The sequence below is a fragment of the Pezoporus wallicus genome, unplaced genomic scaffold, assembly GCF_028554395.1.
Source record: "Pezoporus wallicus isolate ANWC-B61680 ecotype Strahan unplaced genomic scaffold, APGP_CSIRO_Pwel_v1 contig_2384, whole genome shotgun sequence".
Classification (NCBI taxonomy): domain Eukaryota; kingdom Metazoa; phylum Chordata; class Aves; order Psittaciformes; family Psittacidae; genus Pezoporus; species Pezoporus wallicus.
The window spans coordinates 9787390-9931568 of NW_026640488.1; the positions used below are offsets into that span (position 1 = coordinate 9787390).

At 37.4% G+C, this 144179-nt stretch overlaps 3 protein-coding genes across 12 annotated transcripts; 2 read left to right on the plus strand and 1 right to left on the minus strand.

Moving 5' to 3' along the window:
• The first annotated feature begins 4714 nt into the window (after positions 1-4714).
• WDR17 (WD repeat domain 17) lies at positions 4715-61825 on the plus strand. 5 transcript variants are annotated; one of them, XM_057419207.1, is made up of 31 exons: positions 12603-12873; positions 21776-21904; positions 22441-22624; positions 28290-28520; positions 31372-31623; positions 32441-32563; positions 32905-33092; positions 33721-33889; positions 36383-36474; positions 37645-37727; positions 38636-38722; positions 39380-39544; positions 41017-41219; positions 41356-41505; positions 41624-41754; positions 43501-43626; positions 45650-45805; positions 46090-46154; positions 46531-46663; positions 48077-48168; positions 49067-49166; positions 50458-50597; positions 53005-53025; positions 53994-54105; positions 54839-54980; positions 55071-55173; positions 56057-56158; positions 58315-58410; positions 58596-58779; positions 60471-60594; positions 61754-61825. In XM_057419207.1, the coding sequence occupies exons 1-30, from the start codon at positions 12763-12765 to the stop codon at positions 60588-60590; spliced, it is 3990 nt and encodes a 1329-aa protein (XP_057275190.1). In that variant the 5' UTR covers positions 12603-12762; the 3' UTR covers positions 60591-60594; positions 61754-61825. The 5 variants fall into 5 exon arrangements, with proteins under 5 accessions (XP_057275192.1, XP_057275193.1, XP_057275190.1 ...); XM_057419209.1 differs by lacking the exons at positions 12603-12873; positions 61754-61825 and adding an exon at positions 4715-4793 and having other exon boundaries at positions 60471-61117; XM_057419205.1 differs by lacking the exon at positions 61754-61825 and having other exon boundaries at positions 60471-61117.
• A 4063-nt stretch (positions 61826-65888) lies between these two features.
• Positions 65889-104122, minus strand: ASB5 (ankyrin repeat and SOCS box containing 5). Of its 6 annotated transcripts, none has more exons than XM_057419212.1 (8): positions 103981-104122; positions 93759-94051; positions 72928-73007; positions 71927-72034; positions 70302-70452; positions 70032-70166; positions 67770-67961; positions 65889-66500 (listed from the first exon to the last, which is right to left on the minus strand). In XM_057419212.1, exons 2-8 carry the CDS (start codon positions 93952-93954, stop codon positions 66373-66375), a joined length of 990 nt encoding a protein of 329 aa, XP_057275195.1. In that variant the 5' UTR covers positions 93955-94051; positions 103981-104122; the 3' UTR covers positions 65889-66372. The 6 variants fall into 6 exon arrangements, with proteins under 6 accessions (XP_057275195.1, XP_057275194.1, XP_057275196.1 ...); XM_057419211.1 differs by lacking the exon at positions 103981-104122 and adding an exon at positions 95631-95711; XM_057419213.1 differs by lacking the exon at positions 103981-104122 and adding an exon at positions 94870-94888.
• On the plus strand, positions 103700-111018 carry SPCS3 (signal peptidase complex subunit 3). The gene is made up of 5 exons (XM_057419217.1): positions 103700-104055; positions 106458-106531; positions 109042-109118; positions 110198-110313; positions 110798-111018. Exons 1-5 carry the CDS (start codon positions 103913-103915, stop codon positions 110928-110930), a joined length of 543 nt encoding a protein of 180 aa, XP_057275200.1. The 5' UTR covers positions 103700-103912; the 3' UTR covers positions 110931-111018.
• The last annotated feature ends 33161 nt before the right edge of the window (positions 111019-144179 follow it).

Genomic DNA, 144179 nt, shown 5'->3' on the forward strand with positions numbered 1-144179 from the left:
TCTTCCTTATAGCCAATCTAAACTTCCCCTGTTTAAGTTTTAACCCATTACCCCTTGTCCTGTCACTACAGTCCCTAATGAAGAGTCCCTCCCCAGCATCCCTATAGGCCCCCTTCAGATACTGGAAGGCTGCTATGAGGTCTCCACGCAGCCTTCTCTTCTCCAGGCTAAACAGCCCCAACTCTCTCAGCCTATCTTCATACGGGAGGTGCTCCAGTCCCCTGATCGTCCTCGTGGCCCTCCTCTGGACTTGTTCCAACAGTTCCATGTCCTTTTTATGTTGAGGACACCAGAACTGCACACAATACTCCAGGTGAGGTCTCACGAGAGCAGAGTAGAGGGGCAGGATCACCTCCTTCGACCTGCTGGTCACACTCCTTTTGGTGCAGCCCAGGATACAGTTGGCTTTCTGGGCTGCAAGCACACACTGCCAGCTCATGTTCATTTTCTCATTGACCAGCACCTCCTTCTCCGCAGGGCTGCTCTGAATCTCTTCTTTGCCCAGCCTGTAGCTGTGCCTGGGATTGCTCCGATGCAGGTGTAGGACCTTGCACTTGTCATAGTTAAACTTCATGAGGTTGGCAAGTTACGTTATGGTTATCTCACATTGGTCATTTGAGCTACTATAAGACTTTTTTACAAGACAGTAACTTGCTACTGTTAAACAGGAAGGATATTCAGAGGGAACTTCTGCCATACTTTTAGATAAAGGCAAGGCCAAGCTGGAGCTGCCCTATAGCCTCCTCTGTTACAGTGAGCTGGCTGAGGCTGTTCCCTGGCTACAGGGCTAGCGCAGCGTACCACCAACCTGACAGCCAGGAGGGAAGTGCAGTACAGCACCTTCTCAGATTCAGCGTTATCTGAGCCAGAAGCTCCACAATGTGCAGTGGTCTTATGGTCAGGATTACAGCAGGAGGATGTCATTACCAAGGCTAAATGTCTGTTGCCAGTAAATATCTGGGGAGGGATTCAGATGACTTAAATTCAGGTGTTTAAAATTCCCGTTACAGTCAATAATGATCTAATCAATGATACAGTCAATAGGTTCTAGCAAACAATTGACTTTACCCTAAACACCTAGTCTCTAGTAAACTGAGCTACTCTGTGAGACACTGTGAAAGATCTTGTGCTACTCCTGTGAGAAATTAATGGTAGTGGCAGTTGTATACCTACCTGCTCAGTGCTTCAATGTAAGTGCCCCAGTCTCAAAGTGAATCTCGCCCCAGTGCTAGATTACGTAACTCGAGCCTAACAGCCAGTTCAGAGCAGTGAACATCCCATGTTGCTAAAAGCTTCTTTTTGAAAACTACTGGTAGCCAGAAGTCTGTGACCTTGTACTTCGTCGGGTCCTGCAGTACCTCTGTGTTCAAAATCTACCCCATGCAAGTTACTAAGGGCAAGTAGGACTCTCTGATTTGGTCTGATCTCATTTGCAAATGTTGGACTCTGTGATAGATCTTCCATTTCCCAAAATGAATTCTAGGCAATCTTAATGCTGTAACTACAATGGACATCAACAACACTGCCAAGGTGGCAGTGCCTTCAGCTAAAATAGTTTATTAAAAGCTATTGACTTTAGCCACAACAGAGATTGTATGTATCTAATAAAATGACTGCATGAACTAAGTGTAATGACTGAAAATTCTTTCAAGTATTTTGACACCTTTCAGTAAGCAGGTCTCAGCAAGAATGGAGAAAAATAACCGTCCGCCTGAGTTCTACACGAAATTCTTTGCTAGCTGTAAATTGGCATTTAACACAAGGTAGAAAAGCACATGATCTCTGCCAGGCAGCAGGCAAATAGTATTATAGGCTCACTAGTGAAAAAAAACAACAAATCCAACCAACCAAAATTCTCAGTAAGAAATGAATATAAAATTTTATTTGCTGACTCCCACCAGAGGTCAGTCACATCATAGGAATAAAATGAAAGTTACCAAAATTCACTGATTCTACATAAGAAGGAAATTGAATCTCCCATTTTTTACCCAATTTAAACTTCTATTTCTACTTGTTTTATTGTATCATTCATAGTTGGGATAAATGTATCCTGCTTTAATTACATGAGTGCAGGAGAAAATGCAGAGCTCTGGTAAGAAAAAGAAACAGCTAGTTGGGTAAACTTCAGTATGTGTTTCAGGGCCCGAGAAAAAACAAGAAACAATTCTGTAAAAACCTAAGGCACTGGTAACTCTAATGCTCTAGATGAGACTGTGCACAATGGATATGGGTGGCAATAAGCACATTTCACCACAATACCTGCATTTCTTGAACTCAAAGTCATAGAAAAGTTGGAAGTAGGATTTGTTCTTAGTGATGTGATAAGAGCTAGACACCTTGCTGAAAGGAGTTATATATGCCTAGATTAATCAAGTCTCATGGTAGTTAGCAAAAATTGTATTACTTTTCCAACTAAGATAAACCACAACATAACAGAGCTTACAGTGCTAAATATAATCTCAGAATCCAAAGAAATTATAATTTTATACACTCAAATGTGAGTAGCCCCATTTAAACAAAAGGTTTCTATCCATAACATGTAAAAGAGTAAGTATTAAAACATTTTTTCTGTAATACATACCTAACTTTTTTTAAAGCCTACTCAGGACTTCTTAGACCACATCTGTAATACTTCATTCAGTTTTGGGCCCCCCAGCACTAGAAAGGTGTCAACAAAATGAAGTAAGTTCGGCAGAGGACCACTGAGATAAAGCCATGAGCAACCTGGTTTGACCTTAGTGCTCACCCTGCTTTGAACAGGAGGTTTGACTAGATTGTCTCAGAAGGCCCTTTATAATCCAGATCATCCTCTTGTACTGTATTATGATGCTATGACCCACAGACCATCTCTTTCCCAGAAATAAACTTTAGTCAGTTCCAGTCACCCTATCCCAGAAAAAATAACTAGAAAAGATAAAGGCAACAAAGATGGCAATTTGAATTTATAGATTAGATCTCACCTAAGAGTCAAAATAAGGTAGATCTCTTCAGCCTGTGAAAGGGACGGCTGGAAAGAGATATGAAAGCAGAGAAACTGAAAATTATTATTTGCTACCTGTCATTAGAAAGGGAACACATGGATTACCAGATGGGTGTTTTAAAGATAACAAATGCACAGATGTTTTCTGCAGGACTTTCAAAATAGAATTCAGTGTGGTGGGATGTTTTGGAGATCAAAAGTTTAGGGGGATAGATAAATGCCAGGGATACATATCCATGATCTGAATGTAATATTTAGTACAAGAATCTCATAGTTTATAATTACCAAAAGATAAAATATCAAAAGGGAAATATTTTTTTCCTTCATATTCTTTGCACCTGCATCCACTAGAAGCCTTTGCTGGAGATGGAATATAATATTTATGGGACCTTATGTATGACCAAGTCCCTAATTCATGATTTTCAAAAGGCATAATGTAAAGAGAGAAAGGCTGTATAGCTTTGCTCCTTACTTTCTCTGAGCCCACTTCCTGTGTGGCTGGATATGGAATATAGTGCTTGAGACTTTGGTGTGACCAAGGATGATTGTTACTGTCTTCAAGAAGATCGTGCAGGTTAAACTTGGCATAGGCTTCTAGGGAAGGAAGCAAATTCAGCAAAAAATCTCACTAGGAGGTGATGTGTGCTGGAGCTGTACCCTTTCCATGCAGTAAATCATATGCAAAGTGATGCCCTATCCACCTCTTCACAGTTCCTTCTACTAAAGAAGCAGCTATGACAAGGTCAGGAATTACACTGTAGGACACATCTCCTCAAGCAATAGATTCTCCTTGTCCAGAAAACAAAGGACATTTTTATTTATTTGAGCACACAGAAATAACAGCAAGGGAAGGCTGAGTTAGCTTTAATGCAAGAAATCAAGAACTATCTTTGGAGCTGTAGTTCCACAACTCACAGGCTACCTCCCCACTACTGGCATTGCATTGACACAAACACAGCAGTGACGATGTGGTGAGTTTGAATAGGGAAATTGTTCTGTCTGAGAAAGAAGTAAGGGAAAAAGCAGTTGTTCAGTAAACAAGCTCCATTGCTGCAAGTCACCATCCAGCTGCATAAACGATTGGAGAGGGGAAAAAGTAAAAGCAAAAAGCCAAGCAGATGTCCAATAAAATGTCTGTGGACCTGATGACTCCAGGTTAGACTTGGATCCAGTGGAATGCGTTTTGTGATTCGTATTTGATGAGATCAGTTAACGTGTAACACAACAACCTGCCGTTCTTTTTAGTCCTTCAGCACAGGGCAATGGTCTCTACAATAGAGGCGCAGGTACACATAAATGGCTCAAAATCCATGTCATATTAAAAGGCTTAGCTCAACAGCAGCGTCCTCCGGTTCTTCGAGGCCAGAGATCCTCGGACAGCTTAAAACCTGCCCTACCCTCCTGCCCCCGGTTCCTGATCCCTTCAGGCGGTTTGCTGCCACTGGAGAACTTCCCCTCTCCTCACTAAAGTCCCAACCGCAACCCGCACGGAAGAGAGGAGCCGAGGTCGGGGTTCGCCTCCTCAGTCTCCGGGGCACCGCTGTCACTAACGGCTGCAGCTCGAGCTGCCGCTGGGGCTTCCCCGGGGCGCAGTTCCCCAGAGGGCCGCGAGACAACCCGTACTCGCCCGCAGCTCCTCAGGTGCGGCTCGCTTCGGCCTCGCCGTTGCTAAGTAACGCGGGAGCCGCTTCCGCCCGCCGGCGTCTGCCTCCAATGAGCGCACGGTGGGGCGGGTCCGCCTAGTTGCCCTGGAGACGGGGTTGGATCCCCTCCGCGCCGCGGTGGACGGGCTGTCGGCTCTGCGGGCAGACAGGTGAGGGATGGTGGCCGCCGCCGCCGGCGGGGAGAGGGCCCCAGCCCGGTGTCAGGACAAGATGTGTGCGATACGGCGCTTCTTGTTCCGCTGCGTGGCGTTGGGGGTGTGGTTCGGCTCGCGCGGTTGAGGCCGGTGTGGGCCTGGTTGTCCCGCGGGCAGTGGTTCTGTGGGGCTCAGCCGGGCAGCGCCGCCCTAGCGCCCTCATGCAGCCTGGGGACGGGGCGGCCCTGGGGGTCTTTCGGGGTTTTGGGCGGTTGTGTGTGATATACCCAGGAGCGGGCTGCTGATATTGTCGGGCTTTTGCACTGGTTTGGGGACTGTCTACTGGAACGGTATCTCTGCACAAACGTGCTTGTGTGGAAAAATAAAGTAGAGCAAATGTGGAAGCAGCAATTTTAGAAGTAAACTGTGTTGAAGATACTTGTCCTCCATAGGGAGGGAGAGCTTTGGGCTTGTTTATACTCCAAATGCTTTTCCCAGCTGGGACAAGTGTGAGAGGTGAGAGCAAGAGCAAGCCAGAGAATTAAAATAGATGATTGAAGTACAAAAGCAAGCTAAGGCTATAGAAGCAAAGCTTATGAAGACAAATATAAGACAGCAGACTCCACAAATGAAGAAATAAGTTTTTCTGTTAAATTCCGCTGATGTATTAAGAGATGTTGCTTTATGTAGAAGTGGTTACACAATTTTAGAAATATTTTGAAGGCTTGAAAATGGTAGGCATGAAATCAGAGTGAGATCTGTAATTACTCTGAATGTTGTAGTAAGGATCATAATCCTGGTTCTTAAAGTGGCATTGTGCAATTTCCTGCTATTAATAAGAGCATTTAGGCGAAAGAATTCTGATAATAAAGATGTATAGTAAACAATCAGATGTTCTTCAAACTTTAGCAAAGTGTTATTTTGCTTAAGTGATTCAACTAACACATTCTTTCCCATTGTTTTAAATTAAGCTCAGATTGCTAACCTCTGTACTTCCTGATTTTTTGTAGACCTAAAATAGGGGAAACTCACTTAGGTTGTGCCATTTCTTTCCTGGTTAAAGGCATAACTGTATTGGTTACTGATATATGTTCCTGTTAGGGAACAAGTGCCTTCTACAAATCAGTCAAGCTAACTTTGTGTTTTCATTATTTGTTTTGCATATCGGAACTGTTCAAAAGCTTCAGTTAAGATTGTAGTCAGCTGTGGCTAATTGTTGTAACAATAAGGGGATATGGTGATCTAAAGAACTTTCAAAGGCAGTATGGAGTATGTATGGAGTAATACAGATAATGCAAAAAAAATATTGGCAGCATTTTTTTACTTACTGATTATTTTTTTTTTTTGTAACTTATTAATCATTTTCCCTGACAAGATAGCTACTGTTGTCTTTCATCTCCTTCTTTCAATAGAAATGCCATCTTGGACCCACTGAGTAGCTCTGGCTACTTAAAGGACCCGTGATACAGTACTGAACTTATAATTTGCTATGAGGCAAACTTCCACATAGCGAGAACGTCATAAGAAAACCCTCAATGAGTTTGACTAATGGACTGTTTAACTCAGTGGACTGGTATTTTATTTCTAACAGTTGTAACAGGAGATGATAATTTGGGGAAAGCAGTATTTCCTCTTTCTGCAGTCTTTGAGTCAGGGTTCGTGTGGGCTATAAGAGTAACTTCAGCAAATCCTAATGAAGGTACCATATAACTCACATACCTTGTTATGTAAGGCAGAAGATGTGCAGCACAAGAAGAGAAGTAAATATCAATGTAACATTCAAATTACATCAGGTAGCTAAGAGAACTGAGAATTTGCCTGTAGAGTATAGGCAATTCAGTGACATAGTGTCATTCAGGCTAGTGATTATTTATGATAGCAGCTGAGCTATACTCTGGGCACTGGAGGGCAGCGGAAGCTTTGTATGGTATTCTTTGCCTCATTTAAGTCCTGTAACAAGTACAACTTGACTGAATTCATTAGGGCCATTTATTCCTTACCTTGTTCTAGCACAGGCTGGAGAATTTGGTTTTGATGCAATGTGTATATCATTACTAATTTGTATTTTTTTCTTAAGAGTTGTTAATTGACTTTATTTCTCAAGTTCCAATTATGGAACATCCCTAGGAAGATACATGATCAATCCACTGCTATTGTTGGCAGCTAGAGCCTAATCTCCATAAACTGATAAAGCTTAATCTTAAAAGTAGATATGTTGTTGTCCTTGTAGTCTTGTGGAAAGGTTGTTCTAAAGTCTCATCGTGGTGCAGATCTGGTGATGATGATGGTTTTGCACACATTTCTAACAGCTTGTTCTATTCACTGTGAGGTGGCCTGGCTATCCTGAATGCCATCGTGTCCTGATAAATCTATACAGTTTGCTGGGAAAGGGGGAAAATAAAAAGGACAATCATTTAAAGCCTTGCTTATGTTTGTGCCCCTAGTAGCTTAAGGAGTAAGGGAAATCTAATTCTGGACTGAACCTCAGATGACATAGGATCACTGAGACGTAGGTTTGCTGTGTCATTATTTTATGATTGCTTCTTGCACAGCCTTTCTTTAAACTTTGTATTTTAGGATTTATTTGGGGTATTCTTCATATTCTTCATATCGGGTAGGCTTCGTATTCTCAATATAAAGGTTCTTAAAGTGATAAGAAATAAACATGAGGCTTTTAAACTGACTACTTTCTTATAGATGCAATGAATTTGCATAATGCCATACAAAGTATGAAAGTAATAAATTTTTATATTCTTTTAATATAAGGAACGTTTAAAGTATTTTGTGCCTGGTGTGGGTTTTTTGTATGTGTGTGTGTTTTTCTTATGAGGATATTAATTCCTATAATGAATTTAGTGGATTCAAAATGTGTCAAAAGAGAAAATGCAAAGTTGTATCCTTGCAATCTTTAGCCTATAGTAGTTCAGTAGATATTTTTTAGAGCTATGATGTGACATATGAAATAATGTCTACGTGGATTGACAGAAAATGAATTTTGTCATTGAATTGGGTTCAATGAATCTGGAGACAAGCTTAATGAAACACCATTTTCTATGAAGTATAAATACAATCAATTAATTGAAAACCATTCTTAATTTTGAAGCATATTTAATGCTACTGATTTATGACAAGAATATATCAAACCTGACTTTAAAGACATTATAGACAAATATGTAAGTATTTCTCCATATAAGATTTCAGCAGAAATTGTTACAAAATGTATTTGGAAAAATATAATTGCATAATTGATTTGGCACAGTATATTAACTACAGATTATTAAATAATAGTAAATTTGGTGTCAAAAGTGGGAGATCAAGATAGAGTGGTTTCTTACCTCTCTTCCATTCTTAAAGATCTTTCTTCAGAACTGAAATGCTTTGCTGACTTCAGATATTGCCAGATAACATGGGAGAATGGTATCAGTTTATTCATTCCAATAGCATATAGATCATAATTTTCAGATATAATCTTTTATCCTTTGTTTTCTAGCTAAACCGTATATATGTGTTATATTTAGGTATATGTTTTAGTATAGATTGAGGCCAATATACTCTCCAGCATATCTCTTCAGACTCTTCTAAGGTCGTGTCTTTCTAGAGAGCGAGGTAGTAGCTTACTCTCATAATAAACAGATAATCGGCACTGGAGTGTCCAGGAGTAAGATCAACTTTCATGGGGGGAGGGGGGAAGAAAAAAGCAAAACCCAACACAAAAAAATTCACAAACCTAGTTTTTGTTGTTGCTGTTTGTTTGGGGGGTTTGTGGGTTTTTTGTTTCTGCTTTTTTAAATTTTATTTAATTCTTGATCTTTGTAGCACTGAACTTTAACTTTGGATTGATCCATTGTAATTTCAGACAGTAGTTCTGTGAATATATACAATTTCTGTTATCCTTGACAGATGACGTTCATAAACGTGAGAAGAAATTTCCTCTGTAATATTAATGTCTCTGAGACTATACATATTACCAACTGGTAAAGTTGGAATTAAAAAACAAACAAACAAAACAAAACAAAAACCAAAAAGCAAACAACAAACCAGCAACCGAACATTTAGCATAGAGTGTTTCCCCCAGTATCAACACCTTATGTGAAGGATTCCTGAACTTACTTGTCTAGTCACTATGTTCTACTGCAGGGCATCACTACTTGTGACAGCAGATCCTAGGATTGTGGTGGCTACATGCATTACAGCCATCACGGGATTTGCTTGTATGTGTAAGTGGGAGTGCCTTATATGAACAATATTACCTCCTGTATGAGCTATTAACCTAATAAACTGTGTATTCTATCCACCTCCTTCATCTGCCTAGTTTGCACTCTTTCTCCTGAGTGGGCAAGAGTCTCTGAATCTTTGTAACTCATGGTTTCAGGCCTCACAGCTGTGGGATCCAGTGTTTCTGCCATTTATACAGCTCTCTGCTGGTCAGCTTGGGTCACTAAGCACCCAGGCAGCTGGTGGTAAGCTCTCCAGCTCCCTAGTCACTCCCCATCTCCACAGTGTAGCTTTCACCTTATGAGCCATCTTTTGTTCCACTTCTGTCTGTTGTCCCCACTGGAACGCACTTGGGGTTGTTAAGTTTATCAAATGGAACAATACATGAAAAACCTGAGAAATGATCCTCTAAAAGAATGTTTTCTTTCTTCTCCTGTCATGGTAACAAGATACAGGTATTCATTACACAGCTAGGACGGAGAACATCAGTGACTCTGTGCAGAAATTTTCAGAACGCATGGCTAATTGAATGTTGTTAGATTCTCAGAGATAATACTGCCAGCAAGAGCTGCTTCCCACTATGGAGTGTTACACTGTGAGAAGATAAAATTTGCCTTATGCATTTAAACTAAGGCTCTTTCTAGGTCAAAATGTCACTATACTGACCTCCTAAGAGCTTACAAGACTCTCTGACCTGATGATGATAATGGTGTCAAAGAGTGCTGCTCTTCTGCATCTGGCATTCCACCAATGCACAGGCTCCGAATGGTGTGACCAGCCCATTACTCTTGCTCTGCAATATAATCACAGAATAGTTAGTATGGGAAAGGACCTTAAGATCATCTAGTTCCAGCCTCCCTGACGTGGGCAGGGATGCATCACCCTAGACCATGTCATCCAATGCTCTGCCCAAACTGGCCTTGAACACTGCCAGGGATAGAGCATTTACCACTTCTTTTCCCAACCTGTTACAGTGCCTCACCACCCTCACAATCACCCTTCTCCTTTTTCCTCCCTGTGCCAGAGATTTCACTGTGTTTAAGGCAAGCTCTGCTAGGTGTAGCTGTGTAACCTTAGGTCAGAATGTGTGAAAACAGTGAAGGTGGGGAAAAGTGCAATGCGAAACCTTGTCTAGGCCTTAATCTGTGCACCTTCCACCCCCTGGCTCTAGACCTGAATTGGAGGCCCTTGCCTTGGTCTTTGCCTAAACTATCCCATAGCCCCACTGTGCCTGGCTTTAGTGCCTTTCTGATCTTGACCTTGCTTTGCTAAATTTCTGTCTTGATTTCAGATTTACTTTGGCACTGTGAACTTCTCTGATGGCTGCAGGACTATCAGCTGAACCCAGTTACCACCATTGGACCTGTTCTGCTGCTCTTGCGTACTAAGGGACTGTGCCCCTCATCAGAGAGGTCAACCCAAACACACACCTGCTTTGTGCCTACTTTTGGCTCCTTGCTTCTCCTTGCAAAGTAGCCTACTCGTTCTGCTACCTGTTAGTCTTACTGTAAGCAGATAAGAGCCCTACTCCTAATGGAGTTCAGACTGGGAGATAAAGACTAAAGACTGCACAGTTATGTGAAGGGCAGAGAACAGTCCATGGTCCTGTATTGTCCAGCTGCCTCTATGGAGCTGTGGAAGTACGCCCTCTCCTGAGCATGCCAGCCCATTCATAGCCCTGAGATACAATCTCAGTGTGGCAGTGGGACTTGGTGAAGGCTGTGGACAGTCTGGACAATGCACTTGAGTATGTGCTAATATTACTGTAGATGCAGGAGGTGCTAAGCATTGTGGAATCTCCCAGAACAGCATTAAATCTAGATTACTACTTTTATATGCTTTCAGTTGGCCTATTTCGTGTGTCTCACTTGCCTTTTAAAATGCACATGGCAGTCTGAGAAAGCTGAAGTGCTGAGCCCAGTAAAATATTTTGGGTTTGTCTAAAATATGTTCTTATATTCAAGAAGTCTTGCATTACAGCACTGACAGGTATTGCAGTTTTCCACCTCAAATGATAAGGAGTTAATATTTCTGAGTGCTAAATTGTAACAGACCTTTTTGACTTGTACCATACATTGATAATATTATTCACATATTTACATAATAGGTAGGTACATCAGTAACATTTGGATCATTTAGTCACAGAGTATGAATATGGTGAGGCATTTCTTCAGCTGTATGACTAGAGGTATTTGAATTTATCCTATGTTTCCCATATGAGACCATACAGTTCTTAACACTTTGCGTTGTTTAAGATGAAGTCTCAAAGGGCAAATAATCTCAAAAATTTCAGCAGGATGGTGAGAAGTTGCTCTGTATGTTCTTGTGTATGTATCCGTTCATCTGGAGGACTGTATAATCACCCAAAATGTCTGCTAAGATGGGAATGTTATTTCCCATAAATATAGTGGGTATCTTGATTTCAATTTTTATTATTGAAAGCAGTTTGGCGCTTTTTTTTTTTTTTTCCCCTTGTATGTCATCGTTTCTGAGTAAGAGGTTGGAAAGCAAAAGTACCTCTGCTTTATTTCTCTGCTGTGTATCTGAGAACATAATTTGCTTATGCAATTATCTTAATGGAAACTGTGTGCTAAAGCAGGACTGGCAATGACACTGAATATCTATCTGGAAATGGTCATTAATGTGGACCACTAACTCCAGGTTAATATCTGGTACTTTAAGCTGTTCTTTTCCTATTTTGCATTGTTTAATAATTGAATAATTGGCTTCACAGGCTAGCTTTTGCATTAATTCTATTACAAATTTGTGGAAATGGCTTGTTAATCCAGTACAGAAAAGCAGAGTTTGTCTGCATTCTGGATTTCTTAAGAAACTGGGGATTTTTTAGGTCTCTATAATCTCTGTTGAGAATTTGCTAGTTGCTACAACTCTGCCATTAGGAAGATTTGTGTGATGATGTCTCCTGAACAGCACAGCTGATGAAGTATGCTGCTGCAGTCCTGAATTGTGGTGTGAGCAATAAAGCTTTTATTTCTCTTTATGCCTCTTGTTTTCATTGATATAATGCACTGTGAAATCTGATGTGAAACTGGGGAGCATACTAGAAAAAGATAACTAGATGCCGTTAGAAATAAACACAGTCAGATACATGAAATTCCCCCAAGGGAGAGAAAAGAAGCAGATGTATTCTGATGAATTACTGAAAATTAGGCTTTTTAAATTTCCCAGCCAGTGCTGGTGGCTGTAGCTGAGCCCTTCAGGCTCTGCTGGCTGTGAACAATGAAGATGCATATCTTTTTTTCCTTTTTTTCCCTTTAAAAAAAATGTTAAACCTAAGACGTTTGGCAGTTGTGATTAATTGTGGCCCCTCCTACTGTGCCAGTTGAAACCACTCCCTACATAACCAAAACCTGTCACTCCCCATGATTCTGAAGATATTTTACATTTCAGTCAAGCTTTTGTGCACTGAACCACATTTCTTACAGACAGTGCATTTGAAAGAAAAGGAACGTAGTTTTCGGAGACAAATAATAACTTCAACAGCACTTTGTTTTCAGAGCTTAGAGTAAATTCAAGCTTGAAGCACTAGCCTGCTTTAATTTAAAATATTGGAATATATAGTCTAATTGTTTTAGTGTTGATTTCTGTTTTCTAGTTCAGAATCCAATACTTGTAGCATTTAAACTGCTGCTTGAAGAATTTCAGATTACATATTTATGACTGTAGAGTCATAGCACAGAGTTCAGATCTGATCTTTGGGTAGCTTTTAATAGTGTTGAGTAAATTTTAGCATAGGACTTGTACTTACATGTGTTCAGGTTCTGTATTTTCTATTTCAACTGTGCCTTCTGTCATGGCTTGGATGACTTATATTTCCCACTGGTTTGATGAAGATGATTGGTATGAAGGACAGCAAAGAGTAAGAATTTTTTAAATTAATATTTTCTCTTTTATTTCCCTTATATTTTTCTTCTTTAAGCTGCAGTGTATTATATTACTAGTACCAGAAGTAATATTCCCATAGTGGTACTGTGAAGGGGTTTTTAGTAGTTTTAACATAAGCACATCTAAAATGAGCTTTTTGAAAAATAATGTTGCTAGCTGGGTAAAAGGTATTGGAACTTTGGCCACCTACTGTATCTTTTAGATTGCATAATTTAATGATTAGTAATTCTTTAATATGTAATGAGATAGAAATCAAAAGTCTGATTTTATTTTATTAGGAATTAATATACTGTGCATGGAAAAAAATAATTATAAGCACTAATTGAATAAAAGAAAAATATTTGGGAAGATGTTAAATTTGCCTTGGGTCATTTCCAAGTTGTACCTTGGATATCTGCATATTTTTATTAACATTTTTCCAAGGAGGAGGAGTTGTTACTATAGCAACACATACAGGATATCTTGGAATTTTTTTTTTCGTGTTTCTTGACTGCATGTCTTGGGAAAGCTTGATCTGCTGCTTTCGTAGATTTATAGTGGGAGGTGAATATAAGTCACATTTCACTGTATCAAGCTCCTTTATGTAACTATATATTTCAGTAATTTCTATTTTGATCGCATATACTCAGCTAGTGAATCAGAATGCAGGAGATGCTGCAGAAACATATGGCCCAACAGCTGCTTAATTGTGTTATTGTGTATTACTTGGTAATACCAGTTATATATGCTCATAAGTATTAAAAACTAGCAGATTGTAATACCTTTCCGTTGTTCTCATTTTACATGTCACTAAAATATGAATCTTTCAGGTGTGGAGTTAGGTTTTAATAGCTGCTCATCAGGGATTCAGGTGTGAGATGTGTTAAGAGGTAACTTCTTTTGAAATCAGAAGCATCTTGTCAGTTTGCCAGGAGAAAATCCATCTTTTGGTGATTGTGGTAGTTCTGGGTAGGAAGATGTGAACAAAATTCTTACAGAGGGTCTTAAATGCTTTATACTGAGATCACACATGATTGTATGTATTTTTTTTTGTATTGTATACAGTATTTAAAAACTAGATTTCTAATACCAAATGACTAACCAGTAGTCTCTAGCTGATAGTTGCATTACCACTGCTAAATATGATGTTTCAGGTTGATTAGGTATGGAGTTCAACATTCCTGGTGATACATTGTTACAAATACCAGCATTTCTCCATGCTCTGTTTCAAACCCTAGTATTGCTCTTTAGATTATCTTATTACAGCTGCCCAATAAAAGATAAAGGATAGATTTAAAAGACAGAGGGTAGATTTAGATTAGGTATTAGGAAGAAGTTCTTTGCTATTAGGGTGGTGAGGTTCTTGAACAGGTTGCATGGAGAAGCTGTGGATGACGCATCCCTGACAGTGTTCAAGGCCAGGTTAGAATGGGCTTTGAGCAACCTGGTCTAGTGGAAAGCGTCCCTGCTGTTGTGATTTAAGCCCAGCTGTAACTCGGAACCATGCAGCCACTCTCTCACTCCCCACCTTCCTCTCCCCACCCCGCTCCCAGAGGGATGGGGAGCAGAATCAAAAGAATGTAACTCCCGTGGGTTGAGATAAGAGCAACCCAGTAACTAAGGTATAACACAAACCACTACTGCTAACACCAATAATAATAATGATGATGAGGGAAATAACAAGGGGAGAGAATACAACTGCTCACCGCCCACCGACCGATACCCAGCCAGACCCGAGCAGAGATCTAACCCTTCCAGGTAACTGCCCCCAGTTTATATAGTAGGCATGAGGTGCTGTGATATGGAATACATCTTTGGCTAGTTTGGGTCAGGTGTCCTGTCTCTGCTTCCTCCTGGCTTCCCCTCCTCCCTGGCAGAGCATGAGACTCAGAAAGTCCTTGGTCAGAGTAAACATTACTGAGCAGCAACTAAAAACATTGGTGTTATCAGCGCTGTTCCCAGGCCAAAAGTCAAAACCACAGCACTGCACCAGCTACTAAGAGGGAGAAAAATGACTGCTGCTTCTGAACCCAGGACATCTGCCCATGGCAGGCGAGTTGGAACTAGGTGATCATTAAGATCCTGTTCAGTCCAAACCGTTCTAAGATTCTATGATATTCTAGTTAAGCTGTACAAGTACTGTAGTCAAGACAGTCAAAAACACTTTTGTAAGACTTACCCTAGTTAGAAAACGTAAGGCAAGTAATTTAAAATTGTTAAAAATCACAATTTAGGGTGCCTATCTTGGATTAATATATTTGGGGTTTATTTCAAATTAGTGTGGGGTTTGGGGATTTTTTTTTGTTTGTTTTGGGTTGGGTTTTGGTTTTTTGAGGTTTTTTTTGTGGGTTTGGTTCTTTTTTTTCTTGTAAAATACAGTCTAAGGCTGAGATTTCAAATCCAGACTTTTTCCAAACAACAGCAAAACATCCACAAATTCTTCCCTTGTAAAGCTAGAGGTACTGTGAGTAAATAAATTCTAGTAGTAATTTGGCTTTGAGTTTATTGTGAAGGTTTAAAATGTCTGTGAATGCTATTAGAATACTTGTTTAAAATGATCTTTTTAAAGATCATTTCTTTCTAAAGATCATGCTCTTTTATGGTCAGCATCTGGATAACTGAGTGTGCCTTTTTCAACACTTGCTAGCTCATCATCAGTCAGGACATGTCAGCTGGGAATGCTGGTTGCAAGAGTCTAGCCAAGGCTTCTGGCGTTTTTTGGGGGATCTTGCTGAAATTCAAAGCCCTGTCCAAGGCACTCTCTTCTAGCCTCTGATAAATCTTCTGATTCTCCAGGAGACACAGATGGTTTTGTGCCATGAATTGCACAAAAAACTTTCCTAATTTTTGTAGAGAAGCAACTTTCCTAATTTTTGCAGAGAAGCGTACAAATTCTGTACTGCTCAGTAGTAAGCTAGCAACCAACCTGACACTTTAACAAGCAGTAAGCTACCTAGGTTAGATTCTGCTGGGAAGCATGAAGGGCTTAACTTTCGTTTGAAGCAGTACATGCATAAACCTATGCAATTATTCTACATTGACTATATTAAATGATAATAGGCACAATTGGATCAGTCTTTGCTCATCTTCTGCTCAGAAGCAGTTGCTTCAAGTACTGTCTCAGTAAGACTGTTTGGAGACCTACATTAGTAACTGCAGTTTGATTGTTCACAAGAAAATTTCAGGAATGGAAAATTGTTTAGTTATTTTGTGGTACTCATGCAAAGTAGGAAGAATTTTTGTTTAAAGAGAGTAGCTCAACTGATATTGAGATATCTGATTCTTAAGAATTTTAACTGATACATGACGCCACCATCTGTTTATTTGTTTCTAACCTTTGTTTTTCCTACAGATCTATTAAAATCCATGATGGCTGATTTTTGACAATATACCTATTGTTCCAATTTTCATAGTGTAAGATTTCTTCTCATCTTCTGATGTGGTTGCTTTTACTTTTGAGATCCCCCAGGTTCATAAAGTATTAGGTATAAATAAATACATTTAAATGTAATATATAGATAGCATAGAATGGAATTTAGAAAATGTACTAACTTCTTAAATGCTCCGCCCAGAAACATTAAAGCTTTTGGAAATTTTATATCTCTGTTTAGTCTTAGTAAATTTATTTTGTCTATTTGCTTTTAAACTGAATATGTACCAGAGTATTTCTAATTATCACCCATTTCATGGGTCTGGACATAATAATCAGAAATTAATTTCTTAATATGGCTGTAATGTACTTGGTATTTTCCAGCCCGACTGGGAGAAGGCTGGTACTATTATGCTTACATTATTACACAAGACTCAGTGCTATTGAGGCAGGCACAGTCAGGAAGAGGTTGGTTTCTGCTGTGTCTTGCAAACACGCAGGTTTGATGACCTTCCAGTTTTTAACAAGATAAATTCATTGTCCATTATCTGGTGCTTTAAACTGGCCCCATTGGGTAGTGTAATGAATTTGAAACTCCATAGTTTGCAGGTCATTTTCATCTCCAATGGATTTCCGTAGAATCATTGTTTTTTCCTATGAAGATGAAAAAATATACCCAGTGTTTTTAAGGAAACACTTTATATTACCAAAGAAGATCTTTAATTATTTAAAGTATCATTGACATATTGACAAAAATATTGGTACAATATTGGACAATAGTCTGGATGAGATATAGCAGTTTTATATGTCAGACATATAGGAGTGACAGCAAGCTTTCCCTATAATCAAAAATACAAACTTATTTGAAAGATAATGACAATAGAATGAGCAGAAGCAGAGGATGACAACGCTTCACTGCACATAGCTGTTCAGAAACTAGGGGTTTGTATACACAGAAGCAGATTGAGTAACATAAGGCTACTGTATATTCACTTCTGTGTGCATGCCATATTGTATATGTACTCATCTGGACAGGTCATACGCCATATGGACCACAATAGCTAACAGTGTAGGCATATGCTATCGGTTGTGCTTGATGGTTATAAATTTATGAATACTTATAACGTACAAGCACATCTCCTGATAATTAAAGGGTGCTAAGTGATGGATCTGAACCCCTATTATTATTCTGTAAATATCCTTGTAGAATTGGGAAATACAATGATCAATGAAATACTCCAAGTAGCTGAAGCAGAGAAAAAGGAGTTAAAATTAAAATGTTTAAGAGCTGCAATTGCCAGGCTGACAGTGCCAGTTTGTGTATGTAGTGCAACATGATCTTTTCTCATGAATCCTTTAGTAACTGCATTATTCTGTGAACATCAAGGTTTAGTTCCTCATCTGTCAAGTAAAGTGGTTTTATTCTACAACCAGAGCAAGATTTTGCATTTTTGGGAGCAGCAAGGTAATGGAATGAACATGGAAATTCTTAAGTGGTTTACAAAAAATGATACCTATGCTAAGGTGTAGGGATTATTAGGCATTTGTCTTTAAGTTATTGATATATAGCCATGTCTATGATTCTAGTCTATTCAGTTGTTTTTTTAAAATAACATTAACCCCATAATATACAAAATTTCAGTTTAATGGTTTGGGGTATTTTGTTTGTTTTGTTTTTTCTATATGTAGCAAAAAGGAAGGACTGTTGCTGCTCATGCCATTTGAATAGAAAGGTTTTTGTTGTCTTCCCTCTTCCCTTTCATCTCTGTGGAAACTGTGGGCATCCTTTGATAGCATTCCCGGTGTGGTATAGGTTTTTTACATGCATAGTTTTTTCAGTATATACTTAAGAGTTCAGCATAATTACTTCTACATCCCATATTTTGAAATAAAACACTTTTCTAACAAAGAACTGCCTCCAAACCCAAAGCACTGGTCCATTTTGTGTGATCATGATAATTGTAAAACCAATGTAGAGGACCTTATTTTTTGTTCTAGATTTCAGCACTTATGCTTGGAATCCTCTTTATTCTCAAACACTAGAATAATATTTTCCTATAGATTAGGTTTCATGTAGTCAGGAATAATTTATCTCTTTCATATCAAGGCAAAAGGAAGATCTGATGAATATATTAACATGATTTTTCTCTTTTTAAATTATGTATTACTGCAGAATCCTACAAGAAATATCTGTTGTTACTCTGGATTTGAGAAATTCTGTTTTAGCACCTGTAAGAGATCTTATTTTTACAATCAATATTACTTGTAATCAAATCACAAATTAAACAAGAGTTAAGATAATATTTTCTTACAGATTAATCTTCATCAAATCAAGAACCTCTTATCTACCATATGAGAATGTAAAAAAAAAAAAGGATCTGTTAAGACAAATCTGTTATTACCATGAAATAAATATTTTTGCACTCTTACTGTCTGAAGGGATGTTAGCTTTTCATCACTCTTCTATGTGGTAAGCCTAAAAAAAACATGGCTTTTTTACTGTTCCTTCTGTTTGCTGGCACACCTGGTTTTAATCATCATTTTGCCTGGAATCAAGAGCGGAAACCAGAAGTTCTGGTTCCAGGTGTTATTCATTTTAGTAAGTTGTTATGTAATCACCCAGGTCACTTTCAGAAAAAGTGGTTGTTAATGGTGCCTTTTTTTCTTTTTTTTAATTGTGACTGGAAAAAGCCTGTGTTGGAGTTCTGAATGTCCAAAATTCAAATATTTCTGACTATATTTGATTAATACTTCAATTGCACAGAAGGGACCTCTGGAATTTTAGTTTTACTTAGCAGTTAAAGAACACTAAATGGTAAAATCAGAAACTTGGAGTCTGTTTTTTTGTCACATTGGTGATGATGATGATTCATAATAATAATAAGATAAATTTCTTTCTGTGGGACTCATGTCATTTATGACATGAGATGGATTGCAAATGAGCTGCAAGGTGCCATTTGTAGAACTGTTCTCTCTAGAATCTCTTTGCTGCAAAAGTCAGAATTAATATTGTTGGCAGAGACAGAAAAGCACTAGTATCTTTTCACTTGTTTCTCTGTATATTTCTATTCTCTTGTACAGTCTCCTTTATCAAAATATTCAGAGGTTAAATGTGAGTGCTTCAGTTCCTTTAGGCATTAGAACAGTCAGAAGTTTTAAGCATTATTAATTACAGTCAGTGGTATCTTTGAGATGATCAGTCACAAACATTCAATCTGACCCTGATCTTCTGCTAAAGAAGCACCCAAAATAAGTCTCTACATTTTTTTTAATTCTTTCACACTTTCCAGTGTGAGAGAGACTTGTAATCTCATGGAGGTTGTTTCTTATATTTAGTTGTTACTATTTTTCTGCCAAGTAGATACCCCAAGCAGATAAGAAAAACAGAAGATAACAATTGACCATTCAACTTCATTTTCATGCTTTTGTCAATATTGACTAATGGGTTCCCTTGGGTATTATAAGTCATTATTACTATACCTGTACAAAGTTTTTTTGATATACACCTTAATACTAATATAATTCTGAAAAATATTTTCCCCTCCATACAGTTGATTCCAAGTAGGTGAAGATTGATCTGCAGATGATCTATCTCTCCTAAAGCTGTTACACAGCAATGCATTGCATAACTAACCCTTGCACTTGAACATTTGCTTCCTCAGAATACTTGATTTTGAAAGTATCTTTTTTTATTCTTAATTCTAACACTTGGTAAATTGAACAGAACTCTTTCTGTCTTTAAAGATTATAGACTCAGCTTTTCAACCTAAAGATCCCTCCTCCATACTCCATGTAATGTTTTCCCACTAAATGTCTCTCAATTCGTTAATCTATCCACAGTATGAATGTGTCTTTAAATGAGACATTCTAACATAGCTGGAGAATTACATTTTTATGTCTGGACCTTACCTGAGCCCATGCTGAAGCACTCAGTGGTATGGTGAAACTCAGAATTGTCCACCACTCTACAAAAGAGGATCCTGCTGCTAGCCCAGCTGAAGTCATATGTATGAAGAGGTTTCACCTACTGGTTATCTAAATATCCTGTGTATGGGTAGTACTTTCAGTTATGCTCACAGAGCCTTGTTTGATTGATATAATTTCTGTGTAGAAGTGGTGAATCCTGTTTGTGGCTATTTGGATCATGTTATGCTATTTGGATCACCACACTATTGCAAGCTGTGATCCACCTAGTTATCCTTGTCAACTTCATTTGCAGCTGTTTGGTCACTGGAGCCTTCTATAGTGGAGGTAAAGCCACAATTATTTCTGCAGGTTGAGAAGAGAAGGAGCTAGCATTGCATCAGTTTACAGTTGGCTTGAATCTGGGACATTTGTATCACATGAAGACTGGTTTCTAAGTGAATTCGGAGGCTTAGTGGAAGATGTTCCTGGCTGTGACAGGGGGTTTGGAACTAGATGATCTTTAAGGTTTCTTCCAACCCAAACCATTGTATGATTCTGTAAAAACTGATAGCCTTCGCTACTTGTCAGCTGCAAATAAATGCAACAAGGCTCATTTTGAACATTTTCTTAAATCACAGAATGGCTGAGGTTGGAGGGGACCTCTGGAGGTCATCTTGCACAATCACCTAGGAGTTAAGTTTAAACCTTTGCAAATGTGTGCATTCTTGGTCAAGTACATAAATGGATCATGGAAAAATGGCCCAGCTCATGTGCTCTGAGTAGCATTTTGACATTATCATGAATCAGATAAGGCCTAGGTGGGTAATTGGTCTGGCCTTGCAAAGCATTTCTTGTGGTTTCATTTTAAAAGTCAGTTGTTGCCTTGGTCTGAGGCAGCTGGTAGTTTGAGACTTGTTTTGGACAGTTAAGGCATAGTTAGCTATACAGTAATATAGTAATGTTACACTAAGCTTTGTTTTTTTGTTTCCCACAGTTTACTTCAACTTTCTGTTAAACAGTAATTATTAAGAAAATTTAGAAAGCTTTTCCAAAAAGGATTATGATAGTAAGTAATGCATAGCTATTATATGCAAGTGGTTTGAAGACCTTTTTAGACACATTGCTTAGCTCACTTAAAACAGAAATATTAGCATATGGTTTACTTTGTCCAGCTTTCTTTGTGGGGGATGAAGGGAAGAAAAGTACAGACAGGGAGTTACACTGTAATACAGAAAGTGTTGAACCAGACTGCAGAAGAAAATGAAAATGATGAAGAACAGCTGCAGCTAGTACAAATCAAAAACTATTTGAGTTTCATGTGCTGGGTGTTGTGTTGTGCCCCCCCATCCCCCCTTTTTTTTTTTCCCCTCTCAAATGGATTCCTCTGAAGGATATTAAAATCGCTTTCTTGGGTAGCACTGAAGCCTGTGAACATGTACTTGGCTTTATTTTGGATACATTCATTTATTTGTACCTCATAAACAAGTTGTTGCTGTTAAAACTTAAAGGCTAGCTATATTTTTAAGGTACATATATATACATTATTTATGAGAACAAAAATGTATTATTCTGTTCTTTAACATTCTGTCATCTTGTAGTCTAATGAATTTCTGTTTTAAAGGCAAAAATGTCACAGGTTAGACAAGTGGGACTTCTAGCTGCTGGATGTCAGCCATGGAACAAGGATGTATGTGCTGCTAGTGGGGACAGATTTGCCTACTGTGCTACCCTTGCTATTTATATTTATCAGGTAAGATTTTTATTAAACAGACTGCATTTTTATGTTGCTGTCTGTATTTCACTTTGAACCCTTTTAATGAATGTTTCTACAGTGCTTTTGGAAGTATGATTGCTACTGAGAAGATGTCTGTGTAAAGCTCAATCTTCCATTCAAGATACCCTTTCCAAATTATTTTTTCATATTCTATTCCGTTTAACCTGTTGCAGATAGATTAATGATTGTACTCATGCCTATAAACAAAGCATTTTAGGATTGTATTTGTGTGCAGTTATTAATGGGATATAATAGTTTATAAGTGACAAGAGGGTAGATTATGTTAATACTGGTAGGGCTAATTGAATTTAGCCCTATACAACTTTTTTGTCCAAGTCATATATATGAAAATTTGATTTATTGAGATATCAGGTACTGACAACTGTTAAGTCCACTATAAATTAATATGTAAGTCTAATACTGTTATATGAACTGGTCTCCAGCCAAACACTACTTAAAGTGAGTTTACAAAGTCTGTCATTCTAAAGTGAATTTTACTTTTTTTTGTTTAGCTGGATCACCGATACAATGAATTCAAGCTCCGGGCAATTATGTCTGAGCATAAGAAGACAATCACAGCCATATCTTGGAGTCCGCACAATCCTGACATGTTTGCAAGTGCCAGTGCAGATAGTTTAGTGATTATTTGGAATGTGACTGAACAGAAAGTTGTGGCCAAGCTCGACGATACAAAAGGTATATCAGATATGGAGAACTATTTGTTCTGTACAGCATTTTCATTCACAGGTATCAGAAATACTTGATACAGAGTAAACTCTAAGCAGTTGGTAGAGAGGTTTAACACTTGCATAACACAATATTCTTGTCAGATCTGTTGCACTTCATCTTAGAGGATAGTGAGTTTGAGTAAAGTGCTCTGAAACATCTAGTGACTGGTAAAGAAAGAAGTTACTCTTTTTTCTAAAAGACTAAAGAATTTGCTTTTCAATTGCCATAGAAACACAGAATCATAGAATAGAATGATAGAATAGTTGGGGTTAGAAAGGACCTTAAGATCATCTAATTCGAATCCCCCTGCCATGGCCAGAGACACCTCACACTAAACCATGCCACCCAAGGCTCTGTCCAACCTGACCTTGAACGCCACCAGGGATGGAGCATTCACAACTTCCCTGGGCAACCCATTCCAGTGCCTCACCACCCTTACAGTAAAGAATTTGATTCTTATATCCAATCTAAACTTCCCCTGTTTAAGCTTTAACCCATTACCCCTTGTCCTATCACTACAGTCCCTAATGAATAGTCCATCCCCAGCATCCCTGTAGGCCCCCTTAAGATACTGGAAGGCTGCTATGAGGTGTCCATGCAGCCTTCCCTTCTCCAGGCTGAAGAGCCCCAACTTTCTCAGCTTATCTTCATATGGGCGGTGCTCCAGTCTCCTGATCATCCTCGTGGCCCTCCTCTGGGCATGTTCCACCAGTTCCATGTCCTCCTTATGACGTGGACACCAGAACTGTGCACAATACTCAATCCCACTGTCCATGTCAGTGACAAAGATGTTGAACAAGATTGGTCCCAGCACTGATTCCCTGAGGGACACCACTCGTTACTGGTCTCCCACCAGACATTGAGCCATTGACCACAACTCTTTGTGTGTGGCCATCCAGCCAGTTCTTTATCCACCGAGTGGTCCGTCCACCAAATTGATGTCTCTCCAACTTAGAGACAAGGATGTTGTGTGGGACAGTTTTGAACGCTTTACACAAGTCCAGGTAGATGACATCAGCTGTGCTACCCCTGTCCATCAGTTCCGTAGCCCCATCATAGAAGGCCACCAAATTGGTCAGGCAGGATTTCCCCTTAGTGAAGCCATGCTGGCTGTCACCAAGCACCTTATTGATTTTCATGTGCCTTAGCATGCTCCAAGATTTTGCCAGGCACAGAGGTGAGACTGACTGGTCTGTAATTCTCCAGGTCATCCTTTTTCCCCTTCTTGAAAATGGGGGTTATATTTCCCTTTTTCCAGTCATCGGGAGCTTCACCTGACTGCCGTGATTTTTCAAATATGGTGGACAGTGGCTTAGCAACTTCATTCGCCAGCTCCTTCAGGACCTGTGGATGGATTTCATCAGGTCCCATGGCCCTGAGCACATTCAGGTTCTTGAGATGGTCTCAAACCAGATCCTCTCCTACAGTGGGCCCAAGGTCTTCATTCTCACAGTCCCTGCGTCTGCCTTCCAAGACTTGGGTGGTGTAGTCAGAACATTTGCCAGGGAAGAGGCAAAGAAGTCATTAAGAACCTCAGCCTTCTCCAAATCCAGGGTAGCCAGTTCTCCTGATAACTTCTGGAGAGGGCCCATGTTGTCCCTAGTCTGTCTTTTATTTGCAGTTGATTTCTCTTTGAGCTGAAAAAATTAATCCATCACTGTATAAAAAGTTGTAGAGGTTTTAAATCTTTTGTGTTTTCATGATGACTTTGCAGAAGTGAAAGCAAATAAAATGTAGCCTATGGTGAGCAGATAGGCTGAATGGAAACGGTCCAGTAGTCCAGCAGGTTTCAGAGGTAAGCTCAGCCTGTGGTCATCCGGAAAGTGCTCTAGGATGGCATCCTCTAAACAGAAAGCAAAGAAAACTAGTTTCTCTCTGCTGGCTAGGAAGGGCATGACGATCCAGACAGAGGTCCCTCATAAACACGTAGCTGTCCAGGCATCTGTCTGTAGTGAGTGACAAAGCCTGTTGGTTACATTAGATCATGGCTGTGTAAAATGTCAAGAGGCTGATGATTTGCTGTGCGTGGTGGCAGAGCAATGGGAAGAGGTGGAACAACTAAGGAGCATAAGAAAATCTGAGGAGGAGATTGACTGGTGGACCCGCACTCTAACATCCCTCATGGAAGCATGCCAGGCACCCAAAACAAAAAAACTTCAGGATCCTCTGTCTTGCCATCAGGCAGATTTAGGGGACCTATGAGACAGGGGTGTTTGGAAACAGGTTACTCTTCGGAGTAGATGGCATATTATCCCCCAGCTCATGTCACTTTCCAAGTATCCCTTTATAACAGATCCAAGGCTCTGGTACTTCAGGATCAGGAAAGTGAGGAAGATGATGATAAGGGACCATCCAGGTCAGAAGAGTTCCCACAGAAGAGTCAGAGAACACCTTGTATTACAACCAGCTCTACTATGAAAAAAAAGGATGGTTGTGATTGGTGACTCTACTCTAAGGAAAATAGAGGGCCCCATATGCTGACCTGACCAGATTCACAGGGAAGTCTGCTGCCTCCCTGGGGACAGGATAAGGTACTTGACCAAAAAACTCATTCATCTGATACGGCCCTGCAACTACTATCTTTTACTAGTCTTCCAGGTGGGCAATGAGGAAATCTCTTGAAGAAACCTGAGGAAAATCAAGAAGGACTTCAGGGCCTCGGGGCAATTGGTTCAGGGTTCAGGAGCCCAACTAGTGTTCTCATGCCTCCTGCCAGTCACAATCAATGGCAATGATTCCATCAGAAAAATCTCATTAATTAATTCCTGGCTTCACGACTGGTGTCAGCATCAGAATTTTGGGGGTTTTTGACCATGGGTCAGTGTACATGGCACCAGGCCTGCTGGCAGCAGATGGGTTACACCTGTCCCAAAGGGGGAAAAGGATTATAGCCCAGGAGCTAGCAGGGCGTATAGAAAGGGCTTTAAACTAGGTTCAAAGTGGGAAGGGGATAACACCAGGCTTGCTAGAAATGAGCCATGGGGTAGCATGCTGCTGTTGGAGTCCAGATTCACAGGGCAACTCAAATGTATTTATGCCAATGCATGGGTAACAAACAGGAGGAGTTGGAAGCCATTGTTCAGCAGGGAAACCATGACATAATTGCTATCATAGAAATGTGGTGGAATGATTCACATAATTGGAGTGCTGCAGTCGGTCAGTACAGGCTCTTCAGAAGGGACAGGCAAGGAAAAGAGGTGATGGGGTTGCGTTGTATGTCAGGGAGTGCATCAACTGCCTTGAACTCAATGTTGCAAGTGAGAAGGCTGAATGTTTGTGGGTGAAGATTAGGGGGAAGGCTAACCAAGCAGATATCCTGCTAGGAATCTATTCTAGACCACCCAACCAGATGAAGCTACAGATGAAGTGTTCTCCAAACAACTGGGAGAAGTTTCATGATCTCTTGCCCTTGTTCTCCTGGGGACTTCAACCTACTAGATGTCTGCTAGAAGTACAACACAGGAGAGAAGAAACAATCCAGGAGGTTCTTGGAAGGTGTGGAAGATAAATTCCTAACAGCTGGTTAGTGAGCCAACTAGGGGAGATGCCTGGCTAGATTTGCTGTTTGCAAACAGAGAAGGACTGGTTGGTGATGTGATGGCTGGAGGCCATCTTGGGCAAAGTGATAACGAAATAATTCAGTTTTCAATCCTTGGAGAAGTCAGTAAAAAGGTCAGCAAAACCTCCACCTTGGCCTTGAGGAAGACTGACTTTGGCCTGTTTAGGACACTGGTTGGCAGAATTCTCTGGGAAACATTACTAAAAGGCAAAGTGAATGGCTGAACATGAGCCAGTTTGTTCCCCGGCAGCCTAGAAGGCCAATGGCATCCTGGCCTGTATCAGAAACAGCATGGCCAGCAGGTCCACGGGAGTGATCATCTCCTTGTACTCAGCACTGGTGAAGCTGCACCTAGAATGCTATGTTCAGTTCTGGGCCCCTCACTACAAGAAAGACATTGAGGTGCTGAAGCAGGTCCAGAGAAGTGCAGTAAAGCTGGTGAAGGGTCTGGAGCACAAATCTTATGAGGAACACCTGAGAGAACTGGGGTTGTTTAGTCTGGAGAAGAGAAGGCTTGGGTGGGTACCTTACTGCTCTCTACAACTACCTGACAGGAGGTTGTAGTGAGGTGGGGGTTGGTTTCTTCTCCCAAGTAACAAGCGATAGGACAAAAGGTAACAGCCTCAAGCTGCACCAGGGGAGGTTTAGACTGGATATTAGGAAAAATTTCTTCACACAGAGGGTAAGCAAGTATTGGAACAGGCTGCCCAGGGGAGTGGTGGCATCAATGTCCCTGCTAGTGTTCAAAAAAATGTGTAGATGAGGCTGTCAGTGATTTAGTTTAGTGGCGGTCTTGGCAGTCCTAGGGTAGTGGTTGGGCTTGATCTTAAAGGTCTTTTTCAACCTAACTGATTCTATGATTCTTCAACAGATTCAAGTTAAATTATTCTAGGTAAATTATCAGAGAATTTGAAAAACAGTTTTTGTTTGAATACACTGATGCTTGTCTACCTACATCTTCTCTCAGGACCTGTAGCTGTTGATTTGAAGATTGTAAGAGAGGTCTAGGGGGTTAAAAGTCTGTGTCTGTCCCCTTTCCCTGCTCAGTTTGATTATTCCCTTTAGTCAAAACCAGTACCTGTATTTGTGTTCTGAAAGTCAATCTCTGTCAGGTGTCCTTAAATCCTACATTTGCATTCTTGGAAAATAGGTGCAACCCAAGAATAGGGTCTCAGGATCTAAGACACTTCAGGATCCCCTTCTCTGTACTTTTCAGAATACTTAGTATACCTCTGAAAACTCTTGTATGTCTTGCATATCCTGCAAGATGAGTAAGTGGGAAAATAAAACGCAGTCATTTGATCTATTCTGAAAGGAATATTGTATCAGGTTTTGCCACGTTTAAGTGTCTAAATGCAAACAGTTTTGAATTTTCAGCTTGGGGAGTTTGTCTTACCATCATTTATTCCCTCAGACACACATTATTAAATTATGAGGGTAATGAGTGCTGGAGACATTAAGGTCGAAATCCTTAAACTGAAATGCATACAGTCAGTTGTTAGGCAACTGAATTAGAACTGTCATAGATCCAGAAGGAAGCTATCAAGAGAACCCTTTGATTGCAAAGTTAGCTTTCCAATTTTTCACAAATACTTGCCTCTATTGTATTTATCTCTGAATTAAATTTCATTGTGTTTTGCAAAAATAAAGTTTTCAATATTTTACCAGCTTAGTAGAAAACAGCTTACAGTAAAATAATGGTGAATGGAATTGTGTATGAATGAAAGTATTGTTTACAGGATCAGGCTTATACTTTTTCATATGTTTAATTTTTATTTGGCACTAATAGTATAGGTATCAGTATAATATGTATAATACAGGTATCGTAAAATACAGCCCATAAAAGTAATATTAAAATAATTTGGGAAATAATTGTATTTCCTAAGGATATGTATAGATTACTTTTGCACCATAAGATGTTCACACAGTTGTCTAAATTTCAGTCTAATCATTTTTATGTAGTATTTATGTAGCATTTCTGTAGCTTTTCAAGACAATTGCTGATACTGGGTCAAGAAGTAATGCACTGAATTTCATATTGTGGTTCTCATAAGGTTTACCTGTATGTTTCAGGAATTCCTGCGTCACTTAGCTGGTGCTGGAATGCAGGTGATACAGTTGCATTTGTGTCCCACAGAGGTCCATTGTACATTTGGACTATCTCAGGACCTGACAGCGGGGTAACTGTACATAGAGAAGCACATAGTTTTTTGTCCGACATCAGCCTGTTCAGATGGCATCCAAAGAAAAAAGGAAAAGTAGTATTTGGACATACTGATGGAAGCCTATCTATTTTTCAGCCAGGTAAAAACTGATATGGTGAAATTTTTGGTATCTCTTGTCTCTGTATATGTCTGTAATTCTGCACTTTTTCATTTAGGCCTTGTAATTTGTGTATGTACATAAAACTTGGTTTTGGTTCATAGTATCCTTCTATATCACAAAAATATATTTTCTTAGATAAAGAGCACAGAGCATTTTCTCCTTTTGTGACCAAGATAACAATGCAGTTTTTTACAAGTACAACAAACTGTTTTATTAGGGAATGATAACAGCCATGATCTTCTACTGAGCTATATTTCCCAGCAAGATTGTTCTCAATGGACTGACTTGAATCTTTTGCTTAGGCTGTTACTTTGAAAGAAGACAGACCAATCTTAGTTTTCATTTAATATGCTTTCTTTACACTATTAGAAAAAAACAAAGAATTTGTTTAGCTAAAAACATAGATGTGTTTAAGAGCATATTGTGAAAATTTTGATGGACAGATAAATTCATTAAAACATGTTTCAAAATTAGGTATTATTTAAAAATAGATTGTGTCACTATAATTAAATATAAGTACAATTACTATGGTTACTATTTTTAAACAACTTTAATATGGACAACTTTAACTTGGATAAGGCTACATTTTCAATTATACCTGAATGTTATCTGTCTTATCAACTACAGGTTTCTAGTTTGCAATTTATAGCCAAAATTCACCTGACTTTTGTAATTGGTAGCTTTTAAAAAATAGCAATACATAGAAGAAAGTGGTATTAAGAGTATGAGTATAGGCCCTCTATTTAAAAAAAAAAAAAAGGAGGGGGGGAAGGCAAAGAATCAATGCTTTTCAATAAGGCTAATTTTTTGCTTTGAGACTCAAGCTCAGCCCTCACCTACCTCATGTCAGAATACGTAAAATGACTTGTTACCGGACCAAAACCTAGTTTATCACTAAGGGAAATAAATTAAAAAAAAAAACCAACTTATTCCTTACTTTTAAAGGTTTCACTCCTTTTGTAGGATATCCTACAGAACACTGTCTTGAGAGAGCCTGAGCATACACAAGTTCCTCTTAATAGCTTCAAAGTTCAGTGTGATTGACTCTAGTCTCACTATAAAAGTGTGAGTCAGTGCTGCATAATTAGCAAGCTACATAATTATTTTTTTTCTCATTATTGTTATCTACTAAGGTTTTTCTCGTGGCTTTTCTTTTTATTAACTCCAGACTGTCCGTTAATGTAGCAGAACATTTAGTGTGAATAAAAAATATGCAAGAATTTGAGATTAGTACCCTATTTTTAAAGAAATACATCTCAGTCATGTAGAGCCAAATGCTGTTGATTAGTTTACCTCCATTTGTTCTTAAAATAAGCATACTGTGACTCAGTTGCATGAGTCATAGTGCTGATGTCTTCTTTTAATGGAAAATAAAATGTAACAGGGTTTCCATGAGCTTTACTTCTGGAATCTTCTGTGACAAACAGGTAAAACTGAATAGCTCCTAGATATCCATACTCTTATCACCAGCTGATTATGCTTTCTTGGGACTGAAGTGTTTGAACATGACAGGGTTTGAACACTCAAGGATTTTTTGACTTTTGGTTCTTGTAAAACTAACGTGAAAATTACCATTCTGCTTTATTGTCAGTTCTTAGTTTTCATTTGAATATTGATATTTTTTTTTTTTTAGTCAGCAAAAAAATCTTAGCTGAAATGTAAGCACGGGGACATGGTTAAAAATGTGAGAATCTCAAAATTTTTGGCAAATTTAAAGTAGTCATGATATTTCTGATGTTATTCCTGTTGTTATTCCTGATACTTCAAAACAGACAACTGCACTTCTGCAGTTTTCTTATATACAAACATATATGGAGGGTTTTTTTTCCCTAGAAAATCATAATGAAAGTTATTTTAGTGTTAGAAATGTTCCCTAGGAACAAAATCTTTTCAGGTTTTTTTTTTTAGTACGTGTCAGAAGAGGCTTTGTTCTACATCAGTCATTGAGAAATATAGGTATGTCTTGGGATTTATCATAATATGGCAAATTAATTGTATTCTTCATTATTAAAATTGAAAAGTAGATTAAAAATTGAATAATTGAAGATGTCAGTTCCTTGTTTATAGAAAATGGGTACAAAATTTTGTTGGTTTGGGTTTTTTTAATACAAGATCACAACTTCAGAACTGCAGATCTGTGTTGTTAATTACTCATTTAGACTGTACATTTTCTTATAAAACTAAGACTCAGCTCTCAAAAAAATAAAAAAAAAACAGAACAAGGGAAATAAACATGATGTGAAAAATTGTAGTTCTTGATAACATGGATCATCAAGTGAAATAGTCTTTCAGGCAGGTGTCAATTGAGATATTTAATGGCATGTTCTGGCTTCAGAATCTGAGCACTTCATAATTGCACACATAGTTTTGAGGAAGAAAAAATCTAAACGCAGTAGTTCATAAACACTTTTTTGACTGCCACATTCTTTTTTCTAGTTCATGCTGCATTTATTTTGTCTGCATTTACTGAGGTATGCGGATTTACTTCTACTCAAAAGTCTTGTATTTTAGGCTGTGCTGCAGGCCTTTACTCATGGAAATCATTAGGGCAGGGCAATGTGTATGATTTAACATACATTTTTTTTTAGTATAAAATTATGTTATTTTAGGTAAAAATTATATTGTAGCTGTTTCTATTTTCTGATGGAGCCAGTACTACTGTAAGTCAAATATTGCAAAACAGCTTCATTAGTTTCACGGGTGCATACAGTAGAGTAGGCTACTAAAAAGTTCAGGGAGAGATAAAAATGGTGTTTGCAAACCATGTAACTATTGTAAAGAATATACTTGATTTCATGTTGAAATAATCTGTTTTCTTGTGCCCTTAAAGGTTCTAAAAATCAGAAACATGTCTTAAGACCAGAGTCTCTTGAAGGAACAGATGAAGAAGATCCAATTACAGCACTGGAGTGGGACCCTTTGTCAACTGACTACCTTCTTGTTGCTAATTTACATAATGGTATTCGACTAGTTGATTCTGAATCTCTGTCCTGTATCACAACTTTTAATTTTCCCAGTGCAGCAGCATCTGTTCAATGTTTAGCCTGGGTTTCTAGTGCACCTGGAATGTTTATAACTGGAGGTAAGCTTTTTATTTCCTGATATATACAAAAGTAATAGGTATCTGCCTGAGTCTTTCTGTTTCTTAACATTTCTACAAATAAAAGCATGGAATCACAGAATGGTTAGGGTTGGAAAGGACCTTAAGATCATTTAGTTCCAACCTCCCTGCATTGTACAAAAAAACCCCAACTATAAAACTGCAGAAAAGAACAGAAAATTGCACTGAGTAGTTCTTATTTACTTTGTTTGTTGAGTACAGAAACAACTGACTTCTTTAAACTTTTTTTTATACTAAATAATGCTATTTTTTTTACTAAATAACATTTTGCTCATGCCCACTTTAGCAACAAATATGAGTGTTACTTTGGGAACAGGAATAAAAATGCATTGTACTAGCAGATATCACGTCTTGATCCTCTTCTTTTCTTTCCCCCTTTTCAGAAGAGGGTTTTGTTGTTTGTTTTGTTTTGGTTTTTTTAATCTATTGCCTCTTTTCTACTGTAGACATCAGTGATCAGGTTGAACTAATGAATAAAGATAGTGAAACTGTCAGAATATATTCTAATGAGAGAGGTCCCGTAGAGTTTATCTGCTGAAGCTTAAATAATGTTAATGATTATTGTTGTTAATTGTGATATTAAAATGGAGGTGACAGTATCTGCTTATAAAAATCATCTTGGGATTCTAAGTTCTATTCGTTGTTGTAGTTTTGCTTAAATCAGTCCTTTAACCACACACCTCTGTGTACAGTAAAAAGAGGATAATAAATTAAAAAAAAAAAAAAAAAGGGTTTATGTGGTGGTTTATGGCTTTGGGTTTTTTTTCCCAAATCTCAGATTCTCAGGTTGGTGTGTTACGTGTTTGGAATGTGTCACATGCAACACCTATAGAAAATTTTAAATTGAAGAAAACTGGCTTCCATGGTTTGCATGTGCTAAGTTCTCCTCCAAAGAAAAAGTGTGAGTATAACTTTGGTTGTAATCTATTGCAGTGGCTGCAAGTTAAGAACATTTGTTTGTGAATCTTGTTATATCTGAGTTAATCTCTGTAGGCTTGTGTTGGCCCTGCAGTTTTTAATTAAATAAAGTGTCCCCTGGTGCCAGTCAGCTAGACAAATGTGTAAAGTATCAAGCACTTTATAAGGTCCTTCTTCAGTAGGCCAGGCTTTGTACTGGAATTCTTTTGTTCTTAATCTCATTGGAATAAAAGGCATTGTACTCTTTATAATTGTTACTATTATTAAATGGAAAAATATGATAATAATCTTATCTGTTTCTATCTTTTGCTTTATTTTGCAAAGCATGTTCATTACAGCATTCTACTAAAAATCACTATACATCCTCAACAAGTGAGGCTATTCCTCCTCCAACTTTAACCCAAAACCAAGCATATTCTCTTCCTCCTGGTCACGCTGTCTGTTGCTTCATGGATGGTGGAGTAGGACTTTATGACATTGGAGCCAGAAAGTGGGATTTCCTTAGAGATTTGGTATGTTTCATCTCTGTCTTTGGAATGGGAGTTTATTTGTCTTATACACTCTCTTCTAACAGAAAAAAAATGGAGAATGAAGTCAAGTTAAATTCGACCAATACATGTCTTGGAAAACAAGTAATTGAAATGTGACATTTCTAATGGATTGAAGTTTAAACTGGAATAGAACATAGACTGTAATTAGAAATATAGAAAACTTGTAGAACATGATCAACACACGAAGCTTTACTTTTTAGTTGGATACCTTTCCCTAAAGGGCAAAATTAATTTTGTTTAAAAAAAATTAAATAGTTTAGGGTTTTTTTAGCTAAACTTTTTAATTCTATCTCTTAGCAACTCCGTTCTGGTGGAAGATGCCAATAAGTCCCTGGCATTGCATATCCTGTTGTTTCAGTGCAGAATTTTTCTGTCTTTAATAGTGATCTATGAAAGAGGAGAGTGTTATAGAACAAGATATTTTATGACTTTTAATTTTGACTAGTGAGCCATAACATACAGGTTTTCTGGAACTGATAGTTGCCTTGACAGGTTATAATATGATTTATCTTAAAGTTTGGTCTAGAGTTGGACTTCTGAAAAAAAATCAAATGTAATAAAAATGGATTAAATATTTGTTTCATTTAAGGGACATGTTGAGACCATCTTTGATTGCAAATTCAAACCTGATAACCCTGATCTTCTTGCTACAGCTTCATTTGACGGCACAATAAAAGTTTGGGACATAAATACTTTAACAGCAGTTTACACATCTCCTGGTAATGAGGGGGTTATTTATTCCATTTCTTGGGCTCCAGGTAAGAATATTTTGCTTTAAGTGTAAATGTTCTATGAATTACCCTTGAATAGCAGAATTTCTGTTATAAAAGTATTAGCTGTATCTTCTAAGGTTTAAGCATAACTGAATCATTATCTGTGAAACCTGTATAATTCAGTGCTTCAAACTTTGTTGAGGCTTGCCTTTATGAAGAATGATCTCAGTATTTCATACTGAGTCAGAATGGAGGGGAGAAAATCTCTAGAACCTTTCTAGCATTACATTATGCAAATGTGGAAGAGGCTTTCTTTGTGTGGGAAGGAATCCAGATTCTATTTTGTGCTGAAAAAGTGGAAGGTATGCATTTAGTTCTTTATCTTCCTTTTTGTATCTAGGATTCTAATCACTGAAGAGCTCTGCTTTTACTTTATTAGAAAAGGTTGATTACCTTTTCTCCAAAGTATCTACATTTTCTTAGAGAAGTCATTAAAGTCAGTGGGAAATTTTCTTCTTAAAACTGTTCAGCAACCCACTTAGGTGAACCTGGGACTGATAGTTATTAATATTACAATAGCTGATGTTAGGTAGGCTTTCTTAGATGCATTTTTTAAAAAGTCTAATTCAGCTCACTGCCTTTCTCTCCTATGCTTTTAAACTTTAGTAAGTAATAGCTGAGAAGAAAAAAATACCATGATAAAAAACTTAATGTAGTCTGCATATGTGAAATGAATTTGCACCTCCTTCAGTTTAGAGTCTCTTGCACTTCATTCCTCTTCACAGATAATTTGTCTTGCTATATGGCAGTTACGGCGATATGAAATATGGTGTTTTCTTTTGTGTTGTTTTGTTTTGAAATTTAAATTGTTTGTAGTAGTATCTCACAATGAGAGAATAGTTTGTTCACTGGAGGGGTGCTTTTCAAGTCTTGCGTTCTGGTTCTTTGTTACCTTTTTAAAGTAAGTTTACATTAATTGTAAGCATGTGCTTCAACTTGAGTTCCTTACCATCCTCTCCAATGGTTCCTGACCATCCCAGACAGAACTTTTCTTGCTTCTTTTACATCCCTTACTCCTAGAGAGTGCTTTATTCCTAATATATAATCCAATGCATGCCACTCTTTGTATTTGGCCTCAAAGACCTTTGAACAGAGTTTACTCACTTTTTTTTTTTACCCCCTATCATTCTCCTACATGAACCTCTTTCCATCTTACTTATGTACCTTCCTAGACTTCTGCAGAGTTTGCCTTTTCCACCTCTGAGGTGTGGTATAAAGTAACAATCAAAACTTCTACATAAACGTGCCTTAAATCTATTTAAGAAAAATAGAGCTATATTGGGATAGAGGGTCACTGTGATGAGAAGTATTCAGTGACTTTTGGATTAAGCATGAATTTAGTTCTCATTTTCTCACTATGGAGTCATATATTCAAATTTTCTGCCCTGTTCAGTGTGGTTAGATTCGAGTACATTCTTAATGGGATTAGGTGCTGTAGTGGTGCAAGATTAAGAAAAAAAATACTGTGGTCTGGATTTGGCTATGATAGTTAATTTTCTTCCTTGTAGCTGGTACAGTGCTGTCTTGGATTTAGTTTGAGAACAGTGCTGATAGCATACCAAAGTTTTAATTGTTGCTTGGTAGAACTTACCCTGGTCGAGGGCTTTTCAGTCTCTCATGCTCTGCCAGTGAGGAGGGGCACAAGAAGCCAGGAGGAAGCAGAGACAGGACACCTGACCCAAACTAGCCAAAGGGGTATTCCATATCACAGTGTGCCATGCCAGCATATATTCTGGAGGGAGTTGGGTGGGAGGGGCTTATTGCTGCTTGGGTCATGCTGGGTATTTGTCAGTGGATGGTAAGCAATTGTATTGTGCATCACTTGTGTTTCTTGGGGTTTATTCCTCTCTTTTTATTTCCTATGGTTATTATTAATATTACATGTGTTTCACGGGGTTTATTGTTATTGTTATTCTTATTGCATTTTAATGTATTTCAGTTATTAAACTGTTTTATCCCAACCCATGGGGGAAGGGGAGGGAGGGTGAGCAAGGAACTGTGCAGTAATTAGTTGCCAACTGGGGTTAACCCACAACATATGTCCTGTCATGTTCTTTGACATTTGTCTTGGTATGTAGGGAACTTGAACAGAAAATGCTCTAGTAGCCACAACTTTTGACACATTGATTGTATCTCTTTTTCAGTTTGAGTCATATACATAGTGGATATATTTTTTTTTTTTGTCACCTTAGCTGCAAGACTTCCAGCAGGCATTGAGAATACTTTTTACAAAAATACAATTTTTATTTTGTCCTTTCCTCAAAATAGGAATGTAGAAAAGCAAGCTTTTGTTGAAATTGATACTTGTAACAGTAACAAATGATGGGCTTAAAGTATGAAAAAATCTTGTTTATGTGCCATTGATTTCTTCTGTTAATTTAATATTAAATTTCTTGAACTTAAAGTAGAAACGCATTATTCAAATAATATTGTGTTCTTATATTTATTGTGCGATCTTACAAATATTTTTCTCTAAAGGAGATCTGAACTGCATAGCAGGTGCAACATCCAAAAATGGTGGCTTCATCTGGGATGTCCAAAAAGGCAAAATGATAACCAGATTCAGTGAGGTAAAATGAGATTACTTTTTTTTGTATATATAAAATGTAAGTTAGTTGTTCCCTCTAGTGTCGATAGATAGGTCAAAGTTTGTAGCCTTTTAAAAGGTGCTATAATATAAAAATCTATAGAAAGAATTATGTGTGTGCCAGCTTTTATCTCCTCAGAATAGATTTTACATGAGAATAGCAAAGCATCATTATTTTAAAATTTGCTGTGATACCCAGCAAAATCCTACCTGAGTCTTGAAAAGTAAATGTATATAGACATATAGACTTTACCTGGTTATCAAAATCTAAAATGCTGTTCTGTATTTTCCAATGTAAGGCTCAGAAATATTATGAGTCCCTGAAGTCTAGACCAATAAAGCTCTATTTTGCAGCGCACTAAACAGCATGCCTTGTTTAGAATCTTGCTTTGTGTTACTAAAATCCATGCAAGCTTTTGTAAGTCCTGAAACAGTGGAATAACTGTTATTAGCAGAAGGAGCTATTTAATATATGTAGTATATATACATGTATATATATTTAATATTTGTAGTATATATACATATATTTAATATATGTAATATTTTGCACTATTTTGTATACTATCTTAGTATATAGATGTATTCTGAAGGTTATACAGACATAATTAACTGTGGCATCAGCATTGGAAGGCAAAGGATGCCCATTAAGAAGACAGGGATGGGGCTGGGGAGCAGGCAGGAAACAAATATAGGTATATACATTCAGGAGTTCCCAAGTACCAACACTTAGATTTGCACTTTTGTTACTAAACATCTTTTCTCAAAGGCTTGTCCTGCTACATGTCTCAGTTAAGTTTTCACATTTCATGCCCACTAACTTCATTATTCCAACAAGTAGTTATCGTTTATTCAAGCTTCAGGTTTATATAATTATAAATGGCTCATTGTTCAGCTTGACCCAGTTTTGTCTCTTGGATCCTCGAGAGTGCGGCAGCTTTACTGTCTCTCCTCTCAGTCCCAATTTTTTGGACTTTGATTCTCAAACATCGAAGCTGTACTGGGGACTCATTGTAATGTTGTTTTGTACAGTATTCTTTACTGGGAAAAAAAGGCTGAAGCCCATAGGAGAATAAAATAAAAAAAGATGAGTCAACAGATGTGAGAAAAAGGGGTGAATTATTTCTTATTGATAGGTATTTTGCATTTTTTGAAGCATGGAAAGAATGGAATCTTCTGCATTGCCTGGAGTCATAAAGATTCCAAAAGAATAGCAACCTGCAGCAGTGATGGATTTTGGTGAGTGTTATTGGAAGAAAATCAAAAATTGCTAAATGACTTAAATCAGTAAGCTTTGATAGTACTATCAGTGATTAATTTGAAAACTTTTCTTGTTGAGCAAAACTAGGGTTATATTAATCTCCTGTACTTGTTAGGATATATTTTTCATGTTTTTAAGAAAAAAATAAAGGTAAAAGAAATAATGTCTAAGATACTTTGATAGTGAAACAGAATATTGATTTTATTTTTTGCCAAGAATAATATTCTAGGTTTCTTATCTGAATATATGGAGGACACTTTTCTAAAGCTTATCCCACTTTGCTTGTCTTTGGTTTAGTTTTTTTTTTTTGGCGGGGGGGGGGTAAGTTTGTTATTTCAAGGACTAGGAATCACTATTTTTGAACAAAGTAATTGCAACGCTACTGTTACAGGGGTATAATAGCTTATGTGGAAAAACTTGCTTACTGAGACAATTTTGCATGTATTGTGTTTCAGTACATTTTTAAATACTTGATCATCCTTTTTCTCTGCCACCCATGTTATTTCAGCTCAAATATAATGATCATGAATTCTAGAAAGCAATCAATCTATTTATCTATTTATTTATTTATAATCCCTAAATCCCTTTGTACCTTAAAACCACAGCTACAACTTAAATTTTGGCTATGAGGATCCTTTCAGGGAGGGAGGTAGCTCAGTAAGCATCGTTACAATCCCTCTGAAGGAATATGGACTCTGAAGTCCAGTAAAATGAGAAATACAGAGTTAGCTTTGGTAGTTGAGGGGGTGTAAAATAAAGATTTCTTATATTCTTTCCGTATACATTTTTTTGTTATCTGGCTTATCTGCACAGAATCAAAGTTAATTTTTAGATATGCTACTCAGAATGCTGTTTCCTCAAAATCTTACATTTTAATTGGTTTCAGTATTATTCGAACCATTGATGGCAAGGTTCTTCACAAGTACAAACATCCAGCTGCAGTATTTGGCTGTGATTGGAGTCAAAACAACAAGTAAGTAAAAATGAACCCAAAGATTTTATAATATTTACTATTAAAATTGATTACCAATAAAATAACACAAAGTTATTTAGAATGTGTTTTTTTTACTGTGATATTAGAGCACTGAAATTGTTTCTGTTTCACCATAGTATATATCTGTAGTATGTAGAATATATAATAGAGGAAAAAAAAAAAAGAGACAGACATTAAATACCACAAAATTGGGGTTTAGATTGATTAGATTAACTTCCTTTTAATGACTGCTAAGCTAAAGATGTACCAGGCAACTAAATACACTGTGATATATGGTAATTTTGCAGATAATTCCTAACAAAATGAGGACCTTTTCTCACAAAAAAAAAAACCCTAACAAATAATTACATGTTAATTCAGTCTGTTCATAATTGTGTGTTGGTTGCTTGGTCAGAGTGTAGAGCAACTGCTATTTCCTATTGCAACCAATGGATCTTCAGCAGTTTTTTTTTTTCTGATTTAGTGGATTTTATTGGGTTACCAGTAATTACATCATAAAGAGACAAAGGGGAAGCAAAAATACACTTTTTTAAAAAGTAAACTGCAAAATACACATCATATTTTTTTCTAGACTAAAATGCCTAAGTACTTTTTATGATCCCTGTGACTGAGGATTTTATTATTTTTATTTTTCAGAGATATGATAGCTACTGGTTGTGAGGATAAAAGTGTTCGTGTTTTTTACCTGGCAACCAGCTCTGATCAGCCACTGAAAGTTTTTACAGGGCATACTGCAAAGGTGTTTCATGTACGGTGGTCTCCTCTGAGAGAAGGAATCCTCTGCAGTGGCTCTGATGATGGGTATGTATTTCTGAACTATTAGAAAATTTAAAAACTTAAGCAGGATTATTAGAGAAATTAAAGGATCTTAAGTAGTACTGGTGATGGTACCTTCGAAAACTCTCTGAATAATATAATAATTTAAATCTCTGCCTTGCTCCAATTCAGGCTGCAGCTTTGCTGTTAGTTTAATACAGTATTTGGGAAGCAGGATCATTATCTAAAATTGTCACAACTGCTGTAGCAAAACAACTTTCCCAATGTTTTCCAAAGGGTAGAGTCAGTGACTGATACGTGTTATTCCCAGGAATGATACAAAGAGGATAACACACACTTTCATTATGTTTAAAGATATGAATGCAAGACCTGCCCTTATATGATGTCTTTCAAAAGTGTATTAAGTAGAATCTGTGGGGATTTTTAATGAGTGCTAGGTACGTCTGGTTTGATAATTTTTTTTTTTTTTTGAGGGAAAGCACATCAGTCTATGGTAAGCAGGAGGAAGGAATTTTCTATAATTTGAAGTGACGTCCCTCCAGAGTATACAAAACATTTTTTTTTAAGTGTAACACTTTGGGGTATTGGCTTCTACTGCTTTCCCCAGTGTCATTCAATAGATATCTATGCTTGCACCAAATCTGTTAGTTCATGTAATGATTCATGAAAGAAACCAACTTGAAAACAAACTTCTTATGTGTAAATCCAATTTCATATGGGCAAGAAGTAGTGAATCCAAAATTCTGTCATGGTGTCATTATGATGTATTCTGATTTTATTACCAATCATGGCTATGTAATAAGACTTGATTGCAGAGGGATTTCCAGAATACAGTCACACTTTCACTTTGAGGGGAGGGGATCACTGGATAACTTAGTCCTAGGTAAAACAAAGTAAGCAGTCCTTGGAGTTTATAGTACTTGGGAACACTCCTGTTCACAGTCAAAGTCAGAGTAATTTCAGATGACCTGTTCAGCACCTAGGCTTATACAGCACATAGGAGCAGTATATGAGAGTCACACATGAGCTCATATTGCTGTAGGACAATCTATATGTAAATATATAAAATAACCTTCTAACTTGCTTCACGAAGTAGAATCTACAAGGTCTATCAAATTGTCCCTTTGCATCACTGGAAAAACTGTAATAGGTGGCTTTGCTGCCATGAAAGGGCTTTGATAACTTATTTAATTGCATAGTAAATTTTAGTGAGAATTACCATGATCCTTTCAAGAACTGAACTTTTCCTAATTCTGTAGTGTGCTGAATTAGCTCTTCCCAACAATAGCAACTGTTGAAAAGAAAAGGAAATGCTGGAAACTTACTTATTTAAAAGGGAAGAATAGTAAGAAAGCTAGTATGAATTCTTCCTCATTACGTGTGTAATTGGGGCGAGAGTTTCACGGTTTAAAAGCCTGTTCCAGTGTTTGACCACTCGGTAAAGAAATGCTTCTTAATGTCCAGTATAGAGGCTTTCTTCTTTTATCCTGTTTCAGAACTGTTCGAATATGGGATTATACACAGGATGCTTGTATAAATGTTCTTAGTGGACATACAGCTCCAGTACGGGGATTGATGTGGAATCCTGAAATTCCTTACCTTCTGGTATCTGGCAGTTGGGACCATACAATTCGAGTCTGGGACACAAGAGACGGAACATGTTTGGACACAGTTTGTGATCATGGTGCAGATGTATATGGTAATATTTAAAAATTTTATTTCTGTATTGAAATGTGTTTTAATATACTTTAAAATTTATAAAATAATTTAATCATATTAGTTCTCTTAGATAAACTTAATTACTTGACTACATTTTTAAATGCCCTCTCCACTAGGATTGACGTGTCATCCCAGTCGTCCATTTACTATGGCATCTTGCTCTCGTGACTCCACTGTGAGACTCTGGTCATTGACACCTCTTATAAATCCTCTACAAATAAATATCTTAGCAGATAGATGTTGGGATGAGATTATTGGTAATACAGGTAAGTAAACTGTTTATACCATTGTTTTATTTTTCTGTATGCGGCTATATTTTTTTTCCTTTTTTCTTTTCTCTTTTTTTTTTTTTTTTAAATTTTGATGTATGTTTGTGTGTGTTAGATCATGCTGTGGAATCTGGTGCTCCTCCTTTGCTGTGTGGTAAAGTTTCCAGAGATATTAAACAAGATGTGGAAAAAAACCCAGGAAATGCTCGAGTAAAAAAACTAAGATGGTTTTCAGAATGTTTTTCAGTAAGTATTGTGCAAATTTAAGGGTGTTGTCAATGTGCGTGACTTTCTCTTCTGGAGTCAGTTCCCAGAAGTGAAATTTCTTTCTTCTTTACCATTTTTTTATCTCATTTTCTTAAAGGGATCTCAGAAATATGCAGAAATCAATTCTATCTATTAACAATTCTGCATGTAAAAATGTTCGTTAGTAAATTCTTAGTCAGTTGTGAACACCAATTGTTCACAAAGTGTAATAAGTGGGATAATTTAATTTTCTGTAGGAAAGGTTTGATTTGGCAAGAATTTTCTAGTGAAGCAAATGAAAAGATATGCTTTATCAAACTACATTGGAGTTTTTAATTTTTATCCATCAAAGAGACATCCTTGTTGCGAATAAGCTTTGAACTGCCCAAGTGTCTGTGTTAGAACTGCTGTATTACCTTCTAGGAGCTGTAGATCTGGATGACCCATGGCCCCAGTACCCATCCCTGTGCTCCATTGCGCAGTAATATTTTCTGTAAATCACTGCAGCCTCTCTCTGCAATCGAGTTAAAAATAGAAACTGTCCTGAGAGTGCTTACCTACACAGAAACTGAAGTTGAGGTAGGATGAGGACAAAAATGACCTGGAACTACAGCTTCTGTCAAGCTCTGTTGTAATTTAAGTCAATACAGTGATCTACACAGACCTAATTGATCCAAAATAATTGGTTTTATTTCTAGCTAAATTGAAGTGTATGAAATGCTGAAACAATCTGTCTCAGTTACAAATCTTGAAATTTCCTGTTTTATTAAAAAATATATTTTTATGGAATTCCTTGTTTTACAGAAGTTATGAATTTTGATGTCCTATGTTGATTTGACAGTAAAACTTTTACAAGAATATTAGAATATTCCAAGAACAAAACCTTTTTTTGATCAGCTGTGTTCAGTGCTTTTTACGTCCAGAAAATAGCTTTGTGCTTAATCTATAAGCCGTCAATAAGATGTTTAACAGACTGAAAGAAAAGGGAATATTCTCTCTCTTCTCCATGCCCCCCACCCCCAACTTGTAATCCTGTTGTTCTTAGAAAAGCTCTTTCAGATCAGTTTGTTTGTTTGTTTGTTTGTTTTTAGAGCTTCTAATTACTCACTCTCCTCTCTCTTTTAGGCCTCATTCAATGTTAAGCCATTGTCATAGTTCGACAGAAGGATTGATTCAAATGTTAGACCAATAAAAATCCTTAAAATTTATTTTAAAAAATGCCCTGTTGGCCTGAAAGATTCTGTGCATATACATTTATACCATGTGTATCTATTTTGAGATTTAATATTAAGATAGTAAACCAGACTGTGGCAGTCAATCCTTGAAGCTATTTTTTGCCTGGCTCACACCTTTGCTTTACAGAAAATGGTAAACAAGTACTGGGGCAGCATCTGCATCCCAGCAGATGAATGTTGTTTTATGCCATTAGTAGCCACCAAATAGCTTGCATTCCTTTGGGAGCAAAAGGGAAAGCTCTAATGGCAAGCCATCAACTGTGTCCATACATAACCAGATATTTAGGTACATGGATTTTGCTGTATGTTCACATACAGCCTTCAAGAAGATAGAAGAAAATGTATCTTGAACTAGTTCATGTCTTCATAGGAAAGCTTCTAATATCAAAATTGTCTGAAATTGTGTTTCTTGGAATCCCCAAACAAATGTTTTCCAATGTTTCGAACAAAGTTCAAGTTTCTCTCTTGAACATTCCTGTAATAAAACTCTTTTCTTCTCTAACAATTTTAGCCTCCAGGAGGCAGCAAAAATTTATGGGATTTGGTTACTGTAATAAAAGGACAGGATGACAGTTTGCTTCCACAAAACTACTGCAAAGGAATTATGCATATGAAACATCTCATTAGATTCAGAATGGTAAGTGAAGCATAAACAGCAGGTGAAAATGGTTGTTAATCTATATAGTGTTTCACTTATTTTTGAAAAGAACTTGTAATGCTTTACAAAGGGATCACAATTTATTTCATGTCCAGATTTATTTCATGCGCAGTCTGTGTTAAAATGCTAGGTTACAGTTATTAACTGGAAAAAATAATTCAAAATAATGAAAAAGAAATTGCAGTCAGTATCACAACAACTTGAGCTATGAAGCAAGTTTGTCTTCCCTGCAGAAATATGCTCTGAAGCTGTCTGGAAAGAGTGGAAAACCAAGAATTTGTCATTAATACAGATATGCAGCTGAAAAGTGATTCAGATATGAATGTGAAATTCAAGTAGTAGTCCATAAATTTCTTAGTAGCTGCAAATATGAATATGCAACCAGACATACAATTTGCACAGTGTACAGGGGTATGTGGTACTGTCAGAGACTTCTTAGGGATACTAAAGAGTCCCATACTCTAATGACTGATTTGGTAATAGAGGAAAGATTATCTAGTGGTATGGATCAGAAAATACATGCCACTTCCAGGGCTAAAGACTTGCTAGGTTTCACCTGATGTTTGTTGTTGTAGGCTGCCTTTTGCAAAATCAGACTCTTAAAGTGTCCTACATGCCTCATGACTCTTAAGTCATGGAAGCTTTTTATTAGTGATGTTAACTGTAATAATAGTGGCTGCTCTGCTTACCTTATGAAGGTCCGTGTGAGTGCCCATGTATCCAAAAACCAGTTTTCTCAGACAGTTAAGCTAAGAAGACATTTAATTCTTGACTCATGCAGTGAAAGCAGTCTGTTTATCCCTGCAACTTGTTTTCATGCATTTACAACTCAGGCAACCTAGAGTAACTACAGTAACTGCTGTTCATTCTGTGGATCTGGATTAAATGTTCACATTAATTAAAAGCATTTTGTTCAGTTTTTGCTGACTCAGAATCTTTCTACACAGCTTTAAGAAAAAGTAGGGATAGGGTAATGCTGGCTGCTTATGACTGCTAAAACCATTTTCCCTTATGAAACTGGATGATAGTATTGCAGCATCTAAATATTTCAGGATGAAGTAGGGACCTAGAGCAAGTGGGGTTTTCTGTTTTATCAGACTTAAAGGACACATCAGAGACTTGAGCATGAAAATGATAAAAAAGATGGAGGTTACAAATAAAAAAAAAGTAACATTATTTTAAAAAAACAAATCCTTTTCCATCCTCCTTATATGGTATGCTAAGTCATGAATAGCCAAACACCGTCTCACATGTACTGCTGATGAAGTTAAACTGACAATTTTTGAAATGTGAAGCAAAGCTTCTTTATGCTGTTTTTTTGGGGGGGTTTCTGTTGGTTGGGGTTTTGGGTTTTTTTGGTTATGTTAACTGTGATCCTATTAGTGCTTGTTTCTCAAACTCTGCCAAATGGAGAAATTTAGTCTTGTCTCTTCAACTAATATTAAAAGTGCAGTAGTTGGAAACGTAAATCATTTACTGGTCGCAAGGTTCATGGAGTATGACAGATCAGGACATCAGTTGAGCCTACTGTCTTTATCTTCATGTGGCCATCACTGTAATGGTACTAAGTGCAATTCCCAGCCCTGTATGGTTTATGTTCACAGATATTTTTTGAAATTTCATAAATATCAAGACTTTTATGATGGATATCTGAGTGAATTACTATTACATATGAGAAAATAGTTGAGAATATAAAATATATATATATGTAAGAGATTAAAAATAATTGAGGAAAATGAATATGTGCAACAAAACACTAACAGTTAACTTTAACAAATAGTTTACTGCAATCTCATTGTAAGCACTTCTAATTACTTCACTGTAATATCTTCCATTTAGCCTTTTCTTAAAAGGATTTTTTTTCTTAAATTAATGCCTTTGTATTTCATTGTAACATTTGACACTAATTTGTTCTGAAGAAAACTTGTTTTCACCACAGAAAACTGTCCTTTTTTTTAACTTTATCTTTTCTGTTGTTTTTCTGTTGGTTTTTTTCCCTCAGTCCAGGGCACAAGAGCTGACAACAGTAAAAATGTCCAAGTTTGGAGGTGGTATTGGTGCACCAAGCAAAGAAGAGAGGCTTAAAGAAGCGGCCGAAATACATTTAAGATTAGGACAAATTCAGCGGTATTGTGAACTAATGGTAGAACTTGGAGAGGTAAAATATCAGAACATTTTTGAAGAACAATAAAAGATGAAGGTTCTGAAAACGAGCTACCCTATCAAAGATAAGGTAGCAGCAAAATGGTTCACAAGTCCAGAAAGGTGTCATCTTGCTCCAACTATATTATTTTTTAACATATGCAGTCTAATGCATAGCTCATTCCATATTTAACTTCTTGACAAATTTATTTCTAATGGAAGAAACATGAAACTAGTTAAAAATATAGCTGTTTCTCAAAATAAAATGGTCAGGTTAAATGTACTGCTGCTTTCTCCTAGTGGGACAAAGCTCTCTCAGTTGCACCCGGTGTTTCGATGAAATATTGGAGGAAGTTAATGCAAAGGTAAGGTAGTAAAAATAAGGTGCTGAATTGTGGCTTCTGTCCATAGAAGAACAAAGATAAGTAGGAAGGATGGATATTAACACCAGTTGTACTTTGCTTTTGCTACAATATTCTCTTGATATTACTTTTTGTTCAGTAAGCTTTGGGGTGGAACTGTGGAGGGTTTCAACAACAATGTTATGTACGAAAATCAAGTTAAAGGGTTGAGCATAAATTGCAATTTTAACCTTTTAGTGCAGTATCCACAGTTTGCAAGTCTTCTGAGGTCTGGAAAGGCGGATGGGTTTCAATGAACTTTATGTAGCTTCATCTAACACCTACAGCATAGAGAGGAGTTTAGTGATCAGTTATATATTTTATTCATTTGCTTAATTAGGAGAGCTGATCAGTTAATTCAAGAAGAAAATGATGATGTCATCCCATACTGTATAGCTGTCGGGGATGTGAAGAAACTAGTATCTTTCTTCACTTCAAGAGGCCAGCTTAAAGAGGCTCTTCTTGTTGCACAGGTATTATTATATAGAACGATATGGTAGATGTATTTAGCTATTTGTTTATAACTCTGACCGTGTCAAGCACATTTAAAAGGCTAGCTCTGTTCACTTCTGCAAAATGGCTAAATACTAATGCTACCCCATTCTTTACGTTCATATTGTATTGACCAGTTTTTATCCAGAAATCATAAAAAGGTATCTCTTATTTACAGATTTTAAGCCCAGTTCTTCTAAATGGCAATCAAATGTCCAAATGAGAACCAGTGTATTTAATTTTGGTTGAACTAGAAAATAAACCTGATTTTCAGCAGTCAGTATTGTCCTTAACATCAAGGACATTTAGGATTTGTCTTGCATTTCTACTGAGATCTTGCTTACATTACCTCCTATAGAATCTTTGGGTGAAACTGCTCAGTTACAGTAGTAATATAGGAAACCAAACTTTCAAATTAGTGTAAAAAACAATACAAGAGACTACCAAGAGTACATTCTGATTTGGATGTAAACACCGAATTGAACATAGCACAAAACATGAGAAACTGATATTTCTTTTTCATTCTCTTTCACCATTCCTTTATTCTTTTTGAGTAATTTCTATATACTTAATATAGCTTGTTAAATAAACTGTCACGATTTGTCCTTGGTACACTCTTTCACGCCTTGAACATTCAATTGCCTCAGAGACTTTAATAATGAATGCGAATTTGTCCTTTAGAAATTGTCTATCTGTCTGTTGTTGTGCACAGAATGGAACTTTGAGGTATGCTTAAATTCAACAAGTTATAATGCTTAAGCCTCCAAAGCTTTAGAAAGATTATTTTTCTTGTAAGGGTGACATTGCGGGGGTTGCTTTTAGTACAATTCATTGAATAGTCTTTGTTTCAAAGGTTTAATCAGATAATATTAGGCAATAAGATATCAGAACTTTCCCTTTTAACTGGGTCCTGAGTTTTAATGTTGTTAACCAAGCTAAACCTTAAAGCACATAAAAGAATTTCATTTGAACTCATACTGATTTCTTCTTATTTAATGACAGAAATAATTTATTGCCACTATCTGAGCCTTTCCAGATTTGCTGGTATACCTACTGAGAAATATCTATGGAGTTCATCCTTCATTGACAGCCACTTGCTCTTTGGGATGTAAAAATCAAGGTTTTACCCTTGACTGTCCATTTTAGACATATTCAAATGCTAGAAAAAGTCCTGTACAAATGCATAGGAAAAAAAAAGTTGCTTGCTTCTATAGAATTTCTTGAATGGCTGAGTAAAACTAGGCAAAGATTTACCTATAAATAATTTAATTGGTTTAAATATTTCCTTTGGTATACCTTGCCCTTAGAAGGATTTTTATAGATCATTTTTGTTTTTGAAACAATGCATTTCATATTCAGTTTGATTTTTATTTTATTTTTTTATTCACTGCCAGGCAGCTTGTGAAGGAAATATACAGATATCACCACTCTCCACAACAGGTGGATCTTCAAATTCTGGTGGAAACAGTACAGATGATTATAAGGAGTAAGTTGTTCTTTCTATATTTAAAGCCTCATTTTAATGCAGAATGTAAAGTCATCAAGGGAGTTAAACCTTAGTGGTTTAAGTTGGCATCAGCAATGAAGAATTCAACAACAAAATGTTACATCTTCTAGAACTTAGTTAATAGAGTTACCTACTATCTGATGCTCCTCTGAATAATTCCCCTGTTGTCACTTCTGGCACCAAATGGATTTTTCACATGTATGTATTATAAAAATCCTTTTCTTTTGCCTGATATGTTCCTCTGCAATTAAATATGGTTAAATATGTAGCATTTTAACATCAAACTTTTGGTAAGTAGAGTGAGATTTAGTGTTAACAAGTATATGTGGGACCCTATGTTTTATGCATCTTCTCATGAAGCTTTTACTTTTTATCATCAGTGAAATTTCTGACAATGTATGCTAATGGCCATATTTTCATTGTATGTGCCCAGAAAACATGCATCTCTCCTTGCTTAGAATGGTGCTCAAAAACCTAATGTACATTATCAAGTTATGTGTGTAGTAACAAAAGCAGCTTGGAGGTTGTGTAGTTACTTCATTTACATATATGATTTTTGAGCAGATGGAGAAATACTTATGCAGAGTTCACAGGTACAGCATGAATATCCAAATATTGGATTTATCTTCTGTCAAAATGAAGAGCCATTTCCATACTGAAGTAGATTTTGGGAAACTGACCCACTTGAATGTGCAGCAATATAACTGGTGGATGAAGCTCAAACTGATTGCATTTTTAAAGCTAGTTGTATAATTTTCTGTAAGACAAAGAGAAATTTTAGGGTACAGAAGCAAATGTGGTGACTTGTACATAAATTAAGAGCGGAAGAACTCCAACCTTTAAGTAACCTTGCATAATTCACATTTTGTTCTTGCAGGCTTCTGCACAAGGTCAGTAAAGAACTGGCAGAATGGTATTTCCAGGATGGCCATGCAGTGCTTGCAGCATGTTGCCATCTGGCTGTTGAAAATATAGAGGTAATTTTTTTTTCTCTTTTAAGTGGAAAGGCCTTGGAAAGGCCAACATTGACTTTCTTTTTACATCTCCACATGTTAATTATTTTTAAAAATGTATGTACCACATTCTAAAATGTGTTACTTATTCTTGGTGTTTGCTTTCTATAAATTTATAGAGAGTTTGATCCTTACAATATCCCTGATTCCATTAAATTCAAGATTTCCATCATGTACAGGAAGTAGTATTTTATTACTGTATTTTCACATATATAGTATCTTGTTATATTAGAAAATATAAGGTACCTAGGTACTTTACATATATACATATGCATACAAGTATTACTGTTTACGGTGACTCAAAAGACCCATTCAGAACTGGAACTTTATTTTGATGCAGTCTCTACCTTATAGAATAGTTAGGGTTGGAAAGGACCTTAAGGTCATCTAGTTCCAACCCCCTGCCATGGGCAGGGACACCTCGCACTAGACCACATTTCCCCAAAGCCCTGTCCAGCTTGGCCTTGAACATTGCCAGGGATGGGGCATTCACACTTCCTTGGGCAACCTGTTCCAGTGCCTCACTACTGTAGGAAAAAGTCTATGTAGGAACCAGTGACACATAGGAAACTTTTAATTAGAATTTTCTCTCTCTTTTCATAGTTTTAAAAATAGTTTCTTCCCCTTATTCTCCCTAGATTTTGTTGTTGCTGACTCAATGTTTTTCCTCCTCTATCCCTCCAAATGAGTAGAATTCTGTCATAATGGGCTGTTAAGAGAGAAATCAATAATCTGTCATTGCCTGTGTTTCAAAATAGACATATTTCAAGTCATTGTGTAGTGTCTTTCTGTTTAATATTATGCTGTGCCTATCAGCAACTCCAGCTGACCAGAGAGGGTAAGAATAGGAGAGTCCTTAGTTGGTTTATTTTTTTGTTTGGTTGGTTTTGATTTTTTTGAGTCTTCTTTCATCAGAAGAGAGGAAATAACATGTTGTGAAACCTAGTGTCCTTACTTAAGACTAGAAGGAATTGTTGTCATGCTTTTTAGGTGTAATATTTATGTAATATTTTTGGTTGAATAAAAAAAGGTTCTGCTAAAGTAAATCTATTTGGTTATTTATAAGCTGATTAACACATGGTGCACAATTATTTACTCATTTAAGAGACCCAAATTATGTATAGAGTTGCTTTAATTAATGCCTATTTTATCCTTCTATAAAAAGCAGTCTCGTAAATGAATGTCGTATGCTCAACATGGTGAATCCCAAAAAATGCTTGTGTCCCTTGATGATATAATTTTTTCATTGAACAAGCTTGCGATGACAAACCTGATTCGTGGAAATGAACTGGAGCTGGCAATCAGTGTGGGTACTGTCTTAGGAGAAAGTGCAGCACAAGCAACACATTATGCCCTAGAATTACTAGCAAGAAAATGTATGACAGTAACAACATGGTAAGAATTTCTTAATCCAAAGAAGATTTCTTTCCTCCGACCCCCAACAAAATAATAAAGGTGTTTCATACTGAAAGTGTTATAGACCCCAAACTCTACCATGGATAGGTTCAATAAGAATTACTATATTAGACCTTTGAAGTACAGGGCATATAAATGTTCTGCTTTAATCTCAAAATACATTATATGTGGTGTAAATGAGAGAAGAATCCTTATCAAACATAGTATGAAACCCACTGAAAAAAGATTCCTAGGTGCTTGGGCAATGGGTAGCATTGCAAGTCCTAGTCTGCACTGAGTAAAAATGGCTCTTTTGGACAAAGTAAAACTACAACTGAATTAAAAAGTCAAAAAGAACAGAAGCTTAAGTGGGATCTGGGAGGTGATTTTTGAGTGCTTGAATGAAAAATATAAAAATCTATGAGGGTGAGGAATTATTTTATATTGATTTCAGGAATACAAGATAGCTAACAAGATGTAAGGATAAAATTGGATTACTATTTAATTCTACAAGAGTAAGTAATTTATCTGTTGCGTATAGGGGAAACTTTGCTAAATTTTCTTTTCCTTCTCGTAGTGGTTTTACTTTGAAGGACACAGTTTTGGTCTGTGTTTTTGTGTACCAGTGAAAAGCAGGAAATCTTTCTAAGGTATATTTGGCATCTGTACAGGTGTTTCAGAATTAACATTTCATAGAAAATGCGTGTATAAACAGATACTGCAATTAAGCATCAATTTTTCTGCCACAGAATTATTTGCTTAAGTATCTAAGAGAAACCTAGAGGAACTCATCTTTACAAAGCTTTTAGGCTGCCTTAGACAAGGAAGTATTTTAGAAAAAGGTAAAATAAGTAGTGGACAATGTGCTGCTTTGGTTTTACAATGATTTAGCATTTCTGCATTGCACCAGTTCTAAAAGGGTTCTTTTGTAAACTCCATTCTGCAGCATTTAAAGTCTCTGAAACTCTTCCTCTGATCTCCCTGCCTTCATTGTGAAGAGTGTTTTTTATGTAGCCTCTGATAGGAAGCACTGAATATAGAGTTGAGAAAAACAGTGTATATTTTTTCCAGTTGCATAACAAAAGCTAGTTCTGATCTCAGTGTATGACAAATAATAGTATGGTATTTATGCTTATGTGCATAAAGCTTCTGCAAACTTATGCGTGTGTACACTGAAGTCGACATGGGTACATGTGATAAAATTGCATATTGCCTAAGTTTACTTTTGGATTTTTCAGTGGGTTTCATATGCTATACTGAACACCTATCACAGCTATACCCTGCAATCCTGCATTCTGATTTGCAGCCATTACAGCATATTTTTCTGTTCTGTAGGAAAAGGTTAGAGAACCCTGAATCTCTTCATATTCTGTAATAAAGAGATACTGGCACAACATAATACCACTTGGGCCACTGCATGTATAAGTTCATGTATGGAGAAGCTTGAGTTCAAGGCCCTCTGATATTGAAGGGCTCCCTTTTTGTTTTTACTAGTTGTTATGCTTAGGGATATCCATCAATTTGAAACATTCCATTGTAGAGACACACTTAATTGTAGATGCCTCAAGGAATACCAAAAGGACCTTAATGAGTTAATAATGAAATCAGTTATTGGTGAAATGTATTTTGGGGTTTAGTGGTATGGGGGTTTTGTTTGTTTTGGTTTTTTTTTTTTTTTTAGAAATGCTCTAAAATATAAAATCAAAACAAAAAAAAAATCATGCCCTTCCTGATCTTTCCAAATCTACAGCCTTGGGAAAATGTGTGAGTGTTTTAAGAACAGCATTTTCATTTCATTTGTGCTTAGCATCTAAATATGGTTAAAATCAATCTTCTGCTATTCAGAAGGCTAACAGTATTTTACTGAAGACACTGAATTCCACATATGCAGACTCAGCAACCTGATTTTGTTCTTTATACTGTCCGTGTTTTCAGTTTGATTCTTAAAAACTCCATGTAACACCATTAGTAGGCCATTATATGAGGGCTTTAGAATTTTTTTTTTTTCCTTGGGTAAATATTTGATTTCATGGTTTTGGCTGAAAAATTTCTAATAGTTTTTTAAAAAGTTTAAGTTGCCTGTGAAGATGAGTCCATGTGAGTAACTGATCTTGAAAATAGTTTTAAAACTTGTGAAATATTCTATATACTGAAAAAGCCTTTCTGTAACTTGGAAAAGTGGTTTTTGCATGGTAATAGTATAACGGGTTTTCCAAAGACCTTGTGGCATTAGCTTCTTTAGGTTGTCAAAAGGCAATGGAAAGCTATTTTTTTGTTGTTAAGGTCAGTTAACCTGACCCTTAGATTTGCTGTTGTAGTTTAGTTATTTTCCATTGGATTTTTCCTTTGTAAATTAAGAATACAAACCAAAGTTTTGTTTATTACTGTTTCAATGTCTTCTTTTTAGCTTTCCATCACTTGGATACAGGTATTTTGTTTGTTTATCAAAAGAGATTTCAAAACCTGTGACTACTAATGCTAAAAATGAGCTTAAACTAAGTGTTCTAATTTTTTAAGTGCAATCAATACTTGAAAGTGGATAGAAAGCAGTTGGAAATATTGGACAGTAGCTTGCTCAAATATTTTTAAGCCAAAGACCACATCCTGAACATCCAAGGGGATTCAGTAGGAGCTTTATGCCTTACACAGAGGCAAGTCAGTCTGTGGGTCACAGGAGAAATGATGCCTACATGAATAGAAGTCACAGAACAACCAGCATAACCAGTTATTAAAAGCTCAGTAAAATAGTTGTTTCAAAACAATTTCCTAATATTTTTTGTTTTTCCCCTCAGCTGCTTGTTGTGTCAGGGAGGGAGTAACAATGGTAAAAAGTTAGGAGTGTTTCAGAAATGTCAGTTTTCTAAAACACAATTTTCCTTTCAGAAAGATCACATTCTTTTCATGTATCATGTAATCTCTTTTGTAATGTCATAGGAGCACTAGCCATTCTGGATGACTAAGAGATGCTTTATGGTGATATCATGGAGTTCTAGAAACCCTAAAGTTTGGGGATGGTTTCATGACAGAGCCACATAAACATCTTCCCTTCTTTCAAGACTGGATGGGTCCTACTTTCCCTTCCTGTCCCTGCTCACATATTCTTCCCTCTCACTTTGAGGTGGTTCTGATGCTTTAGGTTGCACAGCTCTTTAATTCAATGGACTAAAGCAACAGAAAAATAAAACTCATGACTACCCAAAAAAAAGCCTCATTTATTGCACCAAAATAGTCTTGGAGACTGAGGTTGTTTCTGCTCTTCTGCTCTTCTCTGGAATTATATATATTTCATTTTTTTTTCAGTAAATACTTATTTCTAAAAGTAATGTAAAAGAGAAAACAGTTTCCTCCTGTTACAAACCATCAAGAGTAACTATGTATCATCTTTTGTTTGTGCAGGGATTTAGCAGTTGATCTTCTTATGGTGATTCCTGATAATAAACTGCAGTTAGCAAAGCTATGTGCTTTTTATCCTGGATGCACAGAAGAAATCAATGACCTGCATGAAAAGGTACAATGAAAAAGAATTTGCCTGAATGCTAACAAGAGGTTATGTATTGATTTGTTTACAAATTTTAGAAAACTTACGGTCAAATAAATCTGTTGGGTAAATTTGTCACTAACAATCTTATCCTTTTTTGTGTATTTTTTTTTCTCTTTTAGTCTTAATTTTTATTTTCAGTATTGCACAAGAAGAACTTTAATTCTTTAATTCTACTCTTTGTGCAGTCTTTCCATGACAGAGGTTACTTCCTGAAGCATGTTGTGGTCTTCAGATTTATAACCTCCTCATCACTGAAGTGCAGCCTAATCATGTCTTGGCAGATCAGCTTTCTGTACTAGCCTGAATTGGTTTTCATCTTGTCTGTTGTCTCCTTAAATGCTGCCTTTCCTCTTCAGCAGCAGCAGGGTCTGCTCCATGAATGACCTTAAGGTTCAAATCAGACTGCAACTCTATTAAGCAGTAATAAGAAGTTGAAAAAAAAACAAAGCCAAACAAAAACAACATTAGCAACGGAAACTGATAGTGCTTAAATTAAAATTAGAGAACCTTCTCCTCATGTGGTGTTCTCTGGTCTAGATGGCTTGCATAATGTGCATTATAGGCAGTTTGTCCTTCAAACAATGACTCTTCTTTCAGAGAGTTTGATCTTATTGCTATGTGCAAACTTCAGTATTTCTCTGCATCTTAGAGAATTGTTTGAACACTGCAATAATTCTTTGGCAAAATCTTTGTTTTCCAGTGTAATTTTCCCGATGTAGAAGAATGTATGAGGTTGGCAGAGACAATTCAGGCTGATGGGGATATATTTGAAACTATAAAATACTATCTATTAAGCACAGAACCTGAAAAGGCTCTCCCTATTGGCATTCAGTATGTGAAAGGTAGGTGTTTGGGTGAAAGAAAACTTTTAGCGCATAAGTCATTTGTATAGTTTGCCTCCTGAGGTATCTTTTATTTCTGTTTTTCAACAGAGCAACTTTGTGGCTCAGATTGGACTTTAGATTCCATCTGTCCATATCTTGATCTTCTAAGTTATATACGCACTGAACGCTTAGTGTTGCATAAATGTAGTGAGTGAGTATATTTTCCTTACTTATAAAATTGGAGTTTCCATTAAAAGAAATGTTTAGAATTAAAAAAAAAACATAATTGCGCACTGTTGGTATAATTTTTTTTACCAGAAGAGGTAAAAAGGAAAATTTGGCAAGCAGGCTAGTTCCAAATCTGGAGAATAGAATATGGAATTTTCCTAAATTTTCAGGATTTAACAGGAAGAAAAAAGATATTTCACTTCTTCTGTGGGACATTTATAATAGGTGAATCGATGTTGGTCATAACTGAAGAATCTTACTTTGGTCAGAAGAATCTCACTCTGGTTTTAGTTTTCTGAGGAAAAAGATCAGTGGATACCACACATAATGCAAGTTTTAATGTCAAAGTGTTAAGGAAATATGAGCTAACACTCTCAAAATTAAAGTAGTTGGATGGCTGTGGTTCACCTTTATGACAGGTGATCGAAGCTGGGCCTGGGTGCCTACACAGGTATACTTGTGAAGAACTAAAGAAGCAAAAAGCTTAACTGTTAACTGTGGCCTGTTGGGAAACTTGGTAAAACTGAAGTCCACACTAATAAATAGGGCAATTTTATTTACATTTAAAGTTTACGGAAAGGTTTGAGTGATGTTGGTTTTGTAACTTCACATTATTGTGCTTAATATTAATAACCTATGAGTTGTACATGCTGTTTAAAATTTAATAATTGAGATCAATATAAAGCAAATGGAGTCTGTTTTAACAATTACATCACACAGAAAGTAAGCATAATCAGCAAACATAGTTTCTCCACAAAAGATGGATGGATAAATTGGGTTTCATTATTATAATTTGAATATGAGTATCTTTAATGTTTTTGCGAATGCTTGTTGTTATTCATGATTAATACTTGGTCTGTTTACAGATTTCGGAATGAGCTGCTGATTTTGTGTGGTTACATTGGTGCTTTACTTGCTATCAGAAGACAGTACAACAGCATTGTACCTGCACTTTATGAGTATACAAGGTAATACTGTGTTTTCAGTAACACTGAGAAATCTGTCCCTATTATGACGTATGCTATACATGATCCCCAATTCTTTCACACTACCCCTCCCCCAGAAAAAAAACAAATGTTTACAGGTCTCTTATAAGGGTATAGCCAAGCCTGAATATATAACCTTTCTTATTTTCTTTATGAATTATACATGTAGAAGTTTCTGAGGTAATGAAACAAGTTATGAATACCAGATTTCAGTCAAACTCTTAATTCTCTAAGAAAAAAAAAATTTTTAGAAGTAGATGAGTATTCAGCATTAGCTCCATGCACAAGTGTATGTTGATGGTAACAGTTCTAATTTTGTATCTATGTGTAGACCAAGACTTCCTCGGTGGCAACAAGGACAGGCTTTGAATTTAGAGTTCATGACTGGGTACTAGCTTGATTCCCACCAAGAAACCTGATCTGACTTTCTGTTACTCAGTGAGCTAATACTCTCAGGTATTAATATACTTGACCTGTCCTGGTCCTGCCCCCTTGGCCCAGCTCATCCCCAGCCAGTCACCTATGTAGGCCTACCTGACTAGATTTGGCTGACTTGAACCAGCTCATCCTGACCCAGTTGACTTGATCTTACCTACTTGATAGAAATGGACTTGGCTTGATTTTACCCAGTCCACTTGATGTGATCCGACTTGGCCCACTTGACTTGACCAGGCTTGGCTTGACCCAGGCAGGTCTGGTTTGGCACAATCCACTTGACCCTACTCAATCAGACCCACTTGATTACACTTGATACACTTGACTTGAGGTGACTACACTCAGAAGGAGAAAGATTAAAATCAATAATCTTTATCTTATCTGGTAAATACAATAGGCTTATATACAATACTTCAGTATTTCTTCCTCAGAGTATAACCAGGATTGCTTAGTCTTCCTGTCTGGTTTGGTAACAATGCTAATCTCCAGCTGACTAACTTCTATTTCTCCCTCACAGTTTGGGACTGTCAGATCCTTTTGGTTTTGTTGCCTGACTTGCTGGATAGCAAGGCCAGCTCCAAGATGTCCCCGCTTTTATAGCGCAAGCTGTGTTGGCACTGTTCTTGCTCTTGTGGCTCCACTGGCTGCTCTGTCTAACCACTGTAGTTTTGTTGACAATTTCACTCATTTATCTCTTCATCTATAATAAATTTTACATATATGTTGTCCAGTCCTTTCACACCTTAATAGAATTGTGACCTTTTCTACATCTCATGCTATTTTATTAGAATTGCCCAACAAGGATAATTAATATAAATTTATCATGTCTTAAAACCATGTGTTTGCCCCTTTTCTTTGACTCCTCTCCATCAGATGTCTTGGCAGCACTCCTTTCCTTTTAGCCATACACATCTCTGAAACTTGATGAGAGGACAGGGAAAAAGTCTGTTTACTTTTTTTGCTTTTCTGAGCCATCATACTTATTTATGGAAAGCAGCAACATAAAATGCAAGTGATACTTTGGCTGTCAGCTATAAGTTTTTCTCAGAACAATACTGCTCTATTTTTTTTCCTCACATTGCCCAATGTTTTCAGGATTCATAGATTTTTAGATTCCATCCCATCTTAAACTTACTGGACACTTGCATGCTAAGCTGGACATTTTTAAGGCATCCCAACACAAATGCAAATTTGCTCAATTAGGTCAGATAATAACTGTTCACTGCAGGGATTTTGAAACTGTTTTCCACAGTAATCAGGTGAAACAAGGCTATCTCAGAGCATGTGTGGAACCGTGGTTCTCTAGCTGTATTTTTATCATATCTGCTATAGATAGGCAAAATGGGTCCTTAATTTTAGTAAAGTTGTCATTACTAAGAAATAAGAATGCATCTAACCTTAAAATAAGAATGGCCTCAAAGAAAAAAAAAAACAGAGCTAATTAAAGATAAGCTTAAATAAGGTGTAAATAGGGATTATTAAAAACAAACTTAAATTAAAATGTATACTTTTATATCTAGTAATTTAATGTTTCTAAGGTTTAATATAGTGATTATTGTGAAGGATCAATTTATTTTCATAAATTTATTTCTATATCCAGTAAACAATAGTTTTATATTACTACTGTCTCTCTTGGTTTTCTTCTAAGAAAATGTTTGTTGTTAGAATTAATTTAGACTTTAATTACTTGCATTCTTTTTTAGTCAGCTTTTGAAAAGACGGGAAGTATCTGTACCTTTGAAAATTGAACAGCTTTCTGAGGAACTAGATGCATGGAGAGCTTGTACTCAGTTAAACAAGTAGGTGGAAAAATATAAAATTACCAGCAATGAGACTACTAGTATTTAACTGTTAAGTTGTAAATGCAGTGTTTATTTCCTTTTTAAAATCTGAATATGAATGTAAAAAAATAGTACTTTGTGGCTGTTAATTTCTAACATAAACTAAGATGTATAGTTGAAAAACAAGTGTCTCTTGTTCATAGGCCTACCAGTGAATTGCCATGCACCCCACCATCTGAATCGCAGAGAATGGTATATTCTATACTTGTATCACGAATACAAGAGGAGCCTCTGAAAGGAATGGTTGGGCCAGACTGCGTCACTGGATCAAATCTTCCTAGTCATTCAGATGTTCACATCTCTTGTTTGACAGGGCTAAGGATACAGGTATGGTTTCAGAGAGCTGAGGTGTTCTTTCTCAGTGATAGCATTGACCAGTTGTGAGCTTGCCATAAATCTAAGGTCTCTTCTGTCATCTGGGAGAAAAATGTTTTCCCTGTTGTCACAGTAGCAGAAGTTAAAGAGGACAAGTGCTAGCATCTGCTATAGAAGAAAGGCTACATAAAGAATTGTCCAATCAAATAATTGCCCAGTTTCCCGATGCAAAACTTTTTAATTTCCCTGAGAAAGACAGATTTCCTTTGCCAAATGTTCTGTCTAAAGTGCATTTAGCTTATTGCCTACTGCCTCACCACAGCTTGAATAAAAACCCAGGAAATTATGTATCTTCAACCACATACTAACATCATTCTTTTGTTGGTATTTATCATTATAGAAATGCACACTGTGAAACTTGTAAGTCACGATTAATTAAAGCCAGATATTAGGCTAAATATTCAAATATATTTATTCATCACTCACATAGGGCTTTATGATCAAATCATACTAATCCTTCTAATACCTCTTTGGTATATGTTGTCATTTCCATAAGGGGAAAATTGACACAGCCTGAAAATACTGCTTTCAGGCTCCTATCTCCAGACAGTGCCTCAGTACGAATTTACTGTCTGACCTGAGGCTGAGCATATTTCCTCTGCCCAGTACAAGATGCCAGCTCAAAGAGTAACAGGGTTGCTCAGGGATTAAGAGGCATAGTTCTGCATCAGAAATTGGAGATTGCAGAATGCTAGAGGGATTTTTGAGGTAAACAAGATTCACAACTGCACACCATCAAGTCTAAAAAAACCCTTGCTGCCTACACTTCCACATTAGACCAGTGGTCTCTGGCTATGCTATACTCTCAGCATTTGCTAAGAGCCACATAAAGCTGCCATTGTCATAATCAAATCAACAAGAATAGCAAATATGGTGTCATCAACTTGTCATCTACAATATCCTTATTTCTGGATTAGTGACCATTAGGAGCCATTGCTTTAGACATGCAGATCAGCTCACAAATCTCTTTGCTAATACAAAGGTATAGTAGCCTAATTGAGTAGGTTTACTAATTTTATGTAGCAAGTTCAGAGAACATAACTATTTAAGAAGGCACTTAAATGGAATTGCAGCTTTCAGACCATATATTGTTGAATGAAGAAACTAGCAAATAGCTCTTCCATATTTTGTCCTTTTCATAGTGAACATTTGAAACTATTCCATAGACTTCATGCTTTCAAGCAATTCATGGAGGCTTATTTTTTTTTTTTTTTTTGACATATGGGGAAACACACAGATCAGTACAGATAATGACAGACACAATAAAATATGTACAGTATTTTGAAGGAAAAAAAAAAGGTGTTACCTCAGTTTCTAATTCAGGCTAAATTTAACTCTGGAATAATTGCCAAACATATGAAATACCACAATTATTAAAAAACAAACTAAAAACTTAAGGGTTATGAAATGTTGGGTCTCCAAATTTGAAATATAACAAGTTCACTGGGTTTATAATGTGTAACTATTGCCAAAGCTTTAAGTTGGTGGGGTACAATTTTTTCCATGAATGTAGATGATAGCTGTAAATCAGGTTTTCATGTTCTTCTCAGGTAAAACAAAATGTGCTTGCTGTTGTGGTAGCCTTTACACAATTCATGCATACTTTATTTTAATTTCCCTCCCCAAATATTTTTGCTGTGCAGGGTCCGGTGTTTTTCCTTGAAGATGGCAAATCTGCTATTTCACTGAATGATGCTTTGATGTGGGCCAAAGTGAATCCTTTTTCACCACTAGGAACAGGAGTACGACTTAACCCATTTTGATGAGGTGTTTTCCTCTGTACTTTGTAGTGCTTAAAATACCACCCTGAGGGTTAATAATTATTTCATCCTTGTCAAAGGACAGAAACATGGCTGTTGACTCCTCTGGAAGGGAAATTACTTGTACTTTGACAATTGTAAAATGAGAATAAGGGTTTCTATACAAAAGTTTGTTGATAATCCAAAGAAAAAGTTATTTAAGAATCCAAAGAAAGAACTAACTACATAGACAGCCATGTCTTTTTTTAAGTAAGAATGTTGTTGTCAGACAGTACAGACGTATTTCAGCCTGCTCTGTGTAAACAGAAGCCTTGTAAAGAAAGGAAGCAACTATCAGCATGTTATCAAAATATTGGTAACAAACTGTGATATCCATAAACTCACTTTCAAATACATAATTTCAAGTACATAATAGAATGACTTTATTGTTGGGAACTGCAACTTGTTTTTAAACTAACTGGAATCCTGTGGCTGTTTCATACATGGTCTTCTCCTTTTTAATTTAAACTAGGTTTTGCACACAGGATTCTATAACAGATAATTTTTTCATCCCTTAGTTATTGTGCTTTAATAAGAGTATAAAGATGTTTAATAATGTTTTCTTTTGACAGGTTTGACTACCTAGATTATAAAATTCTATTTTCTAGCAAGTTCATTTTTGCAACTGTCCCCCTTATACTTTCATGGGAAGATAAAATCTATTTCTAAATTTTATTTATTTTTTTTAAACAAAGGGTTTGTAAGGAACAAACAGCAAATGTATTGAAATTATTTAAATGTTATATACATTAAAAATACCTGTTTTCTTTTTACATTTTATATTACTTATAAATATACATATAGTGTGAAAGACCAGAAGAATATACATCTGCATATATTTTTATTTATTAAAGCTCTGCTCAAATGGAAAGAAAATTTTGGCAATAGAATGCTAAGAATATTTAAATTTTAAAGCTGTGTATAGTATGGAATTTAATCATAAGACAAATCTTATTCTTATTAATAATTATTCATATTATTACATCTTATAATCAGAATTGCCTGTAGAAAAGATGCCTTGGTTATACTATTCTTTCTTAGCTTAATTGATGGCACATAAGCAGAAATCTGCTTTGTCTGTTGTTAGATTTTTTGCTGCTTTAAAATAATTTTTGAAATCGTGCTAGATACATAAAATTGAAAGAAGTAGAAATTGAAAACTGGCAGAACTATTTCTAGAGAAACTGTGGTAAAGCTGGTCTCCTTTTGCAGGCCGTATTGAACAAAATCTTCAATATATAGGTAAGCAATGCCCTCATTTAACTGGATATAACAATGCCACCATGCTGGAAAGGTGGAAAGGAAATTAGAAATTTAAAAAAATCATTTTGATTTCTGCCCCCCCCCACCCCCTTAAAAAAAAAAAGTTAAGAATTCATTCTGTTGATGTCCTAGGCTATTATTTCTGGTTTCTGGTTTATGAACATACTGGGCAGGGCAAAATAAGCTTAGTTGTTTTGCAACCTATACAAAACCATTTCTGTATATGCTTGGATGCTGGAACAGAATGTTTTACTTCTTGCAGGTGTTGTTTGGAAAATGTTTTCCTTTCATTAACACTGGGAAGTTGGGGAATGAAAGTTTGATTACTGAAATAAAAATTCATAGTTTTTGAAATAATTTTCCAGCAGTCAGTATCTGATGTGTTGCTTCTGTCGAATGAAAGACTAGTTATCTTTTAGCACATAAATTGTACAACCTTGTATGCAGAAATTGTTAGTACAGACTTGGAGAGCAATGGTAAGAGTTCACAAATGCAGCCCCATGACTGATGATTGGGATCTGAAGGATTGACTCAGCTGCCACTCTACTATATTCAAAATATTTTGCTGCATCCTAAGGATTTTTAGCAGCAGATTTTTAACAGTTTAAATTACGTAGTATGACTGCATCAATTTGTTGTGCATAAATTGTGCCTTAACGTGGAACCTTAGACAAATGTACTCCATCTTTAAATTAGACAGTGAGGGTTAAGAATGCTTTCATGTGCGAAATACAAATCTTAAGTCAAAAGGCACTTTTTTGCATTGGGAATCCATCAGTCATTGTGACTAAAATAAGGCTGCGTTTTCTTTAAGGTGGTGGTACCCCATGTAGTGAGTGAGGGCAACATGCAGAAAAGGTTGTAATTGTGTCTACTGCTACAGCTGTGTTTGCAACTGTCAAAATATAGATTCTTCATCTTCAAAAATAAGTTCAGGTTGTTCAACATGTGACTCCATTGTCTCACACAGCTAGTCAAACAGTTATTTCCCCTTAACATTAAAGAATTCTTTGTCTTCAAACGGTTGTTTGACTCTTCTTGTAAAAGTCATATTTCTGTTTGAATGAAGACTATCAAGCTCTGCAGCTAGTGCTTTCAATTTACTATTAAATCTCAGTTAAGTTTAACATTGCTTTATCGGTACAAAATCCAATCCATTGTCTGACGAACATTACCGACATGTTTATAAGCTTCACAGGCTGCGCTCGTGTGAGAGACTCGTAACGGGAAACCAAATTTGACCGTGAACGCACGGGAGCAGCTGCCGAGCTCCGCTCCCCTCCGCGCTGTGTCTGGGGCCGTAGCGCGGCAGCGTCTGCCATCCCAGGTACCCGCTGCGGCATGCGGGGAGCCCCTCACCGCCTCCCGGCATCGGCCGCGGCGAGGCAGGGGACTGGGCGGCGCGGGCACTGCTGATGGTAGCTACGCGGGCTGGTGGGACCGGACGGAGCTGCTCTCCCCTCCCGTGCCCTCCCTCAGGGCCCGCGGGCGGGCAGGGGCGGCAAGCACACGGCAAATGATATTCCGTCTGTTCCCTGAGCCACCGAGCGCGGTAACGTTTTTGTGTGTCCCTGGGGTGCTTGTCGTACACCCGCAGCATGTCACAGTTGGGTTTCTTGAGAACTGAGGTCTTGCGCTACGTTAATTTTTCTGAAAATAAATACTTGCTATTTTTTATTTATTATTTTATTATTTACTTGTATTTATTAAACAGTTCATGTAATAAGAGGTACTCCAGCTAGTAAAGAAAGCTCCTTTGTGCTGTAGTAGTCATTAACAGTGCTCTGACATGGTTCAATGTTTGTTTCAGATCCTAGTTCCTAATATTTTAATGTTACTTAACATTTATTTCATACTAACAATTCAGCTAAGAGCCCCATCAGAATGCCCTTTACCTCTGTGAGAATACTAACAAGCCTGTTTCCTTGCTTTCATTTCTGGCTAAAGGGATTGGTTTGAGGAAAGAATGTTACCAAACGAACACTTGTGTCAGGTATTTTGTTCCTATGTATCTTTGGTATGCAACATTAGCTGTTCTTTCTGCGGGAGACCCGTTCCAGTACATAGTCCTGCACAGGAACAACATCCATTCAAGATTTTGTTTGTTCCTGTTACTATGTAACAGAAGTGATGCCCTATGGGGCTTGGCTCAGCTTGCCAAAGTGACTCTATTTTCACATCATTATCTGGTAAACACAGATTAAACATTATGTTGACAGCTACATGTTGCCTGAGATTGAGGTCATAATATTCCTGTAAACTAGTTCTGGGTTACTCGTCAAGCTAGCCTACTGTTCTGTGTAATTGAGAAAGTAGTGCCACATGCCTGTGGACTCTCAAGATGGTCTTGTTTGCTCTCTGGATGGTGGCAAGGATCAGTGGAAATGGTGGGAACAGACATTGCAGATGCCTTGAGAGCATGAACACACCCATTTGTGATGAGATGGCTTGGACTCTGATGTGACTCAGCAAAACTTCTAACACCATCTAGTTTTGTTTGGAACACGTGCTTTGCAGAGCAGCCTTGCTTGCTGAAAACTAATCTTACTGTAGAGAACACGGGAGAGCTTTGTTTTCTGAGTTTTTCCCGAGTCAAACTTGAGAAGTGCTATGCCACACCTGAAGGAAGGTGAGGGTCAAATGATCTCATTCTACATAGAAAAGTTCAACAGTGCCATAGTTGGCTTGGCACTTTGGTGTTTCATGAAGTAATACATGGCACTGGTATTGTACATAAAACCACAACTTATTAGCTTCTGGCTGAAAACCAAAACCACCCAACTTGCTCCAGAGTATGTACAATATGGACTCCTAAGCAGTTCCTCTTACTTGCATCTGCCTGTCTTTTACAGGGAGTCTAGAAAATGCCCTCAATAGAGTATTTGCAAAGAACAGAAACAAATGAAGATTACTTTTAATGAGGGCAAGTGTCAGAGAGCTACATTTTATTAGGTGGATATAATTTAGCAACTAAGTTAGCATTCTTCTTTGTGAAAACTTCCTCTATAGTTAGTTCCTCACTTAGCATCTTTCCAGTAGGAACATAAATACTGAGTCACTGAAAAGGAATGGAAGAGGGTGAATCACACAGGACAAGTGATAAATTTTCAAGCATCTCATGCTTTGGTTTGCAGGAATTGAGTATCAGTCACTGAGGAAGTAATCTGTTCTCAAAGGCCAAATGAAAAGCCTACAGAAAGGAGTACTGCATTTAGCTGGAGTAGTCGTGCCACCTTTTTTGACACAACTGGCAACTGTCACCATGCAAGGGTATGTGCAGCCCGTGGTGAGGCAGGCTGTCCCCTGCAGCCCATGAAGGTTAACAGAGGAACAGATATTCATGTGCAGCACAGGGGGGAGCCCACACTGGAGCATGGAGATGGCTAAAGGAAGCTGTGACCCCATGGAAAGCTCATGCTGGAGCAGGCTCCCGGTAGGACTTGTAGGCCCATGGAGAGAGGAGCAGAGGCTGGAGCAGGTTTGTTGCCAGGGCTTGTGACCCTGTGGGGAAGCCACGCTGGAGCAGCCTGTTCCTGAAGGAGGCACCCTGTGAAATAGACCCATACTGTTCATGAAGAACTAAAGCCTGTGGGAAGGGCTCATACTGGAGAATTTTGTGGAGGACTAATGGGGGAGAGGTATTGAAAATTAGAATGAATTTAATCCTAAAAAGAGAGGGGTGGGGGGAAGGTGATTTAAAGATTTGGTTTCATTTCCCATTATCCTACTCTGATTTCATTGGTGATAAACAGTGACAGCAATTAGTGAGTGATCTCTCCCTATTCTTAAGCCATGAGCCTTTCATTATATATTCTCTTCTTTCGTGGGATACTGGCATCCAGCCAGGGTCACCCCACCACAAAAGTGTGTGTGGCTGAAAAAACTCTGGTTATGTTCACAGCAGCATAATTCCAATTCACAGCACAGTCAGGAGTAAATAAAGGAAGTTTCTCACTCTCTGTCATTCATTAATGAATTTTCTATATAAAGAAAAAGAAAAAAATTAACTTTTTTTATTATTATTTTTAACAATGCGTATATAGTGCACCTGTCATCAAGTATTTTTAGGTACACAAACAATGGAAATTTAAAAACAGATAAAATAATGACTCCAACTGGACAAACTTAACATATAATAATGAAGAAACTCTTAATGTTTCAGATGTGTCAAACAGATCTTAGAAGTGTAAATACAATTAAAATTAACAGCACTAAAGCTATTTAGTAAGTGTTAAGCTAAAGCTATACAATCATTCCCTCCCCCCCCAGTATGAGCACACTTATTCAATTCAGCCTTAATAGCACCTTGGTACCAGTTGCTGAATGGTTCCCAATTATTTTATACCAACACCAGCTGTCAAAGACACATTTTTTTAAGTAATATGTAAAAGGCATTTTTCTGCCCAGCAGTTTTTTAGGTAAAACATACAATAAACAGAAAGAAGTACTTGTTATTCATGTTCATAAAGGTTAGTTACTCTGTTATCTGTACTGTAAGAAATTCTTCAGTATGGTTGGCAACTGGAGTTGCGGGACAAGATGCAGTCTAGCTCTTCCTATGTAGTTTCGGATACATAATCGGCAGAGCTGACAAAGAGAAGATGGTGTGGCTGCAAACAAAAAAGACAGGATATAATCATACAGGTGTGAAGGACAGAACTTGTTTTACAACAATGGGATTTCTAAAAAAAAGTCCACATTTTGCAAATTTGTCCTTTTTCTTCATGGCATTTTTGCCTTCAAAGATAAATACTGGGACTGCCGAAGCCTTATTTATAATCAGACAAACACTCAAAAAAAGCAAGGTCAGGTCAGCAAATCTGTGTTTTTAAATTAAAAACCTGTTCCCAGAAAATATGTTAACATGTCAGCAACTTTGGAAATTGTATTTTTTATATTTTTTATTCATACGGCAGGTGAAATAAATGCTACAGCACTACATAGCAACACACATAAGTAGGGAAAATGCCCCAAGATCCTGGACCATGTTTATTGCACTTACTAGCTCATGATCACACCTTTGTCCCTCTAAGCCCCCACTCCCTCAAGATGAACACATTGCTATGTTTCCCTGGGAAATAAACCCACATGCATTCCATGTCGCCACATTTTCATTTCTGACATGTTTGCTGTGGCTTTTAAAAATCCTCCTGACCTTGATAATTTTCTGATAACCAAATGTTTTTAGAGCTTTTTTCCTTTTTAACAGCATTCAGACTGGAGAAAATCATTAATCAGTGCTACCTCTAAAGACATGTCCACAGTTACTGCAATAGTTCCTCTGCTTATATCCCACCTTTTAACTTATTTTTATGCTGCACATAGGTCATTCTGAACAAATCCAATTCCCTTTGGGATATTCTCTCACTAAGGCAACAGACCTCAAGAGTATTGAAGGACTCTGAAGTGCCAGCAACTACTTTTCACGTATTAATAAAACAGCAAAGAAAATGTAGAAAATTAAACTTTTTGCCTACTATCAAAATAAATTGCTTTACATGCATTTAAAAATACCTTTTTAAAATTATTGGGATAGCTGGTCAAGACTAAATACATTTTTCATCTGAAATGGAAATTTTCTTTTTAACAAGAAAAGGTCTGTAACAGCCAATAAAAATGTAGCTTTGATGTATCACCTAGTAAACATAAGAAGATACTTTTCTGGCTTGTAAAAGTTTGGATGCTGCCTGGTCAACAGGCTCTGTCCTGAGACTAAATATTACTGGGTATTTTCATAGTCAGAATGGAATTTACTTGATTATTTCATGAAGCGCAGCATTAGCTTCTGTAACATGGGCTGTTCGGGCTGTTGGTGTTTTTTTCTGTGGTGGGGGGAGGGGATTGTTTTTAAGAATACAAAAGACACAGGTCAATCTTACCTTCATGGAGGAGCAGCACTCTCTCCACTAAACTGCTTGGAGCAGCTAAATCGACAGGCCTCTCAAAATCTGTATTTTTGGCATTTATGTCTGCCCCAAATTCAAGGAGTAAGTTTACAATCTCTGTACTAGAATGCTGGGCAGCAGCATGGAGTGGGGTTTCCAAGTGCTTTCCTTTCTGCACATTGGCACCTGGTGGGCAGATGCACATAAGGAGATGTAAGAAGTGATTAATTACAATTGTCATTGAGTAAAGATGATATTACAAAACAAACAAAAAAACCCACCCACTGTGCTAGAACCCCACAGTGAAGTTAGCCACTTCATTAATTTTGTTACATAGCAATGTAGCTAATCATATCAGTGGATTGTTTTGAACCCGTACACTTATCCTAGGTTTTATATTACTCAAGCACAACCAGGTTTCAAAGGAAAATACTTCACAAAAATAAAAGGAAAACAAAAATCAGATTAGGTCATGTGAGCATCATTGTTGCCCTAATTATTGTACATGTTTAAGAATATTTGCACTACATAAAAATACACTTTCCTTATTTAAGTCTACAAAAATGATCACTAAACTGTAGTATTTATATTTTTGTAAGTACACCAACTCAGTAAGGAATGTAACATGGATGCTTTACAGTTTTTCATGTGTTGAAGTTGGCAAACGGTTTGCAATAGATTCTCATCTCATTCAACCATTATCAAGGATTTTTCTATTAAGGACTCAATTAAGTCAAGAAAGCCAATAGTAAAAAAAAACCCAAACCATTCATTCTCCTAATCCACAAAATTGCAATTATTACACTTTTTTATAATAAGGAATTGCTAACTTATATTAAATTAAAATGGACTAAATTATTTTGCAGTAATGCACTCATATTCCAGAAAATATTGTCCATATGAGAGTTAAATAAAACTAGCCAGTATGAAAGAATTTCCTTTATAGGCAAGATGATAATCACCTAAAATTGAAGTTGGCTGAACAGCTTTCTAAGACTATTCTAGAAGAAAAACCCAGACTCCTTAAGAGAGATTTACTAATCTTCTGAGACCAAATATTGGCTTCTGTACCAACTTTTCTCCCTTAATCAATACTTTTTGCCTTTTTAATTCCCATTTGGGTGAAATAATAATATCACAGGACAGGCAATTAGAATTGAAGTCTGAATAACCCACTGTTCTCAGTATTAACAATTTGGAAACAGCTCCACTGTATTATTCTCTTGCCTATTTCACTGTCTATTTGCTTTTCAACTTCCAATACATCCTTACAAATTGATGAAATGAGAAAAAATTCAGACTCACATAAGTGGTTTACTTATATTGCAATTTACATATTCTTTTCTAATTCAGGCTACCAATGAGTGTAGAATATGTCCTTCTGTTACTGTTTTTAATGTATGGTAGTATTTGAATCCCAAATACACTAATTATACCTCTGTGGCTCTTAAATATAAAAATCATGACACAGGACAGTTAATCACATAAAGGAGACTTTATGACACAAAAATGACTTAATGTGAGACAATTTAACTGCTTGCTTAAGTTTTAAATAACCTGCAGTTAACTAGGAAAACAATTCCAATGCAATGATGGCAAGTCTGTAATTATTCACATATACATTTTCACACATTGTGCTGCAGGACACAAAAGCCTTTTGTGTCGTTACCTGAAACACAGCAGATGATCTTTTAGCTATGCTAGTTGTATTCCTGGACTTGTGCTGAAATAGAGTGAGCCTCCAACATCTCTTCCCCATTGATTAAATAAATAATGTGAACTTCGGGATCAAATGCCTTTTACCTTACTTCTCTCTGCAACTCGGTCTCTATGCCTTGTAAAAAGATCTATTAGAACATGCTGAAAAATGAAAAATGGTGGGACTACATTGCTAAAAAAGTTCTGCTGAAAGACCAAACATTACTGTAAAAACTTCTTTTCTCAAAAGCCAATTTTTAACCTTTGTTTTTCCTACAGAAAATGAACACCTACAAAGCTGTCAGTAGTAGATGCTAAAAATTTGCATCTACTAGAACATCTGTTCTTATTGGTCATACTTCCTTTTTCCGTAATATGCTTGTTATGCCACAAAAACGATGGAAGACACAGTAACTTATTGTAAGCAAACATGCAGCACAGAATAAACTTCATGGTACAGCCCTGCAAGCAAGGGTTCTAGTTTCACTGATGGAGCACAGCTTACTTCAAAGGCTTATTTCACAAACTAGTAATACTTCTATTTAAAACATTACATACCTGCATAAAGAAGCTTTCGAATACAATGGATCTGCTGTGAAACACAGGCTACATACAGAGGTGTTCCTAAATGAGGAAGGTCTTGGTCAACATCTATACCAGAGGATATCAGTACCTCCAGACATTCACTGTGACCTGTCAGTACAAAGCATGACAGAGTTTGCTCAACTTCAGTAAGCTGTCTCATAGACAAAACAAGACACATTTCTTAACAATGGCATTGAGACATTTGTCAGCTGCTCCACATTTATTCAGCAGGTAATTCCTTACCTCTACTGGCTGCTTCATGCATTGGTGATGGAAGGCAGGACTCCCACTGAGCTTTGGCACCATACTCTAACAGGAGCTCAGCACATGCCGCACTGCCTCTTGAACATGCATTAAATAAAGGTGTCACTCCATCAATTGTTGTAGCGTTTACCTAGAATATATAAAATCTATTTCAGAACAGAACTGAAAGAAAGATAAAATTTTGAACAGGATATAGTTAGAAATTGCATTAAAATAACAACAACAACAACAAAAAAAATACTGGCTAGAATTAAGGTTGCTAAATTGGTCAGTCCCTGTGCTACTGTCTTCCTCCCACCACACCCCTCAGCTGAAATTAGTTTACTATTATTCTGATTAAGCTGTGTTGAATAAACCAAAACACACCTGGAATAACAAAGAGCACACATTAACATCTGACCAGTAAATAATTTTTGAAAGTCATTGCACTTATTTTGTTTCATTGGGGCTGAAAATGTACACTGTGTGTAGTAACGGGGTAATGGGGGCCTTCTCTCCACAGCTCTGTCAAGAATGCAAACACCATGTTAAATGTGAGATTTGCCATTTTCTTCTGTGGTTTTAACCTCCTGGTTGAAGGGATATTTCACAGGATGGAAACAAAGCTGATACTACAGGCTTGCTGATTTAATACCAACCTCATCACCTCACTGGTTAACCAAATATTCACAGTGTGGGAGAATGAGGGGAGAAACTAGGCAGACTTGTGAGGGCTAATCATACTAAAAGAGGGAGCACAGGTATTAGGAGAGGACTCCTTCCAGGGTTCTGGCATATCCTCTTCCACACAACACCCAAACCCACCAAAACAATTAAAAGTACTAAAAAAATTCAGATAGAAAAATTATATTTGTTCTTATAGTTTTGTCCATAGGATCTCTAGGTTTATGTCTTTAGAATCCTCGTGCTAGCTGAGGTGAAGAGGAATTGGGTTTGGAAACATCTATGTATGTTTTCTCTTTTTTGTCTTCTGTAATAACAAATATAATCTACATGGTTCTCAAAACTGAATTTTAAGGACAATAAATATTTCCATCACAAAGCTCAGAGATTTGGTAAACTATGCATATGAACTGCAGTGTCAGCAGAGATTGTAGGAAGGTGGTCTCTAAGGTCCCATAAAGTTTTGGGATAACAGAAAGACAGCCTGTGTCAGGAGCACAGAAAAGATCCTGTGCCTTTTTGTACTCAGACCAAAGAACTGTAAAAGAGCACAAGTGCAGTGTAACAAAAAGACATTCTGGAGACTAAAAGATTAAAAGGGCAATGTTCTGGAAGCCACTCAAAGCCAGAAGAAACCAGAAGAGGAGAGGGATGCATTCCATAGTTACAAAGGAAATAATGTAGTGAAATTCAAACAAATAAGGCTAGTGACATGCTGCTAGCAGATGCTCTCCAGTTTGTTACTTGTCTTAGTGTCTGCCCATCACTTTCCTTTGCTAGCTTTCAGATGGCAGTTTATTGTAATTAAATGAGATCAATGCAATCAATAGGGTGAGCAGAGAGAAATACCAATTAAAATAAAATACAAATCACAGAATATATCCTTCTCAGTTAAATCAAGGTTAGCACTGGACTCCATATACAAAATCAAGCCTTCTTACATTTGCTCCTGCTTCAAGAAGGATTCTTGCACATCCTACATGATCTCCCAGGCAGGCTTCATGAAGTGGTGTTACTTGGTCAATTGTTAGCGTGTCAACATTGTACCCCTATACAGGACACGAATGGCATATAAAGATCATAAAAGAGCTGTTCTTGTTCAAATTAATAGTTTACAATAATTACGCTTAAAACTCTACTTGCAATAAATAAATCTTCCGTAAACACAAAAAGAATCACTGTGGGGACAGTGAAACCCTGGAACAGGGGTTCAGAGAGGTTGCTGCATCTCCACTGATGGCGATCTTTAAAACTCAACAAGGCCCTGAGTCTAAACTGTCCTGTGATTCTATGATTCTCCAACTTAAAAGTCTGAACTATCTAAAGCCATGAATTTAGCAAGGAAAATATGTTTTGGACTGATAAAATCACCAAGCCCTTGAAATTTTCTGCAGTAGACGTTTGATTCTTAAGAACTAATAGTTGTATCTATTGGCTTTTATCAAATGTATTCCATAGTATGTTTTTTTAGTATTGCAGTAGATAATATGACAATAATAGCATAAGTATAGTGTTTCATAGTCCCTCCCTTTGCATTAAAAATATATATTTTTAAGTCACAGCTGTGCAGAACCCAGAATGTTTCAGTGATTCTTCCCCTCAGCAAGTATCTTCCTGGCCAGCTCTATTTACCTTAGGGATTAACGCAGTAGAACCGCATTAACTTATACCATGCAAGAGGGGAAGATTGATATGAATTTAGATACAGCTTTGGTAAGTTTTGTTGGTTTTTTTTTTAGGGGAGAGAGAAGTTCTAAAACATACAGAGAAAATATTTTAAATTTTAACTTGTATCTTATCACATAAAAAATTCTTAAATGTGTATTGCTCTGCAAAATTCAAGTGAACAAACCAAAGGAAAGCATACTCAGTCTGCATTAAAAATCTATGAGAGACAAAGTAACATTAAAAATGAAAGCAATTTTAAGAACATGGCCTTCACCTGTGACAATAAAGTCTTTAGAGAAAGAAGACGTCCTTGACTGGCTGCCTCATGCAGAGGTGAGCGATCTGCCCAAGAACCTATATGACAACAACATTTATTGAGTAAACCATATGAATTAAGAAGATTTTGAAATGCATAAAGCAAAGCAAAAAAAAATAAAAAAAATGCATAGAATAAAGACAACTGTCCAATGAAATGATTTTTCCCCTTTAGAGACTCTAATTCAAATGATCAGTTTCTAGACAATAAAAACTGATCTGTTATTAACTGTAAACACCTCTAATAAATGATTATGTGTTGCAGACAACAAAATATTTACATACTGATTTCATTAGTCTGATTTAATAAATCCATCAACTACCATGTTTCCCATCTCTCACTTCTATTTTTGTTCCTTTAAAAAATTAATATAATTTATTTTTGCAGCTGGCATATAGAAATTTATAGACTTTAGCAAACTGATATTTGGACCTAAACTAGACATAAACCTGCCTAAAAAGTCCTGAAAAGGTCGATGCATATGAAAGTCAATACTGAAATCCTCACGTATGAGATTATTCTGCAGCTACTACGCAAGTGCAAGGAAAGAAGTACAGTGAGAATCACTCTAAAAAATGGCTATAGTAGAAATCAGTCTAAGTCCTCATTCCAATTGGCTATTAGAACTAAAAAGTCAGATATGCTTAATGTAAAGATTTGGCATTTATTTTCATTTTCTTATCGCCCACAAAAAAAGAAGGGGGGGAGGAGGGAAGTAAGAAACCCAACAACAACCCCACCTTACCCACACATATCTGCCTTTAACTCCCAACCCAGGTCCCACGGTCGTCCCATGGCTGCTGGTGAAGAACCTGTCCTTTCCTCTAGAAGATGGGCCACTGACAGGTTCCTTCTAGCCAGACATGGTTGCAGACCCAGCTGATACCACTTTATTGTATGAATGTTGCAGATCAGATTTTGAGAGATTGTGCAAGGAAGAACCATCTTCAAAATATATTATGAATTACCAGTATTTATTCCTGTGAGAAGAAAATCACTGGAACTCTAAAAAAATGCTAATGCAATCACTCACGTGAGATATATCAATCCCCCAAAAAATCCCTGCACAAAGGTAGAGAGAGCTAAGTAAAATGAATTGGTAACCACAGCAGATAAACCTCTAATGCATAAAGGCGTTTGACCTTGTTGCAAAGCCAGTTACTGCAATTTGGTGACAAGGTGATGAATTTTAAATGAGAAGGCTATTGCTCAATCACTGGCTATCATCCCTCTAAGCTGTAAGGTAACTATTCACTAGAAATACACCATTTCCATTCCCTTTTGGACCCCTTCTGTCCACTGGCCTGTTTCAGAAAGGACACTTTTGGTTACAATAAACAGCTCCCTCAAATGACAGAAAAGATTAAAACTGCTCAACCTGAAAAGAAATTGGGGCACAGTTAAAGCCCGTGAAATAGTGCACAATATGGAAATCGAGATAAAACCTCAGCTTTCCTAGAGGCGTTAATGAATGAAACTAAAACTTACTCAGATGTAAGACTGTATCTCCTCACGGAACACATAACTACACTGTGGAGCTCAGCACTACTGGGTGCTATTCAGATCAAAAAATATAGCAAAAGCACTGCTGAGTATTAAAATTATCCTAAAACCATATAAGGCTGATCACAGATGTTAAAAAATGCAGCAAATTAAAAATTTGTAAACTTGATCTTAAAAATGCATGGAGATTTCTATTCTGTCAGAGTATCCAGTATCTGTGAGGGTCCTTCACAGGCAACATCCAGCTTCCAATACCACCAGAATTATTTGCATTAAACTCTGACATTATTTCCTATACTTTTTACTTAAGGTTTACTAAATGTAATATTTTGCAATTCTTACTGTTAGTCAGAATAACAGCTAAAAAAAACTGTAAGCAAAAGTGACTGGGATTTTAAGGGTATTATACTACAAAACCTGACCTCAGAAATCTGAAAGTGACCCAATTTTGACAACACATCAGTATTTTCTCTGTCGTCCCAATCTAAGCTAAGATACATTAATCCTACTGTAGGCTAGTTGTGTGCAATCACTATGAGAATTTTGACCAATGTCTTCTTTCTTACTAGTATGTGAACCAGCACTCAAGTTTTTTTAATTCCACTTAATTAGATCCATTAAGTTCTTCTGCTGGCAGCTGCAAAGAGTTCCTCAAAAATAACGATAGCTGTATTTAGAGGCTGCGTTTGTAATTTTGTCACCCTGTCTCTATAGATGAGAACTTCTCTCTTGACAGTTTATCCTACTCCTAAATTAACAGGCAAAAAAAAGGACACTTTGTTATAAAGAAAAACATCTAATAAAATTGCAAATGTCATGAGGTTTTTATGCCCATAAATACAATACAGTTTTGTAGCTGTTTGTAACTCTAAACAGAACAAATGTGCAGGTACAATCTGAAAGCAATGTTTTCCACCTTTCTTCCCTTCACCTCTTTCCCTCTTGGATCGCTCAGAAGAGTGTCTGTTAATGTCATTACTCCGGTGACATTTGAGATCAATCAAGTGATGCCAGATACCACCGTGAGCTCTATTTTGCACCTAGGCCCACTTTATAACCTTGTCTTCATGTAGAGACATCCGGCAGCTAGCTGTTTCTGCTAAATCCATTAAATACAAAAGGCCTGTATCATCTCTACTAGAAATAAAATCTACAACCAAAATGCTACAGAAATATTTTCTGCAAACCCAGTTTGGAAAAAAAAAACCCTCACATTCCACCTGGATTTATCAATAAAGAGTAATTCATCATTAAATACCATAGGAACAAGAATATGTGCAAAATAAATACGCATCATAAACAAACATCAAAGGTGTCTTAAATTTTTTGTCTAGATTGCTGCCTCCTGCTAATCTACAAACTTGCTATGTCTCTCACTTAGAGAGCATTAATAAGAACATAAACAAGGACAGTTTTTCATTCATTGTTGTCTGTAACAGCAGTCTTGGCAAACATGATCTATTCCGAAACTGTTAATGCATTAATTCCCTACTGAAGTTGTCTATGACTTGCTGACTACAAAGTATCTCTAACTATATATAGATAGAAGTCACATTAGTTCCAAGTTCTCTGGTGTAAAGTTTACCAGGAAGGGCAGCCTACATTGCTTTGTAAACACTAACAAGAAAGAATAAATACATTCACTGTATTAACAGGTGAAGTTAAAAACAAATAAATTACAAAGTATCATACAATACCTAAGTCTCCATCTCCCCATGGCACTTCCAGCCAATTGCAATTATAAATCCTACTCATTTCTTTCAATCTGGAAAATAAAAAAACAAACATCTGTTCTTGCTAGTTGGGCCTGTTCACTCCAGCTATGTTTGGAAGGAGATCAGCAGCTCACTGTAACACGAACTTGCACCCTTCAGTAAACACAGCTTCGAAGATACGCGCATAAACAAGTTGCCGGTTACTTTTCTTATGCTGAAGGACTGCAGTCCTTTTCATTTATTTTCACATTTCATTTTGTAATATAACAACTTTTCATAGTGCCAGTATCTGTGCGTTTGCCTTCCAAGAGAGATGGACTGGAATTTCAACACAAGAGAAACTCACAGTTAAATCAAGAGAACCTTGAGGTGAATAAGAACTGCAGGACAAACTCCCTCCTTTTAACCTCGTGCAAGGAGATAAATAGTTTTGTATCCTCAAAAATCAGTGCTAGTACACAAATTTGTAAGGGAAGCACTGCCAAATGTTCATGTTATTTTACTACTTACTCATAACATACTTAGAAAAGAAACACACACAGATATTCTGAACGTATCCCAAATGCTATTTAATTTGTATGCTGAACTGTGTTTTTCTTTTAGCAGCTCACTATTGCCTCAGTCATTTTCTAAACAATTCTTTGATTACTAAACCGGGGGTCTGATAAACATTCACAGCAGTGAAAATCCCCAAAACGTGGATTTTTAATTCTGACTTTGATCCATTTCTAAGTCATTATTTTCTTCATGTTTTCCCACAGACTTCATTTCTTTACATCTACCTGCTATTATTTTTCGTTCCTGTAGTTATGATCATAATAGTTAAATATTAAGTAGAAATACATTTTTGTAGAAGTCCTTCACCCCATTCATGATGTCCTTTTGGGTTTTATTTCTAAAAATTTGTGTAGTCTTAAACAAGCAAACAGAAAAACCAAACCAAAGCAAAGCAAACCCCACCCCAGTATAAAAAGTATATTAAAAGAATTAAAAATGTGATTTTTGAAGGAAGGAAGACTGGAAATGAGTGAAAGGCTCCTCCCTGACTTGAGTAGGAGAAGATTCATGCCAAAGCTCATCATTTCAGAAAAATACTCCATAAAGGTAAATAGATGCTGTCCCAGCCCTCAGAAAAAGCAGTATCAGAGAAAAACTGAAAATAGAATCCTGCCACAGTCGTGTACTGGGAGATGAGAAACACAAACTATTTTGGAAGTGTTGTAGCTAACATTCATTTCTGCAAATCCAACAAATGCTATGCATAAGTTCATTACTGCTCCCTTTTATTCCTTAAGATGTATTTTGAGTGTTTCAGTTTGTGGCAACTGAAGCAACAGACAGGATCAATAACTAGAACAGAAAAACTCTAACATTATAGCCCCATGATCAGTGGTCTCACGTCAGTTATTAAAACTGCCTGATATTTCGTATATGGAATTAAGTTCTAACAGATTTTTAGTGTGGAACTAAAACATTACCCATTTCTCTAATGCCCAAACAGGATAAAGAAGAGTGTCAACTACTTAATTGATATTTGATGTTAAAAAGCAATTCTAAAGAATCTTAAGTCAAGGATTTAAAAGTTAAGAATGCATCTTTGGTGCTTAAATACTGTGATTAAATATGAACATTAAAACAAGCCACTTCTATTTAACAAAGGAAATTCCAGCAATCATCAACATTGAAGAACTTCAAAAGAATCCCAATTTAGTCTAGAGACGATTAAAACTTGTCTAAGGGAGAAGATACAGTTCAAGTGGCATTGAAATACTTCATTTCAATATTTAAAAGAATCTTTGTTTTCATTTGACTACAAATTATATAACAATAAATAAATATATACAGATAATATACACATGCAAAGAAAACCAACCTTTATTAGTTCAAAACAATTTTCCTTCCATTGTTTCCTATCATGTAGACTTTCAAAATGTGGGGATTTCATTCCAAATGCAAATGCCAATTATATCCTGCTCTTGAAAACCATATAAACCATTTCTACCTTCCTACACAGTTCTGCTTGTGGTGCACGCATATTATGTGACCACACAGTGGTTTTGCCATTCCACTGTTTATTCAACGAGTGAGTTAGCATTCCAACTATATTTTACCTCCATATCTAATAGGATCTCTTGTTCTTTGAGACATGCTATCCAAATTATAAACTGACTATAACATTGTTAACTTTATGTTGCATTTTAACGGTATTCTCCCGATAGCAAAGAATACTTCAAAACCCTTGCTGAATCGATCTTCATAACATCATCCATTCCTGCTATTTTATAACTAAGGAACCAAAAGACAGAGAGTTTTAATGCTAAAATTGTAAGACCAATCTAATAGCTTATTTTTGTCAGAGTAGTTAGGCCTTAGAGTGTACACTGAAAGCACAGTTTAATTATGGTTATGAGACCTTTGAGCTTCTGAAATTTCAACCTTAGATAATAATAACCATGATCAGTCAAGAAACTTTCAGGTTAGGTGATTGGTCTTAAAACACACAGGTGCTACAGCGAAGACAAGAATAGAATTTGCTTTTAAGGACATTAAAATGTTAACCGTTTTTCCTTACCATTCACTACAGGCCTTCTAAACTTTACAACATACAGGAAAATATAGGGTGCAATTTTCTGAGTATAAAGTGATTGCATTCTCAGCAGATCATCCATCTTGCACATCAAAGAAAGAAGGGGCTTTGTGGAAAAGTACAGCATGTGACTGTGTTGTCAAATACTGAGGGTGACTGAGCATTGGAATAGGCTGCCCAGAGAGGTTTGTGGAGTCTCCTTCCCTGGAGATACTCAAGAACTTTCTGAACACAATCCTGAATAATGTGCTCTAGATGACCCTGCTTGAGCAGGGAGGTTGGACTAGATGATCTCTCTTGGTCCCTTCCAGCCTTGACCATTCTATGATTCTGGGATAATGTATCAGAGGGTCAAATCAGTGTGGCACAGGCAGTGTTACTTTTAACAATTCCTAAATTTTGAGTGCTTTGGCATTGCAATTTAACATACTTTTCACACAGAGACATGAGTCACTAAACTGTATTAAAAATTCTAAAAAATCACAGCAGCAGTATCCAAATATAGCTCACTTGGCTCCTGACAGAAGCAACATTATCCTACGTGAAGGCACTGGCAATGATGATGGCAGCTGTGCCAGGCTTTGCACACACAGAAGGAAGTGTATCAACCCCTTCTCCCATCACATGAAAGCATAGCCACAACTGCCCTGGTCCGTTGCTCATGAACAGTTTGGTTTTGCCATCTTCTTGAAGGCTCAGCAACTGGATGGATAATTTTCTAGTTGAAAGTAGCTCGCAAGCTCTGTGTGCCAGGGGTAGAGTGACAAGTACAAAATCACATCAACCTCTAAATCCAGTGATCTGGATCCACATCAGATTTGATTTGAGTGCACGGAGCAGGTGGTACTACTCTTAGGCTGTTATTATTTCCTTGAACAAGTCACAAAAACAGTAAGGGTTTTTAAGTAGTCTTCCCAAATAGAAAGTGACAGAAAAGGCATACGAACATTCTGAGCTGAGTCCAGATTCTGGAGAACTTCTGCCTGGAATAATTTTGCTCGTCAAAGGCAGTCTCAGCCTTAATCCAGACTGCAAGCAATATTCCCCTAGCAGTGCTCAAAATTCTTAGTATTTTCCCAGCCTGCTGGAAAGTGAATGCAGCACATGACCTAAACCCTAGCCTTAAAAGCAGAATCCAGCTGGGCAGCAAACTTGGGCCTAGTGTGCTGACTTTTGCCACATGCAGGAGACTTTGGTAAACTAGCGGGGCTGTGGACCCTCAAGCCAGTAGGCTGAAGGCCATTCCCTAGCATGACTCTATCTTTTCACCCCTCTACCAAATCTTATCATGACATATCCCACCTCCTGCATCACTTTTAGTCCATTTTCCAATCTGCATATTTAATTACATGATGCATTGCAGTATGACTTTGCTCTGCAAGGGTGGCTGAAGAATAAAGTCAGGTTTGGATACTTCCATGGATGGGAACAGAGAGGGAAGAACAGAGCATCCTTCAGATTTGATATTAGATATACTTGCTATTCAAGTGAACTGCAAGAACCAGAAGCCTCAACTGCAACACAAGCCTCTCAGTACTTACTTCAAAGATGTCCATCAATAAATATATATACACCCAGCTTGGCAATCACAAAGAGGCTGTAAGTAGCTGCACTGAGCTGAGATGGATTCTTCGGGAAAAATTACTTTCCATATTTTACTGTGATTTTCAAAATATCAAAACTTGAATTTGGCTATTTCTTCATAAGAATGGCAAAAGAGGCTAACCCTGAAGCGTATCGAGGAGGACTAGTGTTAACATTGATAAACTTGTGTATTTCTTTTCTGTCCAAGGGAGAATGTCCTAGTTTTTTTGGAAACTACTGACCTAACTAGCTTAAATGTTCAAAACCAGAAATTGCTATAGATCAGGAAATCTGTAACACCAAACAGTGTGAGGGCAAAAGATACACTGCGTATTAAAACATTCAAACAGCTACTTGTGAAGCTATGGTAACTGTTGCTTAAGTTCTTGAATTTTGCTTAATTCTAAAACTGGCAGTGCTGGAAATTAGCAAAGGTATTTTAAGAATACCTCTGATTCCTGTAGCATACAGCTATGGTTTACACGGTAAATTCATAAATATTTTTATGTACAATATATCAAATCTCCCTTTCCTTGACTATTTTTACATCTCCAGGTTTTAATTTGACATCTTATTATCACGGGTTTCTTTCTTTTTTTTTCTTCACTCTCAGCCTTATAAGATCAATGTAAATGGGAATTATGATGACTTATATGAATAATTATGATTTAAACATTCCTACTACTCTTGCAATTGCTCATGGCCTCCTTTTACACATTTGTGTTATGAAAAATATAGGAAAATATGACACAGACAATCACAGTCCAAAACACTTGTTTTATAATAGTGTTTGTTCCTCGTGGCTGAAAAACCTGTGTCCAGCAACTTAAATGCCTCCTAAGCACTTCTCTATGCAAACCTTTACAATTTTATCTTTGGTTTTAGTATCCTAGCAAATTACAAGTTCTGTCACCTGTAGTTCCTCCATTGTCTCCTATTTCAGCTACCCATACACTTCACATATGAAGTTATATGTAAAGTTTACTCCTCCCCCTCCTTTCCTTCCCCGGTTACTTGCTGTAAACAATTACCCCTCAGTATCCAGTTACCTTGTGACAGGACAGCAAAAGTCAGGGTAAGTCAAGCCTTAAACACTTGCATAAAACAAATAGGGCAGATAAACAAGAAAAGGTATTTTAGATCAGCTGATAAGAGCGCAGAACAGACTAAAATAGCTTCAACACCCTTGTGTTAACCCATGCAAGACAATAAAGTGCCACTAACATAAGCATGCATTTATATTACAGCTAAGAAAAAAAAACAAAAAACAGTTTAGAGCTAGAATATCACAAATTGGGTCAGCTTAGCATATTTCAGTACACGGTTGCTGAAATGGCTGCTATACTAACCTTGGCTGGTCAGAATACCCCAGCTAGCTTTTCGTTTCGCAGGACACTCCCCTATACATTCTAGACGTCTTTTGGGGAGCTTCTGGCTCCTCTGAACAGCAGTGCTTGTTGTCATTATTTGTTTCTCGAGGAAAGCCTGTCTGTCATTGGTGCAGGTACTCTGGTCTGACGAGCACTGCCAAAGGGATTTCTACTACCTCTTTTCCTCCTTTCGGTTTTTCACAAAGGATCTTGCTGTACTTACTGTAGAATGGCTACAACACTGAAATCCATTCAGTAACATTTACTAGCTTGGACTAGTGACTACGTAGTGGGGGAAGGGAAAGACTGCTCTAGCATTTTCTATTTTTAAAACAGAGAAAGAATCAGCTTAGCTACAGCATGAGTCTTAACTATTTACATGATTTAAATGGAAAGAAGGTGTTAATTTTTTAACAATATAACCAAAAAAAGGAAACAGATACTTAAAGCATAAGTATTCAATGCTTTGTTGTTTGAATAATAGGCAACCTAAACCAGAAAAACTAAAGCTGCATTCTCAAACTGTCAATTCTTTTAGTAATAGAAACAGCAATTATTAATGCATCAAGCTTTGCTCATGTGTAATTTGCAGTCAAGAGAGATTCTGGAGTTCAGAAGTATCCATGAAACTATGAAGCACTTCCAATTTTTTCTTTTTGAATTTTTTGTTTGGTTGGTTGGTTTGTAGGTTTTTTGTTGTTGTTTGGTTGTTTTGGGTCGGTTGGGGCTTTTTTTTTTTTTTTAAATAGGGGACAAGGTATCCTACAGATGTCAACTACAAAATAAAACCTGAATAAGCAAAAGCATGGTTTGACTCGCAAAATAAAAGATTTCACTGGTTCTTTGAAAGTCTGATCCCATTATGAAAGTAAGGCTGTAGTCTTGTCAAAAGAAGCACAAGTCGATACTATCTAAATAATAACAAAAACAAATGGGAGGCTTTTTGGAGTTTTTTGGTGGGTTTTTGGCAGCTTCTTGGTTGTTTTTTTTTGTTACTGTGTATCATGCAACAGAAATCTGCAAGGAGAAGCAATCTGTAAAATTCCAAATGCATAAAAAGGACAGCGATTTGTCTGTACTAATAACATGCCAAGATGCTGGCTTTACCACTTCTAGTATCTATTTCCTCCCTATCCTACTGATATAAAAACTAGCAATTTGCAAACTTTTAAAAAGAAAATTACCATTACAAGGCTTCATTATTGCTACCTCTTGCAGTACCTGACAAAAATTAATCCCTAAGATGTTGACATAATAAACAGGCATTTAATGAAATTTTCTATATCTCTCTTATTTTTCTTTAGGAGAACAATCAGAGGCAGGACTATAGTTAGGTAGGCCAAGGGAAAGAAGGAGGAGCCGCTGCAAATTTCACCTTGAAATTGCAGCACATGAGAACTGCCCCACTGGAACGGTGCTATAGTCTTTACAGAACAGAAGCAGGTGGGCTACTGCTATCCTCGCAAAAGAGAACAAAACTGCACTCTCTCAGGCTTTATATGCTGCTTTAGACAGTTGTTTTCCTCAGTTTTATCTAGCTGAATGAGCCAGGGTATCTCACAGGCTGAAATAAACACTTCTATACACCCAGCAATCAGACTCTGCAAGTAAGTCTTGAACAGAGCTTTTACTAAAGGGCTCATTATAAAAAGGCACATTAAAAATACATTATTTTAATTCTAGAATTATTTGTTAAAATATATGTTTTCATCAAGTAAATAAATATTGGAAAATTAATTAACAGGAAAGCTGACTGCAGATGTCTCTGTTAGGGAGGTATCATCATTATTCTCCAGGTGAGAAATAACCAATGACAATTTCTGTGCTTTGCCACAGCTCTGAGGCTCATCTCAGTTTTACAATTCCTTTCCATTTGGAATGGCATCCCAGGACTTCCAGGAGAAGGTGGTGAGGATCAGGATCAAGCAAAAAGCATCTGGCACTGCAGGGCAGGGATTGACAGTGGGCTGGGAAGAAAAGACCTACATGTTTTTGTAGGAGTTTTGTGGGTGAGCTATTCAGCTGAGAATGAAGCTGGGTCCTTCTAGAAGAGTGGTACAAACATGGAAGTAGTTTATACAACTTGCTTCCCACAGATATTCCCGCCCCCCCCCCCCCTTCTCTCACTAGTTTCAGAGATGCGAATTGCAGGCGCAGAAAACCAGCAGACACACAGACAGCTGGCATGGCTTCAAAGAGGAAGACCCCAGGGGAGCCAGCAGCACCCTGTCATTCTCAGCCGCAGAGCTCCATAGGAAGCAGTGAGTTACCAACAGAATCTGCCATCTTCAAGGCAAGAGTACTAGGAAAGTTCCCTCTATTCCATAGAGACTTACCACTCTATTATTAAGTTACTTTGAATACTTTGTAGGACATCAGAATGCAACGTATAAAAATAGGCACACTATCTTTCTTCAGCCTTTAAAGAAGGCAAAGTTTATCCTGTTCAGGACTCTAGAAGCAGCTTTTCACTAAATTCTGCTAGGCACAACCATTCGTCCTCCCCATTAAAAAGTCCTACTAAAGCAGTGTGTAAATAAAAAGGGTATTTAAAAAAAAAAAGCCAGACCAACATCAGAAACCAACTGTAAATGTATTAAAAATATACTCAAAATGTTGATATAAAAAGGGGATGAACAAACAATTAAAATTGTGGAGTAAGACTGAAGAACTCAGTAATTCCATGTTAGAGGTGGAAGTGAAATAGCATGTGGTCGTCCTCAAGTCAGCCATCCATGCACTGAGTTATGTTAGCTGCAATATAAAAATGAGTATCTCTTGACTTCATTAGATAATAAAACTATTAATATTTGCAACTACTTAGACTTGGTATTCACATTCTGTTCTTCAGATTTTACTCTATAGAAGACACTCAGACACTTCCAAAATCTGCCAGAAAACCTATACAGATATCTAAGTTGACATCCAAGTATGCAGAAAGCACAGCAGACCATTATTTCCCCTGCCTGGGCACACAAGCAATTAGGGACAGTATTCAGATTATAGTCACTCATGAAAGCAACACAGCTACCTGCAGAAAAGCAGCCAGAAGAAGGGGTAGACACTACAGTCTGAGAGTAAGGAAATCAGAGGATTTTACTGATGAGTTTGGAATTCTGACTCAATTTAGCAGGCAAGCTTTAAACAAACCACTATGATGTTGCATTTCACTAATAATTTATATTCAACTTTTATAACACAGGGGAAGAGTTGTTAAAGGAAACTTTCAAGTGATTTTCTTCAGAGTAGTCTTAAATTCAGATTTCTCTTACAAGAAATGTCAGTACACAGTCAACTTCTCTGTCAGCAAATAGCTCTGAGTTTACAGGGGCAGCAGTTCTTAATAGGTGGGAATGAAAATGCAAAGATATTTTTGTTCCTCCCCTTCAATGGGGAACTTGTTCTATTCTGAAGACTGTTCTTAAGGCAATAAAGATGCAATTGTGACAGCACAAGAAAAGCGTTAAGAAAAACAATAAAAATCCCCCTCTACCCTTCACCTTTCAATATATCATGCAGCCCAATGCAATACAGTCCAAATTCCAATAACAGCAATTTAACTTTGAAAAAACTGGCCAAAATTGCACTGTTTTCAAATACGAGTGTTTTATGTGCAACCCTGCTCAAGGTAGCCAACTGATGAGCCACATCCCATTCTGTACTTTCAGATTCACTCTGATGACCAGGATTATTATAGGATCACAGTGACTGCACAGAACCTGCCACACTAAATTCTAGAACAGGACTAGGAACTGTCTCTGCCTGCTGATGTAATCCACAGACTACAGCAATGAAGCTAAATGATCAACAGGTTCCTTGGTTCTCAGTGCCAGTACCCCAAGAGTTGCCTGCCATTTGACATTGCCAGAAAAGAACCAGCAGAGATCTTGAATATTTCTCCCTGTAGGAGAAGCCAAGACAAAGGAGGTTTTAGGAATAATTACAGAAACATGGTTACCGACAAAAACAAAACCCTAAAAGGCCACAGTGCCACTATTACATCCCACAGTACCGGCTCAGCACCAGGGAACTTGAATGCACCATAAAAGTACAGGATAAAGCTCTAACAGGACAGGGAAAGGACTGGAACAATTTTAATTTTTTTTAAAACACATTCTTGCATCAAGCCATACTTCATGGCCAATACAATGATTATAAGTCATTAGCAGACAACCAGAAGCTTAGGCATTACCCAAGTGTCACCAAACTCCCCTCTATCCTCCACATCTTGACAAATGCCAGCAAGTATTCAGACATTACTTAAATGGTCATTAGTTATTCAAGCATAAAATGACATTTCTCTATGCCACTGTAAGGACTAAAAAAGCCTATTATACACTCTTGCTCTTTCTAAATACATTGTCATATACCTCTTTTGGCTACGAATAATAATGATAATAATTGTTATTATTATTGTAGCAACAGCATGGATGGCTAGTAATTTTTCTACCTCTTCCCCTGAAATTGTTACAGTTGTTAGGCTTTGTATTCTTGGATGCTGGGAATCAGAATGGAAGGTTGAGATAAGATTTAATATTCTGATATGATAAAGGTTTTGTCTCAGCCCCCACAGAAGTCAAATACGGAACAATGATACATTTACTACATTTCTTGGCTTGTGGATTTGCAATGTGTACCTGCCAGACCTCTTCACGCAGGCAAGCAGCGGTAACACATAATATGTGCTAATACACAGACTAAAGTAAAACAAATCACAGCAGTCATGCTGATGAATCTAGCCAAATCAGTTATTAAGCAGGCCTGGACTTCAGATATTGTCAGAGAAGACAGAAGGCATGAGATCAGCAGTCAGCATGGGAGTGGCATAGAGTACCACAGTGTGAATCTTCAGCCAACTACCGTGAGAGAACAGCCATAGAGATCATATGTACTGCCAAAAAGACTAGATGCAGTAAAGACTAACATCCACTAGTGCAACAGATGCAGCATGCCATAATGGATTTATTAGCGATCAGCCAGCATTGCTGCAATCATGAAGGGAGCTCACTACTTAGGCATGCAATGCATTCCCCCAAAGCCATCATCTAAACCTGGCAGAAGTTCACTCGCTGCTTGCCTGCATTGCAAATGTTTGAGAACATCCCCCACAAGAGAAGAGTGTGAATAGCATAACCCTGTCCATAACAAGTTCATGACTGAGAGAAGGAACATCACCTTCAGAGAGCTATGTTATTTTGGTCTTTCCCTGTTGCCTTACTCCCCACCTCCACAAAAAAAGACCAGTGCAGGTTATATGCTTGAGTTTGCCCCAGTCCAGAAATGGAGTTTCTTAATGGCTTTTCTTTAACAACAGTTGTCTTTAAGGCCTTGCAGTCAGATTGCTCCAGGATAATCTTTCAGTCTTATTGTTATGTACCTTTAAAACTCCAGGTTTTAAGATGCATCAGAGTTCATGTTTCATTTTGTACCTGTTTGTAATTCAAACATTCTTCATTTCATCCAGAAAAATTAAAGAAATAATTTGATGAAGAGGATTTCTATTTAAGAGTGTGCACATCAAGCAAGCCAATAGGACCTAGGCTGGCAACAAGTTAAGGTCCAACTTCAGATAAGATGCATTTCAAGGGCACACACATAAATTATACTAACTATAAAATACAGCTGTGGAAATGCTATTCTCAAGGAGGTCCTGACATAAAATACAGATAGAAGTTAAAAAAAAATAACCACAAAGGAACCTACCTCGTAGGATATCTCGGTTCCTTTCAGGGAAGCAAGTATGAAAACAGGCTCCAGCAGATATATTCACTGTAAGTTTCTTTAGCCTTGAAGATTTTCTTTAAAGTAAGGGAAGAATCAATGCTTGTCAACAGAAGTGCTTGGCTTTCATTGATGCAAATAGGTCAGCACTCTGGCCATGCCAGCCTAGTTGCATCAGGTAGCTTTCACCAAACCCCCTTTAAGGTAGATTATAGTCTTCATATCAATGGTTCTGGTATCTTGCTGATATGTGGTGTCATTTGCTTCATTCTAAGCAAGTGTCTTCTTGAGATATTTATTTTGAAGTACTGGTTTTCTTTGGCAGTTATTTGTCATACTAGGCAAAGTTATTTAGCATATTGAGAGGTGATGAACTGTATCAAAGAAACCCTCCATCTTGAACTTTCAAAAAAGAACATTCACACCATCTTAAGCATTTTTACACCATTAGCTTACGTGCCACATATGAAAAACAAATGCTAAATGTGGTGCCTTACACCAAGTGGTATGGCAAATAGGTATGCCATACAATATTCCTAACATTACTAAATGAATCTCTATTGTATCCAGGAAGCTAGTAGAGGTCTTATATGGCTTTTATTAATAGAACAGTGATCTCTGTGGAATGCAAGTTGAGAAAATGCCTCATGCCTATCTCCCCTACCTAACAACTGTTGCTGAGTGACATTATCAATTGCAACTTGTTAAAACTAAATAATAGGAAAACTTTGCTCTAATCATTCCCTACAGTTCAAAATGTAATCAAGCTTTCCAAACAGTGGATCTCTAACAGTGAAACATAGCATTATTTCCTATTTATGAGTTGTATTTAATGGACCAGTTTCTTGGGTCCACCCAAACAACACTCAATGTACTAGAAAAAGAAGGGAACATAAGGCTTCATACTATTTACAAGCTTCCTACTCCTGAAAGGAGATGGCAACTCCAGTACTGAACTCCCACAATCCCACAATGGCTTAATTTAGGGTAACTAGGAGTAACTAGCGTACTGAACATTCCTATCATGCCTGGCAAAGGCAGACAGAGCAAAGACAGGTAGCTTAGAACTTGCTGTGTTCATTCAAGAGTAAACTTTTTTAAAAAAGGGTAAAAGAAATCATGCCATGTTCACCCTGCCAGTTCTGCAAAAAAAAAAATAACAGTGTATTTTGAGAAGCTATACTCAAATACTACAAATATAAATTCTGTTTTCAAAGAACATTCAAATATTACTTTAAAGCAGTGTAGTTATGCATAAAGTGACATTCTATGAAAATTTTTGCAGAGTTGACATGATTAAAAAATAAGATATTAAAGGAAATGAATTTTATGTTGTCAGAACTACTTAGCTTGTGCATCAAACTCCAAGTATCTAAGTACATGACTAGTTTGTCATTTATGATATATTAACTTCTGCAAAATGATTCTTTCATAAGAAAGTTCTTCTGTATCACCTTCTGCTTGCAGCTAAAAGCATTTTGACAGTTACTATCAGGTTTAATTCTAATAAAATAGACTTTTTGCCTTATAAAAAGTTTATAAATGAGAACTATATCTTCTTCTATAAAGTCATCTGTATTATCAAACAATGGATTCTTCCATACAAATCAAGCTCTTACCATTAGTCAGTAAAGTTTATATCTTACAGACCCAAAACACATAACAATGAATTAACTCTTAAGATTTGATGCACACACTTTGAAATCACTTCATACCACAGTGCTGTTACCTCATCCTAAAGCAACTGAACTATAAAACTCATCTGAAGGTCCAACTCAGACCTTGTATATACCGAGCACTTTCACAATATGACCAGCAACTTGGTATAGTAGGGAGAATTTAAAGGTTGCTTTTGATCCTCCCGTTTGTATCCAACAACAGCTGTACAAAGGCTGAGTTAGTAACTCTGCACAGGTCTGGAAATACAGTGAGAGAAGTAACCTTACTGTGCAGATCACTGTCACTGCAACTAGACTGCTAAGGAGCTAATTACACCCACAGTTAATTTGCAAGTGAGTTCATTTTTGTAGGTCATTTGGTAGGGCACAGAATTTTAAAATGGAATCAACATATATGTACTGCAATTTTTTCCATAAAGAAATAAATTAATAAAGTGTTGACTTTTCCAAAGTTTCTAGTGTAATGAACAAATACACATTCACTTCAACACAAAAAACAGAAAACCTAGGCACCATAGCCTATTTACAATACAGCTATAGTCCCTGATTGCAAAGCACTTAGCTCTAAACAGCTTATCAGTCCCTTTCAATTCAGTTGGGCAAGTACATATATATGAGTAAGAGTATACAAAATTAGTGCCAAAGTTAAAATTAATCCAGTAAATGGGACCTTTGTAATAGAATGGATCCCTTTTTCTTTACTTCTTTTACAATAATACCACTGACTTCACTGGAAAAAAAAAAAAAAAATCAATTCTCATAGTTTATAAAGACATGGGTCTTTAACTTTAAACAAACTTTTACTCCACAGTAAAAACTGTAGAGTTCTGTCCTGAATTGGTGCTTCAGTTTTTTTATATTGTGGATGAAAGGGTACTGTATTTATTTTTATAAAATCAGTTGATGACACTAAACGGCAGATGCTGCAACTGCACAGAGGGAAACAATTCAAAGCAGAACTTGAGCAAAATGGAAAAATTCTCTGATATCAAAAGCACAAAGTTAGCTGAAGGCCAGCACAACATATTATACCTAGGAAAAAGCAAATACATAGTACAGTGACTCTATCTTAACGTGGGTTTTATAAGCTACAGACTGTATCCTTACATACATAGGGTATCACATATATGGCACATGACATGACTGTTCCACTTTTATACAAGTAATAGTTCCACTGATTGCACTAACAAATTCTCAGCTGGAACAGTCTGCTTAACATGAGGAATTAGACTTCAATGAAGAGGCTCATGAACTGCATACGATGAACTGGCACAAGTCCAAAGGAGAGCGACTACAGTAATTGCAGGTCTAGAAAACAAGATTTAGGAGGACAGACTAAGTTAAATCTCTTTTTCTTTATTGTAGAAAAGACACAGTAGATGTAGAAAGACACATGATAATAGTCTTTAAATTGATTACTTTTCATACATGGAGAAAAACTGATAAATATCTTAATCATATTTTATGTATTAGTTTGCAGAAATGAAGTTTTAGGTTAGGTCTTGGGTGGAGTGGGAAGCATTCTAGCAATGAGAACAGCAAAAGCTGTGATTAGTTGCATAAGGACGCTGCAAGAATGATTATTAAGCATTTTAAAAACAGGTTAGCGAAACATTTGCCAGACAACCCATGTATATAAGGATATCCAAATAACCTCTGAAGGTGCCTTTCAGCTGCACACAAGAAAAGTTTTATTCATACTTCCTCTCCATAAACAACTCAATGTGACTTATAATCAATAGAGCTTTTATAAACTTTTGTGGTCTTAGTTGATGCTGAACACTGATCTAGCTCTTATATTTCAATGCCACATACACAGTATAATAATTTCTAATTAATTATTGGGACATTATCCCTATCTAGCTATTCACATACATATGAAATGAAAGGATAGATTTAACACAGTGAATTGGTGACTATCCAAACTGGAGAGAAAATACTCCTGAAATATTAAGGAACAAAATATGACCTGTCTCACTACTAACATGTAGCTTCAAAAACACATTAGGCAGATGACACAGACAAAACTGTCTCCTTGTATTCAACAGAGAACAAGACACAAAACAAAGTCAGCCATGAAATGTGTAATTTATACAGGCTTCGTAAAAGGAAGGCTTCTTTTAACTCAAGAGCTAAATTCAGTAAACATAAAATAATGCCTGTTCCTAGTAGCACGTTATTTCCAAAGGCTCTTCTTCAAAACTACATCCTAACTCCATCCTAACCAAGCCCTTACAACAACAACATGTAATTTTGTATTATTACCAGCAAACTGAAAATACCAGCACTGACTTTTAAGAGTATGTAATCAGGTTATAACTAGAAAATTAAAACTAACATTTCCTCTAATTTTAATTACTTCTTGGAACACTATAAACTTCTATTAGGCAATGATAAGCTAATTTTCTGTTTTGTTTCTTTTTTTTCTACTCAGGCACCTCTCTTGCTTAAGAAAAAACAGAACAGGAACACTAATTAGGAGGATACTCAGTATTTAATTTTATTATTTAATGTTTCAAGCTGCAGCTTCACATTAGTTATTACACATCTTCTAGCTATTACTTTGAACAGGACACTTTGTTGCATGGTATCGTATAAACTCTACTGAGGTACCTCTGTACTGTATTTCACAAACATAAACAAACCAAATCCCACAACAGGATGCGAGTTAAGACAGTAACATGCCTCCTTCTATAAACACAGAACAAAGGTATAGAGAAAATGGGATAAAATAGTAATTTTGAAGAGAGTTATCTGCATCCCAAAGAGCAAAGACTGGTCTTGTTAATCACAACAAATGACTGAATTTGCAGATTATGTAACATTAGCTAAACATGTGCTTAGAACTGTTACAATACCAGACCCAAACACTACAAATTGGGCAGTGAAATGTTACGACACACGGGTGTCTAGTTGTAAAAAGTACAGTTTAAGAGCAAAATAGTTGCATCAACTATTTCCTTTTAATAAACAAAGCAGAAAACAAAAAAAACTCTACCATAAATTTAAGCCTTGAAATCAGTATAAATCTCTGCTACCTGAGCAGAAACAGTAACCAGTAAGAGTGATAGATTTTCATCTTTTGCATAGGCTAACTACTAGAACGCTGAATATACATTTATTTAGATATAATAGTTCAGATATTTGACAAATGACCAATCCAAAATCTCCTGGATTTAGCAACAAGTAACACTGTAGACAGATGATTTTACTTTCCAACTTGAAGTGTTGGATGTGATTTTGTTATTCTTTTTCCTCTGTTTTTTCCCCAGCCTTTTTCCTTCCTTACTCAGATACTGCATCAGCCTTCCCAGAATGAGCTGCCCAGCAACATCTGTCAAAAAGTTCTTGATTCCAAGCAAGGGCTACCACATTCTCTATATTTCTGACAATGGGATAAACAGTCCTTCCCATCCTACTCTAGTGAATACATACATGCAACTCTACATGCATATATATCTGTACATTTACTCACATGCAAGCATACTGCTTAACAGCTCAAATGGTGTCATTAACATACTCGGATGTAAAACTCCTAGGTTTCTGAACTTTCTCTCTGAACTTGTCAGGGAACACATGTTAAAAACCTACCTTGAGTAAATATTCTGGAAAGCACGTTAATTCCTGCTTTAGGATGTAAGTCTCTCTGGTTTGCAAATTTAAACACATACACACAAAATGTCTAGCTTTTGTCACTGAAGAGTGAAAATATCTTTAGGTTTGAAACAGTTTCTGGCTCCTTTCTATAGTTTCTCTATTTACATTTAACTTGGATTACTTCTTCTTGTTCATGGTAGCTACGGATGAGTGGTGAAGGCGATAAGAGGCAAGACAAGTCTTCCTGTTCCATCACCGAACTGAAATTTGATGTTATCCCGTAATAAAGGGAACAACAATAAAGACAAGTGAGGCAGCAGGGATCCCAAGCTGAGCAAAACCGTGGCTCACTCATGCACTAGGATATCACAACTGAGAAGAGAGATTTCTGTGTTCTGTTACCCAGAAAAAGAATTGAATGAAAACGGTACTGCCTCACCACAGATGAGCTTTGGGGAACACCCATACTCAGCTCTGCCAAAATTCTGCTTGATCAAACAGAAAGAGGAATCTTAACAAGAGCTTTCAACCAAGTAAAATTTGATGGATTTCCACACAGAGGCCCAAAAGCTCACTCTGACAAACAGTAAATAAGCTTCCTGATATGAGCCAAGACACTAACTTATTCAAAGTACAGAAGGACTGTATCTTCTCAAACAAATTATTATAAGAACATTTTAACTTTTAGAAGAAATTGAGAAAAACTCTTAAATTGAAAGTGTCTGGCAATCTTAAATATAGATATGTTAAGTTTAAGGCCTCTCTCCTAACAGACATTGGCTGTATACTGCAGTTTTATTCTGAACCTAATATTAACCTGAAAAAAAAAAAAGGAGAAAAGGAAAAAAAAAACCTTAAATAATCTGGCAACAGATTGTTAAAAAACAGAACTACAGAGAAAAAAAACAAGTCACACATATCATTTGACAAACTGAATATAAATGAAGCTAGCAAGGAAGTAATTACCTGGGAAAACAAAGAGTAACAACAAAATCCCCAAACAGTAGTGATAAGATAGTAAGTACAAATATACCTTGTCCTTGAGGAACTCCGTAAAATTCAGCAGCTATTCTTGCTGCTTCCTTACGGTTTCCTTTCACTATGTAGAAATGACTAAGTATAGCAAGGCTGATCTTCACAAAAAGTTTAAAACAAAAAAGTGAAAGTATAGTAAAGTAGACATTAGATAGCTGCTGAGCAAAAGGGCGACTTTCTTCTATGACAGTCATTGCTGCAGCAAAATCTCTCTCACTGTTTGGGTAGGGCTCTCAAATGTGTTGATAAGATCATATGGCTCCAGCCCTGCACTCTTGGGAACAACTGGTCCTGAGGAAAGAAAATATCAGCTGGTCATGATGCGTGCTGCTCAAAATATGACGATTATTTATACTGTACATAGTACTGAGTTCACTGCCACTCCTGCTAGCCTGGTAATATTCAAGTGAGACAGAATATAATAGAGACAAGTTCCAAGATCCAGGACTGTACTTGTTCCACTTGAAAGGTCTATTTCATTACAAATTCTGCAATTCTAACTCATTTATTCATACCCTATTAATACTTGTTTAAAAATACACTGTCAAAATTATCAATAAGGACTACAATTTCATGCACTAAACCAGGTAACGCAGGTAATCAGTTTTTGCTAAAACAAGTCCTCCTGCTTCTCAAGTACAATCCTTCATTTTATGTTAGACTAATATTTTTTTCCTACAAAACTAAAATCACATCAGTTGAATACTTGAAATCCACATTAATACAGAAACAGAAGTTGAATATACACCATCTATGACAGTCTCATTATTTTGTTCAGGCTGAATGGAAACATCTAGTATACATGTTCTTAAGCATTATACAAAAAACAGAGCATATTTTAAGAACAAAACTAGTAGATATAAGTAAGAACTTGAGGCACCTAAAATTAAGTTACTTACAATGTAATTAAAATTGAGCAAATGCAATTGGTAAGCATACAACATGGGAAATTTCTAATGCTTATGATACAGTTCATTGTACTGCATCGTATTATTTTAAACCTATGACATGAAAGGCTTTATTCCTTGGCCAATTTTAGACAGGGGAATCTAAGTTCCTTAGATGTTTCAAGAATTAATTTGCTTATATCCCATAAAGCTATTACTCACAGTCATCAGCAGTTATGCACAAGTTGTTCCATTAGCGCAACTGCTGAGTAAATAATGGTGTCACAACATGATACAAACTGAGAAGCTGCCAGACAGAACTGAATTCCTAAGTCAGTTATAATCCTGAAATAAAGAATCATGACAGCATTGAAAAGGGTCCCATTCTAAACTTTTATATTTCCTTTTAAATAAAAGAAATAATGTCTCAAATTACAGTTTAAAATAGTCTACCCATGGTAATCTTAAACTGAAACACCCCTTCTATTCTATCTTGGATTCTGTAGTTTGATGGTCAGAAAAAAAACATTTTAGAATGTTGGCAACTGTCCATCAGGAACAGAGGGTATGATCCAAATGTCACTGCACCCACAGATCCCCGAACTTCAATGAACACCATAGCAGACACTAAGGATATGATACAAAATCATATTTCTGAAACCAAAGTGGCAAAATAAAGGACCTCTTGTCATCTGGCTCCAGAGGTAATTTAAAAGAGTAAGAATGTACAATGTTTTTTGAAAACTACATTGAAATAAGCCTATATAAATGAAGACAATGATAAAAGGAACTTGCTTGGAAATAAATATAAAGATTTTTTTACTGACAGAAACTGAATTGAGCTTATCTTGAGAGAAACAGACATTTCGTCTTTTTCTTTAAGAAAAATTTAATCCACACAAAAGTCAAAACAGTAACCAGAAAAGGCAATTAAAAAGCAGTTACACCGTTAACTATATTAGTCTGTGAAGAAAAATATACACATTTTCTCCTAAATTTCATTTATAGACATTTTCTCATCCAGACAGAATAGGAGCTGCTCTCTTCATACCATAGTTAGAAGCAGGAGTGAGTACTTAAAATGTCAAATGAAAATCCCTTTTTATATTTGGCACATTGTTATCTGACACTGAATTGAGGTGTCATGTTTTCCGTAAGGATAAATAGGCATTATGTTCTGAGACACCATTGCCAATTTCCGTTTCAATCATTAATAGAAATGATATTTTCCTTAGTGACACATCTAGTATTGGAATTTCTTATTTCTTCCATATTTCTACTAGTATTATTAAGCTTAATCAGTCCACAGAATTCCACAGCCATCTTAAGTACCTGTTTTGCAAATTTACCCTGCAGAATAAGGAAGAATCCTAATTATCTCACAGAAAACCTTTCTCGTTTCGTAGTGTTTTACATGACCCCTTTTTTCTTCATGCCACACTGTGTCATCTTGTAAGAGCGCTTTATCATCTGGACTTCCCCCATGTTTTGCTAATTAACAAATAGTCTTTCTGTGTAGAGGCAAAAATCCAAATAGTAATTACTATAAATAACAGCTGTCTGTAGTTAACAGCAGTGCTCAGAGTCAACCTTCCCCTTACAATACTGTCTCCTGCTTCTTATAGCTGAATTAGATAAATCACTGAAAAGAAATTTCTCAGTTGTTAGGTTGTCTTCTTTAACTTGAATTTTTCCATAAAGGGTCAACAAAAACAACAAAAGCTTTTTTCAAAAATAAGGCTGTGGATGTATGTAATACTTTGTAAGTGATCTTTTAAAAATTCTCATTGCTCCATAAAACCTCTGTTTTTAGAAACAATATGAATACTGAGCAGGAGAGTTATTCCTACAACAAAGCTTGTCTTCTGTCCTCTCAAAAATTTCCTTCCTCAGCTATAACCTACATAAAAATGAAAGAAATTATGAGTTTTCAGAATTTCAGTTCACACATGCTCCTAAGAAGCTAGAAAAATTACTCTCCTAATAATATTTCTTTTTTAAAGCTCTATAGCTTATATGTGCCAGCTTAACTGGAAACTCTCCCAACTGCACAGAACAACCAAATTTATCCTAATCTAAGGCTACTAAAGCTCTGCAGAAACTGCCATTACAGCTTGCTGACAAACCCATCCTACCAGGCATCCAGTCATGAAACTAGAACAATTGTTCAGATGTTAACACTCACACGGCATTTTGGAAGAATCAAGAATGTGAATACTGAGACTTGAACACCAACCAAATAGCTGAGAGCAAACCCAGGCAGACTTGGAGAGCTAGGTACAGAAAGCTACATACATTGTAACAGAAATCAGAAAGTAGAAGTGTAAGTAAACACATATAGGATCCAACAGTCAATGCGATGCCATTAAAGTGTAGAAAACCTGGCATCTAAATGTTCCAAATTTTCTGTTGCACAGCAACATAGAGTGATTGGAGTCTGGTCTTGCAGCAGCGCAAAATATTGAGAGCTTCCAAATAGAAATGCATCAGCAACATGGAACAAACATACAATGTTGCAAAAACATCAAAGTACTTGAAAAGAGCAGTAGCCTAGTCTGGAAATTCACATTTCCTGTATAGTTTTGGTTTTTTGGGAATGAAAATTCTCTGCCTCATCTCACTTATAAAACGGGTTTTAAATGACTCCACTCAAGAGCAGTATTCTGAAAAAGACTTCATTGCCCTTAATAAAACACTCAGATATTCTGGCAAAACCAATATTGAAACTCATTAGGTATCTAATAATTTTTCTTTTACAAAATTTGGATAATAAACCTAAATGAAATATTGAATGTTCACTCCCTTAATGGCTACAAAATGGATTGCATGGACAATTATTGTAACCTTTAAGCTTTTATTACAGCACACAGGAAAATGGCACAAAGCCACACTGCAGATAAACAATATTAGAATTTTTGGTTTGTTTTAAAAGCACAGTAATACTGCAACACACAAGGATCCCTCCAGCTTGACATATTAGCACATTCTCAGCAAATAGAACAAGAACAATGTAATCATCTGGTATGCTTTCCCCACTTGGGGTTATTAACTATTTTAATTTTAAAACCATTTTTAAAACTTCAAATTAGGGAATTTATGGTCTTAAATTCCCTTTTAATGTAGGTTGGTCAGTTATAATTTCTAAATAACATAATCGGTACATCCCAGATAGCAATATTGCCATTTATTAAGACATTTATAAAAGGGGTTCATTTCAAACTCCAATGCTCAGACAAATCAATATGCTCTTTATTGCTTAACTATGTAGCAGCCAAACACAGAAAGAAAGTATTCAGCAGTGGTACCTGTTCACGCTAATTCCAACTGTTTGTGAAATCCAATGCAACTTGCCCACAAGCTAAGGAAGTAACTTTTAGAAACAAGTATGCGCTATCTTCTATGATTAATTACATAACCACATTGATAAACTATTTTATTCTCGCAATTTTTCCTCAATGCTTTAGAAGACAGGTATGCTTAATTTTCAGTAAGACAAAGTACACAAGAAAAATAACACAACTGACATAATATTTAGACTTTGAAGGCATCTTTTATTACTAAAGAGTGTAAACCCCTTATAAATGTGATTTGTTTATGGTGTCTTTGGATCTGTAAAATATATTTCTAATTAAATCTTTTAAAATAACATCCTTAAGTAGATTAACATGGGCTGTATAAGAGTATAGTTATGGCACAAATTCTGTTACAGTTAGTCTTAATATTTTTCTCAAATATTTTGGAGATGAATCTAAATGTCTGAAAAAGAAAATGGTTTTGGTTTGTGTTTGTTTTTGGTTTGTTGTTTTTTTTTTAAAGACAAGATATGCAATGCAGTATAAGGAATTATTCCTGTGATGCTTCACTTGCATGTCTTTCTCTACATAGCTAAAAATACACAAAAAGTTCAGGTAGCTGTCCCTCTTTTGAAGTTTCTGGCTAATACCAAATACAACAGGAGGTGATTTAATGAAATGGGATGCCAGGAAGAGGAACGGGAACTTACAGGCGCTTGGAAGAATTCATTATTTTCTATATTATAGACAATCAAGCAGGAAAAACTTCTAAAACAATTATGTCAAAACAGAGTTTAAAATAAAACCAGTAAGAAGCCAGTAGTTCTAGTACCGAGTTTCTGATGTAAGCACACAACACTTGATGAAGGACTTAGAAATGCTGAGAAGCCCTAGCTACTAAAAAGGCAATGTCTAATTCAGCATGAAAGATGACCTGCTGACTTGTATTTTAACAGGTGCACAGCATGCTAATCCTCAACACTTAAAATTTTATCTGACTCCTCTAAAGTTACTGAATGTTGTTTATGTTGTTTCCTCCTTGATGTTTGTTAAACATTAATTTTTTTCTATTATGTCCTACTCAAAGCATTTGAACTGAACAAATCTAGAGCATCTATTTTAAAATATATTTGCTCATATATGCTGTTACACAAATGTTACCTTCAGTTAACATTGAAAGTAAGACAAAAAAGACAGACATACCATAAAATGATTTTCAAAAAAATATTAAATGTTCTGTTCAATAGCCTTCATAACTTAAGGATATTATGCATCTAGCTTAGGCATAGAAAACCAAATAAATCATATTCATCTGATAGCTACAAGAAATCCAGCAACTGGAGAACTGGAAGACACCAAACAGCTGCGGAGTCCTTTTCCAAACAGGAATGCAAGCACATTAGCACAACTCAAACACTCTTTCTTTGTAAAATGTAAAGAGAAGCACAGACTTCATGCCTCTGTTTTGGGGGTAATGGAAAGAAGAATAGTGAGAGAAGACAAACTTTGGTCAAGAAAAGACCAAGCTTGGTTCAGATCTGAACTGCTTTTTCATTGCACCCTATTGCTATCCGTAAAAATTCTACAGACTTACATGACAAAGCCATATTCGTGGCACAAAAACCCAGGAGTTGTGCCACCCACTGAAGCAAACACAACACTGTAAAATAAACAAAAGGTCTATATCTCCCTTTTACAGCTTTTCTTCCTGAAGTACATTCATGACATGGCTACCCAGAATCTACATAAACAATGCAGTGTAAAGTTGATATCCAAAGTTATGTTTCATTCAGATTTTTTCAGTTCTCATAATTCATGATAGCCCTCTGATCACCCAACTGAAGACTAACCAAAAGTCTCTTTCAAAATGCAATGCAATGGTACCTTAAGTGTCGTAATAGGGAAAATCAGAATAAGTGTCGTAAAACATGTCACCCTCCTCCTCTTAGTAGGCATGCTCCAACTTGACACTCATTCTACTAAGCAGCTGCGTATTTGGACACCATTACTCTTCTCTCATAAGATTATGAAAGGCACCACTTTATTTAAAAAGCTTTAACACAAAAAAATTTCTTATAGCAAGTTTTGTGACATATATAGTTTCTCTTTGTAGTTTAGTGTAGTACATTATTTCCATAATTTCTCAAACTGTTTCAGAAAGTAGAAATTTATGCCTTTGGGTGGATACCATATTTATTTTTTTTTTTTCCTTCACTGTATTAAAATTGGTGCTCTTATACAGTTAAGGCTCTATACAAACAAAGTTCTGGTACATGAATGGTGCACCCTTTCATTTGTAACATCACAAAGAGTTTGTGTATTCTACTGCTTTTAATGAATTTAAGGTGGGTTTATTCAGGTGTTTCATCTTTCCTGTCTGTACACCTATCTTAGACAACACTTCTAACATACAGACTTGCATATCTGGATTTCCAGAGAATGGCATTACCAGTCAAGGATTTAAATATCAATCAGTATCTCTAGACAAAACAGATATTCCCTGTACCACATGTATTTTAAAAAAGTGACTCAGATATTTAAGAGACTATGAAATTCCAGTTTTCTCACTTTCTCACTCCTTTGAAAGGATACACAGACATTTTAAAGCTGTATCATCTAGTTATACACTCTCTGCTTCTCACAATGGTGACAGATGCCACTTCAAGTACAAGTCTGATATCAAGCAATCCCTGCTCTCAGCAACATTATTCTATGAGCATGCTTGATCTGCTTAACCAGTCTACCTAATCACTGGCAGCAAAGTTCTATACAGAAGGGAAGTATAACTGACCTGCTTACAGGTAAATTCAATCTGAGTTCTGCTAACACAGTAAAGTTTGCTCTACAGTACTTGTTGCAGTCCTCTGGATATCTAACACAACCCAATTATTAAAAGCATTATAGAAGATGATTCCAAAATAAGTCATGTATGTGCTTGGAGACATTACTCGAACTAGAAACGTGTCAGACAGCAGGCACACACAGCCTGCTGACAGACAAATTGTAGCAAAACTTGGCCCCCAGGAGTTAAAAAAGTTACCACCTCCAGCTGCCCATTCCATTCCTCAGCTAAAGGTTCCTCCCCTCTTTCTCCCTTCCTGGAAACCCACAGGAAGGAATGTGTGTTGGTATTCAGCCACTTCAGTTCAAAATCTGTCAATTTAAACTGCTGATGAGTTTAAACTAGTGTGATGGCCTTTACACTGAAAAAAAAAGCTCTAACCCCCTACCACCCATTCTGATACAGAGACAGTAACCTCCTGTTAAAACATAATATCAAACTGAGGGTAGAATACCTCAAAATGCACCATACAAGCTTCCTCTGAAGGATATTTAGCTGTAGTTTTTTGACGGCTCGGTGTACTGATATGGCTGTATGAGTGAAACTTTGAGAAGTCACATTTTGCTTCTCCTTCCCTTTGTACACTTCCTTTCTTAGGTCCAAATAAGCGTTTTCATCACCAACCCCATGTCTGCAAGAACTTTAAAAATTCCTTCTTCAGCAACTAGTTCACCCTCTTCCTTAGGCATGTGGTACTGTAGCTACTATGCTTTTGATATTTGAAGTAGCCTGACAGAACAAACTTTGCTCTTTCTTATTTTTCTAGAAGGCAGTGCAATCACCCTATTAATCTAAATTCATGCAACTGACCCTGGTATTTTTGCAGGTTTTACAGTTACTCTTTGTTTTAATGAACTGCAAAAATGTCACATGTTCTTATTAAATAGCTGTCTCTAAATAAATGAGAAAGTAAATAAATTGGTAACATTCAAATCCCAGAACAGCCATCATGTGCAGATTTGTTTTTCATCACATATACATTTAGTACATGAGAAATGAACTTGACAGAAATTTTATGTTTCAAATGAGAGTTTTCATCTCTGTAAATAATATCACCTGTAAATAATATCTCTCTGCCACTATGAAATCTAGACAAATCAGAGTTTACAGAGTTTTCATCTCTGTAAATAATATCATCTGTAAGTAATATCTCTCTGCCACTATGAAATCTAGACAAATCTTTTCAGCTGTTCGAATTAATACTTCCTGGACTGATAAACCTATTTTAGATCCATTGTATTTTTTAAAAATTTATTTATGTGTAAGGCCTTTAAATTATGCTGTCATTATAAGACAAGTGTCAATACTCTGAATGTAAAATTTGCTTGAAATAATATCCAAGTTATGAATGTTTTCTCACCAATTTGAATTCCTTTCAAAACTTTTATCCTACGTTATGGTCTTTTATTTCTTCTATAATTAACTGGGGTTTTTTTTCTTCATTACAAACTGTTTCTAAAACCAGTGAAATCATCCATTTCCTTTAATTTTATACCCTTTTCATACTTTCATACTTTTTCAGACCTTCCTTCCACCTTTATGGACTCCTGTATATGAGCTCCTTTTCCTACTCTCATTTACAGCATTGGAATCTTAGAGCTGGGAAGAAGTTAAATATAACTGAACCACTGCTGACACCTGTTGTCCACCTTGAGAAATCTGTTTTAATTAGGTCTGATGTACTTAGTACAGGGAAATATAGAAAAAAAAATATAATAATTAAAAAGAAAAACAGATATCTTTCTTCCTCAGTTCTCAGACTCACAATGTTGCAGGTCCAGGGAGAAGAACTGGGTGCCAAGTGGGGACCTACGAAAAGGAGTTAGAAACCACCTCACTGCATAACATAAGCTTCCCTAGCACCAATTCAAAGTGAAATTTCAACCAACTTGGAGGAAGAAGGTGAAAAACTGCCTCACCCTGCGAACAGTGTGAGATCGCAAAGCCACCAGGTAAAGAAAAAGGATTCCTGTGACATGCCCAGATACTAAATGAGGCTTCTAGACAAGATGATTTACATACTGAATATATATGTAACAAAGTGCAAATGCACAGAAACATCTTATAGGAAACAAGGCAATGAATGGCAAACCACAGTATCAATAAAAGCAAGATACAGACATCAAGTGAAAAAACAGGGCTTCACCTCCAAGGTTACCTATGCTTTATTACATAAATACTAGAATCAACCAGAGCTATCTATAAACACCAACTTCCCTCTAAAGACAAAAGCCTTAGCAGGTGGCAAACAATTAATATGCAAAAAAATCTTCCAACACGGAACAACCCTTTTTTCTTTTCGTTAAGTTACGAAGGAACCAGGACGAGAACACGTCCTGCAAGTGTCAGCGGTGGGAGTACTGAAGAGCCAACGCCAACAGCGCTCCGCAGGGACCTCAGGGGACAGAGCCGTCGGGGGCCACGGCTGCGCGCCAACACCTTCCCGCGAACACGAAGGACGCGGGCAAGCCCCTGCAGCCACAGCTCACGAAAGGAAAATACACCGCTCACAGCTAAGCAGGGCACAACCAAGCCGGCATGCCTCCTCTATAGATATGGTTTTTTCCTTCTATAAAGCAGAACAACGCAGAACACACCACACAGGCTCCTTTATGGAAGCCTATCACCTTCGCTCCGCGACACTTAAAGGGCAGGCCGCGTTTCTTTCTCTAAACCCCACAGTACGAGGATGTAGGTCTCAAAAGGCATTGCGGCGCAAAACTAAAGGCCGTCTACTAAGAACAGAGCCAAAGGTGCCCCGGCAGCTGAAAGGCTCTGAACTGCATCCGCTGCCTGCCCAGCTGGCGGACGGGAGGGAGGGAGGGACACACCTAGCTCGGCGCAGCCCCGCTGCGGACGGAAACTGGCAGGGGCCGTTGCGGCCCTTGCGCAGGCGCAGAGCGGTGCCGGGCCGCGTAGCACCGCCCCGGCTGGGCAGGCTCCGGGCGAGGCCGCCCCATCCCGCCGGCCGCGCGCCCTCCTTCGTCCGCGGCCCCAGTGAAGCCGGCACCGCCCGCTTCCTGCTGCGCCCCAGCAGCACCGCCTGGTTCGCCGCTCCCCCCCCTTCCCCCCCTCCCTCCGAACAGCGTCTGGAGCCTGCGAGCCGGGGCGGCCTGGGCCGAGCGAGGAGATGAACACGGTGCTGTCCCGGGCCAACTCGCTCTTCGCCTTCTCTTTGAGCGTGATGGCGGCGCTCACCTTCGGCTGCTTCATCACCACCGTCTTCAAGGAGCGCAGCGTGCCCGTCAGCATTGCGGTCTCCCGGGTCACACTGTGAGTGCGGGCGGGAGAGGGGAGGGAGGGAAGGAGGGGCGGAGGAGGGCCGGGCCGGGCGGCGGCTGCCCGCTGGCGAGGGGAAGGGTTTGAGAGCCGCGGCTCTTGCTGGGCTGGCCGCCGAGGGGCCGCTGTGGAGGGAGTAACGACCGGGACGCGCGGGGAGACGTTAGTTCCCGCCGCGACCGGAGGCCTGCCGGCGCTGCCGCCGAGCCCCGCTTCCTGCCCGCTCCCTCGCTCCCGGCCGGGGCCAATGAGCGAGCCCCACGACGGCGCTCGGCCGCCTCGCGGCCCGGCCGGGTGGGAGCTGGGGCGGCACCGCTCGCGTTGGGCTGTTCGCCGCTGGTCCATTCGTAGGGGATGCCGCGGGGTCAGCGGTGCCCGGGCAGGCGGGCTGGCGTGACACCGTGCTTGCGAGCACCAGCCGCGGTCTCTGTGTCCGGGTGGTGACAGGGTAGTCGAGCCAACTGCTTTTTGGCAGTTCCGGGAGTGCAAGGACCTTAATGAACTGGATTTAGTTAGTTTAATACCGGTTGTATAAGTAGTCCCCTTAGATTTTTCCATTGGCAAAGTATTTTTCTTTATTTTTGGCGTGGTCTGTGGCAGCAGACTGATTGGAATGGCGTTTCTTCGTGTGAAACGCACCAGGTGTAGAATGCATAATAACAACATCAAAAGCATGTTGCCCTCAAGACGCAATGTGCTGGTGCAGACTCGTGCCACAGGAACTACTTTTCAATTTTCCTACTATTTTTTTTCTCCATAAGGAAACTGTCACAGAAAACTTCCATCAAACTAAATATGTATGATGCAAGGGACTGTCGTTTTGCAAGCAGCTGAACTGCTGCTACTGACACCAAAAAGTGGTGGTCTTTGCTCCTGCTTTTAGCTTCGTAGTCTTTTACCGGAGCCGCGCAGGGGAAATGGGCTCATAGGATGCTTTACTGAGCTGCTTTAAGTAGACTAATGACTTTGGGTTTTTTTTTTTGGCCAAGTTAGTGACCTAAAGCAGCTCATGGAGCTTTGGAGCCCCCCCGAGGTAAGTGGCATGAGTGGATGGCTAGCAGCAGGGTTTGATAGGGGAGATGAATGCAGATAAGGAGAACTGCCATCAACTTTTGAATTGGTTTAAAACCTGTGGAAAAGGAATCCTGTATTTATGCTAAATTGAGGGTTGCCAACAGCATAAAACTGGCATGAAAGCATATATCTGAATGTTCCAGTGAACTTAACATCTGTGAGGTAGCATAGTAATGCCTAATTTGGATGAAATCTACACTGCCCATACCTTTTATGATGCACAGATTGGTATTAAGGAGAGGCGTTATACCTTACTTGCATTTTTGAACTTCTCAGAAGTTCTGCAGACCTCCAGATTTAAGGCCTGATATCCCACCAGGTTGTGATTCAGAAATGTAGTCAAGTGCTTGGTAAGGGTTGCTATATAAAAGGTGTTGCTTTTTGTAAAGGGATGGAAATTTGTAACAAGGTTTAAATGGGGAAGTTTTGGTGGTGTTTTTCTTAACTACCATCTCCAAAACTGTATGTGTGTGGGGGGGATGGTTCTGCTAGTGAACTTGGGTTTTGTTTGAGATTACTAAGCTTAGTGTTAAGGAAATGATACTTTAATGGGTTAATTTTTAAACTGGAGTAAATATAACTAGGAAATTCATAATTCATGATTTTTTTTTTTATATGAAAATTTAAGGTTCATAGCTGATTGCCAACATGCTTATGGTATTCTTTGTAGAGGGTAAGTTTGGTGAATTGGCAAGCTTTGTGAATACCTATGAAAATACCTGCTGTGTCCCTGTTACTTTCCAATCTCTTTTTTTAGTGTGGTTTAGTGTGGCAAGGTCAGATATTCCTGCGAATGTGGATTTGTAATAAAGTTTTCCAAAACTTTATGGGTTTTTTTTGTACTGTAGAAGAATATAAGCATCTTCTTTATACTGCTACTTAGAAATGTTCCAGGGAGATATCTTATAAGTTGGGGGGGAACTGCAAACAAAATCATAAAAAGGTTGCCAGCAAACAGCCGTACTGCTGGTGTTCCAATTAGCTTTATATCTTTGGGGATGGCTAACATGTACTGTACTGAAATGGAATGTAGTGCAGTTCAGGTACAGAAAAATACAGATTTTTGTTAACAGGAAAAAGTCTATAGGCTATTTGTGAAATTTGTACTACTATGGTGTCAAGGCCTCTCACTCAAATCTGGGGCTACATAATTTCAGGAGGGCAGGTTTTATTTTGTAATGTTGATTAGATATTTTGACAAAAATATTTCAACACAAGTACAGAAAACAGATGAGGGAAATATGTCATAAGAATAGTAGTGTATGTAATGCATGAAAGGGAAATAATGAGAAAATCTAATTTTGTATTTTGTTTTGTCTTAGAAAAAATCTAGAAGATTTCACTGGACCAAGAGAAAGAAGTGATCTGGGATTTGTCACATTTGACATTACTGCAGATATCCTTAATGGAAAAAGTGGTTTGAAAACATTTTGAAATAGTATCTTGACATCTGTTTTAGTTACTTATAATCTTCAGATATTCAAGACTTGAGGAAAACTAGCAATTTTTCTTAAAACATAAAGCAGTGAAAAGTAGTGTTTTACATAACTACAGCAGTAAAGTAGACCTTAGAACAGCTGTTCCATCTCTAGTAGATGCCATAGAGCAAGTTGTTTTCTCTGGTTTTAATGCCTGTTTTTAAAATCAGACTCTTAGTGAAGTGCCCTGTATGTAATAATGAGAAGTGAAGTTTAACATCTGGACAATATTATCATTAAGTGAAGTTGCTATTAGTGGTTTGAGGTGTATATTAATTATGGGGTTTATATAACATATGATTTTGACTGTCATCCTCAACCTAGAAATTCTGATGCACCTTTCAGACTTGTTTTGTTGTTAGGCTTTCAAAGTTCTTGCCACATAATAGTTGCATACAAGTACCTGTCTTGTATTTCTCTGCTTTCTTGCTAGTCTGGTTTTTACTGAGGAAAGTGTGTTGTGTCAGGGTGGTTTTAGTTGATTTTGGTTGGCTTTTTGGCAGTAGAAGGAAATAATTCTTAGGATTTAGGGTCTTGACATAATAAAAAATGCTGTGTTTTTCTGCAAGAGGTTGGTACCAAATAGAAGGCAATGTGCTTTACCTCAGGTGTTTTACACTAATACTTGCCTTGCAGCTGGGCTGAGATTCCTGAGATTTTTCTCCGCCTGCTGTTTTTTGTCACTCTGTTAGGCAAGGTATTACCTCTGTGTTTTGATTTCCCTGTTTTGGAGAATACTACTTTGTGTAGGCAAACCAAACAAAATACAAATCTTGAATACATGTGAATGCTGGATAAAAAGGTTAATCAGATTTTTGCAGGTGTGTGTTCCACAGGAACAAGAGGAATGGGTTTTTATCAGCTGGAAGCAGGAGAGATGAACTCCTAAGTCTGAGTTATACTTCTGAAATGCTTATACATGTTAAAACCAGAGACTAAAATTCTAAAGTAGGTGAATCGAATTGTACACAATGCATATAGGGGGAGGCAGAGCAAGATACTGAAAGAAGTTTTCTTATACAAGGATTAGTCTGCAGTATGCAGACATAAAGATTCCATGTTTTAATGACTCTTAATAGTAGAGTAGCTTTAAAATTTGTTTGAGGAAAAACTGACTTAATCGTTCTTGCCTGGCATAAAAAAAAAAACCTTGCAGTGTGTAGAGTTGTAAAACACAACTTTCTGGTAGGTGTTGTTTTGGACAAAAATCTTAGCAATACTGGTCCATGGGCTCCCTTCATTAAAGGAAACAAGTTGTTAGTCCTAGAAAGATAAAATAAAATGACAGAAAAAGAAACTAGGGAAAGGAAAGCTGTTTTTGCAAACTCTTTTTAACTTAATTAATGGCTAACTTTAGCAGGTGTTAAGAAATCCTACAGAGTAGTTCTTCAGAATCTTGTTTGTTGTTTTGAGTTAGATGGCAAAAAATGTACAAGTAAAATAGCTCCAGCTATTCTTGCAGCAGCATCACTTAAATAGTTCTTTCCTCATTTGCCTTTTGAATTAGTGGCTTAAGAACATCATTCAGTTTTTGGATGAGTGGAACAAGCTAAAACAGATTTTTAAGTCTGATTGGGGAATCTGCTTAATTTGTTCTTTGAGATAGTTGCAAATATAATAATAATAAAAAAAAAGAGCATTGGGAAATAGAAGATTGCAGATAATCTTTATTGTTAGTTAAAAGGTCTTTTCCTTAGCAGTCACACACTGCATCCTATTGTTAGATGAACAGACAAGTATTTGGAATATCAGCTTTACTACATGGTTAGTCTCAAATGGTAGTCATCAGTTTTTTTATTGATCAGAAAACTGGGCAGAGTTTTGTTCCATTCTAGTAAGCTGACTTTCTTTGTAGTAAGTAGGTAATTAATTAAATTTGCTAACTCCTGATGTCCCTTCCAATATGAAATACTTCCCACCTACTAACTTCTTCTGTGTCGGTATGGCAGGCTGTTTGAACTCTCTACCCTTCGCCAATTTTGTATTTACATATTGTTTAATACTGTTATATCTTGATCCACAGTTGGATACCAGGGTTCCTTGACGGTAGAAATAATCACATTGAAGATATTTACTAAGGAATTCTTTCTTGCCTTTTATGTTTACGATTTTGTAATAGATTGCCTAGCAGCAGATTATGGTTACTGTCTTACAGTGTCAAATACAGAACTCTTAAATCATTGGAGGAAATAGCCATTTGATTTCATAAATAGTAAAATATAAAACCCAAAGCCACCACCAAACAGAAAATCTGTCCCTTTAAGATGGTTAAAATATATGTTAGAGCTCCTGAAGTGCTCTGATAAGAAATAAGATGAGGTATGTTGAAAGATAAGAGCTCACTGCAATTACTGTAGTCTATTTAGATCTAGTAAAAATAAAACAAGGTTATGTAAGTACAATATGGTATTTTTCTTAACTCTCATACATCTGCAGAGTATATTTGACTGGAATGTTAAACAATTGTTTCTATATTTGTCTGCAGAATATTCAACGAAAAACAATGTAAGTATCAAAAAGAAAGTTGGAGTAATTACCCATTTTGTACTGCAGCTATTTTTAACATCCTGAAGTTCTGCTGGGAAGAGTTAAGGCACCAGCATTTCCTACTAGCTTGGACTGTTTTTGCTGGCCTTCATGATTGTTATTTTCTTGACAGTTTAGCTGCAGGGTGGGAAGTTCAGCCTCATGAAGCCTAACTTAACATGTGCCCACCAGAGTGGGAGAAAAGTCACACGTGTCTTGTTCACTTACATTGGTGTGCTCAAAATGATTTTTTTTTTTCACTTATTTGCTCTGTCAGTTTTACTTTTCCATAACATTCTGCAGCTGTCTGCTGTTAGAAACAAGATACAGTGGCCTTTGGTCTGGGCAGGTGTGGTGGGTCTTTCTTTCCATAGATCATTGAAGCATTTGCCTGTACCAGCTACAGCCCCAGAATACGTTTATTTTATCTCATCACACTTCTCATATTAATTGGCCTTGCTGCATCCTTTTAATTGATTGCTACTTATGTTTCACTTCAGATAGCTGATCTGATAAGACCTGTGTGGAAGTGTACAAAGCTGAAGTGATTGCATTGAAACACCATGCTGCCGACTGTACCACTGAATTCTAGTTAAAGCTAATACAGTCACATTGCAAGGATATAGTGAAGGCTTTTTTTTTATATCTTAACTTGCTGCAGAAAACTATCTCACTAGTTTTAAGTACCGTTGTTATTTTATACATGCTGGTGGATATTCTGTTTGTACTAAAATAGTGCATAGGGTTCTTTATTAGGGTCTGGGACTTCATTGTCTTGTTTCATCTTTTAGACTTTTTTTCACATAAATCACTAGCTTTCACAAATATTGCAAAATTTTATTTTCTAATTTGTTCTTTGTTGTTTCCATTTATTCTGTGCCACGCTTCGGTGTGTAGTAGTACCAGTGTCCCCCTCTGTAAAGCATTATTTTGTTAAATTAGTCATGGATTCCAAGCATGTACTTCAGGGGTTTTAAATGAATAATGCTATGAAATTCCAGTGACTGAATATGATCTTATAAGTTACCTTGCTGACTTAATTATAATTGTGTTTTTAGGCTCTAAATCAGGTGGTGCTTTGGGACAAGGTCATGTTGAGAGGAGATAATCCAAAGCTGTTCTTAAAAGATATGAAGTCAAAGTACTTTTTTTTTGATGATGGAAATGGTCTCAAGTAAGTATATCCTGTTTTTATCATTATCACTATTATTCATGGTGTCTTGATGAACTTGCATTAATTGCATTTTAGTTTCTTGCCATGGTATGGTGCTGATATTCTGTCTGATACTTTGTCAGTCTGTTGCATCTTTGTAGCTTGATTGTTAAAAGATAACCTTGAGGTACAAGATACTTTGTTTCTTCTGTAGATTAGAAGGTACACTGCTAGTGTGAGCAATAGGCTTCTGGTTTCTGTTTCCAATACTTGTGTGTGTAGAGTTCATTCTGTGATGCACTCAACTGCAAAGGAGCTTGGTAACAGTAACAACAAAAAAATTCTTTCCTGAAAAATAAGTAGTACTTCATGAAGTAACTAAACAAAATTAACGCCATTATTTCTTGGTCAGGAAAATAATTTGTATCCTAATTTAATATTAGTGATTATTAATTAAATTGTTTATCTTGAGTATTTGTGCTGATAGTCTTCGTTGCTTTTGCAGGGGAAACAGGAATGTCACTTTGACTCTCTCCTGGAATGTTGTACCAAATGCTGGCATTCTACCTCTTGTAACAGGATCAGGACATGTGTCTGTACCTTTCCCAGATACCTATGAAACAACAAAAAGTTATTAAATTATAGTACTGAATCCTAAGCAAGATATTTTTATAATTGTATATTGTGAATAAATTTTATTGCGGTTTCTTCTCATACCCCACACAACCCTTCAGTGAAAGGTACCTAATTTCCTCAGGCCTAACAGCACAGGAAAAGAAAATGAAAGTTCAGGGTTGGGGTTTTTTTGTTTTTGTTTTCATTTTGGTTTGTTGGTTTGTTTTTTTGTTTGTTTGTTTTTTAATAAAACAGTGAAGCTGAAACTTAAGGGAAAGGCAAATTGCAGAGTAATGGTTTTGGGTGGGAACTGAGGAATTTTTTATTTTTTTTTTTCTCCTGTCCGTTTGGGTATTGACCTCCTTCTCTTTTAAATAAACATTTTTAAACCAGAAGATAGTCTTACTGTGATTTTTTGTGGGGTTTTTTTGAGATGCTGAGGTAGTTATTTGATCTGTGTAGAAGTCAAATACACCTGGAGTCAGTTTCTGTGAGTGCCTGGAGGAAATGTCTATTCTGTTTTGCAGCATTTTGCTTAGGGTGTTAAAGTAAGGTAAGTTTGGTCCTTTTAGGATTGCCAACAGCTACTTTGAGAACTACAGGCTGACTGACAGATAATAAGCCATCACATTGTGTTTTGAGAGCCATTGCTGTATCCCACATGCAATTCTGTATTATAAAACATTTTAATAACTGATTATAAAGTAGCTAACTGTAAGAATAAAGACATTTTCTCAGTGTATTAAGCACAAGTCAGTAAGAAGAGTAAAAGCTTTAGGTAAAGAAAGACTGCTTACAAAGTGACCACTTGATATTTATTGGGATCTGCTCAGCAGGAACAATCAACATACTTGTTCCAGAGGGCGCTGGGTCTAATATTGGGCTCCTCCATAGCAAGGAATGGAGCAGATGTTCTCCAAAACAGTCTAGGAAAGCATCTAAGAAATAGAGGATTTCCCATAGGAACACAGAAATTTAAACAGATTTACCAGCTTGAGCATGGATATGAGTCTACCTTCAAGTCTTCCTGATTTCCATCAAGTAACAAGCAGTTTGTCAGCTCTTCAGCTGAAGAAGTAGCCTCTCTGGCTGCAAGTCCTGTTCTGTGTGTCCTCCTTCATTCAGCTATAACTGCAAATACTTGTCATATTTGGGAGGACAGAAGAAACAGGTTATTAGGATTGCCTCTTGGCAGTAATGGTGCTTCATACTGAGTGACTAGTGTTTTTTGCTCATATATCCACTGCCACCTTCCTGACAGTTCTCTGTGTACACATATGTCTTCAAACAAAGTATGTTAGAGTTAATTTACTGCCAGACTCAAAAAGAGTAAACATAACCTGAAATTAAAGCTATGAGGTTTTTAATACTGCAAATTAGGGGAGGGGTGAGGTGTGGAAACAAAACAAAAAACCCCAAACAAAAAATAAAATGGCAACCCAGGAGAAATGATGAGATTTGGAGTGCCAAGCCTTTCAGAAGAAGAGGTGCTGAAGACTGGAGCAGAGTCTTCTGCCTTCATTGTGAGTTCACCAGAGCGGATAGATTTCAATGAAGCCAACTTACTATCAAAAAGGGATGTTTGTGAATTATTCCTAACTATTCAGTACATTCTCCATGTAGGTGTATCAATCAAAAAGGTGTTGAAAAAGTTTCCAAAAGGTGCTTTGTCTTTACAAACAAAATTTCATTTAAATGTGAAAATTAAAAAATTTTCACAGGAATTTTTTAGGACAATTTTTCATTTGTATCCAGCATATTTACATGAATTTCAGTTCTCTGAACTTTTGCTGCTTTCCTCAGGTCAGCTTAATCGGCACACTGAGGACCCTATTATGTCTGAGCTTTGATTTCAAATGTGTATATTGTTATAAAAACTTAACTGTTACAGAGATCTTAATACTGTCATACAGGAGGAAAGTAGAAAAATATTTTTCTTAGAGATAATTGGGCTAAGTTGTGGAGTTTTGTTAATTGCCAAATTAAATTTTGTGTTTATTCATAAATTATATTCCTGAAATATTTACTGAAATTTGTTTCTGTGGCTTGGCATTCAACCACTTCCTTGTATTCCTTTGTCAGTACTGTTAGAATGTGTTAGTATGGGCTGTCTGTGAAAGAGGTACTTTTAACTATAAAGAAAAGGATCTGTTATCAAAAAGCTCCAGAGGTAAATCTACCTTTTCCTCCAGTATGGTATATTCCTTCCAGCAGATAGTAGCAGAATTTTAAGGTACTAAAATTGTAGCTTCAGGCATGATGCTTGAAGCTTTTCTAGCCTTTCCCAGTGAAGAGAAATTATGTTTGAAGTCATTAATTTAGAGGGCTGAAAAAGAAACCATCACTGAGTTCAAGTTCTTAGGGAGAAGAACTTGTTTTTTTCCTGAGGAGAAGGCCAGAATAGATGAGGACTTAAATGATACTCTAATAGCTTGCTTTTTTGCTTCTCAGCCACGAAACAGGGCAGGATGCTCTGTTTTATTCTTGGTTCAGGGAGAAAGGATGCAAATTTCTCAGTTGGTCTCTTTAAAGCCTTTCAAAAAGTAAAATAACTACTGTATTTTGCTGTGATGATTCTCAAACCATTTATAAAAAGAACATTCTTTTATGGAAACAAATGGCATTCACTTTTCTTGTCTCTTCTATCCATTGTATGAAAAGTAGTATTATTCCTGATTGCTCTCTTAGATGTGTTACTACATAAATAATGATGTTTTATGTAGTGATGTGTGCAAAAGGTGTATTGATAGCAGCTGATTTACTTAATGGGAAAAGGCTTGAAACCCTTTTGTTGGAAATCTGAACTAGAAACACTTCTGATGCATTTCAGATAGCAATTTATTGAGGTTCTTAGTTCTTGTCTAAGGACTGAAAAAATGCAAACTCTTAATGCAGCCTGGGTTTCCATTTGCTGTTGAGAACATGCAGCCCAACGCAGAAAGCCCAATGCAGGAAAGGAAGCTAACTTCAAAAAAATACGTACTTACAGTTCTGCTACTTTGTACATACAGCCTTATTCACAGATTGTAACTGTAGATATTGAAAATAGACATTGAGAAAATGAATGCTATTGGTTGTTTATTCTTTTAATAAGTTTCTTCCGAGCAATGAAATTAAAGCTAGCTATTCTAGAGCTTCTCAGCCAGATTTAAGTAGAGTTTCTGCACTATTTTTGGATTACAAATGTTGAAAATGTTATGCTTTTGAAAATTATTTCAGGAGGTTTTGCAGAAGCAGTTCTGTTTAGATTGAAAATTCAGGTATTGGAGGAGCAATCTTGCTGTTAATTTTTGTCAGTAAATACATAGAAAATAATTATTTGTCTGGTATTTAAGGAAAGTTCCAGTTTATTTGGCTTCTCAATTTTCTTCCAAAATTGAGATTTTGTCCATTAAAAATAGTCTAAAACTGTTTGTAAAACATTTCTCATAGAATCATAGAATAGTTAAGGTTTGAAAGGACCTTAAGATCATCTAGTTCCAACCCCCTGCCATGGGGAGGAACACCTCCCACTAAACCATCTCAACCAAGGCTCTGTCCAACCTGGCCTTGAACACTGCCAGGGATGGAGCATTCTCAGCTTCTCTGGGCAACTCATTCCAGTGCCTCAACACCCTCACAGTAAAGAACTTCCTTATATCCAATCTAAACTTCCCCTGTTTAAGTTTTAACCTGTTACCTCTTGTCCTGTCACTACAGTCCCTAATGAATAGTCCCTCCCCAGCATCCCTATAGGCCCCCTTCAGATACTGGGAGGCTGCTATGAGGTCTCCACACAGCCTTCTCTTCTCCAGGCTGAACAGCACCAACTTCCTCAGCCTGTCTTCATACAGGAGATGCTCCAGTCCCCTGATCATCCTCGTGGCCCTCCTCTGGACTTGTTCCAACAGTTCCATGTCCTTTTCATGTTGAGGACACCAGAACTGCACACAATACTCCAGGTGAGGTCTCACGAGAGCAGAGTAGAGGGGCAGGATCACCTCCGTCAACCTGCTGGTCACGCTCCTTTTGATGCAGCCCAGGATACAGTTCGCTTTCTGGGCTGCGAGTGCACACTGCTGGCTCGTGTTCATTTTCTCATCAACCAGCACCCCCAAGTCCTTCTCCGCAGGGCTGCTCTGAATCTCTTCTCTGCCCAACCTGTAGCTGTGCCTGGGATTGCTCTGACCCAAGTGTAGGACCTTGCACTTGTCATGGTTAAACTTCATGAGGTTGGCATCAGCCCACCTCACAAGCATGTCAAGGTCCCTCTGGATGGCATTCCTTCCCTCCAGCATTATCAACTGAACCACAGAGCTTGGTGTCATCAGCAAACTTGCTGAGGGTGCACTCAATCCCACTGTCCATGTCACCGACAAAGACGTTGAACAAGACTGTTCCCAACACCAATCCCTGAAGGACACCGCTCGTTACTGGTCTCCAGGCGGACACTGAGCCATTGACCACAACTCTTTGTGTGAGGCCATCCAGCCAGTTCTTTATCCACCGAGTGGTCCATCCATCAAATTGATGTCTCTCCAATTTTGAGACAAGGATGTCATGTGGGACAGTGTCAAACGCTTTGCAAAAGTCCAGGTAGATGTCATCAGCTGCTCTACCCCTGTCCATCAGTTCCGTAGCCCCATCATGGAAGGCCACCAAATAGTTCAGGCAGGATTTCCCCTTAGTGAAGCCATGCTGGCTGTCACCAAGCACCTTGTTGTTTTTCATGTGCCTTAGCATGTCTTCCAGGAGAATCTGCTCCAAGATTTTGCCAGGCACAGAGGTGAGACTGACTGGTCTGTAATTCCCCAGGTCATCCATTTTCCCCTTCTTGAAAATGGGGGTTATATTTCCCTTTTTCCAGTCATTGGGAACTTCACCTGACTGCCATGATTTTTCAAATATGATGGCCAGTGGCTTAGCAACTTCATTTGCCAGCTCCTTCAGGTCCCGCAGATGGATTTCATCAGGAAATGTTCTTAAGATGGTCTCGGACTGGATCCTCTCCTACAGTGGACCCAAGGTTTTCATTCTCACAGTCCCTGCGTCTGCCTTCCAAGACTTGGGTGGTGTGGTCAGAGCATTTCCCAGTGAAGACTTGAAGTAAAAAAACGTCATTAAGAACTTCAGCCTTCTCCAAATCCCGTGTACCCAGTACTCCCCAGAGCTTCTGGAGAGGGCCTGTGTTGTTCCTAGACTGTCTTTTATTTGCAATGTACCTATAGAATCCCTTCCTGTTATCTTTCACATCCCTAGCCAAGTTTAATTCTAACTGGGCCTTAGCTTTCCTAACCCGGTCCCTAGCTTCCCAGAGAACATCACTGTATTCTTCTCAGGCTGCCTGTCCTTGCTGCCACCTTTTATAAGCCTCTTTTTTTCCTTCAAATTTTCCTCAGGAGCTCCTTATTCATCCAAGGAGGTCTCCTGGCCCTCCTGCTGCACTTCCTTCTGGCTGGGACGCAACACTCCTGAGCCTGTAGCTGGTGATCCTTGAATATCAACCAATGGTCTTGTGCCCCCCTGCCCTCTAGGGCTATATCCCATGAAATCTTACTAAGTGGGTTCCTGAAGAGGCCAGAGTTTGCTCTTCTGAAGCCCAGGGCAGTGAGCTTGCTGCACGCTCTTCTCACTGTCCTGAGGATCTCAAATTCGAGCATCTCATGATTGTGGCATCCAAGGCTGCCCTGGAGCATCACATTTCTAATGAGCCCTTCCCTGTTGGCGAGCACAAGGTCAAACATGGCACCTCTCCTTGTCGGCTCCTCTATTACTTGCAGAAGGAAGTTGTCTTCCACACAATCGAGGAACCTCCTGGATTGCTTGTGCCGGGCCGTACCATCCTTCCAACAGATGTCAGGGTGGTTGAAATCACCCATGAGAACAAGGGCCTGTGAGCGTGAGGCTTTTCCCATCTGCCTATAGAGTGCTTCATCCACCGATTCCTCTTGATCAGGCGGTCTGTTACAGATTCCCACAGTAACGTCTCCCATAGCTATTTTTCCTTTAACCCTGACCCACAAACTCTCTGTTAACTGATCACCTGTCCCCAGACAGAGTTCCATCCTCTCCAGCCTATCCCCAACATTAAGGGCAACTCCCCCTCTGCCGGGCCTCTCTTTTCTAAAGAGCCTGTAACTTTCCATTCCAACACTCAAGCAAACAAACAAGTAAACAGGCACATACTCTTGAAAGTGATGAGTCCCATTGTACACACACAGGTGAATGCTAATATTACAGGGTCACAACAGGGATATTTTTATTAAACAAATAAAAACCTCCCAAACTTAGCTTAAACAAGCCAAACTGTGGCTGGACCTTTTTCTGATGCCCTCCACCACTTCCCTGGCACTGTTATTATGAATCTTCATGTTCTTGAAGAGACAAAGCATAGGTAAAGACAAAGCAGGCATTCCACTGTTAAAGTGTTTTTCTTTTTTTTCCCCTTTACTATTGTCTCACAGTAATAATTCCTTTTTGCAAGTTATTATGTAGTTCATCTGCCAATAATTGTTCTTAGTTACCAATTCTTAATTTGCCTTTGTTTTACATGGAAAGACAGTCAGAATTTTCTCCTCTTTTCTGTTTACTCCAGACTCCAGCAGAGTTGGATTTATGATTTTTTTTTCAAACATTAATAATGAAATTCCAAATCCTCTATGCGTAAGCTAATCAGAAAATACTAAAAAAAAAAAACCAAACCCAAAAATGTACAGTTACATTATCCAGACTTACAAGCTGTGGAGCCAAACAAGTTACATAATAATATTAAGATTCACAATAATAAGAGTAGAATATTCCAAACTCAGATACTGCCAAAAGTGCTGCCTAATGTTCTAACCCGTTTCCCTCCATCAGCTCAGTGCTAATGACACTCACTAATGTCACCTGGAACTACACTCTGCTTTCCAGCTGTACCCCCTTGTGCTTGTTAGTGGTGCTCCAGCTCATTAACTATGAGGAAATAGCTGGCACTCCTTTAAAATCTTAAAACTGGTAGAAATGCATTAGAGATAATATACCTCTTTCTAGCACTAGAGGACCATGACAGTGAGCAAACATTTTTGTCATTTGAAAACATGTTTTTATTTTACACCTAACTTTATTAACGGCAATTCTCATGTGTCTTGCAGTTGTAATCCATCAATTTCAAAATCCTTTATAAGAAAAACACATATTTATTTCCAAAGATGTTGGCTACCTTAAGACACACCAAAAGTGCTTTTGCAAGTGACCACTTCAAAATCAGGACTCATCCGCACCTAGAATTGCCTGGGGTATTATGTGACTAATCACAGGCTGCTCCCAGCTGCCTTCATAGGTGCTTGGTAGGCAAGGGGGTAATTAGGGCTTCCTAATTAAGAAGTGCCTTGCAGAGCTAGGTTTTGGATGCTGCCCATGGGGTTTTGCTTCTGCTTTGCAACTAGGACAACAGGTTCAATGTTTTTAAATCACTTCACCTTGTTTCTCAGTGTTTTTTCTTGCTTTATTGGTTTATTTTTTTCCAAGTGACTGTTATGGTCCTGGGTACTCATGCTGAGGTGAATGAGTTGGGTTTGATACTCGGGAGAGGTTTCAAGAGTGGTAGTAGAAGCTATTACAAGAGGGATTTAGCTTTGTATGCAGCTATGGAAGACCAGAAGTGAGTGTTTGGTTTAAGTGTAAAATGTATTTGCCTTTCAGAATGGTTTGCATTAGATGCAGTGAGTGGCTGACAAGTCAGGCAGGCACAAGAGCTCTTTTTGTAAGGTAGTAATAGAAAATTGAGATAAAAGTAGTTAACTGTGATTGTGAAGTAACAGTGATTGTCTGTGGCTGCTTAGGTCTTTTGGTTTTAATCTATTCTACTTTTATTTCTAAAAAGTAATTTTCTTTTTCTCCCAGTTCTGACAGGAGAGGGTCAGAAAAAGAAAAAGCTTCTTTTTCTTTCCTGCCGCTCTAGCTCCCATTTCTCATTAAATGTTACCTGCTCCATTTTTTTTTTTTTTCTCTTCAGGAATCGGCATAGTAAGAAACAGGGAGGAGCCCTGCCACCTGCAATGTAGCTAAAAATGTAGCAACAGCCAATGCTAGCACTCCCCTTTTTAAGGATTGGAGTGTTTTACGTTTACAGATGTTAGGACTAAAAAGTAAAGTGACTTTTACAGTTGCAAGCTGTCATAGTTATCTAGAATTATACATCTAATCAGATGTGTTATCTGAGCTTACTGTAGAACTATCTCATTTCACAAGCTCTCATCCGCTTCCACATGAGCAGTGAACTTTGCCTCATTGTCACCCGTCTGTATTGTGAAGTTTCACTCCTAAATGGAGTATCTCACTAGGACTTGCAAAATGGCTTTGAAGAATTAATCAAAGGAGCATCCCTGGAAACAGCAAAGACTGTATATTTTGATTGAAATAAGGTATTTGATAGTGAGCTGTAGGAAGATATATGTGGTAGTTCTGTAATATCAGACTGGAAGACTTTGGTTTCATATTTTAGAGGTGAGGCTGTTGGTTTGGTTTTGTTTTTCTTTTATTTTTTCCTTGCTCTCATGCTATTCACTAGTCTCATTAATAACATAGCTGATAGAATAGGAAGTATTAGTTAATGAAGTCAAGAGATTATGCTCAGTGTAGAAAGTTGTAATTGTTTGGAGATTCAAGAAAAAGTAGTCAGTAAATAGTATTAAATTATTCTCTCTATCTATCTGGCTCTAGAAAAGTCAGAGGTTGTGTAGCCTGGAAGTGTTTTTTTTTGACAGTGGGGTCTGCACCTTCACCCCTATCTTGAAGTGTAGAATAAGATAAGGTGGTTTTTTTACAAAATATGGCTTGTGGGAGTGTGCATCTGAGAGTACCTGAGTTTTAGGTCTTGAAATGCATATTATGTAACAATTACTTTTCTTCGCTTGTACAGTAACATCCACTGGAGGTGGGAGTAGAATCTGTTTCCCTAAAGTATTTGCATTTGGATATTTAGTCTGACTCTTCCCCCTCTTCCATCAACAAACCCACAACTTTTAAGCTTGACACAGATTTTCTAGGAAGATACAGAACTGTTGCTGGAAATAGTGGTATAAACTGTTATCTGGGATGATTTATAGCTGATAAATCTTACCACTGGGAAGATGACGGTATAGATGGGGATGGGTCATTAGCAAGTGTACCTAAATATTGTACTTCTCTTGGGGGGGGGGGTGTGTCTGATGATGTCAGCATTCCCTACCTGTGTTGTATGGATGTGGTCATTAGCAGCCCCTTTCCACCCTGAGAGGGAGAGCGGAGCAATGGGAGGTGGGTTGAAGTAGCGTCCTCTTCATCATGATAACGGGGCAGCAGCTAGGTTATGTGCTTGGAGGCTGAGGTAGAAAAGCTCTTGTGGCTGCAAACTGGCATTTGTGTAATCATATCAACATAAGTGAAACTATTTCAGTTGACCTGAGTGTATGAGGTCAAGTGGTGTTAAATGTACAGGCTGTAGAAAGGGTGAGAGAGCAGTTTCCAAAACTAAAGTATGGTTCCAAAATTTTGATGGCTTAGTTGCTAGAACTCAGGCAATAGATCCATTAACTCCTCAGAACTTAACATGAGCCAGCAGTATGCGCCCTCAGCCCAGAAAGCCAACTGTATCCTGGGCTGCATCAAAAGGAGCATGACTAGCAGGTCAAAGGAGGTGATCCTGCCCTTCTACTCCGCTCTTGTGAGACCTCACCTGGAGTATTGTGTGCAGTTCTGGTGTCCTCAACATGAAAAGGACATGGAACTTCGGAACAAGTCCAGAGGAGCGCCACAAGGATGATCAGGGGATTGGAGCATCTCCTGTATGAAGACAGGCTGAGAAAGTTAGGGCTGCTCAGGTTGGAGAAGAGAAGGCTGCGTGGAGACCTCATAGCAGCCTTCCAGTATCTGAAGGGGAGCTATAAGAATGCTGGGGAGGGACTCTTCATTAGGGACTGTAGTGACAGGACAAGGGGTAATGGGTTAAAACTTAAACAGGGGAAGTTTAGGTTGGATATAAGGAGGAAATTCTTTACTGTGAGGGTGTTGAGGCACTGGAATGGGTTGCCCAGGGAAGTTGTGAATGCTCCATCCCTGGCAGTTTTCAAGGCCAGGTTGGACAGAGCCTTTGGTGTCGTTGTTTAGTGTGAGGTGTCCCTGCCCATGGCAGGGGGTTGGAACTAGATGGTCTTAAGGTCCTTTCAAACTCTTAGGGATACAGTGTCACTTGCTAAATATAGACTTAGGAGCACAGAGCTGTAGCAATAGTTCCAAGCACTGAGAAAACTTAAAATACATCTGTAACCAAAGTATTCTTTTTATTTTTTTTTGGGGGGGGGGGGGGGTGGGGAAGTTGGTTTTGTTTTTATTTTGGGTTAACTAGGGGAAAATAACAGATGAATGGATGATCCCCGGATGCTTTTATTATGCTTGGGTTTGTTGCTATCTAGATTTTTTTTAAACTGTGTACACATGTAAAAGCAGAGTGCAAGATGAATAACAAAAATTGCTTTATGAGTACTAGTAACTGAATATTTACTTATAATTTTTCCCCCACCATATCAAATTAATATTTCTAAAAATCTAGGTACTAATGTCTTGAGCAACTGATTAAATAAAGGCCTTAAAGGTTACTCTGGCTATTTTTATAGCCCTTGTGATTCTTAATGGCAAGATGTGGATTTAACAGTTACTAGTATTATGGGGTATTTGTATTCTTCACAGTTAATGCAGGTTTGCTTTGCATTTAGTTTAGTCATTTTCCCTGTAGATATCTCTTTGCAAAAATCCATGCAGTATAAGAACATGAGCACTTGTATCTGCATATTCTTAAGTATAGTTCTGAAGCTGGATTTCATCTGCACAAATTGATGCTGGAATAATCCCGAACTGAGTAGGAAGCATTAAAAATACTACTTTCTAATGATGTTCAAGTGCTTTTTGCCAATAATTGTATTTAAAAGGAACTTTCTGCTCTCAAGATGTAAGTGGTTGTGCAATTTGTTACATGCAATTTAGTACACATCACTGAAAACATTGATTCAGTACAGGCAGAAATTTACAGAGATAAAGTCAATAAATATTTCGTACTACTTGTAGTTGTGAAATGCATTGCTTATAATTGCTAAAATCGAAGAAGGTGGATGAGAAAAGAATTCTGAACAGTTCCACGTGAAGCAGTGCTGTGTCTTGGAAAAAGCACAGAGATCTCAATGGTTCTTTCATGCTCTGACATCTAGAGTTGCCATCTTTCTGTAAGAAGGAGAAGGGAAAAAAGACAAGAGGAAAAAAATAAATCTTCATATGTAGAAGAGAACTTGACTCTGTGATAGAGTTCATAATCATTCTGTACTTGGAGAACAGCTCTATGACAGGGTGTAAAGTTAATTTTGTGAGAAAGTGAAGTGTGTCTCATAAGCTTGGTTGGAAGGTCTAAAAGCAGAAGTCTGCTGCTTCAAGAATTTGCTGCCACTTAATTTTAAAGTTCAAAATAACATCTTTGACCCAGATATAGGATAAGTGTTTGTGGGTTTCTATATTTTTTTCATCTCAACAAGCTGATTTTTAATGCAGTTCCTTGTTACGTAAACAACCTAACCTTTTTCACTTTTTAAAAAGTATAACAAATAAGTAGAACAACTGGCAAAGCAACTCCCTACCACGCTGTTCCAGAATAGCATTAAGCTATAATACTTCTGAAGTCTCCAAGGTAAAGAGTTTGCAGATTGAACATTTTTTGTTTTCTTAAAATGGATGGGATTAATCCTTACAAATACCTAAATCTTCTAAAAGGATACAGATATAAAAATTTAATGGTTTGGGTTTGTTTTTTTTTTTGGGTTTTTTTGTGGTTTTTTTTTTTGTGACATAAGATTATGTAGGTGTTGTCTTCAATTTGGTGAATAGTTAGCACTATTACTTTCCCCGGTCTCCTGTTTTTATAAGTCAGTGACTGGAAATCTGAAAAGCAGCTGCTGACTGCCTGAAAATGAGGTCTCCCTCTCTTCAAAGGCAAAGATAATTCCTAATAAGAAAGTATCAATATTCATCAAAGTCAGTGGGTGTCTTCAGGTAGGTATGGCTGTTTTTTTCCTGGGTACTTGATATAATGTCATGAGTTTGTTAGTTATGTCTCCTTTTTTAATGCTGTCCCTATCCCATCAGGAGTAAGAGTGGTTCAGGTACTATAAAATTTCAGATTTTTTAATATTAAAGAAAACGGACAATGTGGAACTTCTATTTGTATTTTACTAATGGTATCCTTTCAGGGAGACACACTAACTAGGTATAGTGTATATGAGTATCTATAATTTAGTGTAATCCTTCAAGAACCGGTCAACACAAGCAATTTCAGCAGCTTGTTTTCAGTGCTGCTTATTTGTCTGGGAAACCAGTGTCAAATACTGAGAGGCGTCTGCTCAGTTCTGTTGGGTGCAACTCCCATTTAACACTTTTGCACTTGAGGGGCTATAGGAGGTGTAAACTATTTATTTTCCTGGAGCCAGCAAGTAAAGTTTTTTGCTGGCTCTGACTTTAAATTCTGCCTTCATTTTTTTTCTCCCACTTTTTTTTTTTTTTTGGTTGTTTCCCTCTTTCAAAAAGAATTGTAAATAGTTTGCATTCAGAAAACCAATGTACATTTGTTGTTAAATTCAAGGTAACTCATTTATGCTCTCTTTTTGGCAGTATTGTAGCAAACTATAGCTTTTACATTGCAAACCAGCAGAACTGCACACAATGATATGGGGATCAAAAAGCTGTTCTATAAGATTTTAATTCTGTTTTATTGGTTTGTTGGTGGAGAGGTAAAATGAGATGATAAAAATTGAGGGAGACACCAGCTTTTACTTTTTCTCTCTATTTCACTGGATTCATGGTGATGTTTCTACAGGGCAACAGAAAATCTTGTCAAATAAAATTTTATTTGTGTTTGGAATGAAGGGTTACTTTCTGTGGCTGAAGAAGCTCTGCTATTTGATATCCATTTGGGCTTTCAGTAAAGCTCAGTTGTTAACTTTGGATGTTCTGAGGGTTCCTGTGCCGTCCTCCTCTTTAAACTTGCTCAGAGAAAGCATTTTACTTACTACTCCATATTAAAGAATTCATAAAATGTTTTAAAATTTTGCATTTTCCCTTGTATATTCTTTCTTTCTCTCCTATTTTCTGGTTCTGTTACAGGAGGATCATTTTCATTCTGGTATGCTGACCTCTTCACACACAAAATAAGTTTCTAAGTTATGTTTTACCAAGATGTTGTTTTACACATTTGCTTCATAAAATCATGGGCACTAAGATATTGTGAAACTGAGTCCTACTTATTTCTATTTTTAAGTTCTGAAGTATTTTAAAAAGAACTGCTCAACTCATGAAAGGGTGAAAAACTGAAAGCCTTCTGTTTATCAACTTTGTGGAAGTCCCCTTTTGCTGCTTTTGTTAGTGCAATATCCTTTATTTTCTCTCATGTCCTTGCTGGCTCCTAAGGAGTTATCTTAAATGAAGACATCTGTTGAAGCCTTTGTTACAGATGGGTATTTTAATGGGCATTCCTGCAGTCCTTTTGTTTCCGTTAGCAATCGTATTTTTTGGTAGAATGACTGAAATATTTCAGAGCAGTGTAGAAATAGCTTTCTTAAAAATGTTCAATCTAAACAAAAGCGCATGTGAAATACAGTAGCACTAGAATTGCTTCTCCTAATTTAGTAAAAATAAGGTGAATAAAAGTCATGTGGGTGGAAAACTGTTTTTCTCCAGCAGGAAAATTTTGTAGGAAATTCTAAGAAACTTGCTATCTTGCATCTAACAAGTGAAAGCAATGTTGGTGCAGTTCTGTTTTGAAACCTCATTATTGTAATAATTTAGATAAGTTTTATTTGAATAATTTATATATTCTAAAATATCTTAGTTGAAAACCTAAACTGAAGACAATTTGGCTCAACATTATAGAGTTTGTATAATTACCAGCAGATGTCAGGCTTTCACTTTCCAAAAAAACCTGATCTTGAAAAGTGTACTTTTTTGCAGTAGGATATAAAAAACTTTGACTTTAAATTTAGGTGTATAATGCTATTGTGCAGCTTGTTACCCATCAGACTTGAGAGTTTAATGAATGATTTTTCAGTGTGGTTTGTATTAAGGAGTAGTGGGCTTAATCTTAAAGTGTCATGTTTTTGAGTATTTTACATATTTATGAACGCCATATATAATATGGTAAAGAGTCAAAATTATGTAAATTACATCCTTGCATTTGTCTTCTCCAGACACTAAATGTCTGGTGACATTTACGATAGTAATGTTTAGTTTATCCCTGGGATTTGACCACTTATCTGTTGCAAGTAAAAGAATCCTTACAGTTAAAGTCCGCAGTGGAGTCAGGACTCTGGGATATTATTATTGCTTCCTTTACAGACCTTTAATGGTCAAAAAATGAAGTTGCAGGTGATAAAAATATGGTACAGGGTTTTGAAATATATTTAGGAGCAATGGTTAATTATCTTGCAAGTACTTTGAAACACAATGCATTGCAAATATAAGTAAAATTTTACAGCTTCAGATTGTATGGGTAGGGGTTGCTGTAGAGCAGGACAAGATCATCTTCTTTCTGATGCTCTGCTGTTGTTGTGAATATATTTTAGGCAATTTTCAGTGCATTTGTTAACGGTTAAATGTTTCTTATAGGAAACAAAAACATTTCTCTCCTAAATATTTGGGCACTAGAGAAGGAATAGCTGCCCTTTGAAGTGGGGTGGTATTTCTATACAGATAACCGCACTGACCCCGTTCTTTAAGGTAAATGTCTGTGTTCTGAGCATCTCCCACTGCTAAGTGGGAACAGCTGCTTCCCAAGGAGACAAGATACAAGTCAGTTGTTAGTGCTGCAGCAACATGAGTCTCAAAGCAGTCCTGATTAAAAACAACAGAAAGGATTGAGCACAAAATGGTAACTGCTGCCTTGGCAGTTCTCACTGTATTAGAAATGAGCCACTATTTTTATTCTCTCCCTACCCTTTATCTACCACAAAAAAAAAGGATCAAAATAACTGGCATAAGAAAATATTATCTTCTGTGTATATGTGAAAGAAAAAGGGAGGGGTACATTTATTGGGCTCTTTTTGTACCTGTTCCAGAATGTTGTGGGGTTTTTGCCTCATGCGCAAGTACTAGGAAAGTCTTTTTGATCAAAAACAAAGGAAGGACAAAGACTAGATTTGCTCTAAATAGGGATCAATAGTGTTCATAAACCACTTTCAAAGTGCTGCATATTGAAAATGTCCAGATCAGGTATGACAGAGAATGACTTTGCGTAAAGGTAGGAGACTTGTAGGAATATCTTGCACACTTTCTCCACCTCTTACACCCTGTCTCAAGAGCTAATGCCTCTGTAGCAGCAATGAAGTGGTGCAGAAGAAAAGAGGTTACTGATAAAATGCAGTTTTTCTCTGAATGAATAAAGTACAACTACTCCTTTAGTCATGCACAGAGGATCAGTTAATATCCGCCTAACACTGCCCTTAGCAGTTTGTGGTGCTCAGTATTACTTTCTTGCAGGGCTAGCATTGTTAGGTTTCCATTTCTTTCATTTGGACTTCATTCGTTCATCTCCAAATTGCAAGAAGTTCAACCAAATGGTCATGTTTAATGTCTGGGTCCAAAGCCTAAAACCAGACAAGATGGGGCATTCCACCCTGCCAGCAGCACATGCTACAATTCAAGCTACAAAGTAGCTTCTGGCAAGTTCAGTATTTCAAAGATTGCTTGACACATGTAGTACATTAAGAAACAGGTAACAGTAACCCTGTCAACTGATTAGTTTTTGTAAACTAGAACAGGTCCTTTGGAAATGTCCTGTGGTTGTGGGACTATTAGCTATAAACCTGCAGTGTGAGTGGCCAGAGGCAGTGCAGTGAAACCTCCCCAAGGCTGGGAAGGCTGGCATACACCCTATAGGGCTTGTAAAGGTGAAGGGAGAGAGCATGCCACGGTTACTGTCAGGTTGGGGTTTGGCTTTGACTCTAGAGCTCTTGTGGCTTTAGCGAGAGACTATTGGAGCAGCTCCTGCTGCTTGGTCCTGTTGCAGGGGATTTGCAGTGCTCAGTGAGATGAGCCGATGGCAGTTTGGCTCGCCTGAGCTGCTGGGATGAACTTCTGCTCCTAGGAGGGCTGTAACTGAGAAGTGGGTGTATGTCACTGATCCTCAGCACAAGCCTGTTTGGTTTTGGCTGAAGTCTGGCTCTCGTGTCTTATTTTTATAGTTTGAGGTACCTGGTTTTGATTAAGGTGATGGCATGTAAGACACGCATCAGGAGAAGGTTCAGTTTTAAATATAAAACAAGTGAAAATATGTATGACCTTTCAGAGCACTAACAGGAAGGCCTGCAACCACACAAACAGTCCTGCATGATGTCTTTCCAAAGGAGAAAATGCTAGCTTCCACTTCCTATTGTTATAAAGGCTTTTTTAGTTAGCAGTATTAAAAGGTACCAATCAGGGTTCTGAAGAGCTAATCATGGAAATGCCCATGTAATATTGCCAAATCAAATAACAAAATTTCCTTTCTTATTAAACTACATTAATGATTCTAATAATCTTTTATTAACACTAAACTAAGATGCCAAACTACATTTCATTAGGAAAAAAAAAAGTTACTGACGTTTATTAGCAGAAAACACTCTTGTATGTCACTAGATGGCAATGTTACATACAGAACTGTGGGCTTTTGTCTGAATTGTAAAATCAAGATTTTAACTTTGAGGGAAAGCAGGTTTTTCAGACAGTTTTCATGAAGAAAGCACAACAAATGAGAAGAAAGATAATTTTGTCACAAGGCTGTTCCTTAAAAAGTGTGCATATAATTGTAAAAGCAGAGAAGCGTTAGAGGTGTCTGTGGTCAGTTGTCTTTGAGTACCATAAGTAGTTAGAGTGAAACAAATTGCTTGAGGTATCTATCTAGTCAGATTTTGTATCATAGTACTCCTTCCTGAAAGGGCAATTTGAAAGATCTTGGCATCTGCTGTCCTTTATATCTGAGTAACACTGTGTCTAGGCTGCAACCTGTTAAAGCTTGCACGTGTTTGGAATGTTAGACCATTTGCCTTATTTTCATGGATTTTTTTTGTTTGATGGGAGTTTGGGTTTTGAGGTTTGTTTGTTTGTTTGTTTTAACCTGCAGACCCAACATTAAGAGGGACCCAATAGCTGGAGGAACATACTGCGGGAAAATACCACTTGACAGAGCCTAATGTAGTGGTACTGCACTTGTGTTGTGCTCAGAAATTTCACTGATATTAAAGGGAGTTCCACAGGCAGAATGCACGAAGGGCCCACAGCACAAAAATTACATGCAATTGTAGGGGGGAAACTAGGCTTTTCAGTCTCCCTCACTTATCCCAGTGTGCCTGGTTATTGCACAACAGATGGGGGTGAGTGACCTTTTAATATACATACAGACTAGTGCCCATTAATCTTGAGGTGAGGTAAGATTCCATGGTATGTAAGGACATTGTTGGTTTTTTTTCCCCCTTGTGCTGAAATACAGAGATGCTATGGGGAAAGGAAGCCCTGATGATGCATTGACTTTACACAAATGGCGTATTATTTTAAGATTAAAATCATATTCCGTTTCCTTTTTGCTGTAATGGATCATAAACCAGTGTTGCACAAGATGGGTGTTTTTTATTTGCTGTTAAGAAATCTCACGTCTGCAAGTTTAAATAAGTTTGTACTAAACAAGGAAACAAATTTCTTAATTCCTATTTAGAGTTCTAATGCTAACTTTTTGTTGACAGGGCATTTAAAAAACTGTCAAAATGGTTTTCTCACTCTTTCTTATCAATGGTGAAGTTTCCATTACTGTTGATCATTCATGAGAACAAGGGAAGTGATGCAGGATGAGCTGGTGAGAAAACTTAAAGGAAACAATAGTAATGACTCACAACTGAAGTCTGTGCTTTAGAAATTCCCACCTTTCAAAGAAGGTCTGCTAAAGAAAACTCAAAGTACTGTTCTAGCCAAATCAAAATTGTACTGAAGGAATACCATGACATGCAAAGTATTGTTTTCAGAGAGAGAACCTAATCTGATTGTACATTTGTTTAGAACTTTTTTTTTGGATTAATGGCATGCTAAAAACTGCTTGCCCAATCCATTGTCTTCAGAGACTGCCCTTTCTTTGACAACTTGCAGGAGCTGAATTCTGCAAAGAGCTGACTGCTTTCTCTGGCATTAAGTTTCTCCACTCTGTGGAGCTGTCTTTTGAAGTGTTTAGCAGACTATGCTTAGCACCTCAAAGGCTTGGGTCTTTAAAGAGTTAAATTCAATTTAACAATATTATGAAAACTAGCACTAAAACAAGAATGCAGTGACCAAAAGAATGTGTTGGAATGCGATAAGCCGCAGACTGTAATAGATTTTTGCTTTATTTTTTATGCATTTTACATGTTTGTGATGAGGAAGTGATATTTTCAAACACAATTCCCTCTTTTCCAAGTTTTTTTCCTAGGTAGTATGTACAGCCCCAATGGATTTTCCCAAATGCTCCTCTTTCTGACTACACTTGGGACCAGACTAAGTCACGTACTTGATTTCAACATGTGAGAAACACACTTTTATGAATAGTGGCTCTTCTGTGCTGGAAAATGGAACAGAATCGTATCTTGGGGTAATTGAGTTCAGTGTTGTGAGATTTTTATCTGCTGCTGATACATGTCTCTGCATATGGCTTCTGTTATGTGACTGCTTAGAAGACTTATTTTCTCGTGAATGCTTGTAGCTGTCATGTTAAATGAGTCTTGTTTATCTGGGAGTTGAAGTTAAAATTACAGAAGCTGTATTTTTAGTGGTGATTTGATTTGTATATAGCACTGGGAACACTAATAGGCTGAAGCTGCCTGTTAATCCCCTAAACAGAAAACATACTGTGTCATAGGCAGTTATTTTCATGTTAATTTATCAGTGTCCCTTAACTATGTCTGGCAAACTCTTTAAACTGTCATCTGGAAGAGTTACTTCTAAATGTGCATGTGTTCTGAATTTTTATTCTTATAGTAGAAATATGGGTATACTAATGTTACCAAATTACCAGATATTTCAGTGGTTGTCTACTGAAAATGTTTTCAAGATCTTGGAATATGTTGTAAAATGAGCGATTTAATAAAAATATAACCTCAGAACATGCACAGAGGTAGTGAAATATTAAGGGCGATATATGCAAATTTGCAGAGCAATATTGTCCATACATATACACATCATGATATTCATTAGGTGCGCAGTGAATCACTTAAATGACATCATTTTTGAGACGGTGGCTACATGGTTGACTTCTGTGAACGTTTTATCACCACATATCAGTGTGCTTTGGCATTTTCTTTAGTTTTTGCTTTAATAATTCTGACATACCAGTTTCCTTGAAATTCCTTTGCCCTGCCCCCAACAGCTATTCCTGCATGAAAAGCTCTCTAATCAAACACCTAAACTCAGTTCAGTGCAGTACTGCATTTTTGCAAAGGTGGTACAACAACCCCCTAAAAAGGGCATCAGTATCTTCCCTTGGTATATGCCTATAGACCACATCTGAATTCTTGGAAATTTGTCCATTGCAGAATCAAATTTATTAAATAAATAAAAACCAAAGTTTCATTGCTTTGAACTGTCAGCTCAGCCTTAAAGATTTTGTTTTGTGTAAATGAACTGTATGCGGACTTTCAAATAGGTACCTATAAGTGGATTGAGGTGCTGTCATTCTTAAATTCCTAAACATTTTTCTACAGGAATGAAGTAGTAAATACAAAAAACTTCTTGGAAAGATGCCAATCTTAAGGAAATCTTTTAGAAAGTAACAGTCTTAAAATGCATTTACTATAAAACAATTTGAATTTTAATACTTTAAAACATTACATTTTTGAATACAGAAATTACATTTTCCTGCTTTTATATGTTAATTTTTATTTCAAATGTCCATTATAAGAGAGGTATGGAATGCGGAAGGAGATGACTAGGATTTTTCTTAATTTTGCATTTATATGAATGAAGTAGAAGAAGCTGACTTTCTGCCTCCCTGTGAAAGAAAAGATTGAACTTCTCCCCATTCTCAAGTATAGTGTCCTCAATCCAGGTTTTCTTTTTAAAGATGATACACCTTCATTTCCATTTCAATATGCTATACATTATATTGTGTAGCCGTCCTTATCAGTCTGCCTCTTTTGGTTCCACCAAGCTTTTTTTGACTGTTCATATTTTACTGATGCATATTTTAAGTAATCAGACTCTTTCTCTTTCTGCTTGGCCATGATTTGCTGCTGAGAGTTGTACTTTTTCTCTAACATATCATTTTTATGTCACCTTCTTCTGTTCCGCTGTTCTTAAATAATCTGGAATACAAAGCTTTCTGTTTTATCTTTACAGAAATAGGACTAAAGTTTCTGTTCCTATGCAGTAGTCCAGAGTGTAAACCCATGTCCCCAATATAGCAGCTCAGTGAGTGATTCTTCTGTGCTCACAGTACTTCTGTTTTCAAAAAATCAGTGGTCCATCTGAAGCCTGTGCTGAGCTTCTGGTTCATGTTGATGTAATTAAGTAGCATAAAAGCTTGTCTATCAGGCTATGTACTGCTGTAGTTTAAATATGTTTGGCTGGAATTTCATTATTGAGCTATGTGTCAAACTCCTAATGAAGAAAATTGGTGTTGGTAGTAAACAGTAGTGGGAAGATATTTGTGTTGCAAATGAGATTGGTGATGTTCTTACTGCCTAAAAACTGATCTCTGCAGGAGCAATTTTTTGAGTCTTTCCTCTATTCTACTAATAAATTACTTTGTGCTGATGTGCTTGTCCTGTTGCTTGTTCTGGATCGAGCTCAGGAATTTCTATGTTGTAGTATACAGTACATGCATTATTCTATTCCCTTGTGGGTTTTTTCTGTACATCTGAGCTAAGAGTGTTAGCTGGAAGAAGTAACAGACTAATCTGTAGTCTGAACTACAAAGTAGAGTGGGATAGGGACTCTTAAAAGCGAATATATAAACATGGAAACTGGTATTCTGTTTCTGGTACTACTGAATTCTCGTGGCTTCAGACCAGCTGTTTATTTATTATATTTATTTACTCATCTGTGAAAGAAGGATGATAATTATTTACCTCACTGGAAGATTTAATGGTTCATTAGTTTATTTTCAAAGGCGTTCATGACAGCTGAAGCAGACCAGCATACGCACACAAATTTCCAGTGGCCAGAACCTAGCAGCTCAGCTATGTTGATTCCTACCCAAACAGCTGTCTCCACTTCTTCAGCAGGGAAACTAAGGCTGGTTTCAAGATGTCCTACCTTTTTTGCCTTATCTGCCTCAGATTTTTTTTTTTTGTTTTGTATTTAGATGCATTTCTTTCACCCTGGAACATGTTCCATTGTGTTTTATGACCTAAAAACCAGCAGGTACATAAACTTGTGATCACTGTAGGAAGGTGGTCTTGTGTCCAAATGACTTTTTAAACTGTTAAACAACTGGGGGTTTCAGGAAACTTACAATTCAGACTTTGTAGGAAAAAACACCCAAGTTTGATCTGCTTACAGGGAGGAGACAGCTTCCAGACTTGGTAGAAAGAAGGTGAACAGTGGGGAGGTGACATTGACAGAATAAAAATAATAGCATCACTTTCTGGCAAAAGTGAACATTTTGGCAAAACTGAATCACAAAAGGGCTAGATAAGGCCTGTTTCACTGCCTATGTAAATGAAAATATAAGCTGTGTTGTGTTAAACAAACTGGGCAGTGTTTGCCTGGCATTTAGAAATGCAGTTTTTGCAGGTAAGATGCATTAAGTTCTATTGATGCCTTACAAAATCCTGCTCCTGTCCTGTCAGAGATTACCAAAAAACTTTGAAGATACTAAATAAAAATTGCCTTTGCTTATCAAATAATGTACGTGTATATTTGTATATTTCAAAATATACAAAGTTACACAAGATCTGAAATAAAGTGAGGTTTTGTGCATTTTTGGTAAGGGTTTGTTTTTTTCTTTTTGCAAACAGGACTTCAGGCTATAAATAAGAAAATAATCATTGATGGATATTTGTCCTGCTACAAACAAGCTAGCAATGTCAGAACGATTTGTCTCTTTGGTCATTAAATATTTTTTTAAGTTCTCTCTCTCTCTCTTTTTTGAAATTCAACTTCAGTTCAACAAAAAACTACATTTAAAATCATTTGGATTTGAAGTCGGGTGTTAAGTATGTAGAATACTTTTATCTTAAATAAACAAGTACACCTGTAATTTCTTTTTTGTTGTTGCTTTTTTGTCATCAAGTAAGTTAGATCAGTAGGACTTAGATCTACTACATAATTACATCCCGCAAATCTCCTTATGCGTTTATGATTTATGAACTGAACCCTGGAAAATACTTCAGCAGTACAAGGTACCAGCATTCAGTATTGGAGAATACAAATATATTAGTAAAATACTTCCTTTTCTTAATTATTGAAAAGTACATTTAAAGGCTTCTGTGGTTAAGTTATTTGTTGTCATTGGGTTTAATATTTTTAAGATTTACAGGAAGTAAGTGTTTAGGACTTAGAATCATAGAATCACAGAATAGTTAGGGTTGGAAAGAACCTTAAGATCATCTAGTTCCAACCCCCTGCCATGGGCAGGAACACCTCACGCTAAATCATATCACCCAAGGCCTCGTCCCACCTGACCTTGAACACTGCCAGGGATGGAGCATTCACAACCTCCCTGGACAGCCTATTCCAGTGCCTCACCACCCTAACAGGAATTTCCTCCTTATATCCAATCTAAACTTCCCCTGTTTAAGTTTTAACCTCTTACCCCTTGTCTTATCACTACAGTCCCTAATGAATAGTCCCTCCCCAGCATCCCTATAGGCCCCCTTCAGATACTGGAAGGCTGTTATGAGGTCTCCGCACAGCCTTCTCCAGGCTGAACAGCACCAACTTTCTCAGCCCATCTTCATATGGGCGGTGCTCCAGTCCCCTGATCATCCTCGTGGCCCTTCTCTGGACTTGTTCCAACAGTTCCATGTCCTTTTTCTGTTGAGGACACCAGAACTGCACACAATACTCCAGGTGAAGTCTCACAAGAGCAGAATAGAGGGGGCAGGATGACCTCCTTCGACCTGCTGGTCATGCTCCTTTTGATGCAGCCCAGGATACGGTTGGCTTTCTGCGCTGTGAGCGCACACTGCTGGCTCATGTTCATTTTCTCATTGACCAGCACCCCCAAGTCCTTCTCCACAGGGCTGCTCTGAATCTCTTCTCTGCCCAACCTGTAGCTGTGCCTGGCATTGCTCCGACCCAGGTGTAGGACCTTGCACTTGTCATGGTCAAACTTGATAAGGTTGACATCAGCCCACCTCACAAGCATGTCGAGGTCCCTCTGGATGGCATTCCTTCCCTCCAGCGTATCAACCGAACCGCACAGCTTGGTGTCATCAGCAAACTTGCTGAATGTGCACTCAATCCCACTGTCCATGTCACCAACAAAGACATTGAACAAGACTGTTCCCAACACTGATCCCTGAGAGACACCAGTTGTTATTGATTGCCAGCAGGACATTGAGCCATTGACGACAACAATTTGTGTGCGGCCATCCAGCCAGTTCTTTATCCACTGAGTGGTCCATCCATCAAATTGATGTCTCTCCAATTTTGAGACAAGGATGTTGTGTGGGACAGTCTCGAACGCTTTGCAAAAGTCCAGGTAGATGACATCAACTGCTCTACCCCTGTCCATCAGTTCCATAGCCCCATCATAGAAGGCCACCAAATTGGTCAGGCAGGATTTCTCCTTAGTGAAGCCATGCTGGCTGTCACCAAGCACCTTGTTGTTTTTCATGTGCCTTAGCATGTCTTCCAGGAGAATCTGCACCAAGATTTTGCCAGGCACAGAGGTGAGACTGACTGGTCTGTAATTCCCCGGCCTGACTTTTCTAAAGAGCCTGTAACCTTCCATTCCAACACTCCAGTCATAGAAGCCATCCCACCATGTTTCTACAATGCCTATTATATCATACCCCTGTAGACGTGCACACATCTCTAATGCCTCTTGTTTGTTCCCCATGTTATGGGCATTTGTGTAGAGGCATCTGAGCCAAGCTCCAGCTGAAGCCGGCTCATTGGCTGGAGTGGATGGGATATCTCTACATTGCTCTTGCATTTATTATAGGTGCTGGCAACTGACTGGGTGTGTTGGGATGGAATGATGTCCCACTTCCCCAGCACATCTAGTTTAAAGCCTCCTTGACTAGTCTGGCAAGCCTCTTACCAAAACTGCTCTTTCCCTTCTTTATCATCAGACCAGCTCCACCAGCCCCCCACTTAGTTTTTATTATTCACATTGACCATGTCCTTTCCCTCTATTAGATGTGTTGAGGTTCAATTCTGTACAGAATCTTGAAGATCATAATGGATGAAACAGTTAAACCCTGTTTTAATTTTTATGTGTATGCATTACATCCTGGAATAAAAATATGTACAGCACCTTCTATATGCTTAGTACAGAAAAAATAGTTCTATCTTTGCTATAACAGCCAAATTTTAGATTTAAAACACATGCTATGGCTAAAGAAATACCCATGATATTAGGAATTACATAGCATCTACTTCAGAGGTGGGAGAAGAGGGATTTTTTTTTTCTGGTTTTCCTTTTTTCTTTTGAATTCCAAGGCAGGTTGTGTTTCAGTGCTGAGGGGGGCGACCCCTGAAGACCTTTCCATTCTGAAAAGGTTTTATCAAAGATTTGCACAAAGCAAAATTGTCTTTCTCCTGGCTCTTGTCCTGTCTGTGTAGATAGCCTCTGAATAAAAGTATTAATATTTAAAATTGACGTAGATAAACAGAATACTGGCTAGTACTTGCATGGTTACTTGCTTCCTGTTATATGTTTCCTGTGATATCTTTTTTCTTTTTTTTTTAATTGTAGCTAGGGATATAATTTTGCAGCTATTTTTTTGTTATAAATTGTGTGGCTGAGCTCTCTCACCTCTTTTGTAACTCTGAACTTCACCTTTTAAAAGGGCTGCATTTCATAATAAAACCAATAGATCTATTGTTACATTTATTCCTGCAATATTCAAAAGCTTGGAATTAAGGAGAAAAATTTCATAAGGCAGCATTCCATTTTTGTTATCCAAGTTTGTATCAACAATAAAGCTGTATAACTAAAAACTAAATTGCCCTGATGATGAGGGACAACAGGCCTCATTATTTCAGACTTGAGACTTGACACAGTCTAAAACTGCTGCCACAAACCCTTAGAGTTCAAACATTGCTGGTTTGAGGGCTTGTAGAAGCAATACTAAGCTCTTCCACTTCTAACTCATGCCTGCATTCCTGCTATCTCTTGCCTGCCTTGACAACATAAGGCGGCAGACTGAGGCATAGCTGGATGTGCAGGGATGCAAGCACAGTGACTAGGAACATCTGCAGTCTCCCAACAGGAAAATTTATAGCTGAATGATGGCAACTTCACAGGCAGAGACAGGGGTTTGTGGTGTCAGAAGCGAACTGGTGTACAGAGCCATTTGCAGCACAACAGCCAACATTCAGCTCTCCAAACCTATGACTGTGGGGCATGGTTGTCCTCTCTGCTCTATAGCTTGAGGGAACAAAGCCCTGTGAACAGACTACCATCTCTGTGGATTTTTGGTGGATTGGTACAGTGAATAATTTCAGGGCGTGACTGCAGAGTGCAGGAAGGATGCTTACTCTGTTATTTTCCTATGGAAGATGTCTGTTACAGACATTTGAAATAGCCATAAAAAAATATTTGTCTGACCACCTAAACTCTTGAAAATCTTAATGTGGAAACATTTAATTCCACTTTATTTCCTGAGATGACCTCAAACTTTCAGTGGGAACCTGTTCAACTACTGCCAGGAAGTGTTTAGTAGATGGTTGGTGTACAAAGATTTCCCTTGACACAGCAATGAGCTTTTAGATCTGAAAGCTGTTACACAAGCATGCTTTACTATCAGTCACTAGTTCTGATGATTAAAGAAATCTCGTGATTAAAGAAAACAGAAGTGGCCAGAATCTGAAGTTAATGTAATTTGCAGCTGTTACTGTTTAACATGACAAATGGACAGATGGAGGTGAGGAAAAAAGATGAATACAGAGTCAAGAGACTTCCCCCCCCTTCCACACACACCCCCAAGATTTTTAAAGTTTGTTTTCTAGTCTTACACCTAAGATAGTTTGGGAACTTGAGCAAGTTTGGGTCTTTGTATATTGTTCTTTACATTTGTTGCTGAAATTATTGCTAAATCTACAGACCTTCATATAGCCTGAGACAGCTAATAATGCATATTAGACTCTGTAACTGGATTTTGTGAGTATGACACCCCAGGCAATTCTTTAGGATCATGAATACTGGGAGCCCATCATCAAAAAAATGGAGATACTCAGCTTTCTTGTGCTATGGAATTCTAAAAATATTTAGCAATAAATTTTTTCCTCCCATCTGATGCAAAAATGCAGATTTGTCAGATTTGTTCCCCCCAAAATAAATGATGAATTTCATATTTTGAAAAAATTATAGTTCTTCCTTGAAAATTTCAATTTAAAAACCTTTGATTTTTAATTAATTCACACCCACTTTTTAATCAAAATTTATTAGAATAAAACCAAAACCATTCAATTATATTGGAATACTTCTTTCCACAAATTTTTAAGACTTTGGCTTTTGTCTTTAGTTTGTCAAAAGAAAACACATTTAGAGAGATGAAATACTTTTCCAGGCAGAAAAAATTCAACTTAAGTTCAGCCTAAATTGGGTAACAATTATTAATGGGTTAGTTATTGTTAAATTTTAGAGCATTGGAGTCGGGACCTCATTTTCTGTATCTTGGCATTTTACAGGACAGGGGAACATATATAAATGGTTGGTGGTTTACAAAAATGTAAAATTAACAGCTATCAAATATCAGAACTTCTGGATAAAGGCATACTTTTTAAAGGGCACCCAAAAAGCAGTCTCGAATATGGTTCTGTGAATTACTGGATTCTCACAGACCACAGTTTGGAAGCTGACGCTAAATATAGTACCCATTGTTTCTCCTTACATAGGAGGATGTGAAATAGGCAGAGAAAAACTGAAATCTGTAAAATTTATCTACCTGTAAAATGGGTCAATGACGTTTCCTTCCTTCCTGTATTTTGAGATCCCTTCATGAAAAATGATATATAAGAATAAAATAGTAGTGTTGCTTGTTACTGCTATCTAATAAAGAAATACAATGCAGTTTGCTTAAGTTGTGTTAGCTGCAAACTCTCATTGCAGAGGATAAAGAAGATGGAAAACTCAGACACGTCAGATTTTTGTTACAAATAATTGCTGAGAACTTTCTCTTTGTAATGAAATAACCACAAGGACATGGATTAACTATGATTTTCTACCAAGAGTCAAAATGATAATCCCACCATTTAAAAGCTATTTATGGTTATGGTAAAGGCTATGGTCTAGTGTAAGTTGAACTTCTTTCCAGAATGCATGTGATATTTCATAGCTGGCAGAATTTTGCAAAGTCTATTTATGCTGTAATACATTATTCTTTGAAGATAAGATTTGGTGCCTGACTCTTTCATCCTTTTTTGAGTCAGCTAGAAATAAAGCAGGTAACCAGCTCAGGATCTGTGGCTTTATTTAAGAAACAATTTTTTGTAATAATTAGTGTAACACACAAGTATGTTTGCATAACTACCTAACATGAATAAGGAATAATCTGAGTGCAAACTTGAATCTCAGTTACTAATAGAATAAGCCCTCAAAAAAGTATGTAGTTTATAGCGTAATTAGGAGTTAGGAGTATTTTGTTATGTACTGTAGCAGTGAAGAGACTTTAAATACACCTGTTAAGATCAGATATTCACTGATTCTGCTTTAAAAATAGCCCATGTACTTAAAAGAAAACTGAAAAAAAGTGTGTCATTGTTGAGAAACTTTGGCTCTTTTTAAAGCTTTATATAAATTGTAAACCATCTGTAAATAATACCTGTATCATTAAAAATGACAAAAAAGAAATCTTGGGGGCTGGACTGGAGGATCTTAAGATTCTTTCTAACCTAAACAATCTTGTGATTTCTGTATCTTAGCATTGGTGCAATAATGTTTTGTTTTTAAGTCATGGAATTTTTGAAAAATTCAAGGGGAAGGACACCTCAGGAAGTCCGAAGTAGGGCCACCTTTGACTTTAAGTCACATAATTCAGGGTGTCCAATGGCAGGGCCTTGCCATCCAAGGACATCCTGCCATCCCAGCCAGGAGCAGCAGGGACATCACACCATCCCAGCCAGGAGCAGGGCAACCAGAGGCAGCCCCAAGCATTGGGCATCTACCCGGGGATGGACCAAGGCCAGGCCTGGATGTCAGCCCATAAGTGGGAATCAGAAACAGGCCCCAAAAAGGGAATCTGTGATAGACACGGCTCCACAATGGTGGGGCAGGGCTGTGGGAAAAGGATGATGGCCTGCTGGGTCATAGCACAGTCCCACACAGTTTGGTGTCAGTGGTCACCTGCACAGGCCCTTGCCCAAAATGGCTACTGATGATGTGTTGGGCTGACCCTGTCCCAGCTTTCCCTTGGTTATGCTTGGTAGTCTGCCCCATGTCAGCAGCCAGAGGGAGGCCCTGGCTCAGGACCTCAGTCAAGACCTTGCTCAGCTTGCCCATATTCTGGTGCTTCCAAGGAGATTCTATGGCCTTGGTGGCACTCCTTGCTGCATCTACATGTCATTGGTTTATTTTAAGTAGCTGTTCTTCACAAATGTCTTCTTTCAAAAGAAGATCTTCAGGCTGCAAGGTACTGCCAAGTTGTAAACATGTTACCTGTCTACACTGAAGATGCTATTTAACATGATGCTGTGAACCACTGAATAGAGCTTACAGGTCAGTTGATAGTTCTCAAAATCGCATTACAGAATTGTGTGGTTCAAGCTTGTCTGTGTTTGAGCTGATTTTCTTGAAATGAAAACTGAAATTTGCTGTTTAATCTAGAATTACAGTAGTAGCAGTTATATGCACAATATCTTCTGTCACTGTGGTTGAGCTGTCTTTAGGTCGGACTGCAATACTCTAAATCTTTAAGATTTTATTACAATGGACTCCTTTGTAGTGCATCAGGTTCTTGTGGCTGAATTGTAAATTGTATAGTTACTCCGAAGGATTTCCCGCCTGTGCTGCTGCACATACTGTGAATTCTAATTTCAAGTTGGGTTTAGCAGTTTGTTTAGGAACTATGTCTATGCCACAGTCTTACTTAATCTCTTTCCATGTGACATCTGTCACTTCATCACCCTGGAAGAGGTTCACTTGGCATGTGAACTGTGTGCAAGTCAGCTGTTCTTCCACTTTTTAGCTATTTTGTAGTCCATGTCAGAACTTTATGTTCTTATTAGAAGCCCTTACCCTCTTTGCTGCTTCCACAGTTTGTTGTGATTAATTATGCTGGTGAGTTGTACTGACTCACCATGAAGGAAGAAGGCTGATATGGCAATGCCAAAACAAAAATTTAACCAACAGACTTTTTAAATCTTTTGTGCGTGTGTTAGAAATGAGGAGAATAGGTCAAGTAGTTAGAAATCCTGGAGGGCTTCTAAACAGTGACTTGCAATCAGAGCAAGATGGCTGCTAAACGGCAGAACTGCCATCCTTTTACAGGGACCATTTCTTGAAACTGCCAGTTCCACCAACTTTTCCCCTCTGCTTTCGAACTTCTTCATAAACTTCCTTTAAACTTCTGATAGCATCAGCCAGAGACTGATGAAGGAAACAATGTGGTCTGTGTTTCACTTTGAGACCTAGAGGGTATGCAAAGATATCAACATCAGCAGATTCTTGTGAAAGCACTAAAGTACTTTTCTTCCACATATTTTACTTCATACAGCCATGAGTCTCTGCGAGGTAAAAGTTGTAGTTTTAATCTGTAGAACCATAGAATATGCTAATTCTACCTGTATTATCAGTGTCTGTGATATGAGTATCAAATGCACTGTTCACATTTTGAATTTTTTTTTTCCTGAAAACTTTCAGAAGAGATAATGACAATTGTAATTGTTCCTTTTGTTACCTTTAATGTTAAATGCTTTAATTTTATGGCATGTTATCTGTGTAATTTTGCACTGTTTTCCAATTCTGTGCATAATTTTAGCTGGAAAGTTGCTGACCAAGCCTGATACTGTGAAAGATAGCATGCCCGTGTTGTTAGGTGAGTCTTCTCTATGCACATGTTCAACAGTGATTTTTTTTCCTTTTTTTTTTTTTTTTGTCTTGGTAATAAATTATTTTTCTTTTATTCTTGTTTGACAAATAGGACAAATGAAAAATGTTTTAATTTCTCATTCAGACTGAGGATTGTATTTTCTGTTTATACTAAGCTGCTACACCTGTGGAAGGCTAATGCCATTATGTACGTGCCATTAAGGGCAAGCAGAAGAAAATAAAACTGCAAAAATTTTCAGGATTAAGTTGCTCAAACACATGTTGGTATGGAGAAAAGTGCATGAAAATGACAGCATCTGATCTGGCTTTTAGTTTTTATTTGATTTGTGAAGCTGCAGTTTAACATTCTTTGCTATTTTGCTTGAAAACTGTGCATTTGATATAAAAACTTTACAAAATCTTAGGATTTGTAAAATCCTTTCAAAATCTTAATCCTGCAAATCAAGGTTACTGTTTCTTAAAGAAACGAACAGTGGGGTACAATTTGCCTGAATACTTACAACTCATAAGGTTAATGTTACTAGGCTTTGCAGGGTTGAAGTTTTAACATTTTTTGGTATTTTATCTGTAAACTACATATTTTATATAGAAAGTCCTTATTTTTTTTTAAGGATCATAAACATCTTTAAGATGAGACAATTTTTGAATTTTTTGTGCAAATTACCCTTTCTGACCCTTCTTTTTAAGTCTACAACAGAAGAATATAATATGATTCTATGTTTACAACTGATAAGATTAACGATTTCAGATCTATTTTTCTTTTAATATCTGTATTTTGTTTGTTAAGAGTACTACTGCCCAGAGAAAACTACACTTTCTCATGCTTGCTTAAACACTTTTAATATAGTTAAGGTGCAGCCTTCAGTGATTAGCATGGTATTTCTCGTTTCCTAGAGACCAAGTGCTAAGTCTATTAGACATTTCCTGCTATTCTTTTGAATTGTAAATACTATTCTTGTAAATTGAAAAGACCAGTGTAGGGAGATATTCATGCAATTTCCCATCTATTAAAGATGTAGGTTTGAGAATAGAGAAACAATAAAATGGAAGTTTTTCATAGAAATTAAGGCACACTATAGGTGGAATTCACACTCTGAGCATTCACAGAGAGCAAATATTTGGAATGTTAGCACCAATTATTTTCCTTTTCTCAGTATCTGTTTGAAGAACATATCAACACATAACTAAAGCAAATGGTCAAATCCTGATCTCAGCAATGCTGGAGGAAAGTCTGTAGCAACTCTTTTTAGTGTCAGTGAAATTATTCAGTGACATTGGTGAGATCAGAATTTGGCCTCCTGCTTTATCTTTTCAGAAAGTCCTTCAGTATACAAATGCAGATGTTCTAATTCTTAAATTAAGCTATTTGGCTAGCATTGGAATAGCAGCCAGTCGGAACACAGCGAGCTTACAATTTACACTGAGCAATGTACACTGTTTGTAAGAATTAATGTTTATAGCCGGATACAGCTGATTTGGAGGCAGGAGAGAATGGAGGGAAAAGGAGGAGAAGGAAAAAAGAGTAAAGTCCAAGGAGGGGGAGAGGAGGGAGAATGAAATCACACAACCTCCTGAATGTTAGCTCTGTGTGTCAGCCTGAAGAGGAAGAGGACCACCCATGGGGAGGACAAGCGAGCCTAACCTTTACTTGAAATTCTGGCTGCCTTTGAAATGCAGCATCCTACAAAGCAGCTGCAGCAAAAATTATTAACCAGCCTCAAGTGCAGGTATAAACTGAATGCTATCCAGACTTCAGATGCATCCTGTCAGCTGTGTTTATGTATGTTTATCTAGAACATGTGACGTTTATTGGACTTGGTTAATCTTTGCTGGTGTGGAAGAGCTCAGACTTGGATGACCCTGCTGCATTTGAGAAGGGCAGGTGATAGCTGCATTATTTCTTTCCTTAAGGATTCTGCTGGGAAAGAATGAAATTTCATTACAGCTTAGATTGTCCAGGAATTGTTTATGAATATATCAGTATTTTCTGAATTGACCTGTTTCTCGAACATGGAGACCAAGCTACTTTTACGTGGATGCTGGCAACTCTTGGTGTGATTTTTATTTCTTAGTTCTACCTTGAACTTTTAAAGTTCTTCCCTTCTCTGTGCAGAGTTTTGAGCCCTTTACATCATTATACCCTTGTGGCTGTAGAGACCACAAGGTAAGTAGAGAGAGGAATGCTTGTAATTCAGCCTCTTACTCTCATGCCTGATACCTTCATTATAATACTATCTAAACAACCCCCTTAAATACTAAAGCAAGCTGGGATAGCAGCAACACCTAGGATTTTCTCGGATTCTCTACATCAGTTTTGTCCTAAAAAAAAAAAACCAGAAAAACCACCTCCCACCCCCCCCTCCCAAACACACACACGAATCCCAGGCAAAAGAAATTGTTCTCAGAATTATAACAGCATTGAGCTTCTTCAACTCAAGGTTTCAGCATATTTTGCACCTTTGGCTTCAAGGCAGTCCTTAAAAAAGTCCTTAAAGTCCTTTACTGCTTGTGCTGCAGTAAAGAAAGCTTGCAGGTGCAGCTCTTTTCCTTTCAAAAGTTTTGACTGTGAAAGCAACCCCTTTCTTTCTCTTATTCAAATGGGTGTGCTTTGTCCTTAGAAATAAATGTTGTCCAGTTTACAGAAAAAGAATGTGTTTTTTTTTTTTATTTCCAGGGACTAGCTGTGAGGCCTGGTTCAATGATGCCCATAGTTCTGTCTTCAAAAGTTCTTCCATTGCCAGAAGTGGTGGGATAGTGCCTTGCTGTAGCTCCCCTCTGCTTGGGAGAAAGAGGGGCTGGAAAAGGGAAGGCATTCAAGATGGATTGTTTTTTCATCAGCAGAAGTGCTTTGCTGTCTCACTGATAAAAGCCCTGTATACAAGACTACAGATTTCAGCTCATGGTCTCTTTCACTTGTACAACATGGCAATCTTTAAAATAATACACTTTACACATATTAGTGATGTTTTCCATGACCCAAATGTACTTGCAAGTTGTATATGCCAGTCAATAATTTTAGAAAATACTCAAAATGAGGTAAGAGAAAAAAGTTTATAGTGTGTTGTGTCCTGTACTAAACCTCTAGTGT

Excerpts from the sequence above, each read along its gene's own strand:
- WDR17 (XM_057419207.1), top strand. The coding sequence starts at position 12,763 with ATGTGTTCAGGTTCTGTATTTTCTATTTCAACTGTGCCTTCTGTCATG. Across the intron at positions 12,874-21,775 it reads GGTATGAAGGACAGCAAAGA|GCAAAAATGTCACAGGTTAG; the intron begins GTAAGAATTTTT and ends TCTGTTTTAAAG. Across the intron at positions 38,723-39,379 it reads GATTGGAGTCAAAACAACAA|AGATATGATAGCTACTGGTT; the intron begins GTAAGTAAAAAT and ends TTTATTTTTCAG.
- ASB5 (XM_057419212.1), bottom strand. The coding sequence starts at position 93,954 with ATGACTGTCATAGAAGAAAGTCGCCCTTTTGCTCAGCAGCTATCTAAT. Across the intron at positions 72,035-72,927 it reads TAAAGACTTTATTGTCACAG|GGGTACAATGTTGACACGCT; the intron begins GTGAAGGCCATG and ends TGTCCTGTATAG. Across the intron at positions 67,962-70,031 it reads TCGAAAGCTTCTTTATGCAG|GTGCCAATGTGCAGAAAGGA; the intron begins GTATGTAATGTT and ends TCTGCCCACCAG.
- SPCS3 (XM_057419217.1), top strand. The coding sequence starts at position 103,913 with ATGAACACGGTGCTGTCCCGGGCCAACTCGCTCTTCGCCTTCTCTTTG. Across the intron at positions 104,056-106,457 it reads GCGGTCTCCCGGGTCACACT|AAAAAATCTAGAAGATTTCA; the intron begins GTGAGTGCGGGC and ends GTTTTGTCTTAG. Across the intron at positions 109,119-110,197 it reads AATATTCAACGAAAAACAAT|GCTCTAAATCAGGTGGTGCT; the intron begins GTAAGTATCAAA and ends TTGTGTTTTTAG.